The sequence below is a fragment of the Mus musculus genome, chromosome 1 (genome assembly GCF_000001635.26).
Source record: "Mus musculus strain C57BL/6J chromosome 1, GRCm38.p6 C57BL/6J".
Classification (NCBI taxonomy): Eukaryota; Metazoa; Chordata; class Mammalia; order Rodentia; family Muridae; genus Mus; species Mus musculus.
In genome coordinates this window covers 118,614,418-118,758,596 of record NC_000067.6, presented here as the reverse complement: position 1 = coordinate 118,758,596, position 144,179 = coordinate 118,614,418, and the positions used below count along the sequence as shown (strand labels likewise).

The following is a 144,179-nucleotide window of genomic DNA, read 5'->3' as shown; positions in this document are numbered from 1 at the left end:
CCCACCAGGAACTAGAGAACACTGGGACCTCATGCAACGTCTCCCAGAACCCCTGGCTCATGAGCAGCTGTGGACACTTCTGAAAGTTCCTATTCCCATTACAGGGGCTGGCTGGGAGTCTTTCTGGAAAGCTCCTGGAGAATCTTGATGTTGAGTAGATGTTCGGGTAAGCGCTCTCTGGGGAGAAGACAAAGGGAGAAAGGGATTCTCAGCCCAGGGAGACTGACATCCACACTATAAAACAGGGCGAGGAGAGAAGTCTCGGTGAGCCCAGAAGGCAAGAGGATTCACTGGCTGTATGTTGGCAGTCATTCTCCTGCTTCAGTCCTTGGTTCTTTTGGCTGTCACCTGCCACACTTCTCTATTACATCATCTCCTAGTCTGAGAGGAGACCCAGCAAGCCTTGCTCCAAGGACTCTGTGAATCACTGTGGTCAGCTCGATTGCCTGGGGCCTTTTGTTCCTCTCCTAAAGTTGATGCTTAGAGTCAGCAGAGCCACGGCCACTTCTCCATGTCCTAATAATCCTCAGACCTGTGACTTTACAGTAAAGTAATAATAGCTGCTGTCTCCAATCTGACATCATGGCAAAAGGACATTGGTAACAATGACAACATCACATGCAAAAACCATACAGTTGACTTAAAGACAAACAGCCAAGAGACAACTCAGTAGTGAGCCCTGTGAACTCTTGCCACAGTCTGAGTACAGCTCTCAGACTCAACAGAGACACTTCCTTGTATAGTAGATGATAGTTAACAGGCACCCACACTGGTTAAAGTGCAGAGACTAAGTGTTAGCGGAGTGCTCTACCACAAACAGGACTTCTCTGTCACAGCTCTATCCCCCAAGTTTCAGGGACCATCACTAAAGAAGGGACAGAAAGATTATTACATAGAGCCATTCCAGTAGGAATGGGGTGAAGTAGTGTCTTCTGGACACGACAGGACCACTACACTTAAGAACTCCCAGCAGCTGTGGCTACCTGTGTAAGACCTACCTAAGACCAAGCCAGTCAGCATTCCATCATGGACAGGGAGGGGCTCGGGAGCCCCAGGCCTTAGCTGAGGAGCAATTGACAGTTGATGGCTTTGAGAAGATAAAGACAGTTTGCTTTAAAGGTGTGGCCCCTGGAATGTTGACCATGCTCCAGTGAATTAGTCCACGGGGAGCACAAATTCAAGGAGGAAGAGGAAGAAGAGGAGGAGGAGGAGGAGGAGGAGGAGGAGGAGGAGGAGGAGGAGGAGTGATGGCTCAAAGCTGGAGGGGATGAGGGGGTGGATCTGGGAGGAGTTAGCTGAAGAAGGATGAATATGATCAAAATAAATTGTATGCATGTATGAAACCCTCAATAACAAAATATTACATTTTAGAAAACAAAAACCCTGTGATCTGAGTATAGAGTTCCCGTGGTAGAGTGCTGCCTAGCATGTATGTGGCCCTAGGTTCAATCCCAGCATTGTTTAAACCAAGTGTGATGCTGCACACCTGCAGTCCTAGTACACAGCAGGTGGGGGCAGGAGGGTTTCAAGGTCATCATCAAGTACACAGCAAGTTCAAGGTTAGCCTGGGCTCCGTGGGAACATACACACATATGCATCTTGTCGGAAAAGGAAGAGTTTGGCCAGGGACCCTAAACCAGGTGGATCAACTGCTCGTGGACAGGTTTGAGGGAAGGGACAAACCTGTCCCTTGCTTAGCTTGCATAAACGCGTGCACATCTCATCTCCTGATGCTGAGACCTGCCCTCTGAGCTCAGAGGTAGGACTGCTCTGTGGTCCCTGTTGGGCCTCAGATGGCAGAGGGGAACATTCCTACGAGCTTAAAAGGCTTGAGAACTGGGTTGCACCCAACTGTCCTGGGGCCCTCTGTTGGCCTTGTCCTAAAGGGAGGTTCCAGGCGAACAATTCAGGAATGAGGGGGGAATTCCCAAGTTTCCTCCTCCACAAGTACGGAAAGCCCGAGGGAGACGATTAGAGTAAGAAATGCAAGTGAGACCACACAAGCACCCAGGGCATCTGTCACAGTGGAGCAGGGCGTTCTGCTCTCTCTATGGGGCCAGGTTTTTATAACTGGGATAATAACTGGGGCTAGGATGAGGGTAGGGAGCACAGGCTAGGGTGCCCTTCCCCCACTTCAGTAGCAGCCAGCCAGCTTAGCCCCTGGATTTGAGGAAACCCTGGCCAGGGTTTGCTCTGGGGGAGACTACAGCTCTGAGGGAAGTGATTTGAAAATCAAATGGGCTTGCTGGAACATTCCATTCCTGAGCGGAGCAGTTTCCAGCACTTAAATGAGCTGTGCGAGCATAATGGCCTTGGGAGCCAGGTTATCTCGGGGCCTTTGCAGGGATCTGCCTAACATTCCCCTGGTACCCTAGGGAGATGACAGGGCCAGCAAGATGGCTCAGAAGGTAATGGCATTGTTGCCATGCCTAAGAACCTCAGTCCAATTCTTAGGTCCCAGAGAGGGTCAGTTCCCACAAGTTGTCCTCTGACATCCACATGCACACCAAAGCAAGACTGAGACCACACAGCACACACACACACACTATCACATCCACCATACATATATACACACACCATATACATATACACACCACACATACACACACACATATATAGACACCATACATACACAGATATACCACATACATGCATATCCACACACCACACATCCGCACACCAACATATACACACAGGCACAAACACACAAACACACACACACATATATCCATAGCCACACACCACACATCCACATACACACATATTTATAGACACCATACATACACAGATATACCACATACATGCACATCCACATACCACACACACACACAAAACTGTAGGAAGAAAAGAAGCATTTGTGGAGTGCTGATGGTGTCTGGTGGTGTCTGAGTCTGTGTGTGTGTCTGTGTTTGTGTCTGCTTATGTGTCTGTTTGTCTGTGTCTGTGTATATTGTGTGTGGCTGTATGTGTCTGTGTGTTTGTGTGTGTCTGTATGTTGTCTGTGTGTGTGTGTCTGTGTATGTGTGTATCTGTGTGTGTATATCTGTGTGTGTCTGTGTGTGTATCTGTGTGTGTGTCTATGCCTGTGTCCGTGTGTGTGTCTGTCTGTCTGTGTGTATGTGTGTGTATCCGTGTGTGTCTGTATGTATATGTGTGTCTGTGAGTGTATCTGCACGAATGTGTGTCTGTCTGTGTGTGTGTCTATGTCTGTGTCTGTGTGCATGTCTATATGTGTGTCCACGTATGTGTCTGTGTGTGTGTCTGTGTGTGTGTGTGTGTGTGTGTGTGTGTGTGTGTGTGTGTCTGTGTCTGTGTGTGTGTCTGTGTCTGTGTGTTGAGACAAGGTCTCGCTGTGTATCCTGGACTATGCTGAAATCCCTGCTGGATCATCTAGCCTCTTTCTCCTGAATGCGGGGGATACAGATGTACTCCACTACGCTTAGCTCTTCAGTTCTATTGTACAGATGAGAGGTGAGACTGAGCTGGGGGAGATGGCTTCGTGAATTAAGTTCTTGCTATGCAAGCATGAGGACCTGAATTCTGTCCCCAGCATCCATATTAAAAACAAACAAGGGCTGGTGAGACCACTCAGCAGGTAAGAACACTGACTGCTCTTCCGAAAGTCCTGAATTCAAATCCCAGCAACCACATGGTGGCTCACAACCATCCATAATGAGACCTGACGCCAATTTCTGGTGCATCTGAAGACAGCTACAGTGTACTTACATATAATAATAAATAAATCTTTAAAAAATTAAAAACAAACAAACAAGCAAATGGAAGAGGAGACGAGTGTCTGTGGTCCCACTCTGGAGAAAAGACACCGACTAGAGGATCCTAGGAGCCCACTGGCTGCCAGCCTAGCCAATCAGTGAGCTCTAGGTTCAGTGAGAGACCTAGTCTCAAAAAATATGGTGGAAAATGACTGAGGAAGACACCTGCTGTTGACCTTTGCCCTCCACATGCTCAACATGGGCATATGAATCCATACACACACACAACACTCATGCATACGTTACACACATCATGCATTGATGATGATGGTGATGGTGATGGTGATGATGGGAGAGATTGAGGAAGGCTCATCTTGTTGTTTCATCCCTGGTTTCTTCCTCTTTCAGGACACCCAGATGCCCTTTTCAGTGTGTGTGTCTCTATTGTCCAAGACTCACAGCTTGTGCTCTCATTTCACACCCCACATCATCCCCAACAGACATGAATGAATAAGACCCTGAACTGATACAAACTCAGAAGCCCCGGTTTCTGCCTTGCAAGCCCTGTGGTTCTGGGAAGTACTCACTATCCCCATGAGAGCTTGAACAGACACCTCATCAGCAGAGGGTAACCAGGAATGATGGGCATGTGTCAGGCACCACGGATGAGCACCTGAATCACAGAGCTAACAGTGGAAATCACACAAAAGGGTGACAGGCAGGCCTGTGGAACTGCCAGCTTCTATGGATGGGGACTTCTTACTCTTACCTAAGATCCAGCTGAGGTGTCCATATGCACTTTGTTTTTTCAGGTTAGTTCGCCTTTAAAAACTATGTAGCAGGGGCTGGCCTCGAACTCACAAACTTTTTGCCTTCACCTCACTAGTAACTGGATTATAAGCAAGAGTTCCTAGCTCTGTTTTGTTTTGTTGTTTTGTTCTGTTCTGTTCTGTTCTGCTCTGCTCTGCTGCTGTTGTTGTTGTTGTTGTTGTTGTTGTTGTTGTTGTTGTTGTTGAGGTTGAGACAGGGTTTCTCTTTATAGCTTTGACTGTCCTGGAACTCACTATGTAGACCAGGCTGGCCACAGACTGTCTCTGCCTCCCAAGTGCTGGGATTAAAGGTGTGTGCCACCACTGCCAAGAGGAGTCACCTCCTCTTTGAGTGACCATTGCATGTGCAATAGCCCAGCAGTAGTTGGGGTCCCTGAGAAGAGGCCGTAGAAAGTGTGCTTGCCCTGCATCCCAGGACAACAGAGGAGTAGTCTGAAGTTTCTAATGCACATACGGTTCTGACTTTTGTGTGTGTGTGTGTGTGTGTGTGTGAGAGAGAGAGAGAGAGAGAGAGAGAGAGAGAGAGAGAACATGTATCTGCATGTGTATGGTGTGGAAGACAGAGGTTGGTATTAATACTCCACTTTGCTGGGTTTTTTTTTAACATTTGGAATTTTTAGGTTCATAGTGTGTGTGTGTGTGTGTGTGTGCGCGCACACACACACACACACGCACACGCTCACATATGTACATGCACATACGTGCATACATGCATGCAATGCTATATATGTGACAACTTTCAGAAGTTGGCTCTCTCCTTCCATTATGGGTTCTGGAGATGACGTTAGGTTGTCAGGCTTGGGGACAAGTGCTTTCATCAGCTGAGACATCTCCCATCTCATGGCCCTCCTCATTGTTTCACACAAGGTCTCTAACTGAATCTGGAGCTTGCCAATTCGGTGAGTCTAGCTGGCCAGCGAGGCCCAGCAACCCTTCTGTATCTGTCCTTGGTGTGTGGATCACAGGTCATTCTGCTGCTGGTGGTGACCTTTACATGGGTGGTGAGCGCCTGAGCCCAGGTCCTTATGCTTGCACAGCAAACACTCAATCAACTGAGTCATTTCCACAGCCCCAGGTCTCTTTCTCCTGTGTCCTCACCTGATTGGACACAGCCCTGGACTCTTGCAAGCTCATTCCCACACCCCAGATGACCAGTGGGGAGTAATCAGAGCTAATCTCTGAACAGAAATGCTTCATACAGATTCATGAGCATCCACACTGTAGCACACTAACCATTGGACCATCTCTCCAGCCCTGTGTGTTCCTCGGGTGATTGGGCTAACATAACTCTTTAAAGACGTGATTACCCACCCTGATCTCAAACTTGTGAGACAAGCACTTTATCAACAGTCATCTCCTCAGCCTCCTTTTTCTTTTCTATTTTTAAAGACAGGGTCTCTTGTAGCCCAGGCTGGCCTCAAACTCACTATTCAGCCAGGATAACCTTAGACTCCTGGTCCTCCTGCCTCTATCTCTACAGTGCTTAGACAACAGGTAAGAAGGCTTCTGCTTTCTTTGCCTGGCGAAAGACTTAGTAAGTTGTCTGTAGTACCCAGTGCCACCTGGAAAAGGCGTCCTGAAAAGACGCTTCACCGGAGACTAGAGCAACTGGTCAACTAGCACTTGGAATTCTTTTCTCCTTCTTTCTTCTCCTTCTTCTCCTTCTTCTCCTTCTTCTCCCTTCTCCTTCTCCTTCTCCTTCTCCTTCTCCTTCTCCTTCTCCTTCTCCTTCTCCTTCTCCTTCTCCTTCTCCTCCTTCTCCTCTTCCTCCTCCTCCTCTTCCTCCTCCTCTTCCTCCTCCTCCTCTTCCTCCTTAACTTCCTCCTCCTCCTTCTCCTCTTTCTCTTCCTCCTTCTCCTCTTCCTCCTCCTCTTCCTCTTCCTCCTCCTTCCCCTCTTCTTCTTTGATGGAAAGAAATTTTGGTCTGTTTTTTCTTTGATTTTGACCTTACCATCCCCCAAAATAATGGTGGTGCTAGCTCATAATATTGACAACATCTTGCTTTGCCTATCGCTCAATGCTTATGTTGTGAACTTATGTTCAAACTTCATCCTGGCTCAAAGTCATGGGCCATTAATAATGTCTGACTGCAAAACTAAGGAACCACTAAATATTATACTATTTATAAGTAATCTGTTGCCCAAGGCATTGAGCTACTTAATGAAAGTTTGAATTAATGTGTAACTTAAGAAATGGATCGTTCTACAAATATAAGCTACCAGAAGCATAATTTAAGCTGTTCTATTTGCTCCACTACTTGGGTCGGGGTGGGAGCAGTGAATGAATACTGAATACAAATAATAATGAAGTGCAATGGGGCTAGGGATATGACTCAGTTGGTAGAGCGCTTGCTCTGCCTGCATGGGGTCCCAGGTTCCATTCTCGGTGCTATAGAAAGTGGACATGCTGGTGTATGCCAATAATCCCAGCACTTGGGAGGTTGAGATAGGAGGCTCAGAAGTTTAAGGTCTTCCTTGGCTACATATTCATGTCAGCCTGGACCACAAAAAAGAAAAGGAATTATGTACTGGCCCAGTGCCTTGCAATGAGTTTTAAATGGAGTCTATGTAGGTCTTATAACCCTGGGTGCAACATTTCTAAGGCAGAGTGAAGCAAAGTGCAGATAACAGCAATGGCTGTCACTTAATGTATCTAAATGGAAGTTTGGAGCTTGCTCACTTACGTTGCCATGGACTGGCTAAAATGTGCAATGTCAGCATGAACCTGATGCTGCTTGTACAGCAAGAGCATCAGGAGAGAGGTGTGGACAGCGAATGAGGGAGACCTGCAGTTTAGGTTCACTGTCTGTGCAGCTCTGAAGGATGCACAAGCCAGACGCTTTAAAACTGTCTTGAAGGCTGAGGAGACAGCTCTGTAGATAAAGAGCTTGTCACAAGTGTGTGAGGACAGAGCTCAGTTCCTTGGAACCACACAATGTTGGATGTGGTAGACACATCTGCAATCCCAGCACTCTTTCAGCAAGATGAGAGGCAGAATCAGGAGAAATCCCAGGAGCTCACAGGCCAGCTTGCCTGGCTCAAAAGCAGTGGAAGCTTGAGACTGACCCCACCAGACATTATCCTTTGACCTCCATGTGACCTACACACACGGGGGGGGGGGGCACAGAGATGGAGACAGAGACAGACAGACGGACATTATCTTTTAAAAACTGTCTTTGGGGATGCAGTGATAACTCTTTTGGAAAAGTGCTTGCCTTATAAGTGTGAGGATTGAGTTGGATGCCCAGAGCCCATGAAAAATGAAACCACCTGCTTGGCAAATAGGAGATAAAATAAAAGAATGAAACAGCAGAGGGGACAGCTCCTGAGGAAACATACCTGAGGCTGCCCTCTGGGCACACGTGTATGTGTACCCATACATACACAAACAGGAGCAAGTGGTGGAGGGAGAAGCCTGATCCTATGAAAGCCCTTAGAGAAGCTTACCCCTCCTACCCCACTCCTCCCACAGCCAGGGGTAAATCTGGTAGAAGCTTTGTCCTGAGGATGTCCAACAGCTCTCGGTCACTCTTGGTCACCCACGGCCACATACACAGACTGAGTGTGAGTTCTATCTCCTTGATACATAGTTTGAGATCTTGAAAGGAGTAACAGACAGCAGGAGTGTCAGGAGCATCCTTGGTTGATGGGAGGTAGAAGGCTGTCCTGGCATGAGTGTGTGAGGGAGGTGTAGGGAAGGGCTGTGGCAAGAGCCTAGAGCTCAGCTGGAAGCCCAGCCTTCCTCCAGACACCCAGAACTCCAATGTCAGCACCACCATCTTCTGCAGATCCTGGGCTTGGTGCCCTGACAGTTGCATGGAAGTCAAGATTCAAGAACCCAGCAGAAATGGGGACCATAGTGATTATGTCACTGGCTCAGGGCTTTGGCTGATGAAGGAGCAGGCTGAGAGTCTGGCCCTCATCAATCCTGGCATGTGGTCACTTCTTCTTGGCCAGGCACTTCCCATGCAGCTAGAACTATCTTTGCCTTCCCAAGACTGACCTGAGCTACACAGTTCCCTAAGACAAAGGGAAGACCTTAAAGAGGGCTCCAAAGCACCTGGTTATTACTTGTCTAACATTTTAACTATTATTAGCGTATGTGCATGTGTGTACATGTGGTAGTCAGAGGACAAACTTCAGGAGTCAGGGCTCTCCTTTTACCCTGGATTTCAGGGATTGAACTTGGGTTGTCAGGCTTGGCCATAAGCAGTTTTACCTGATGAACCATCTCACTAACCCCAACCTGATTCATTTTATATGTGCATGTATGTACATATATGTATTAGATGCACAGGTGTATACATACTCACACATGTATGTTCATATGCAGGTCAGAGGCAGTCTTGGGTATCTTTTCACAGGTGCCATCCATGTGTTGTTTGAGATGGGGTTTCCTTTCTTTCTTTCTTTCTTTCTTTCTTTCTTTCTTCCTTTCTTTCTCTCTTCTTCTTCTTCTTCTTCTTCTTCTTCTTCTTCTTCTTTTTCTTCTTCAAAGATTTGTTTTATGTATATGAGTGCCCTATCTGCATGCCAGAAGAGGGCATCAAATCACATTATAGACTGTTGTGAGCCACCACGTGGTTGTTAGGACTTGAACTCAGGACCTCCAGAAGAACAGTCAGTGCTGTTAGCCACTGAGTCATCTCTCCAGTCCAAGACAAAGATTCTCACTAGCCTGAAACTTTTCAAAAGAAGCTGGGCTGTCTGGAAAGCAAGCTCCAACGATTCTCCTGTCTCTGCTTCCTACCGCCGAGACAGTAAGTACACAGCACTGCACCTGGTTTTCTATGCATGTATTTCATCTATTCACTTACTGTGTTCTATACATGTATTTCATCTATTCACTTAACGTGTGGTGGACACATGCTCCAGCTCATGTGGGGATGTCAGAGATCAGCTTTCAAAGGACAGCTCTCTCCTTCCACTACGTATGTCCTAGGGATTGAAAAGGTCCCCAGGCTTGCAAAGAAGCACTTCACAGACTAGCCTCCCCAGCCCAATGTACCCGATTAATAAGGAGCATCATTCTGGATGACCTGGAGCCCCAGATGACTGAGGGTTTCTAGAATCTCAGGTCTGGAAGGAAGGAACAAACTCAGCTAAAAGTGATGGCACCTGCACACTCCTGGAGAAGGTGTGGCCCACCCTGTCCTATCTGCAGCTGCCTTCCTGTGAGTACCCTGGGAACTGTCCAGCTATCTCTCTGCTGAATTGCGAACTCCAGCCCACCTGAGTCCCCAGGTTGGCTGAGGGCCTGAGTTAGATAGATGGTCAGCTGTACTGGAGGGAGGGCACCAGTCTGCAGCCCTGGAAGGGAGCTCTATACCACTGCTGTGTATACCTGTAGACATTTATATACCTGAAGTTCATGCTTTGTTAGTTTAAAATGAGCCCAGGGCTTAAGGAAGCCATGGCAGGGTGGAAATGTCTTTCATAAAACATGAGATTCTAAATTCACTGCTAAAGTAACATAGAAGGGCCAGATCACCGTCCAGAACCTTCTGTTTGGTTGGAAATGCCCTCACTTGGTAGCCTGCTTGCCTAGCATACCTGAGAGCCTATGTTCAATCCCCAGTTTCTACAGCCCCAGCACTCGGGGGAGGGGTGGAAGGATCCGAAGTTCAAGGTCATCCTTGGCTGCATTGCACGCTTGAGAGCAGCCTGGCCTATTTGTGATCAATTCCCAAAACAAAGAGAGAACCATTTGTTGTAGGAGACAACTTGGAGACTGAAAGGGACGGGGCCAAGGTCACAATGCTAGTCATGAGTGTGGCCCAGGGTCAGATCTTGTCTCAAGTGTGGCCTGTTAGGACCCATTTGGGCTCAAACATGTTTACTGACAGCAGCCAGTGACCTTCGTCTTTTTGTGCCTGTACAACATTAGAATAATGTCACCACATGCTCACTACATGACATTCCTGTTGTAAGCATTCCACATACACGTTACATAACAGTTTTGATTCTCTCAAAGCTCATGAGAGGACTGGTAACTCTCAAGCCCATTTCCAAGACAGAACCTTGGCACTTGAGGTTGTCGTCTGGCTTCCACATGCATGTACACACATGTGCACATACACCCCCACACATGTTCACCTGCGCACACACATATACACACACATTTTAGGGGTTCCCTGAGAGCATGTGGCCACACATACTGTCCTGTGCGCTCACTGGAGATGTTACCCTGAGTTCTGACAGAAAAGTGGAGTCAAAGAAGTGGGGGCAGGGCAGCAACCTCCTTTTCACTTCCTGTCTCCTGTTTGTCTACATTTTCTGGATCACATACATGGATCCCCTTTGAAAATGACACAAATTCTACCAACAAGTAAAGGTAAAAGACAGGTAAAATGGTAAAAGGTGGAGCACATGCTAACCAACCTCAGTGCTGGGGAAACAAGACAGATGGGTCTCTGGGGCTCGCTGGTAAGCCAGCAAGGCCTTCTTGGTGACTTCTGGGCCAGTGAGAGATCCTATCTCAAAAATAAATAAGGTGGACAGTACTCTGAGGAATGACAGCCATAGTTGACTTCTGGCTTCAACATGGATGTGTGTGTATGCACACACATAGACACACACATATGCATACACACACACACACACACACACACACACACACACACACTGACACAAGACAAATCTAACACAGAGTGAACCTGTAAAGAAAACTAATTCAGTGAAAGATTAGGTAGAGGCAGAAAGAAGCACTGTATGGTTGAGTCACTATATATGGCAAACATTTTAGATATACAAGGCAAAAAAAAAATTGTGTTATAGTCCTGAACTGACCGAAAGGAAATACACCTCTGCTGTGGAGCTTCAGCTCAGCTCATGATGTGCAGGGAATAATCACTGGTTTCACCTTCCAGGATAGCAATTTACTGCTGTTTGCCCAACACACAATTCAAATGCCCTTTGACCTGACACTTGCATGCTAAGATAACTTCTGGCTGGAAATACTTTCTCATGTCGCTCATCTCTGCCATTGCAGCAAGATTCCTTTAAGTGGAAAAATAGAACTAGCCCAGCTATCCATCAGTGGGGGACTGATAGCTGCTAATAGAAAGCCTGCACAAACCAAAAGTCACTAAAAGACAGATTGGCGTTAGCAGTGCAGAAAGGAACCGAGCTGCACAAAGAGCCCATGTAGCAGCCACATGGGGTCCAGTGGCCTGCACGTGTACCCACCACCAGCTGTCCTCCATTTCCTCATTACCCAGATGGACTTAGATGATGTAGCTACTGAGGTACTGGAAACACAGGAAGAGAGGCAAGGGGGGAGGGGAGAGAACAGGAGGATCTGCCTCAGATGGTGCTTGGTAAATGTTTCCTAACTGTATGGGGTTGGGAAGGCGTGGCACGGGAAGTTGGAGGCTCCACAGACCCATCCTCAAAATGAGGTATGTAAGGACAGGAGTCAGAATGGCAGTCTCCAGGCAGTCTGTGTTTAGAAAGCAGGGCACGGGCCAGCTCCCAGCAACCCCCCTGCCCCCAGCCATGGGCACAGCATGTTATCCTGAAGCATTCCAGTCCTTCAAGTAGGCAGGGTGACTGAGGCAAATGTGGGCATGAGTGGACCCAGTTAAACTCTAGAATGTTCTCCAGAGGTCCATGCGTTGAAGGCTTAGTTTCAGTAGGCAGAGCATTCAGGAAGTGGTGCTATAAGCAGTTGGCCAGAGCCTTGGCCTGAAAGCTCTCCTAACAAGTCAGGGTCACTCACCATCCTCAGTAGCCCAATGAACATAATTAGCAACAGAAAGCAGAAAGGGGAGATTCAGTCAGTGTGACCACACTGGGAAGAGGAGCAAAGAGGTCTATCGGCCTCCCAAGGCTGTTTCCATGGTCCTAACTTGAGGAGGCTCAGGTTTAAATGAAAAGCAAAAGCTGTACACAGCTAAGCATCCCTGGTCATGTGTGGTCCCGCCCAACACTGTCCAGTAGATCTCCGCTCCTGATTCACCTGCAAGGTGGTCTGACGAGAGGTCAGACTATGTAAACTCTTCCCGGGAGATGAGCTACACCTCTGGCTGACACCCAGCTTCAGTCTTCCTTTTCCCAGTGTGAGCCTCCTGGGAAATTCCAATTTCTTGGTGATCTCAATAGCCAAAGGGAGGGGCCCAGTGTATCTAGAACATCACCATTCCTGCCGGGATGGCCACCGATAAGCTGGGGACAGAGAGAACTTTGCTACTAGACTCAGAAGAAATAGCCTAAAAAGAACAAACACAGAGATTACAGTGACATATCCCAAACCAGGACACACTCTGAGGCCTCCAGAACCTAGGAGAGACAGCTAAAACAGACTCCCTTAGAACGTCCAGAAGGAACCAGCCTGCCAACACCTCAAGGGTTAGACTGCAACCTCCAGAGCCGGAAGGAAGCATAGCCACCTCACCCTTGGTCCTTCCTGCTGCAGTTCACAGAACCTGCGTGGAAAGGCTGAGTGGTCCCCAGGCTGTGTAGGTACATAGAGGCCTCCCGGCTGCTTTCCCCAGGATAGGGTGGTGGTGGAGAGGGCAGAAATTTCTCCTTGGCCAGATTCCAACCAGATCCTCTTGGTAGTTTCCTGACTAATCACCAGCCTAGGCCCCCAGGGACTTGAATAAGACAGTATCTGTCATCTGTGAAGCCTCCACAGGCCTTCTGGGAATTACAAGGGAAAGAATATTTCCCTCTTGACATTCAAGAGGCTCCCCATGAGAGTACATTTTCCCTGCCCCATCTCTATAATTTGTAAAATGATGCCCGTGGGGACAGTTCCTAGTCTAGAGAGACATGGGATGTGGGACAGTCTTGGTTTCAGCACTATTTGTTTTCTGAGATGGAGTCTTGGGCAGCCCGTGAGCCCTGGTGCTTGCTCTGTAGCCTTTGATTACCATGAGCCTCCTCTGGGTACTGGGATTACAGTCATGTGGTAGCATGTGTGGTATGTGCTGTGCTGGGATTACAGGCATGTGGTAGCATGTGTGGCGTGTGCAGTGCTGGGATTACAGGCATATAATAGCATATGTGGTATGTGTAGTATTAGGATGGAACCTCAGACTTCATTCATACTGAGTGAGCCTCAGTCAACTGTGCCTCATCCTTAGCCCTCCAATGGCTTTAAAAATACTAAATAATAAACACAGGTAAAATACTAAGTAAATAAAATTTTTAAGATAATGCTGATGTACATAATTGACTGTACATTAAAATTCTTTCATTGTTTTTATTTGTGTATGTATCTGTGTATGTGTGTGTGCATATGTGTGTCTGTGAGTGTATGTGTGTGTGCATATATGTGTCTGTCTGTGACTGAGACTCTGTGTGTGTGTGTGTGCCACATGGGGCCAGAAGATGGTGTTAGATCCTGAGAGCTGGAGTTAAGGAAATTGTGAGCTGTCTGACCTAGGTGCTGGGAATCAAACTCAGGTCCTCTGCAGGAACAACAAGGAATCATCTCTCCAGTCCCCACATAAATAACTTTAAAACATTTCAAAAGGCATCCAAAAGTGCTGGTGGGGAAAGACACTCATCAGGAGACTGGTGGCAGCACATGGGACCTCATATGACACGTCTATCTTGAGCATTGTGAACCTGACCCAAGCTGAAGTCATCTGAAGAGGGATTCCCAATTAAGGAAATGCCTCCATAAACTTGAGCTGTAGACAGGCCTTTTAAGTAAAAGACATTTACTTAATTAGTAATTAACAAAGGAGGGCCCAGTCCATTATGGGTGTGATGTCTGTGGCAGTGGCTTTGGGTTCTAGAAAAAAGAAGGATGAGGAGGCCATGAGGAGCAAGCAAGTGAGCAATGCTCGTCCACAGCCTTAGCATTAGCATCTGCCTCCAGGTTTCTGCCCTGTTTGAGTTCCTGTCCTGACTTCCTTCAATGATGAACAATGGTATGGAAATGTAAGCTAAATAAATCCTTTCCTCCCCAGTTTCTTTTTTGGTCATGGAGTTTCATTGCAGCAATAAAAACCCTAAGACAAGTATATTTTAAATGTTTCATAAAGAAACACTGAAACGCCAGGCGGTGGTGGTGCTTGCCTTTAATCCCAGCACTTGGGAGGCAGAGGCAGGTGGATTTCTGAGTTCAAGGCCAGCCTGGTCTACAAAGTGAGTTCCAGGACAGCCAGAGCTACACAGGGAAACCCTGTCTCAAAAAAACCAAAAAACCAAAAAACAAAAAACAAAAAAAACCCACTGAAACATTAGGTGCTTTTCTTGTTGCTGTGACAAAATACCTGATAGGAAACTTAATGAAGGAAAGGTTTGTTTTGGCTCTCAGTCTGAGGGTACACAGTCTATCATGGTGGAGAAGCGTGAGGCAGCTGCTCACATCACAGTCATCCACAGTCAGGAAACAGAAGATGAATTCTGGTGTCCAGCCCGCTTTCTCCTTTTAATTCCGTCCAGAGTCCAAGAGTTCAAAATGGTACCACCCACACTTAGGTTGAGTCTTTCCACCTTAATTAACTTAATTTTAAAACTCCCTGCAGAGATGTGTTTGGAGATGTGTGTTGTCTCCTAGGTGACTCAAGATTCTGACAAGTTGGCACGCCACATTAATTCTGATTACTGGAATGCTCATTACCTAAGACAGAACCCAGGACCTTGTAAAGACTAGGTAAAGCCTGTACTGTAGACATAAATTTTTTGCAATTTACATTTAATAAATGTGCAACCTCCTCTCTTGCCCACCACCCACCAGAGGTGGTGGAAGAGGAAAGTGTTAGGATATGGGGCAAGTGAACCAGTTTAGCAATAGTACTTTGGGGGCAGAGCTCAATCTTTGTCAGCAGTTCAATCCCATAGCAAACACCAAACAAAAACCAGCAGCTTCACTCCAGTTCTCTCAGCAGCAGACACCAGACAAGAACCAGCAGCTGTAGTTCAATCCTAAAGAAACTCCAAGGCTTGCCAATCAGCCCAAGGCCACAGAAGAGGCAAGAAGCTGCAGGAACCTCAGAAGCAGTTCTTTGGCAAGCTTCTCTCAGTTGTGGTGTTACAAGTGGAACTTAACAATGCTATGTAAGGCGAACCAATACATATGTGCCGTTAGTGAAGAATAGTGAGACGGAGCAAACCAAACCAATGTTCAGGCTCCCACTGTCTGTGGGGTCATATTTATACTCCTTCATCACTTGTCCTTGTCTGCTTTAGCAAAACATCCTTTCACCTGTGTGCCCCAGCAAAACATCATTTGACAGAACTGATTTTCCAAAGAAACTAGAAAGCCCCACTTCACTCTACCACTAAACCACATCCCCCAGCACCCAACCTTCCTTGGTGTTTGTTTTATAGTGATGGAAATCAAGCCTAGGCCCCACACATTCAAGACAGTCTACCAACTGAGCTGCATCCTTGCCCCCTTGAAGTACTTTTAAACATCTTTAACAACTAGTGAAGACATTAGTGATAAAATAGTACAGGAAAAAAAAATGCCTGGTGCAGATGGCTCAGCAGGTAAAGGTGCTTTCCATCCAGCACCCGAGTTAGATCCCCATGACCCACATGGTAGGAGAGATCTGACTCCTGAAAGTTGTCCTTTGACTTCCACATGCAGCTTTGGTGCTTGCGCATGCGCGCACACACACTCCATGTGCACGTACATGCATATACACATAGACAAGGCCTGAGTGAATCCTAGTGGTACTAGAGTACAGGAACATGTCTCAAAGCATGTGTGGAAATCCAGGATGGATAAATGGTGCCATTCATTTAGCAGTGCTGATCTCTGGTGATGGGGCTGTTTCTTTCTGCTTTCTTCTTTTACTTGGTTTTATTTCTCCACGTTTCTAAAATAAAAATATGTTTCTATTGTAGCCAGAGACCCAGGTGACAAAGAAGGGCCTGTGTGACTTAGCTAACTTGTGGGGCTGCATAGAACATCCCTGGCCAGTCTCTTGCCCTCTGGGACCCCACAAAGTTCTACTAAGCTGAGCACTTAGGACAGGAGCTGCTGGGAGTGCTAACTGGATGGGGAGGAGTGGGTAGGACCTTACAGATTCTCTCTTTTGTTTTTGTTTGTTTGTTTGTTTTTGTACATGGATATGTGGGGTTATATGTGTGTTCACATGTATGAGAGTGTATGCGTTTTCCCATGTATACACATGCATATATGTGTATGTATATGTGTGTTTATGTATGGAAGTTAGAGGTAGATTTTTTGGGAGGGGGGCTTCCTTGAGCACTCTCACCTTCTGTATTGAGGCAGGCTCTCTCACTTGAGCATGGATCACATAGAGTCAGCTAGCCTATGTAGCCAGCTTGCTCCAGGATTACTGTCTCTCTGTGTCATAAGTTCAGGAATTAATATGGGCCACCATGCCTGCTTGGCATTGTATTTATTTGGGTACTGAGTATCTCAACTAGGGTCTTCACTGTTGCACAACAAGCACTTTAACAGCTGAGCCATCTCCCCAGACCCCATGCTGATTGTTGGCAGAACCTAGCCAGGCCTGCTCAGGATGGAGAGAAGGTGATGTGCCTGTCTCCTTTGAGGTCTCTGGGCACCAGTCCCAGGAAACCTCACCATCCTACATGCTGCCCAGCCCGGCCCGGCCCAGATACTTTGGCCCTGGCTCAGGGGCTGAGTGCCAGAGGAGGTGAGCCAGGTGTCAGGGCTGAAGTCTGCATCTGGAGGTTTGTAGCAGAGAGGCACGTTGTCCCACTTCTCCGGATGGAGATCCGATTTCATCATTTGACCCTGACATGCAGGGTGTTAGAGCAGGGAGAGGGCAGGTGGTGCCAGCCAGGCCCAGCCAGCCAGCTCCTGTCCTTCTGTGGCTGGTGGCAAGCTCATTCATGGACCTGCCAATGTCAGGAGCATCCTATTGTCTGGATGGGGACATGTCTAGGCCCATCCCTGTAGGAGAAGGAGCGGAAGCAAAGATTTCCATGCCCCTAACAGAAGTACCGCAGGGTTCCTTGCTGTCCTCTGTGACCCAGCCTATCCCCATTAGCCTGGAACCCAGTAGGATTCACAGTAGGCCTGCTTGCCTCTGCCTCTGCCTCTGCCTCTGCCTCTGCCTCTGCCTCTGCCTCTGCCTCTGCCTCTGCCTCTGCCTCTGCCTCTGCCTCTGCCTCTGCCTCTGCCTCTGCCTCTGCCTCTGCCTCTGCCTTTGCCTCTCTGCCTCTGCCTCTCTGCCTCTGCCTCTCTGCCCCTCTGCCCCTCTGCCCCTCTGCCCCTCTGCCCCTCTGCCCCTCTGCCCCTCTGCCCCTCTGCCCCTCTGCCCCTCTGCCCCTCTGCCCCTCTGCCTCTGCCTGGGTCATCTTGCCATTTCAGCTCTGCCTTCATAGCCTCATGTCCTATCTGGAATGCCTTTGCCTCCTCTAGGCACCCTAGGCTCTCCTACTGGTGTGGCAACTCCTAGGTAATCAGTGGTCTTTGCATAGCTAATATATTGCGTCATAAGGGTGTCTTCCTGTCATTTACCCATACTGCCCTTGGTGGAGGACTCCCTAAGGCCAGAGACCACCACACAAACTGGTTCTTCCAAGACATTGCAGTCCCATGAGTGTCTGTGCAGGATATGACCTGCACAATTGCACAGTGCCTTGATCTGGGTCTCCCTTACCTCTGGGTCATTTAGGTGTCTGTGTAGATGGGATGAATGAATGGATGAGGAGAGAAATGAGGGAGGGAGGAGAGGAAGCGGGGAGTTGACCATAGTCTTGTGTTTCTGTTCCAGCCTCCTGTTCTTCATGTCTGCAGATGAGTATCTCTGAGGCTCAGGCGATGGTAAACATGGTAAAGACAACAGGACTGGCTTGGGAGGCCTGGGAGGTCTGTCTCACTTGCTGTAGACATGAGAACAGACCCTATCCTCTGGGAACCTTGGGGACCCTGAAAGTTAGAAGTGGGTTTCCTGACCAACATAGGCTTCTTGGGAGAGTTGTAAAAGAAGATTAAAGAATATAAGCCAAGAGCTAGAATCTGGCACAGTGGTAAAGCACTTGTCATACAAACATGAGGTTTGTGTTCCCAGAGCCCACAGAAAAGGTGGCATGCACTTGTAATCCCATGCCCACTTGCTAAACAGCCTTGCCTAGTCAGCAAATTCTCCACACCAGAATCACCCGGTGGCTCAGCCCTTTAATCCCAGCTCTCAGAAGGCAGAGGTGAAGAGATGGCGTGCTCTTATGGAAGACCTGAATTTAGTTCCCAGCATGCATCTTACACGCGTTCGCAACCGGCCAGGAAAGACGCAACAAACCGGAATCTTCTGCGGCAAAAGCTTTATTGCTTACATCTTCAGGAGCAAGAGCAAGAAAGCAAGAAGAAAGAATGGCAAAACCCCGTCCCTTTTAAGGAGAATTATCCTCCGCCTAGGACGTGTCACTCCCTGATTGGCTGCAGCCCATCGGCCCAGTTGTCATCACGAGAAAGGCAGAACACGTGGCTGGAAAACTGCCCCTGCACGTGTGCAGATTATTTACTACTTAGAACACAGCTGTCAGCGCCATCTTATAATGGCAAATGTGAGGGCGGCTCCCCACACATGCATTTTGAGTATCTCAAACCCCCCTGAAAATCCAGTTCCAGGGGATCCAACACCCTCTTCTGGCCTCCACGGATATCTAGACTCAAGTACACATACCCACATACAGATAATTAAAAATAAAATAATTTTTTTAAAGATTAAAAAAAAAAAAAAAACCAAGGTGGATACCACTTGAGGAGGCATGACACTTGAGGTGTTCTTTGGCCTCTACAGGCAAAGACACATACTCACACACATACATACACAGAATGCAATATAAATCTGTGCAAGATGTAAGGCCCATTACTGTGGTATGAAATGTTAAGTGCTAAGGACCAAACATGAGTTCTGTTTTCACCTTAGCTTCTCACAGTCCCCATGGGAAAGTAAGGGTGTCTGTCCCTTCCTTCCCCAGGGACAGGAAGGCTCAGGTGGCAGCTCTCTGATTCTCCAGAAGAGGGTGTGGAAAGAAGACACGCGGGAGGCCAGGAGACCTGAGTAGAAGCCAACGGTGACCACACAGAGATGGATCTCATGCTGAGACTATCAAAGAGGCTGTGGTGGAATGAGAAGATGGATCTGGGCCAGGCTCCATCTCTATACTCTTTGCCTAGGTGACATCTGTGACTGGCTGAGTGCCTGCCAGCCCCAGGGGTTTGACATGGTAATGATGACACAACCTGCTGGAGCTTGCTAAGGTATGAGCTCTCAGAGCAGTGGAGGAAACTAAGATAAAGAGTCTATCTCTGGCCAAAGTGTGGCTCAGGGGTAGATGCTTGCCTTCAGTGCGAACAGCACTAGGTTAGGCTGGTGGGGTGGCTCAGTGTGTTAAGGCACTTGCAGTCAACTCTGAGTTCTAGCCCCAGGTCCAGAAGGAAGAAGGAAAAAACAGACTCTAGCAAGTTGTCTTCTGACCTCTACACATATATATGTGTATGGCACACATACACACATATATATACATATGTGTGCATACACTGTGCCAGGTGGCTTTGTATCAACTTGACACAAGCTAAAGTCATCTGAGGGGAGAGGAACTTAAACTGATAAAAATGCCTCAATGATATGGGGCTGTAGGCAAGCCTGTAAAGTCACTTTTTTAAATGGTGATTAATGGAAGAGTCTAGTCCATTGTGGCTGGGCCACTCCTGGGCTAGTGGTCCTGGGTTCTATAAGAAAGCAGGCTGAGCAAGCCAGGGAGAGTAAGTCAGTAAGCAGCAGTCCTCCATGGCCTTTGTATCAGCTCCTGCCTCCAGGTTCCTGCCCTGCTTGAGTTTCTGTCCTGACTTCCTTCAGTGATAAACTGTTATCTGGAAAAAAAAAAAAAAAAAAAAAAAAAAAAACCCTTTCCCCAAGTTGTTTTGGTCATGGTGTTTCATCACAGCAATAGTAAATCTAAGACACACACACACACACACACACACACAGAGAGAGAGAGAGAGAGAGAGAGAGAGAGAGAGAGAGAGAGAGAGAGAGAGAATAAAACCTGAAAATGTGTTTAAGAGAACACTAAAGGCCCTCATCTCTAGCACTGCAAAATAAGGATAAGGAGACCTGCTGTGTAATTCTACTGACACCTAGTTCTAGAAAGTTCAGAACAATTCAGACTGAGAGAAAGTAGGTTGGTAATAGCCAGGGGATGGGTTAACAGAGATTGTGTGGGGTCACAGGATAGCTTTGGAGGTGAGAGGCATGTTGTCAGGGAGTGACAGTCCCATGAGTGTGGGTTCTAAAAATAAAAGCATGCACTTAAAAATCTGTGCAGCCCATCTACTCTCAAAGAGGCAGTTAAAGAAAAGGAATCCCTTGGGACTGGGAAAATGGCTCAGTGGCTAAAGTGTCTGCCTCAAACACATAAGGACCTGAGTTTGGTTCCCAGAAACAACACAAAGTGCCAGGCATGGTGGCACGCAAGTGTAATTCCAGAGCTGGGGAGGCAGAGACAGGTAGATCCCTGGAGCTCAATGGCCAGCCAGCTTGCCTAAACTGGCAAGTCTCAGGGCAGCAAGAGACCCTTTCTCTAAAAACAACCAAGTGTACAGCTTCTGCAGTTGACCTCTGGCCTCCACAAAAATGCATGCAGGTGTATGCACCTGTGTTCTCATGTGCAAATGCACATTCACCGTTACACATGAATACACACACATACACACACACATAGAAAAATAAATCTCAACTTCAAATAAAATTTTCTAACCTCAATTGCTTCTTCTGGAGTAGTCATAGGGGGGCAAACACACAGGGCACCTTGCCTTTGTATGGATGGAGCAGGCCCCACCACAATTGGCTTCTGCCCAGCTTCGCATGCTCAAGCCCACTGACCCTTTATGCAGTGCTGGAGACGGAATCCAGGGCTTTGTAGGTGCCAGAAAAGTGCTTTACCCACTAAGCTACGGGTTCCAAGCTTTCTGATGTTACTCCAAGTCATTTCATGGAATCCTTCTACTGAGTTCTACACGGGACCAGGCAAGTGACACATGCTAGGCACAGGCCAGGTATCCTGAGCCAGGTCATGCAGAAAGTAAGGACTGCTTGTGGCTCCTGCTCAGCTAGGTGGAGTGCCAGTTGGGTTTTGCTTGGCATCCTCTAGGAGAGCCCCTAGCTTGTCTACTGGATCATGCTGGCAAGGAGAAAGAGGCCCAACCCCAAATATGATATCTGCACCCCTTCTTGTGAATGAGCTATGATTTTGCTGCCCGTTAAAGCAGATGTCATTGTCAGAGTTAGGTGAGTGTTTTTCTGGGCTTCTATTTGGTTTTGATCCCTGTTTACCCAACGATACCTGTTCTGAGCTGTGTTAGTGGGAAATTCTGCACCATAAAACAGTATGGAGTTGGTTTAAACACGTTAGAATGGCAGCCTTTATTACAGTCAACACATAATCAGACTCCAGTATTTATCCTGGAAATAATGAGCAAGGGTCCATTTATATAAAGTCATAGGTAAAGACTTGGAATAGCATCAGAAAGCTCAGAACCTGTAGCTCAGTGGGTGAAGCACTTTTCTGGCACCAACAAAGCTCTGGGTTCCATCTCCAGCACTGCATAAACCAGGCTTGGTGATGATGCATAACTGTAATCAAAGAAGGCAGAAGGATCAGAGTTCAAGGCCATCCCCAGCTACATAGCAAGGTTGAGAGTAACTTAAGCAAGAGATTCCTTCCCAAAACCTTGGGAAGTGTTTAAGGTTTGGACTCAGTCTGGTCAACTGAGTAATAATGTCTGCAGGTCTAGGAAACTCTGAAGCTATAGCCTCTCACATTACAAATTTCCCTTCTTTCTGGACCCCAGAACCAGTAAAAGTCCAAGCTATGGCATATGCCAATAGTCTCAACTCGTGGGTGGTGGAGACAAGTGGAGCCCTGGGGCAGACCTAACCAGCCCAACCTAACTGGCAAGTCCCAGGCCAATGAGAGACCCTGTCTTCCAAAACAAGGTGGTTTTACATAGTGTTGCTTGCTTTTAATTCTAGCAGAGGCAGGTGGATCTCTGTAAGTTCCAGGCCAGCCAAGGCTACAAGGTGAGACCCTGCCTTAAAAACCAACCAACCAACCAACCAACCAACCAACCAAGGTGGACGGTCTCTGAGGAACATCACTCACTTGAGGTTGTCCTCTAGCCTCCACATGCATACTCATGTGCCTGCACACCTGTACACACACATACCCACACACACATGGACATGAACATACACAAAACACACATGCCTTTCTGTTCTGTACCTGGGAGAACTTCATAAGATCTCCCAATGATCTTCTAATTGTATTCGTGTGTGTGTGTGTGTGTGTGTGTGTGTGTGTGTGACAGAGAGAGAGTGAGTTGTATGAGTGTGTGTGAGTGTGTGAAAGTGTGTGAGTGTGTATGTGTGTGCGAGTGTATGAGTGTGTGAAAGTGTGAATAAGAGTGTGTGAGTGTGTGTAAGTGTGTGGGTGTTTGTGAGGGTGTGCGTATGTGCACTTGCTCATGCACATGTGCACATGTGTGAGAGCAGTGTACAGGAGGCCAGCAGACTGCTTTGGGTATCTTCTTCAATTGTTCTTCATCTTATGATTTTCCCTCACATTTATGTTTATTAAAAACCAACAAACAACCTGTGTGAAATATCGCAAATTGCTCATCGTTTTTAAACAGTTATCTTGAGAGACGTTTTTACCTAAGACCCCCTTCTGCTGCTGCTACAGCCACAGTCCATGGCCTCAACCTTGATGTCTTCTTGAAACAGCTTCCCTTTTCTAAGATGTCACTTTAGGTCAACATCTACAATTAGCAGTTCCAAAGGAAAACTATCTTGTAAAAGAAAAAAAGTGAATGCTCTTTCCTCAGCTACGGAATGCTTCTAAGGTATAGTTTCTCTACCTTCTACTCTATAGGGTCTTTTTCACAGCTTTAAGATACTACAGTTTCATTTTTAAAAATCTTGGGGGCTGGAGAGATAGCTCAGTGGATAAAAGCATTGGCTGCTCTTCCAGAGGTCCTGAGTTCAATTCTCAGCAACCACATGGTGGCTCACAACCATCTGTAATGGGATCCGATGCCCTCTTCTGATGTGTCTGAAGACAGCGACAGTGTACTCATATACATTTAAACAACAACAACAACAACAACAAAAACCAGCCTCCCATGCTTCATCCTAGAGATGCCATCTCCCTTCTGGTATGGATTGTACCCAGACCCCAACCACCAAAGACCAACTGGGAGTATGAATAGTTAGAGAGACCCTGCAAGGCTGAGATGGCAGTCCCCAGAGACTAGAGGAATGCTTTGAGCTTTCTCTACATTATTCTTTTAAAAACTTATTTGTTTGTTCATTAATTCATTCATTCATTTAGTTAGCTAGGTAAATGATAATGGTGATGATGACAGATAAACGAATAGATAGATAGATAGATAGATAGATAGATAGATAGATAGATAGATAGATAATACATGCATACATACATACATACATGGGTCATAGATATGTTTGTACATGTGTGCATGTATGAATACATTCATACCATGAGACACATATAGAGGTCAGAGGTCCTGAGGTTGATTCCAAGAACACACAAGAAAAACTAGGGAAGAGGAGACAAAAAGCTGTCTAGGGTTCACTGGTCAGCCAGGGTAGCTGACCTTAGGGTCTCTTCTTCGACTTGATGGATTCATGGAATTGAACTCAGGTTGTCAGGATTGGCAGGCAGTGAGTACTTTTACCTGCTGAGACATTTCACAAACGCTGACAGTCCTCGCACTACATCTGAACGTCACCAAGTCAGCTGGAAACAGGGCCAATGTATGTATGAGGTCTCTATTGGCCAGGGCCAAGAGGATGGTCAGCCTTGTAAACAAGCTGCTGTGAGCTTGATGCCTCAATGTGACTTCTCTTTTAGCTCCAGAAACCATGGCATCATGGGAATGAGGACGCCCTGTCCTCACAACCTCTCCTCGTGCCGTGCTGAGGTGCTGAGTTTCTGCAGCTTCTTTTTTCTTTTTAAAATCATTTCATCCATTCTTCCTTCCTTTTTGGTGCTTTGGTTTTTTTGGTTTTTTGTTTTTGGCTCTTTTTTTTTTTTTTTTTTTTTTTTTTTAAGACAAACTGGCCCAGGCTTGCCTTGAAGTGGTAGTAACCTTCTTCCCGAGGCCTCTTGAGTGCTGGGATAATAGGTGTGAGCCACAAACCAAAGCTTTGAAGGTCCTTTTTGAATGGCATAGTCAAAGCACGCGGTTGACAACATGACAAAGTGAAATTCAATAGGTTCCTGTCTCTAGGGTGGGGTCAGGCAGGCCAGTGCTGGTTTGTCACCAATAAGGTGTGGAGGTAAGTTCAGAATGCCAGGGACAACGGCACAGTTCCATACCATTGCCCTCTGCCTTGACCTAGGCTCAAGTAAAACCAGATCCTTGGCTTTGAAAATAATTGCAGAGCCAGTGTGTTAGTTACTTTCTGTTGCTGTTATAAGACACCATGGCCAAAGGCAAATTGAGGAAGAGAGGGTTTATTTGTGCTTATGGGTTTTCAGAGGGGGAATCTGTGAAGACAAGGAAGGCACAGCAGCAGGCAGGCAGAGCAATAAACTGAGAAACCACATCCTTAGTTGCTTTAAACTCTCAACCCCCTCCCAATGATGAGTTTCCTCCAGCAAGGCTTCATTCACCTCCTAAAAGGTCTACAACCCACCCCCAACAATACCTCCAATTAAGGACCAAGTGATCTAATATGTGAGCCCTTGGGGGACATTTCTCATTCAAACCTCTGCAGCATAGGTAGGGCTTATTACAAATAGAAAGGCAGGGCTGGAGAAATGGCTCAGTGGGTAAGAGCACCTGCTGTTCTTGCAGAGACCCTGGTTCAGTTCCCAGCACCCATATGACATTTTTAAAAAATTTTTTATAGGTATTTTCTTCATTTACATTTCCGGTGCTATCCCAAAAGTCCCCCATACCCTTCCCCCCCACTCCCCTACCCACTCACTCCCACTTCTTGGCCCTGGCGTTCCCCTATACTGGAGCATATAAAGTTTGCACGACTAATGGGCCTCTCTTTCCACTGATGGCTGACTAGGCCATCTACTGATACCATATGACATCTTATAACTGTAACTCCAGTTGCAGAGGATCTTGTATCATCTCCTGGCCTGTGTGAGCACCAGGCATGTATATGGTAATATATAAGCATTCAGGCAAAAAGATTCATATGTATAAAAGTAGACAGACACTCAGGGGAGAAGAACACATAACCGAGAGCATGATGTGGCTGAAAGAAGAGTCTCCGCTTATTTAACAACATTTTAAACACAGATTTTAATCTTAGGACTTTAGAAAAAGAAAAATACTTGGGGAAAGTAAGACATTCAGATATGGATATGAGCTTCTCAAAGGACAGTGACAAAGAAGCAGATGGAGTGGGAGGGCAGTGGGGGGGGGGGTAGAGGGGAACCTGATCTGGTATTGGGTGAGGAAAAAGGACTGAATCCCTGAGGGCCAGCAGAAAGAATGCAAACAGGCAACCTTAAGAAATAGGAGTTTGGGGGGACCCCCCCAGAATGTACCAGAGACCTGGGAGGTAAGAGATTCCCAGGAGTCATAGGGAGGGACCTTTGATGAAACACCTGATAGTAGGGAGAGGGAACTTATAAAGCCCACCTCCAGCAGGAAGACAGGACATCAAGTGAGAGATGGGGTTGCCATTCCACAGTCACACCTCTGGCCCATAATCGTTTCTGTCCGAAAGAATTAGAGGGATGGAAATGGAGAGGAGCCTGAGAAAAAGAAGGTCCAGCGACAGGCCCAAAGTGCGATCCGGCTCAAGGGGAGGTCCCAAGGCCTGACACTATTACTGAGGTTGTGGAGTGCTCACAAGAAGGGACCTATCATGACTGCCCTCCAAAAGACCCAACAAGCAGCTGAAAGAGTCAGATGCAGTTATTTGCACCCAACCAATGGACAGAAGCAGCTGACCCCTGTTGTTGAATTAGGGAAGGCTGAAAGAACCTGAGGAGAAGGTCGATCCTGTAGGAGGACCAGCAGTCTCAATTAATCTGGACTCCCAAGATCTTTCAAACACTGGACCACCAAACAGACAGCATATACCAGCTGATATGAGGCCCCCAACACACATACAGCAGAGGACTTCCAGGTCTGTGTTCATTCAGAGATGATGCACCTAACCCTAAGAAACTGGAGGCCCCAGGGAGTTTAGAGGTCAGGTGGGGTGGGAAGTGGGAGCATTCATATGGAGACGGGGTGGGATAGAGAGGAGGTGTGGGATGTGGAGCAGTTAGTTGGAGGGTGGATGGGGAGGGGTAGGGAATGGAATATGGAGTGTAAAAAATGAATTACAAATACAATTAAATTTTTAAAAATGTCAGCCATCTAGATGATGCTCTGGGCTCTGAAATGATAGCTCAAAAGACTGCTAAGAAACATTTTTATCCCATCTCCCTTTTCAATAAATGAGATCAGTGGGTGGCTCTGTAGAAAGCTCGGAGGAGCTACAACCTGATACGATGAGACAGAGGCCACTGGGGTTGCATAAGGAATTTAAGACATGCCCTGTCCCTGTGACAGAGGTTTCTGAGGAGGTTTCTAGAAAATGTCAAACTTTCAGCTGAGGGGAAGAAGGCTTGCAGCAGACATTGTTCGCTGTGCTGGGTTCTTGCTCCTCTGAGAGACTCTCATCAGGCTCTGGGCCAAGGGCCCCTTCTCTTCCCATCCCTTCCCTGTCTTACTTCTTGCTTCAAGAAAGCCATAAAGGCAATGCTGGCAGAGACCACTGGGAGCAGTGTCATCCTGTTAGTGGCATCCCATTGGTGTCATCCTGTTAAGAAGGAAGGAAGGAAGGAAGGAAGGAAGGAAGGAAGGAAGGAAGGAAGGAAGGAAGGAAGGAAGGAAGAAAGGAAGGGAGAGCTGGGGGAAAATGGTCCCTTCCTGGCCCCAGAGTCCTGTAGATGGCACGTGCTCACTGTCTTCTTGGTCCTCCCCACTTAGAGATGGGAGGTTGTGGCTTTTGGTTATCTGGGGACTGCAGCTCTGAAACCTTGTGCTATTCAGCCCTGAATGTCTTTGCCTAGAGCTAAATTGCTGGTTGCATGCTTACTTCCAAGGGTCACAGTTGTGATGTCAACATCAGCTCCAATGACAATGCAGAAGAGGACCCTGAAGCACACCTACAGACCAGGCTTCCAGCCCAACAAGGATCTGGGCTCTCTTGCTTATAGCAGCCACTATGTGGTGGGTTTTTATGGGCATGACCAAGTCCCAGCTATTAAAATGTGGCTTTCCACTACACTCTGCCCAATGAAGAACATTAGGGGTTCTCTGTCCCACCTTCCCACCCGCCCCCATGTAGCAGTCATTACCCTGTATAGCTACTTCAAGTGAAATTAAACTTAATCCAATTAAGAAAACAATCTCAGGCTGCAAAGGCAGCTTAGTTGGTGGAATGCTTGCCCAACACACACAAAGCCTTAGATTTGATTCCCCATCAGTGAGTAAACCAGGAGTGATGGCACTCCTATAATCTCAGGAAGTGGAGAAAAGGGGACTCAGAATTTCAAGATAATTCTCAGAGGCCAGCCTGGGTTACATGAGATTAACCATCCCCCAATATCCCCCGCAACACACTCAGGGATGCACGAATGCATACAATCCTTCCTCATTAGCTACCCAGAGCTGCAACTTCACCCCTTAAAGGCATCCTTGCCTTCAGCGTGGAAAGTTCTGTCTCCAGACAGCACCCTCTCTCTATAAAGCCACTGTCTTTATAGGTGGGGCTGACCAACAGCTGGCCATTCATGGAAATAGCTGGTGCATTTGATTGGCAGAGAAATGTACTCAAAAAAGAATGAGGCGTGGGGCCATTGAGGCAGCTCAGCAGGTAATGATGCCTGTCACAAAGCCTGATTCAATCCCCTGATTCCCACAAGTTGCTTTGACCTCTGTAACCCCCTGAATACATGAACACAAAGTAAATAAATAAACACAATAATAAAAAGAGAGACGTGGCTGTATTTTGATGAGGAAAGGCTGATAATGGTGGGTCATGCAACTGTGGCCCTTGAAACGAAGCTGTCACACGGGCCACAGTGCCAGCCAGCCAGGCTGGGAACAGGGCAGATACACAATGACTGCATTTTTTAATGGTTATTACTTAAACACGGAAAATGTCGAAGAGACAAAGGGAGTTTGTTTTGACAACTTGACTTTCAGTGTAGGACCTGAGCTTTCCAGTTTGTTCCCTTGGGTCTTGGGTGTAGAGGAGGGAGGAGGCAAGGTCAGAGCAGGAGGTGCCTAGTGGCCTCTGTGCAAGGAGAAGGGTGTCCAGGCCTTTCCACTGCCTGGGTGGCCTTTTCAGCTGCACAAGTCCACAAACTGAATGTCACTTGGGTTGTCAGTCTGGTTTGACTTGGCTTTGTTCACTGTGACCAAGGATGAGGAACCATTGGATCTTGGCTCTTCATGCTCCCATGGTCTCTGATAACATATTGGTTTCTTTTTATTGCCTGTTGTGAGCACAGGCTGGGTTTAATCACTTGGCCCACCATTTCAGGCACCTTCAGGCACCTGACCCTGCTCTGGAGTGGACACTGCTATACCACGGCTAGTGACTGTCTTCCCCCAAACCCTCTGACCCACCTCATCACACGCCCCTCAGGTGGATTGCTTTCAAAGTTCAGCATCCTTCCCCAGAGAGCTGTGTTTTATCCCATGAAACTGCATGAATTTGGTGTAGTAGAGTGTGTGTAGTCCTTGTGTATAAGGATAGCACTACATGAGATCATATCCCCACCCCGAATTGTTTTTTTTTACTAGAAATGAGAGCGGGTGGGAAACCTGGACCCTTCTAGCCATTTTCATCCTGATAACAGTTCCCCAGCTCCACATTTAGCCCAGGCTGGCCTTGAATGATTTAGCTGAGAATGACTTTGAACTTCTGATCCTCCCACTTACTGCTCCCATGGGCTGGCATTCCAGGTATGTACCACCATGTCCAGTTCAGGTGGTGCTGAAATGGATCCTAAGGCTTTTGCATGCTAGGCAAGCACTCCATCACACTGAGCCAAACCCCCAGTCCTGGTATTCACATTTTGCAGATGGCAAAAGATCAGTTTGGCAGTGGATTGGCCTTCCAGCTTGCTGCTTACTTTCTGTGTAAGCAAACTCAAGTAGCTTGCCATCTTTCAACAATACCAGCCAGAGTTCAGCCTTGACACACAACAGACAGCATCCTTCATCCTTGTCTGCTACTTTATCTGGTTGCCTTATAACACCACCCTGGCCATGGCTCAGATAGGAGCTCCTGGGGCAGTATCTGGGCTCCAGGACCCCCAGGCCACTGAGAATTATCAATGTTTTAGGGAGGGTAGGCCTCTGAGACAAGTCAGGATCCTGAACAGGATCATACAGAGACAGGGCCAGTTCACTGCCTCATCTGAGGTCAGCCCCGAACTCAATATGAGAAAAGGTAGAGCAGGGGCTGGGGTGGACTGGCTGAGCAGGCAAGGGGCTGGTCCTGCAAGTCTGAAAACTGGAGTTTAGATCCTCAGCATTGGTGTAAAAGCTGGGCAGGTATAGGGACTCCCCTGTGATCCGAGCACTTGGATAACAACACAGGATTCTTGGGGCACTTTGGGGTAGATTACTTATATTGTGAGCTCTGGAGTTAACTGAGAGAAGCTACCTCAGTGAAGAAGGGGAAATCAGCCTCAGACCTCCACACACATGTGTGCTCAGACACACATGCACACACACATACATGTGTACATATGCACACACACATCCCACACAAATATACACAGACATGGATACCATACACACAGACACATGAAAGAAGGAAGAAGGAAGGAAGGAAGGAAAGAAGAAGGAAAGAAGAGGGAGGGGGAGAGAAGGAGGTGTAACCACCCACCTGGGATGTCCCCTGTTGTGCCCTGGATGATGGGGCAGGATAGAAGCACCTTTTCTCCATTGCTGAGCAGACTCACTGCTATCATCCACCCACTGACCCACAGCAAGAGCCCAGATCAGAGGGACCTGTGGTGGGTGCTCAGTAGTCTCATGCTGGTCTGAGGGATGAGTGGCCATTACTTCTGTCCTCACAGGCACCTGTTTCTCCCTCAGCCACCCAGCTATAGCATGGCTGTAGGTGCTGAGCACGGTGCCCAGCCTGGTGCAGGAAAGGCACAATGAGACCCAAGGCCACCTCTGCACTGTGAGTTCCTACAGCAAGATACAAGTGTGTGTGTATGTGTGTGTGGTGTGTGTGTGTGTGTGTGTGTGTGTGTGTGTGTGTGTGTGTGTGACTATGTGAGTGGATGTGGTGGTTGGTATCTGTGTTTGTGAGCACACGTGTAAGAGTGTGACATGTGGGGTGTGAGTGTGTGGGAAGTCAAGTCCGTAGGATGTGAGTACATGTGCTCATGTAAGAGGGTGTGTGTAAGCATCGTGAGGATGTGTGAGAGTGTGTCTGAGTGGGTATGTGTAGTTTATGTGTATGAGAGACTGATATATATGTGTGTGTGTATGCTACATGTGTGTGTATGGTTTGTATGAGTATGTGAAGTGTACGTGCATGATGTGGACGTCTGTCTGTCCATCTGTGTCTGTGTACTGTGTGTGTCCCCCACAGAAAGGTGGCCCAAACAGCCAGAGGTGCTGCCATCGGTGGCCTTCCCCCACCAGGAGAGCTGAGACCAGGTGACACTCTGCCAAGTGCAGTTCTTCCACAGAACAGAAATCTAGAGCAGATGGCTTGGCTGGAAAGAGCCAGACCTCTATCTGTCCCTAGCATCTGCAAGGAGAGCTGCTAGAGCCTGAACCACATGCTCAGCATGACATGGCAGGGGTGCTGTGTGTGGTGACACAGTGACCGCACAGTCAGGGCGGAGACTTCCAACAGTAAGATCACATCCCAACTCGTGAGATGCTTGTTTGGGTTCCATTCCCCAGCCCTGATTAGATCACCTTGTAGTGGTCCATTTTTGTAATCATAGCATTGGGAGGTGGAGGAAGAGGAATGGTAAGGAAGAGTAAGGGAAACCACGAATGACAGGAGGTATCCCAAAAGACAGGGGAGTCTAATGAGCTGCTCACTGAGGGACTTCTCATGGCACCGATAGCAGAAAAGGGACACATTCCTACTAAAATCTCTTAGTTCTCTGGGCTTACCCTGGGGAGGGCTAACTGGTGAGGCCACACTCTGTGCATGGTCTTCCTGCCCAGCCAGGTGATGATCACACCCGTTCACACACCGTTCGCCCAGTCAGGAGGTTGTTGAAACACACATGTCTGGCTTTGGGTCTGTTTTGTTCATTGTTGACCTTGGTTGTCTGCTGGCTACCAGCCTGCCAGACGAGGACCTTACAGGTATCTCGCACAGTGTCAATCAAATAATCCTGGTCTTGTTCTCACATTCACTGTCAGCTTGTAGTTCCCAGCATGAGCCTTTGAGCTATTCCCTGCCTCACGACAAAGCTGCTTTCATTAATCACTTTTCTCATCACTGTGACAAAAAGCCAGACAGCAATAATGTAAAAGAAGAGAGGTTGGTTCTGCCCGTGGCTATCCACCAGGCCCATGAAGGTGAGCAGCACAGATGTCAGCAGTGGAGCTTGTGCAAGGCACTTGCGCCTGTAGTGCCAGACAGGAGGCAAGGACAGCCTGCAAGTATAACAGCAAAGGCCCACCATTAATGACCTACCTCCACCAGCCAGGTGCTACCTTTAAAGGCCTAGGAGCCTTCAAAGTAGAGCCACACACTAGGAACCAGCCACTGAAGACATGGGACCAGCCACTGAAGACATGGGACCAGCCACTAAAGACATGACATGGGACCAGCCACCGAAGAAGACATGGGAACAGTCACTGAAGACATGGGGACCACCCAGTGGAGACATGGACCTGTATTGTACATTTCAGTCTCAAGCCAAAACAGCTCTTATTTAAATAAAAATAAAAATAAAAGTGTTGATTAAAAGCCCACAGGGAAGGATGGCTCAGTGGTTAAGAGCACTGAGTGCTCTTCAAGAGGACCCGGGTTAGATTCCCAGAACATACATGCAGCTTCCCATGACTCCACAGTGGTTTGGGGAGTGTTTTGGAGATCTGATACCTTCTTGCTGGCCTCTGTGGGCATGGGGCATGTGCATGGTACACCAACACACATACATGAAAAATAATCTTGAGTACTTAAAAACAAAAGCCATGGAGACGGATTTAAAGATGGTAGTGTCTTGGTGGTGCACCTGCTGAGGACAGATCTCACACATTGAGCCCCAACTTACTGAGCCCCAGTCTTACTGGAAAGGTTTGTCCTGATTCATAGTTTGAAGGTACAGCCCGTGAGGTGAAAAAAGGCACAGCAGCAGCAGCATGAGGCAGCTGGTCACCTGGCATCCCGTCATGAAGCAGGAGAGATGGATGCTGACACTCAGCGACTGCTTTCCTGGGTGATTCTAGTTGGCAGTATAACACATTGCAGTCCTGGAGAAGGGCTTGGCTGATTTCACAGGATGCCATCCAACAGATGTCCTCAGAGAGCAGAGACATGCGTGAGACACAGTGGAGAATGACATGAGCTGGAGGAGGGACCCGAGCTCCTGAATACACCTGTAACCTGGTAGAATAACTAAGAGCATTCTCAGAGACAGGCACTTAGCTCCACAGATGATCAAAGGTGAGTGGTTGATGCACAAATCAAGAATGAATGTGGTGGGCTGGTGAGATGGCTCAGTGGGTAAGAGCACCCGACTGCTCTTCCTAAGGTCCAGAGTTCAAATCCCAGCAACCACATGGTGGCTCACAACCATCTGTAATGAGATCTGATGCCCTCTTCTGGTGTCTGAAGACAGCTACAGTGTACTTACATATAATCAATAAATAAATTATTAAAAAAAAAAAAAGAATGAATGTGGTTGGTGTTTAACATTTCCCACAGACAGGATGGCCCTGTGAGCCTTGGGATGGAAGATGAGCCAGGGGCCTGGGAGTATAGTGCCTCTTCCCAGGCAGTCATTGTGGGCAGAGGTCAGTTCTCTGTTGAATCTCTTCTGGAGCTCTAGGACAATCCAGTAGCACTGAGGCATGGAGAGAGATGAGGCTACCTGGGATAGCACTGATGGACCCCTCAGGGATGTGCTTACTGCACTGTCTTCCAAGGTACTGAGTGGCCCTGGAGAAGGACCGTAGCTCAACACCAGGGAGCCAGAACACAGGTTCTGAGACTAGGCATGGGAGTGGAGGTGTATGCTGGCCACTCTTTGGAGCTGTAGAAGCCTCTGTTCCTGGGAAAGTTGTCAGCCAACATGTCTTCAGGAAAGGGCAGATAGAGTGGTGGGCAGTAAACAGCCCACCCTGGGACAAGGCACTTCCATCAACATCAGCCAGTGCTTCTCTCTGAGACCCTCTCAGTCCAGAAGGAAGTAGACTTCCCATGATCTGTGTGTGTGCGTGTGTGCGTGTGTGTGTGTGTGTGTGTGTGTGTGTGTGTGTAAAATGATCTGTGTGCATGTGTATTTGTGTGTGTGTGTATATATGTGTGTAATGATCTCTGTGTGTGTGTGCGTGCGCGCGCGCGCACACGCGCAAGTACATGTATGTGCATATGGAGGCCAGAGGAAACCTCAGCTAGTATTCCTTGGGTATGCTGTTATGGTATTTTGAACAAGAAATAGCTCCCATGGACTCATTTTTGAAAACTTGCTACCCAGTAGGTGGCTTGGAGGTGGGGGTAAGAAACCGTTAGGAGGGAGAGCCTTGCTGGAGGAAGTATGTCACTGTGGTCTTGAGAGCTCATATCCTTGCCCCAGTTCCTGCTCACTCTCTGCTTCCAATGTGTGGATGCAAATGCCATGAAGCTCCTGTGGTTAAGCTTTTCCGGATGCTGCCCTGCCTCCTCACCTTGGTGGGCTCTATCCCTCTGGAACGGTGAGCTACATAAATCTTTTCCTCTTTAAAAAAGTTTCTTTTTTGGTCGCAGTATTTTATCACAGCAACATAAAAGCAACCAGTACAGCCCTTGGTTTTTGAGACAGACCAGGACTTCAAGAACACAGGCTATGTGGATTGGATAGCCATCCAGTCCAAGGGATCTACCTGTGTCTGCCTTGCCAGTACTGGGGTTGCAAGCGTTTGCTGCCAAGCCTAGATCTTAATCCCCAGCACCGCATGAAACCAGGTGTGGTGGTGAATGCCTGTAGTTCTAACACTGGAGGAATAAAGGCATGACGGTCAGAGGTTTAGGGTCATAGTGAGTTTGAGGTCAGCCTAGCCTACATTGAACTTTGTCAGAGAGAGATTGAGACAGAGAGAGAGAGAGAGAGAGAGAGAGAGAGAGATTGATTCTCTGTTTGGCTACAGCTGAAACTACAAGCACACACCTAATCTTGCCCAGTGCATCCAGAGGGCACCAGTCTGCTGGACCAGAGTCTGTCAACTGTTCCTGGAGGTACGCAAGGTGTTCTGGGAGCCTAGGGGATTGGAGAGGCGAGGGCTCACAAAACCGTCTTTGCCCTGAAGCCTCCTGCAATTATCATCTTCAAGCTGCTATGGCCACCCCAAGGTTGCCAGGCTCCCAGAAGTCTGTTCCTGCTCCCAGGCCACACACAAGGCCTTGCCTCTCACGACCTGAGCCTTCATTAAGAATCTGTCAGCAGTCAATTATTGCCGAGCTACCTGTCTTTTCACTGTGTCTTTGAAACAGATTTTTCTCTCTTGCCACATGTCTGAGACTCAGAGAGGTGAGAACTGAGGTGAGACAGAAACGCATGCATGAGCATATACACTTGTCAGGATGGGGCTGACACTCAGGTAGGTAAGGCGCTTTCCCAGCAGGTCTGATGTCCCAGGCTAAGTCCTGGCACAGCCAAAACACTTTTTAAAAACGGAAAAGAAAGTCAGGCCATGGTGGTACACACTTTTAATCCCAAGACTCGGGTGGCAGAGACAGTCAGATCTCTGTGTTCTAGGCCAGCCTGGTTTACAAAGTTCCAGGACATCCAGGGCTAGACAGAGAAACCCTGTCTTGAAAAACTAAACAAACAAGCAAGCAAAAAAATGAAGGGATAGAAGAAAAATAAAGAGAAGGAAGGAAGCAAAGGATAGTAGTCCCTGCACTGGTTGGTTCCAGAATCAACGCCCAGGATACCACAGTCTGCTGATTGTGAACAATCTTGGCCTGTGGATCAGTCAGTAAAGTCTTACTTTGCAAGCCTGGGACCTGAGTTCAAGACACAGAACCCAACTAAAAAGCTGGTGTGGTGTGTTTATAAGCCCAATGAGGATCCCTGGGGTTCACTGAGCAGCCAGCCTACCTAGCCTGGGGATTTCCAAGCTCATGAGTAACTTTGTTTCAAACCCCAAGACAAATAGCACCCTGTGGAATCACACCTGAGGCTTCCCTCTGCCCTCCACAGTCACACACACACACACACACACACACACACACACACACACACACACACACACATATTTTTTAATGGCTGGTGTTTACATAGAGTCTCTACATGTCTTCTCATATACTTTAAATTGTCCCTAGATTGCTCATAAGCCTGAACACAATGGGAATGCTATGGAAATAGTTGTATTGTTTAGGAAATAATGACACGGAGAAAAATGTGGGTCAGTGCAAACACAACTTTGTTTTGAATGTTTTCCAGCCACAGCTGGCTGAACCTGCAGAGGCGGAAGCCATGAGTAGCTGGCCCTCACAGTACATCTGTGATGAATGGCAAGGTGTGGTAAGGTCTTGGTCTGTACCACACGGTTCTTCACACACCATCCCACCTAGCAACCCTGTGAGGCAGGTGCTGCCTCCCCATTTCACAAACGGAGGCCTGGGGAGATCAAATCACTTGCCCAAAGTGTGTGGCTATCCTTGTTTCCTTCCTGTTGCTATGTTAAAAGATTCCAGCAAAAAAAAGCAATTCAGGGGAAAAAAGGGTTTATTTGTGCTCACAGTTCCAGGTTGCAGTCCACCACTGCAGGAAGTGAGTGGCAGGAACTTGAAGCAGCCAGTCACATCCCATCTATAGTAAGGAGCAGAAAGAACACAAAGGCACACATGCCTAGTACTGGGTTTGCTTTGTCTACTCTTCTACAACCCAGGACTGAAACCTAGGGAATGGTACCACTTATGGTGGGCTGGGTCTTTCCACACCAATTAATCAAATTCAGGAAAAAAAAAATTCCCACAAGCATGCTCACAGGCCCACTTGATCTAGACAATTTTTCATGTGAAATAGTCTCAAGTGACTCCAGACCATGGCAGACTGAGAATTAAAACTAACCAGCATAAGCTGGAGAGATGGCCCAACAGGAAAGGCATCTGCCAGTAACCCTGACAACTTGAGTTCCATCCCGGAAGCTGTATAACGAAGAGAGAGAGAATGGATTTCTGGGAGTTGTCTCTGACTAGAACACACATGCATGGCATGTTTTCAAACACACATACACTAAATAAATGCCATTGCATTTGTTCAACACATATACACACAACAAACAAACAAATAAATAAAATGTAACAACAATAACCAAAAAACTCCCCAGCATATTGGTAGATTTGGCCTTTGATGCCATTGTCTGTGATACCTCCTGTCTCCTGTGATGTCACCTGTCACCTCTTCCAGCTCATCTTCCTCTTTCCAGGGAAATGTCCATCATTGGTCTAACTAAGTCAGGCTGCCTTAGCTTTCTTGCCACTCACTTGCTGGGGATCCATGTGAACTCTCCTTCCTCAAGCTGTTCCTGGTACAGCCCCAGACCAGGGCGCTCAAGGAGGGTGAGACTGGTCTCAGGAGACATCCAAGGGATGAGAGACATAAAGGAATAGATGTCATCACAGCAGCCACGGAGAGGTTTTCTTGCGTCCAAGTAGCCACCAGGTTGGACCCCCCTTAGCTTTCAAGAGCAAACAAGAGAGTGTGTGTTCAGGGTTGTGTGGCTATAGACTTGGAGGCTTTTTGGAAGAAGCATTGCTGAGAGAAAGTTCTCTTTTTGTTGTATATTTTTGGTTTGGGGAGGGAGAGTTTTTGAGACAGTTTTATGCAGCCCAGACTGACTTCAAACTTTCTCTGTAGCTAATGACAGAGCTAATGTAGCCTTTAACGCAGTGCTGGGATTACAGATGTGAGCTACTATAGCAAGTTTATACCATATAGGAGATGGAACGCAGCTTCCTGTTTCCAGGCAAACCCTCCCCGCTGAGCCTCATCTGCAGTCCTTTGTTCCCTCTCATGCTAGACTGTGAGACTCTAAGACAGAGCTCTCCATCCGCTCCCATCTCAGCTGCAGTCCCTGTGCTGACACTCATGCCTGACACCAGCGGGCAGTCAACAAGCACTTCAGAAATGAGTGGAGCTATTAGAAGACTCCCTAAAAGCTTTTGAAGCCTGAATGCAGGGTAGCCTGGAAGGTACGGACGTCTGAAGATTTACAACCAGCCTCCTTCCTCATGGTTACCATTGTAACTGTGGGGGAAACATCTGCTTTAACCCCAACGACAATACTGCTGCTTAGAGCAACTTTTTTTTCCTTAAAAAAAAGACAGAACTTCATGTAGCCCATGCTGGCTCACTCTGTAGCTAATGATGGCCTTGAACTTGAACCCTCCTGCCTCTGCCTCCCTAGTTCTGGGATTACAGGTGAGAGCCACTATCTCCAGTTTATGCACTCTACTGTGCTTAACATTCTGAGGGCTTTCCCAAGCTCTCTGTTTGCAGTAGGCCCCACTCCCCTGTGCCACCTGGGAAGCAACCCCTACTGTGTCTGTTCTGTATGGATCTTGCAGAGCCATGGTGTTCATCTCAGTGACTACCCTCAGACAAGTCCATTCTCAGGCACCCCGAACCAGAGTAACAGTTGCCCCATCCTGAAGACTCTCAGAGGCAATAGTCAGTCACTGCCCAGGGAGCGGCCCTGCCCTCCTCTCATGTCTGCTTCAACCCCAGCAGATCCCACACAGCCCCTTTTGTTCTCTCTACTCCTTAACCCTCCGGATCCCTGTCTACCGACTCTAGCCCACCAGCCAGGCATGAAGCTTGTCTTGGTGACTGGAGGGGCTGAAGGTTGTGGACAGCTTCTTGGAGTTCTTCTCTGGACCCATAGCAGCCCTGGCTTTACAGATCCAGATCCGGCACACCCAGGCCCCCCTTAACAAAACACTTCCCTTTTACCATTTCCCATCTCCTACAGGTTCAGCCCTGAGCAGGCCTGTCTGTAGCCTTCTGACCTCACCCTGGCAGGGAGAGGGCACCCAAGGGAGGGGAACTCCTGATGCTAAGCCAGTGTGCCAGTTCTAGACTGCCAGCCAGGCATCGACATTTGTCTGTGACAGGTGTTACAAAAGTACTCATGGGGCTGGGGATATGGGTCAGTTGGTAGAGTGCTTGCTTAGCCTGCATAAAGCCTCAGACTCCATCCCTACCACTGCCTAAGCCAGTTGTGGGCACTTAGTCCTATAATCCCAGCATGGAGATGTGGGGGCAGGAGGTTTAAAAGTTCAAAACCAGGAGATGGAGAGATGCTCAGCAGTTAGAGTACTTGGGGTTTTTTTTGTTTGGTTGGTTGGTTTTGGTTTTGGTTTTGGTTTTTCAGTTGGTTGGTTGTTTTGTTTTGTTTTGTTTTGTTTTGTTTTGTTTTGTTTTTTGCAGAGGACCAAGGGTTCAATTCCAAGCATTTACACAGAAGTTTACAACTATCTATAACTCCAGTTCCAGGACATATATGATATGCAGGTATACATGTAAACAAAATACTAGTAGAAATAAATAAAACAAATAATTTAAAAAAAAAGGTTCATCCTTGGCCACATGGCAAGTTCAAAGCTACCCTTGCATACATGAAACTTTGTCAGGAGAGGGAAAGAGAGAGGGAGGGAGGGAGGGAGGGAAGGAGGGAGGGAGAGAGAGAGAGAGAGAAACAGACAGAGAGACAGAGACAGAGAGACAGAGACAGAAGCAGAGATACAGAGAGAGAGGAGAACCTATAGTAGCAATCTACATTGAGCCCACCCCAACTACTGCCACCCTACTTCTGAGACCTTCATTCTTAATTCCAGAGTCAAAGCTAAGACACTAAAACCCATGCTCTGGATGCCTAAGTCATCCTCAGTGGGACCCCCAGTACTCTCGCACTAAGATTTGGATGCTTCCCAGTGCACTCCAAGTCCCTTTAGGACTCATCTCTGGCCTTCAGCTCTGGGAGGAGACAGTTCCACTCCCTTGATGCCTCCCCATCTCTGGAAGTAGAGGTGTTGGCTACCAGATTTCCCTGAGCTAGGGGTACCCATGCTGGGGTGGGCTTTTTAGGTGACGCTCCTACAAGTAACCCTCCCCCAGTATGTATTGGTTTGGCCATCTGGACCTTAGTAGAACTGTAGTAGCTTAGATCCGGAATCAGTTCCATAAATGGGGTGAGTAGGAACTTGTTCATGTCTCCCCAGAAAAAGACTCACACACCAGTACAAAGAGGAGAACACTAACTTTGATCAGACTGTCTTAGACAGAAGCCCCCACAGAAATGTTTACTAGCCCTGAAGCTGGAAGGGTCTTGTTCTCTATGACCTCTGAAGATTGAAATGACGGAAACTAACTCAAAGGATTGTTGTAGGCAATAGAAACACCAGCACCTGATGTGTGCTTGCTATTGTTACTGAGGTGAAAGGTGTCCAGCATAAACAAAGTGGGTCCAATGTAAATACCATAGATGTTCTGAGGTGTGTGTGATTGAGTGTGTGTGGATGGTTGTGTTTTTCAGTGGGGCAGGTGCAGAAGCACATCTCGCAGACCACTGCCAAGTGCAAGTGAGCGGGCCCCAGGGTTCCCTCAGCTAGAGCTTGGCCCCACCCTTCACCATGAAACTTGGGGCCAGATGGCTCAGCAACAAGGTTCCATTGTTCTTACATTTTCCACATTACGTGTTTAAGATACTTCAAGTTTCCTGTGCCAAAGAAATACTCTCGGCTCTCAGGTCACCACCAGCCTGTGAGCCACAGGGACATGTGGAAAGGACTTCAAGTTAATGGTGCGTGGCTTAGCATGCTCAGCCAATCACGAACCAGGAAATGAGAAGACACTGGTATGTAAGCAAAAGGCTACTTCATCCTTGTGTCCACATTAATATCACCTTTTCTATCTCTATATTTTTCTTTTTAAATTACATCTATGTGTAATGGCCTGAATTCTCCATTCCCCTAGGACAAGTGAGACAGCTTGGTGGGTAAAAGAGCTTCTGCCAAGCTTGCTGACCAAGGCTCAATCCCCAGAACCCCAGAGAGTGGGAAGAGAAGAGCAACCACTGCAAGCTGTCTTCTGACCTTCGCGTGTATGCCGTGACATGGAGGAGGACTGTGGTGCTATTTGCTATGTCTTCATACAGCAGAGTATGGGTTGCCAACTTTTTGTATAAAAGACAAACACAGGGCCAGCAAGGTGGCTCAGGAAGTAAGGATGCTGCCACCAAGGCTGATAACTTGAGTTTAATCCCGGTGGCAGAGAAATTCAACTCCTGAAAGTTGTCCTCTAATCTCCACACACATGCTATGACAATGTATGCTCTCCCACCACCGATTAATTAACTAATTAATTAATTGAAATTTGTTTTTTAAAAAGTAAATACTTGAGGCTCTACGAGCTTAATACTGTTTCTGTAACATATTCTTTCTTCCTATCATCGTCATTGTCATCGTCCTCCTCCTTCTCCTGTTCCTCCCCTTGTTCCTCCTCTTCCTCCTCCACCTTCTTTTTGAGACATGATTTTACCATGTAGTTCTCATGGGTCTGGGACTCACTGTGTAGACCAGGTGGAATGTGCCACTATGCCTGGAGCATGCATTTACTTACTTATTTGTTTAGAATTTATTCTATTCTTATTCACGCGTATGTATGTGTACATGCTTGCAGTAATTTTGGAAGAGGGTATCATGTTCCCTGGAGCTGGATTTACAGGCAGTTGTGGACCACTCAACATGGGTGCTGGGAACTGAACTCTGATAAATGAACTTGGGTCCTCTGTAAGAATACCAAGGGCTCTTAACCACTGAGCCATCTCTCCAGCTCCCTCCTTTTTCTTTCTTTTTTTCCTATCATAAGCATCAAGGAACCAGTAGAGAGAGAGAGAGAGAGAGAGAGAGAGAGAGAGAGAGAGAGAGAGAAATATAGCAGAACTCAATGAAATAACATAGATAACATACTTACGATTACCTGTGTATAATGGACAATTTTACCTTCTCTTTCTGTGCATGATGTCTGTATCCCCTTCATACCTCAAGTACTTTTTGTATGGGGTGTTTGGTGGTATGTGGTGTGTGTGTGTGTGTGTGTGTGTGTGTGTGTGTGTGTGGTGTATGTATGTGTATGCATATGGATGCCTTGAGACAGGGTCTTTCACTGAGCCCAGAGCTCACATTTTTCAGCTTCACTGGCAGCAGCAAGCCCCAGCAATCCTCCCATTTCCACTTTTAGTGCTGGGCTAGGAAAGCCTTCCCACAGTATATGCAGACCTAAATGGGCCATTTTGATGTGAGCTTAGAAGACAAGGCAGTTGAGGGGAAAGGGCAGTGGAGGCCTGGCCACTAAGGGTGGGTACTAAAAAAGGCTATTATTGGTACAGAGAAACCTCAACCTCTGTACCAAGGCAACAGAAAAGTGCCTTCAGAGCTAATGGCTGAGCACCAGAAGGCTCTGACTCACAAAAATACCAAGCTGTTTGAAAGGAGAGAGAGAGCACAGTTGGAGGTTTCCTCAGAGGGAAAACAACCACTGAGGGAAGTGTTTCCCTAACTGGAAAGCAGAGAGAGACCAGCCAGGCCCCATCAGGAGCTAACAGTATTGTCCACGTGGTGCTGATTTTGCAGAAATGAAAAATAGATCAAGTCTATAGTTCCAGAAAAGCTCTGGGGCCAAGCAATGTATAACAGGGTCAGAGTTCCTGCAAGGAGACCCTTAGGGGCCATTGCATGAAGCTTAAAGAGGAGACCCAAGTGACAGTAGAGACTCCCGTTTATTGGAGATATTAGGGCCATGGAGTGTCCTCTGTGGAAAGCTACAAGTGTGGAGTGGATCTAGCCCAATAGAGAGACTATATGCACTTCTGGTGGCAAAGCTTGAGGGGTGTGGCTACCTGAGCCCATGGAACTCAGATAGTTCAATCCTGATTTCTAAATAACAGACATGGCGGTTTTTAGGTCTCTGACCATGTGACCTTGAAGGACAGAGTAGGACCCCACTACCTCCTCTCTTTGACTTAAGTTGTTTCAACGTAAGGGGAAAAGGATTGATTTTGGCTCATAGTTTGTAGTGATACAGTCCATCATGGTGGAGAAAGCATGGCAGCAGGAGAAGGTGGCTGGCTGGTCACAGTGCATGTGCACTCAGAAAGCAGAGAGGGAACAAAAAGTGGGGCCAGACTATACAACTTCAAAGTCAGTCCACACACATATGCATAATAGACATTCACACACACACACACACACACACACACAAACACAAATAAATAATCTTTTAAAATGGTAGCTAGCACCTGCAGAATAACTGATGTCCACATGCGTGTACATACTCTCATACCCACTCATTCACACACAAACAGACACATGTGTACACAGACAAAAGAACATGGAAAAAAATACTCTATCCCTGGTCATGACTACTATAGCCTGATATATCTTGATGTTTGACCATGTTTGTTTTCTGGCAGTGCTGGGGGTTGACCCTATGACCTCTCACATGCCAGGCAAGTTTTCACTGAGCTCTAGCCCTCAGCTTCCAAGTCTTCTTTTTCTAGGTTAGTTTGGCTCTTCAAAGGTCCCAGCATTTCCATATAAGTTTTCACAGCAGCTTTACTTGACTATGAAAGGGCCAACAAGAATCAGTGGAACTGGAACTCTGTTGGCTTCACAAGTCAGTCCTGGGGGAGTGACCACACAAGAGACAGTGATGCTACTCAAGAAGCTGACAGGGATGTGCTGTCTTTAGGTTCTCAGAAGTTCGTGAGTTAGTACTATTTCTTCTTGTCCCCTCCTTTCCTCTGTAGGCATAAAAAATTCTCAGCCTACTTTAATAAGCTTTCAACATCCCCTGTAGCCCACCACCCATCAGAGGTTGTAGGAAAGAAAAGTTATGGATATGGGGGAAGTTGACCTGTTTAGAAATTGTTATTGGGGGCTATTTCAATCATCATTGTCAGAAGCTGCAGTCCAGTCCACTCAGCAGACACCACACACAAATCAGCAACTGCAGTTCAATGTAGAAGAAACCCCAAGGCTTGCCAACCAGCCCGGGTCCTCAGAAGCGGCAGAAAGCCACAGGAAGCTCATGAGAAGTTCTTTGCAGAGTTTCTCTCTGAAGTCACCACAAGCGAAGCTCAGTGATGCAATGTAAGGAGAACAAATACATGTGTGTGGTCAGCAAAGATAGCGAGGCAGAGTAAAGTGAACCAATGCTCGAGCCCTCACTCTCTGTGGGGTCATATCTATAACCCTTCTAAACATCATGAGTCCTTTCACATGTCTGCTTTAGCAAAACATCCTTTCACCTATGTGTTCCAGTAAAACATCATTGTGACATAACTGACTTTCCAAAGAAATCCCAAGTTTCCACTTCACTCTTTTCTTCCCCACTCCTTTCGGGGTTTTTGTTTGTTTGTTTGGTTGGTTTTGGTTTTTCGAGACAGGGTTTCTCTGTATAGCCCTGGCTGTCCTGGAACTCACTTTGTAGACCAGGCTGGCCTCGAACTCAGAAATCTGCCTGCCTCTGCCTCCCGAGTGCTGGGATTAAAGGTGTGTGCCACCACGCCCAGCACCTTTTGTTCTTTTTGTTTTGTTTTGTTCTGTTTTGTTTGCATGTGTTCATATGTATGTGTTATGTATGTATGTATGTATGTATGTATGTATGTGAATGTGCGTGTGTGGTATGTGCATGTGTGTGCAAGTGTGTGCCAGTGAGTGTGTGTTCATGTGTGTGCATTCGTGCATGTGTGTGTGCATGTGTGTGTGTGTGTGTGTGTGTGTGTATAGGCCAGATGTTAACCTTAGCTGCTGTGCTAGTTATTTTTTGTTTTCTTGACAAAAGCTAGAGTCACCTGTGGAAAGAGAACTTCAGATGAGGAATTGCCTCCATCAGATTGATCAGTGAGCACATCTGTGGGATATTTTCTTAGTTAATTTTTTTTTTCTGAGACAGGGTTTCTCTGTGTAGCCCTGGCTGTCCTGGAACTCACTCTGTAGACCAGGCTGGCCTCGAACTCAGAAATCCGCTTGCCTCTGTCTTAGCTAATTATTGAGGCGGGCAGTGCTATCCCTGGGTAGGTCGTCCTGGGTTCTATAATAAAGCAGGCTTAGAAAGTTCTGGAGAGCAAGGCAGTAAGCAGCACCCCTCCATGGCCTCTGCATTGGCTTCTGTCTTCAGATACCTGCCCTGCCCTCCCTCAGTGACACAGAGTTACCTTTGCTCTTGGCATTCATCACAGCACCAGGAAGCACACTACGTCAGAAGTCATCCATCCCTTGAGGGACTGGACACCTTAGTCTTTAAGTATAATGTCTCACTGGCCGTGGGGCTTACTGATTTGGCTAGGCAGGCTGGCCATGAGCCCTAGGGTCTGCCTGTCAGCCCCTCCAGTGCTGTGGTTACAAGCACATCCCACCACTCCTGTTTTGTCACAGGAATGCTGGGACTGAACTCAGATAGATCCTCCTGTTCGGGAGGCAAGCACTTTACCCACTGATCCATCTCCCCAGGCAGGCCCTTTTCCTTTTCTATAGGAGCTTCTTTTCCCATGGTTTGGATGATGGTGTCCACAGGCGTTTTATCACTCTCAAATACGCTCAAAGTGAGTTGGGTTGAAGGAGACTTGATGGCTCACTCTGGTGCTTGCTGGAGCCACCACCTCTCCCTCCTTCCCCAGCCTCCATGGGTGTGACAGTTAATCTTGATTGCCAGCTTGAAGGCAATGCAGGGTTCTCTGGCACAGGAGGACCTTTCTCCTTATGCTTGACCCAGGGTCCTAAGGGTACAGACATCCACTGTTCCCCAAAAGTCAGCCTCCAACAATGGGTCTGAGGTCCTGTTTTTACACCAGTGCAGACTCAGACATGGACTCTAGAGGTTGTAGGCAAAGCAGATGTGAGCTTTATAAATATTACAAGAAAGTAAAAGGTTGAGACAAAGTGGGTTTCCAAAAGAGCAAAGGTAATGTGTCATGGGACGGGTCAGCTCTCTGAGTGGCTCAAGCCCTGCCAGTAGTGTGCTGTGTGCTTTCTATAGTCCCCCAGGCCCAATTGTCCTGTGAACTCTGGCTACCTTGTTCCTCCCAGACTATCGGCCCCATCTCAAGTCAGGGATTCCAGCCCACCACCCTTCTTCTCTGCTTTGTTGCCTGTGAACTCATGTGCTGGATGGGAGTAAAGCTTGTTCTGTCTGTTTCTATTTTTGGGAATATTGCCTCATTGTCAATTGTCATTGTGCTACAAACTGTTGTTTCAAACACCTTATCGGATTTGTTCAGGTGATTGGCTAACTTGGTTCCTCTTAGTTCAGTCTTCCTTCTTCCTTCCCCTTTCCTCCCCTTCTGTCTCCCTTCCTCCCCTCCCTTTTCCCTTCTGTCTCTCTCTCTGTCTCTCTCTGTCTCTCTGTCTCTGTCTGTCTCTGTCTCTGTCTCTGTCTCTGTCTCTCTCTCTCTCTCTCTCTCTCCAGGGTCTCCTATCTCTCAGGCTACTCTCTAACTCTCTCCGAAGTCAAGAATGACCTTGGGCTCCTGCTCCTCTGACCGACACGCCCTGAGTGCTGAGATGACATGTGGGTAGCTCCGTGCCCAGAACTGGGAATCAAACCTAGAGCTTTGCATGTATTAGGTAAGAGCTCTACCAACGAAGGTGCACCCTCAGCCCATGGTATAGCATTCACAGGCAAATAGAAACACCAGTGACCATGCAATATCCTCCCTGGCTTTTTCATGTGGAGAACTGAACTCAAGTTCTCCTGTTTGCACAACAAGCAGAGGACCAGCTGAGCCATCTCCCAGTCCCTTGTTGACATTCTTCATGGAGTTTCATGTGCTGAGCTTAGAAATTTCTAAATACCAGACCTGAGAGACATTGTGCCCTGGATTTCTAGCCCAGTTTTCTCCCATCTGCAGAAGAAAGTCTGCAACCCAGAGGTAACTTGGGCATCTGGAGTCTGCCATGTATGGTGGGCACAGTCTGGTAGGTGGGGGAGAAGAGCTGCCACCCTTTCCCTGTGGTTCAGGTGACAGACAGCAAACCCTGTTCCCTCGCCAGCACTCAGCCTTGCCTGCTCATGCACCAGGAAAACCACACACTTGAGCCCCTTCCGTCTACAGTGGCTCCGGTGTATTGGTTAAGAGCCAAGTCCCTAGCATACCCTGTTCCACCAGGCCACCAAACACCTGGGGAGGTATCATTCTATGCTGTCACTCTCCCTGAGCTGAGCCAAAGCCGTAAGAACACACATATTCACTATGTTGGGAGCAGCCCAAAACCCTATGACTTCAGTGTCCCCACTGGGACAGCAGTTTCTATGTTAAGACAGATGGATGGATACATGACCATGGGGAGAAAAATTTGGAATCTGACAGAGTTCCTACTGTACTAAGAGATGCTTCCTTCGATGTCTCTGAACTTTGTTTTCAACAAGAGGGTATAACAGCATACGTACTAAAATGAGAAAAAGGATTTAGATGATGGTGAGCTACAGAGATGGCTTAGCTGGCTGAGTACCTTTGGCACAAGGATGGGGAGCTGAGTTCAATCACCAGAATCCATGTAAGAAAGCTGAGTATAACCCCAGTGCCAAGGAGGTGGAAACAGGTAGGCCCCTGTGTCTCTCTAGCCTGCCAGTCTAGGCCACTTGGTGAGTGCAAGAGACCTTGTACCAAAAGGCAAGATGGATGGATGAGCTCTGATCATCACAGGAATGCACATAGCACATGTACACACACACTTGCACATGTACACCCATATACAAGTAAGCAGGCATAATCACACACAAAAACAGAGGGAGGGAGGGAGGGAGGGAGGGAGGGAGGGAGGGAGGGAGGGAGGGAGGGAGGGAGGGAGGAAGGGAGGGAGGGAGGAAGGGAGGAAGGAAGAGATGTTGAATCCTGGCTCCTGCATAACCATGCAGCTGACTCTCATAGGAGGTCCCTAATGTCCCCCTGCTGGAGTCCTGAGTGAGAGGCTTTCTTTTAGGAATGAGGAGACAGAGGAGACTACTGGGTGGGGACAGGGGTGGCAGTGTGCGCATGTGCCTGTCTATGCACATGCTGAGGAGACAGACCCACAACAAGTGGAGCAAAGTGCTTGATGCTTCAGGCAGAGGGGGTGGTCAGTTAGTAAAGTGCTTGCAATGCAAGTATGGGGATCCCCAGAACCTGTGTAATGTCAGACTTAAGGGTGCACATCTGTAACACAGGATTCTTACAGAGAGACGGGAGGCAGAGACAGGAACATCTCCAGATGCTTTGGGGCCAGCTAGGCAACGTTGGACAACAGACAGCCCTTGTCTGAAATACGGTGGAAAATAGAGATGAACATCTGAAGTTGTCCTGTAACCTCTACACATGCACTGTGGCATGCATACACTTGCATGTGCACACACACACACACAGAGCACCACTCCTGCCCCACAACATGCACTGAGTAAATATTATCAGAGAAATGAATAGGAAAGAGAGTGTGGCATAGTTGGTAGAGTGCTTGCCTGGCATGAACTAAGTTCCAAGTTCGATCTCCAACACTTCATAGACTTCTCATGGTGGTCCACAGCTGTAATTCAAGTACTTGGGAGGTAGAGGCAGGAGGACCAGAAGTTCAAGGCCATACTTACCTGTGTCATGTGTTCAAGGTAAGCCTAGGCTATCTGAGATATAACAACAATAACAACAACAGGAAAAGACTAGGTGTGGTGGTGTACTCCTGTAATCCCAGTCTCAGGAGACAAGTTTGAGGAAAACATGGGTGTATAGGGAAAGCTTCTCTCAAAACACACACACACACACACACACACACCAATTAAAAAGGAAAGAAAAAACAACACAGGAAGAAATAAAACAAGTCTGTTTATAGTTGTATATGCCAATAGTCCCATCTCCTAGGTGGGTGTGGCAGGAGGATTACCAAAAGCTTAAGAGGAGCCTTGTATACATAGTGAGAGCCTGTCTCAAAGAAAGAGAAAGAATAAAGGAGGGAGGGGGAAGGAAGAAGAAGAAGAAGAAGAAGAAGAAGAAGAAGAAGAAGAAGAAGAAGAAGAAGAAGAAGAAGAAGAAGAAGAAGAAGAAGAAGAAGAAGAAGAAGAAGAAAGAGACAAAGGGAGGGAGGGGAGAGGGGCAGGAAGACAGAGGAACAGAGGGAGGAGGAAGAGAAGGGAAGACAGAAAAAGATGGGTGGAAGATAGGGAAGAAAAAAAAACAGTAAAATGAAAGTCTGCATGAACAAAATGAATATACTCTGAGTTTGGCTTCCTGGGACAGGTATACTGAAGTGAGCCACACCCCCACCAGCACACCAGGGAGAGAGGCTCTTTTTCCTCAGGACCTATCTTCCTCAGAACACGAGCCAGACACACCTGAACACCACTCCCTTCCTCTAGACCTATTTTCTGGGAAGTTGTCCCTGGGCTCATCCCAACCAACGTGCCTGCGGCCTCTGAGAGGCAGGTGGCTGCTCAGGCTAAGTTGCTTCTTTGTTTGTAGCTTTGAGGCAGGAGAGTGAGGTTTTGGCAGCTCTCACTGTCAGGTTGGGCCTGCCAGAACAGGGGGACAGAGCAAGGCTAGAGAATGTCTCAGGAGATTCCAAGAGAGGAACAGGGTCCTTAGAGCATGCCTGAACTGCAGGTTGTCAAAAGTGAGTTGTGCTTCCCACGGAGGTGAGAGCTGCTGCCAAGGGCGGAGAAGTGCCAGGAGACTGGGTCAACCTGGTACAGCACCCCCTCCTCCCTTGAACAGAGGTCATTAAGAAAAGTTTTCTGTTTTGCAGCTGGGCAGCAGGGCAGGTGTGTATGGCCCACCAGCACTGACACCTAAGCCAGCTTCAGCTTCTCACCCTGGATTTCATATGTGCATGTGTGTGTGGCAGTGTGTGTGTGTGTGTGTGTGTGTGTGTGTGTGTGTGTGTGTGTGTGTGTGTGAGTGGTGGTGGTGTCTTACTTAGGGTTTCTATTGCTATGATGAGACACCATGACCAAAAGCAAGTTGGAGAGAAAAGGGCTTATTTGGCTTATACTTCCATATCACTGTTCATCATCGAAGGTAGTCGGGGCAGGAACTCAAACAGGGCAGGAACCTGGAGGCAAGAAAGTGATGCAGAGGCCATGGACGGATACTGCTTACTAGATTGTGCCCTGTGGTTTGCTCAGTCTGCTTTCTTATAGAAGCCAGGTGTGTGTGATCCACCAGCATTACTGGGACCACCCACCAGGGCGTGGCCCCACCCAGAATACACATCAGTCATCAATTAAGAAAATGCCCTCCAAGCTCATTACAGCTCCATGATATGGGGGCATTTTCTCAACTGAGGCTCCCTCCTCTCTAGTGACTTTAGCTTGTGTCAGGCTGGCATAAAACTAGCAGCACAAGACAAGGCTCTTGGTGTCTGTTTCCAGAATAGTGTCTATGGAGCCTGCTCCATGTCCCTGTGTTGTCGTAAACTCTAGCCTCTTCAGTAGTATCCTCTCCCAGGGGGGGGGGGGGTGTCGCTTTGAGGAGTTATTACCTCCACCAGAATGTGATATTCTTGTGCCTCTTTAGTTACTTAACTGACAACTTTATGCTTGATTAACATTATTTGAGCTGCTGCTGCCATCTGTGTGTGTGTGTGTGTGTGTGTGTGTGTGTGTGTGTGTGTGTGTGCCTATAACCCCTGCACTTTGAGGGTAGAGGCAGAAAATCAGGAGAACAAGGTCATCTTACGTTACATGGTGAATTTGAGACCAGCATGTGCTATATGAGATCCTGTAATTTTGGGCTTTTCTACCTGCATGTCGGTTCCTGAAATAATAACTCTGATGGTTATTATTTATGAATGAATGCCTAGGCTATAGCTTGGGCCTATTTCCCACAACTTAATTAACCCACTTATTCTATCCTATGACTGCCACATTTGTGGCTGGTTATCTCTCCTCAGTTCCATGCATCCGAGTCCTCAGAGTTCAGGGCAGATCTCTTCCCACACCTGACTCTATCCCAGAGTTCCTCTCTTCCTACCAGAACTTCCACCTTCTATTTCCTGCTTCAGCTAATAAGCCATCAGCTTTTCATTGACAGGTGATACTTCCATAAAGGACACAAGGGGTTCTTGCTACAAGATCAGATCTCAACAACAAGCAAATAGAGCCGAGGAAGTGGTCAGTTAGTAAAGTGCTTGCTTTACAAGTAGAAGGATCCAAGTTTAATTCTCAGAACCCATGGGAAAACGCCAGACATAGAGGTGGTCACTTGTAATCCAGCACCAGAGAGCCTGGGACAGATTATCCTCAGGGTTCACTGTTACCTAGGCAGCTGTGGGCCAGTGAGAGACCCTGCATCAAGAATGTGAACAATATTCCCAAGCATGACACTTAATGGTTACCCTCCAGCCTCCATATTCATGACTACACACATGCACATGTATCTGCACACATATAAACATTCACATACACACAAGCTTTAGAAAAGAACAAAACAATGTTTAAATTCTTTGTAAAAGTGGTGTCTGTAGTCCCTGCCACCTGGCTGGTTCTCCCCAACTCCTTGGGCTAATGACACGTGTTTTTATTGCCTTCTCCGGGTGAAGTCAGTTGACCTTGTCATGACATTTAACATGTATGGGGCCTTCAACCCTTTCCTCAGATCACCCATAAAGTCACTGGGTACCAGATTTTCAAAGATCTTCCACTTCTCCTGGAGAAATATTCAAGTTCACATGTTTATAGACAAATAGAGTTTTACTTGAATCCAAGTTCTACTTCCTGGTAGTTAGGCGGCCTTGGGCAGTTTGGCTCTCCTCGCACAGCCTGGTGTATCATGTAGAAAAAACAACAGCATTTGCTGAAAAGCTGAGGGCCAGCCTGGGCTACACAATGAACTTTTTCAACTCTAAATTCATGAGCTCGAGGTGTTGTTCGGTGGTAGATCATTTGTCTAGTGTACACAAGGATCTTAGTTCAATCCCCCGCAACATACAAATCTTAACTGTCTACATGCCAGTGACACTGTCTACCAAGCTTCCAAGATCTGCCTCATGGTACATGAGTGCAACACTCATGAAATCTGCTGCTTACTGCATTAAAAATTATTTGACAACTTCACACATGTATTTACTATATCTTGATAGCATTCACTGTCCCCTTTAACCATCAACCCCCTTTTTAGAGACAGGTCCTTATAGGCCAGGCTAGCCTCAAACTAGATAAGTAACAAAGGATGACCTTGAACCCCTCTTTTTTTTTTCAAGATTTATTTATCTATTTTATTTATATGAGTACACTGAAGTTGTCTTCAGCCACACACCAGAAGAGTGTATCAAACCCCATTACAGATGGTTGTGAGCCACCATGTGGTCACTGGAAATTGAACTCAGGACCTCTGGAAGAGCAGTTGGTGTTCTTAACCACTGAGTCATCTCTCCAGCCCCGACCCTGAACTCTTATTTTATTTTAATTATTATTATTATTATTATTATTATTATTATTATTATTATATATTTTCTTTATTTACATTTCAAATGTTATCCCCTTTCCTGGTTTCCCCTCCAAAAAATACCCTCCCCCACTGCTCACCAACCCACCCACTCCCGCTTCCTGGCGCTGGCATTCCCCTACACTGAGGCATAGACCCTTCATAGGACCTCTCCTCTCATTGATGACCAACCAAGCCATCCTCTGCTACATATACAGCTGAAGTCATGAGTCCCACCATGCATACTCTTTGGTTGGTGGTTTAGTCCCAGGGAGCTCTGGAGGTACTGGTTAGTTCATATTATTGTTCCTCCTATGGGGCTGCAAGCCCCTTCAGCTCCTTGGGTCCTTTCTCTAGCTCCTCCATTGGGGACCCTGTGCTCAGTCCAATGGATGGCTGTGAGCATCCACTTCTGTATTTGTCAGGCACTGGCAGAGCCTCTCAGGAGACAGCTATATCAGGCGACTGTCAGCAAGCACTTGTTGGCATCCACAAGACCTTGAACTCTTATCCTCCTGCCTCCACCTCTCCAGTGCTGGAATTACAGACATGGGCAATAACACCCAGTTTATGCAGTGCCAGAGATTCTAGACAAATACTCTACTAACTGAGATATATTTTCACCCACTCTCTTTTTCCAGTTTTGGTCTCACTGTATAGCCCAGGCTGGCCTCAAACCCATGGTGCTCCTCCTGCTTTAGCCTCCTGAGTGCTAGGATTAGAGGAATATGCTACCATACTCGGCTACTGCTCGCTTCTAGTTCCACAAACACATTGGTCAGAACTGATCAACTGAGTAAAGTCTTCTCTTGGTTTTTAATAATCCTCCCAACAACTTAGTATTCAGCAAAGTCTTGTGCAATGCTGGTATGTTTCTAAAATGGAATAAGCATTAAGATTTTGGGGGCATGTGGAGATGTTTCAGCAGTTAAGAATGTGTGGTGTTCTTATAAAGAACTCAAATTTTCTTCCCAGCACTCACATTGCGGGGCTCACAACTGCCTGTAACTCTAGCTCCAAGGGTCTGGCACCCTTTCCTGAACTCTTAAGGCATCTGCACTCACACATGCACACACACACACACACACACACACACACACACACACACACACACACACAATATTAAAAATGGTTTTGCTTTTTGCAGTACTAAAGGTTGAACTTTGCATATATTAGGAAAGTGCCCTACCACTGAGATCATGGCTTTAGAGTTTCAAGTCCCATGCTGTCCTGGAGATGAACAGCTGTTACAGATGGTGTGGTCTAACCAGCAGCTGCTGGGCATCCACAGAGTGTGGCCACTGGAGTGTGATAAGGCTGATATTGACTGTTAATTTGATGGTCTCTAGAATCACCTACGAGACCATCCCAAGGTCTGTCTGTGGGGGAGCTTCTAGACTGAGGTGGGAAGACCCACCCTAAACATACGGGCAGCAGCAACCGATGAGCTGAATACAATGGTCAACCGAGCCTCAGCACTCATCCCTCTCTGCTTCCCAGCCACGGACCTGATGGGACCGACCGGCTGACGCAACCGCCTATTGCCATGGTTTCCCCATCACAGTAGACTGACCAAATCCTCAAACTGTGAACCTAAAATCCCATCTTCCTTAAGTTGCTTTCGTCGGGGGTTTTTTGACATAAGGTTAAGAAAAGCATCTAGAGCTGGGTGTGGTGGCGCATGCCTTTAATACCAGCACTCGGGAGCCAGAAGCAGGCAAATTTCTGAGTTTGAGGCCAGCGTGGTCTACAAAGTGAGTTCCAGGACAGCCAGGGTTGTACAGAGAAACCCTGTCTCAAAAAACAAAACAAAAACAAAAACAAGAACAAAAACAAAAGAAAAAGAAAGAAAAGAAAAGGAAAGCAAAGCAAAGCATCTCATTTGTTCTTCACTAGGAAGAAAAGTCCTTACACAGAAACAAAGCCTAGAGTGTTTCTGTGTATGCATCTATAGGTGACAGTACTTGTGAGTGTCCCTTTTCCCAGTAACTCTTCCTGGTGGCTTCTTCCTTGATGAATATAGTGTCACGCTCCCTCTTTTTTTCTGAATGCAGTTCACAGGTGTGTATATGCAGTCCTGTCTTGCCCCAGGGCTGACCCAACAAGAGTCAGTTGGGCATCTCTCCTATGGCAACACACTCTCCCACTTTGATGTGGTCTGGAGTCACAGTCTTGTGAGCACTGTGCTTGGATGCCACGTTCCACCCTTTTAGTTTACAGTCAACTAACTCTGACTTGTGAATGACAAACAAAATATCTGTAGCTGAATTATGAACTGGAAATAAATATTGGGTCACCCTCAGTTATTATTCTTCAGGCACTGTATACCTGGTCTTATGAGGCGGGTCTCTCATTAGCTTAGAGCTCACCAAGTACTCTATGTTGGCTGGCTAGCAAGTCCTAGGGATTTACCTGTCTCCATCTCCCCAGAGTTGAGATTACAAGTTGCATGCTCCCTTATCCAGTTTCAACCCCTCCCCCTGGTTTCTGGGGGATAAGAGCTCAGATGCAAGGCAAGCTCTTGACTGACTATCCACCATCCCTCAGTGTCCCTTTCCGTGAAAGGAACTCAGTGATTTGGTAGATCCCATCTCTAGGGGTGACCTTAGATGGTTGCCATGGGGCAAAATATGATTGCAAATGAGTATGCTCGCCATGAGTCCTGCAGTTACAATGGGAGACACTCTATTCTTACTGTCTAAGCTGAGGGAGTGGATAGTTATAGACATTAAGTAATTTGCCAAGAACACACAGCTGGAAAATGGCAGCATCCACATACCTGACAGCTGCCCTCCATCTCCTGCATGAGGATACAGAGGCTGCTCTTGCCACATGCCCTAGGAAGGCTGCTGCAGAATACTTCCCTGGTTGCTGTTCCTTGCTCATCTGTAAAGCCTGACCTGAGAAAGGTGGATGCAGGATGGAAATTAAGAAAGGATGTGAGAAGGGATGGTGGAGATGGCTCAATGGGATGAGGCCTGCATTTGGATCCTCAGGACAAAGCTGGACACAGTGGGCAGAGATACGTGGGTCCTCTGAACTCAGTGATTAGCAAGCCTAGCTCTGCTTGACTTGAACTATCCACTCTCTCAGCTCAGACAGTAAGAACGGAGTATCTCCCATGTACAAGTTGCACTGCAACTGCAGGACTCACGGTGAGCGTACTCATTTGCAATCTTATTTTGTGCCATGGCAACCATCTAAGATCATCTCTAGAAATGGGATCGACTAAATCACTGAGTCCTTGAGCTCCAGGTTCAGTGAGAGTGCCTCAAAGACATAAAGTATCGAGTGACCAAGGAGACTACCTCAAGTATGCATGTGAATACCTGTGTACACACACACACACACACACACACACAGAAAAATGTATGCATTCTTATACCTGCATAGACACACACAGAGTAAATAAATAAATTAGAGAATTGATTAAAGGCTGGCTGAGAACTTCATTCCTCTCTTCATCCAGGTGACATGAAAGGAGGTCAGAACATGAGGGTCACCAGAAAAGGGAAGAGTCATGTGTGATATGGAAGGAGGTAGAGCAAACAGATATGTGGATGAATGGGGGGGGGGGGGTTACACCTGGGCCAGACACTGCAGAGTTATTGGCAGACTACATCCATGGTGACCCTGGCTGTGACAACCTCCGACGCCAGAGGCATCTCTGGGACTGTTGTTTTAACTGCTTGCTATGACACCTGGGGACATTTCTTGGAAGTGTGTGTGTGTGTGTGTGTGTGTGTGTGTGTGTAGACATGCATGTCATAGCACATGTGTCAAAACACATATCACTGCCACACACACCAGGCTAGCTGTGCCTGGCTCCCAGCTCTCTAAATAGGCGCTGGGGTTACAGAAGGGCACTGATGTGTCTGGCTTTTCATGGGGCCTAGGAATTCAAACTTAGATCTTCATGCTTGTGTAGCAAGCACTGTCCTAGCTGAGCCATGTCTCCAACCTCACTTTCAATATCAAAAATTATCACCAACTATAAAACTTTCCAGTCCAAGTGACAACCATGACTGTTGTGTAAACAAACGTGACCTCAACCCTGAGCACGAATCAGTTGTTGCCTGCTCTGGCCCCTCTGCGGTCCCCTGATGGTGTTACCCACGGGTCTCTGGTGACTTAGGTGCCCATGCCCATTCTAAAACTATCAGTGCTGAAATATTGAAGTCCTCATTATGAATCTATCTGAGCCAGACTATAAGTTACCCCCCTACTGCTGCTAACGCCCTAAACAGCAAGCTACGCATAGATGCTGCAGGGGTAGCAGTGCAAAAACAAGGAATCCTCCAACTGCAAAAGATCACTCCAAGGGGTCTCTCCTACTTCTCACCCTGCCCTGTGCTGCTGCTCATGATTTACAGGGCCCGCCTACCTGTGAGATTGACAATCCCAGGCTCCATTAGTCACTTCCTCTGCCTCAATCCTTCAAGATTCAGTTCATATTGTCATTACATTGGTGCATGCTTGGACATATCTATTATTTAAAAGCCATGTTTGTATGCATGCCTATACACATGCACTTTTGTGTGTGTGTGTGTGTGACTGGAGGTCAGGGGTTGATGACAGACGTCTTCCTTAATTACCCTCCAACTTACTAGTTTTTGAAGCAGCATCTCTCATTGAACCTGGATCTCACTAATTCTGCTCGACTGGCTGAGCAGCAAGTCCCCAGGATCCTCTCATCTCTGTTTCCCTAGTGCTAGGGACACAGGACCACACGGATGCACCCAGTCTTGTCACATGGGTCCTCAGAATCAAACTCATGTCCTGATGCTTGCCTGGCAAGCACTTTATTGTCTGAGCTATCTTCCCAGGCCAAAGAGTGATATTTAAAACACTTAGTTCAGATACCATCTCCTCCAGGAAGCCTTCCTTGACATTTGGGGACAACTCACATGTCATCATTTTCCTTCAGATTTTGGCAACGTGCTATCTACCAAAGCAGCACATAGCAATGACGTGGAACATCACGGTGCTCTATGTTGTGTACATCTGAGCAGACCCTTAACCACTGGATTACATTTCATATAGTTGACTTGATAATAGCAAACCCTCAGAGGGTTTAGGGTTTTACAGCCGTTGAATGACGTAAGACACTGAGGAAACTGTAATGAGTGACATCGGGCATGCTGAGCAAGTGACAGCGGTCATTTGTAAATGACCACTTAGCATAGGTGACAGTATGGAGAGTGTGGCTGTTCACCATCTTCTGGTTGTCATCTTGACAGGAGTGTAAATCACCCTGGGACGGCGCCTCTGGGTATAATTATGGGCATGTTTCCAGATAGGCTTAACTGAGAAAGGAGTGTGAGAGGAGGGGCTCCACGGGCTGGGGTCCTGGACTGAGTAAGGAGACAGTGAGCTGAGCCCCTACACCCATCTCTGCCGGCTTCCTGACTGTGGGTACAGTGTGACCAGCAGCCTCCACGATCCCGCTGCTGTGCTTTCCTGGTCATGGTGGTCTGTACCTTCAAACTGCGAGCCAAAATCAACTCTCCCTTCTTAAGTATCTTTGGTTAGGTATTTTGTTACAGCAAGGAAAAGTAACTTCCTCCTTTACTACCAGAGTTACCACAGGGGACTAGAAGGCAGGTGACCTTCTGGGTGTCCTGATTTTGCCCGGGATGCATGACTTTCCAATGCCATCCAGGATGGCAGTGTCTCTCTCTATAAGCCAAGAAACCAACTACATGAAACCCCAGGCCTCTGCATGTCACTGGTGACCTACTCTGGATACCCCTTTTCCCTGTGGGATAGCGCCCTGTTTATGCCCATAAAGCACTCCTGTTGGGTCATAGTCAAGAGCAGGGGGCGGATTCTAGTCAACATTTCAGAACTAAGGCCTAGGCTCTGCCTCTGCACTCTCTGGCACCCCTCTTTTCTTTCTCACAGCAGTTCCCTGACTTCTCTCCCCCAAAGTCATGCTCCCTTACAAGACCCCACCGGGAGGTTGTAAGCTCTGGGCTGGGATATATACCTCACCTGTGGAAGCATTCATGAGGCTCTGAGTTTGACCCATGGGGCCACATAAATGGACTATATGGCTGCACATCTGAAACCCTAGAACTTGGAAGGTGGGCAGATCAGGACTGAAGGGTCATCCTCAGCTACATAGCAAGTCCAAGGCCAGCCTGGGCTAAAGAGAAACAGCAGCAGCAGGAGGAGTGGGGAATAGTCAGCTCTGCATCTCAGAGAACAATATATCTGGGGATGCCCCTGGCTTCCATCTGTGACACAGACTGTGTTCTTTAGGAAACACTAGACCAGATCTGAGTCATTCACATCACATGATGTGTGACCCCGCTTGCTCATTGAATATCTCCCTCCATGACATGAAGCTGAGCTCCTGGAGCCAATAAAATAATAACAACAGTATCCTCTGTTTCAGATCTTGCACCCTATAGGATTGCTTTAAATAAAAACAATTACCATGTGAAGTTTGCATGGGGTGCCAAGGGCAGTGATGGCAAGTAGAGCCCCCAAATATCTGCTCCTCTAGAAGCAATTCAAGGGAACCACTGCACCCAGAATCCCCCCATAAAACTGGGCCTCATTTCCCCTCCATAGACTCCAGGATCCAGCATCCACAGTCTAAATGATGTATGCCCTAGGCTAAATGATGTATGCCCTAGGCTAAATGATGTATGCCCTGGGTCTCAAGCCCAGAACCAGGGCCAAGATCCCGGCAAGCATTCAAGATCAACAAGCCTCGGGTTTCCTGCTTGAGGTCACGCTTGAACAACATGTTCCCTCTTCCCAGAAAGGGGGAGAAGCCACAGAACCCAGCAACCCAGCCCTGGTACCTCTCAAACACTCTGCCCTGTCCTTGCCCCTTGTCCTCAGTTTCCCCCTCTATGGCTTCTGCCTGTCCACATAGATGAACAACAAATTCCATTCAGCCTGAAGGAACCTGTATCTACAATCTGCAGTGCCAATGGCCAGCCCTGGGTAACACCCAGCCCAAGGTGTTTGTTCCCACAGGGTCAGTGATGGCAACTGCCTTTTGCCTCTGGCTGCGGGGGGAGGGGGATCCCCAGAGGCCCAAGAGAATGAAAGGCTGGCATGAATGAGGCATGCTATTTGTAAACAGGCTGCTATGCCCTGACATTGCCCCCAGCCCTCTGGAAGCTGCAGGTTGCCCGACACAACCCTCTTAGAGCTATTGACCCATGCAGATCCCTGAGTCAGCTACAATCCCTAGTCAGTTTCCACATGCATCTCCCCAGGGAGGCTTCTCCTGCCCAGGCCCTCCCCAGCCCTGGCCTCCTAGCACCCACAAGCCACAGGACTCGTTGGGACTTTGGAGTCAGGGCCATGTGGCTTACATCCTCAGAGCCACACTTCTTTTGCCACCCTCAGAATGCTGAGCTGAGTTTGCCAAACTCCGTGAGTCTCACACACCAAACCAGTCCTGGGGTCCTTGTCCTTTCAAGGCCATTATGGGAAAAAGTCTCATGATACCTTTGCTCACCCAGTGGCCCCACCTCACCAGCCATCTTGCCTCCTGTTCTGGTTTAAATGTGAATCTAATTATATATTATATATAGTTTATATATAATATATAACTATATATTATATGGGATACACACACACACACACACACACACACACACACACACACACATATATATATATATATATGTATATACATACACACATATATACACATATATGTATATAATTATATCCCCTATAATCTTAAGTGTCAGAATTCTTGGTGTCCCGATGGTGGCAGTGAATGGGAAGGTTCTTGAACACTGCTGGAGAAAGAGGGGTGAGCCTTGAGATCTGATAGCCAGGCCCTACTTCCTGACTTTTCACTGTGGCCCTGACTGTGGGATGTGGCCAGCCAGCCTCTTGCTGCCGTGCCTTCCCCACTGAGATGGACTGTAGCTCCTCTGTGAGCCAAACAAACTCTTCTTCCTTCAAGCTGCTTCTTGTCATGGATTTTTGTCACAGGGATGAGGAAATTAACTAATGTTTAAGGACATGTAATATGATAAAATATCATGTGAATAACGTGTGCCACACTGTGTCACCGTGAGCTGTGGTGCATCGTGCTCCCGTCCATCAGGATGCTTGCTTCTCCTCTGACAAACGGCCACCTATTTTAACTTGCGAATCTTAGGGAAATGTGTTGCTTTTCTCTACAATGTGACCAAATACCTGACGAGGACTTAAGGGAAGAAGGGTTCCTTTTGACTCGTGCTTTGAAAGTACGGACCCTCGTGGCAGTGGCAGGAGGCTGTTCGCTCATATCCCAGTGAGTCAGGAAGCAGGAGTGGCTGGGACTAGAGCCAGATTCTAACCCAGAGGCCTTTCTTTCTCCCAGGAAAACCCACTTCATACAGGTCCCACATGGCCTCCTGAGAGAGCACTGCCAGTGGAGGACCAAGTGTGCAAACACAGGAAGGAGGCTTTGGGAAGCATTTCATCTCTGAGTCATACCAAGAAACTTCCTAGACGAAAAATCCCCCAGGCCAAGTGGGTGTCTCCTGGGGACCCCCTTAGAACTGGAGTCTTTTTCTGTCCTATTGTGCCTATGATATGCTTGTGTGATCTCACCTACTGACAGAGTTCTCTGATGATAGACTGCATGTCCCCCTAAAGTTCCTGGGGACTCAGCAAAGTCTCAGTACAACACAGAGCTAAACAACAACAACAACAACAAAACCCAGGTGTTTATGGGATGGGTAGATAGATGGGTAGACCACGGAGAGGGCAGACAGACTAATAGATGGGTACCTCTGAGTATCGAGGACTTCAGGATTTCCTCTTATCTTCCACAGTCAATAAAAACTTTAAATAATAAGATGAAATTGAATTGCAAAGCCCCTTAGAGGAAGGGATCCCCCATAGACACCTGCCTTATTCATATAGTTAGCATTTACTGCCAGAGTCCAAATGGGCCCAAAGAAGGCAGAAAGCCCAGCAATGAAAGACCATGGCTTTGTCTGCAAGAAGCCAGCCCCACCACCCAGGTACACCAGCCTGGTGTACAAGAAATGCTGAGATCTAGCAGATTTCCCACTGACCAGGGTGGTTGGAGCAGTGAGGAAGCCCCCAAGCTGCTCTGTGCTGGGCACTCCCCCTTTAGGACTTGAAATCTTCTCCAACTCAATGCTCTCATCCCATGTATGAACATGACCTCATCTATAAGCTATCCTCACAGCCCTGGCCTCTGACCTTGACCAGATGGACTTTTCTATGTGAGTATGTGTGTGTTCAGGTACTTCAGATGTGCAGTTGTGTGTGTGTGCTTGTGCTTGTGCCTCAGGTTTAGTTGCTCAGTTGCTACCTGTATTTCCCTTGAGAGATGGTCTTTGTGGTGGTTTGAATATTCTTGGCTCATGGGAAGTGGCACTATCAGGTGGCCTTGTTGGAATAGGTGTGGCCTTGGAGGAAATTCGTCACTGTGGGGGAAGTTTGTCACTCTGAGGTCCTATGCTCAAGCTCTGCCCAGTGTGGAAGAGAGATGCTCCTCCTGGCTGCCTGCAGAAGAGAGTCTTCTCCTGGTCACCTTAGGATCAAGATGTGGAACTCTCAGCTCCTTCTCCAGCACCATGTCTGCCTGGATGCTGTCATGCTTTCTGCCATGATGATAATGGACTGAACATCTGAAACTGTAAGCCAGCCCCAATTAAATGTTTTTCCCTTATAAGAGTTGCCTTGGCCATGGTGTCTCTCAGAGCAATGAAACCCTAAGACAGTCTCTCACTAGCCTGTAGCTCACTGAGTAGGCTAGGCTGGCTGGACATTGAGATCCAGGGATCCACCTGTCCACAATACATGCTACCACACTTAGCTATTTTACATGAGTTCCGGGGATAGAACTAAACTCCTAGTGTTTGTCAGGCAAGCATTTGACTGATGGAGAAATCCCCACCTTAGCCTATGACTAGCTCTGAACTGTTCCAGCCTGTATGAAGTCCCATCCTAGGACTCCACACTTTGCCCATACAAGGGGGCTCAAGAAATGTTAGAAAGAAACCTGCACAACTCTGAAACCCTGAAGAGAAGACACTGGTAAAGGCAGAGGAGTTTTAAGAGCAGCTTCAAGACTCTGGAAAGATAGCTAGAGTCCATTAAGAGATAGCTTCAGCCCTACAAACACACGGACCTGGGTTTGATCCCCAGAATGCCCACAAAAAAGTCAGGTGTGGAAATAGCCAGGTCCCTGGGGCTTACTGCCAACTCCTCTAATCTGACAACTGAGTTTGTTCTCTGGCCTCTGCATGCATATACACACATACTTTTAAAGGTGTCTGTTACCACTAGCTCAGTGCACACTAGCTGTACAGTGACTATGGTCCCAATCCAGAGATGTCACTAAAGGTCTGGGGTATTGCAGAGAAGACTTGAAGTACCTTTCCCTAATCCAAGCCCCCAGATACCCTTCCCCTTTATTCCAGGATCAGTCCAGCCCCCTCACTCCTTGATTCCACCAATGGGAGGCAGGCACTACATGCCGCATGTCATCCATCATCTGGAGACAGGAGTGGGACTCTGCTTGAGCCATCTGGAACTCTGGGGAGCATGGGCCTGCCTCTCCCTGGTGCCCAGTGGCTTCTGACTACACTGCTCCGACCTGGTCCTATTCCCAGGGGATACAGAGGTGTTCTGACGCCACCCAGAAGGACTTAGATTAGCAGGATCTGTGGGCTTCCTGGAGTTCCGATGGCTGAGTAGGTATATCTTGGAAGACTCAGTGAGCACTTGCTCTGGCCTTGACATGGCAGGGCAGGGAAGGGGAGAGGAAGCAAAGGAGAGGCTGTTGCTGAGTGGTATCTCCTGGGCATGGTGTTAAGGCAGTCTTCTCCCTATCTCACATGCAGCTGTGGCATTGGAGATGACGCTGCAGAGCTATCTCAAGCAGGAGCCTGAGGCTATATCCTTATACCTCCACAGAGTCATCACTCAAGGTCACCATGCAAAAGACATGAGTGTTCATCCTCTGCCAGGAAAGAGGCCAAGGGGATCTTAGCCATGACAATGCTTAGTCCCAGCAGCTGGGAACTAAGATGGACCAGGGTCACTCACTTCAGCATCCCTCCAAAACCTTAACTACGAGAAGCAGCGTGTGGACAAGAGACAGCAGCCGTCTTGGAATCCAGTCTCAGACCTCCATGTCTATAACCAAGCTCTGGGCAGCCAAGGATCCAGCTTCTTCAATCCTCGTGACATCATCAGCTTCCTGGCCGGGGAGATACTTAAGCTAAGGAATGGGTGCTGGCCCTGCCCAGTGTGGAGCACTACTCAAGGCTGAGAGAACCTAGTAATGATTGAAGGCTTAGGCTAGGTGCTGAAGGCAGGTTTGAATGGTGACACATGTGACCAGCCATTGGACAGGGGTCAAATCACACAGAACTACAGGATCAAGCAAGGGGAAGGTAGACCTATTCACCCTCAGCATCCTTGTTATAAGGGCTGTTATATGTTATGTATTCTGCTACTGTGATGTGCACACCAGGCCAGGCTACTCTGAGCAGTTTTTCAGACGAGCTCAATAAACCTAACGCAGCACCACTGGTAGGCAATCACAGCCCTGTTTCATAGATGAGTTAGCTGAGGCCCTTAAAGGTTCAGTCAGCTATCCACTGTCACCCATCGAGTAAGAGGCATCAGGCTGGCTGGCTTCAGAGCCCGGCCCAGGAGCACCTGAATCTTCCTGAACCCTAGCCTGCTCCTCCCAGTGCCAACCCTGTGAAGATGCTGACAACCTCAAGGCTCCAAGGCCTTAAAGGCAGTTTGTCTTCCAGAGACAATGCAGCTGGCACCAAGCCCTGTGGTGGTGGCAGTAGGCCAGGGACATAGTTTGGTCCCAGAACATCCCTGAGCAGTTGGCAAAACCTTCAAACTGCAATTGGAGCAGCTAGGGGAGGCAGGTGAGGTACAGGAGCAAGGCTGTGCTGTCTGCACCCCCTCTCTCCTCTTAAGCCTCAGGGGTGCAGGTATCTCTCAGCACAGTTAAGGTCACTTTGCCCTGCCTACCAACTACAACATGAGGGCTCATCATGAGATTTCTTGCCTCTGAGCAGGTTCTGTGGGGCAAACTTCTGGCCTAAAGGCCTTGAAGGAGACACAATGCTTCCCAAGGGTCTGTCATGTGTGAGGCATATGCTTTATCACTGAAACCTTGGCAAATGTTGATATAGAAAAGGCATGGGTCCCTTCTGTGTGCTGTGAAGCCTGGCAAGAATGTCCTGGTCAGAAGGTATGGCTCAGTGAATAACGTGCTTGCCTTGCAAGCATATGGACTTCGGCTCAATCCTGAGAACCCACATTAAAAGAAGAAAAATTTGCATGGTGGTGTACACTTAATCCTCATATTGGGGAGGCAGAGACAGTTTGCTGGTAAGCCAAGTGAGATTCAAACTAGTAATCTTAAAAACAAAACAAAACAGAAACAGAAAAGTAGAGTAGATGGCACCTGGGGAATAATGGCAGGAGTATCCTGTGCCCTCCTCAGACAAGTGCAAAGACAGTCACACACACACACACACACACACACACACACACACACACACACACAGACACACACACACACACAGACACACACAGACACACACTTGCATTTGCATATGAGGGATCTGTGGTAGACAGAAGAATAGACATTTTATCCACCAGGACACTTTGGGACTAACAAGTGACAGATACAGGCCTGCCCAAGGCTGCTTTGAGCAAGCCACCTGTCATCTGCCCGGAGCTCCCACCACATCATGAGGCCCACAATGGACTCAAAGCATCTTTCTCCAAGCTCACACATCAGCCCAAGAGGGTTTAAGTCTAGTTCTGAGTAACCCAGGCCCAGGGGCACCACTATTATTGGGGATAGGAAGGGATAGAATTATGCGGCTTGTGACACAGAAGATGAAGGCCCTGAGAGAAAGGGTGACTCCCCAGGTGGTTACAAAGCAGACCTGGCTCCTGCCAGTTGTTTTCCCTGACTTGATTTTTCTGTTCCTTCCTGCCCTCCACTCCTTGTTCCCTGCTTGAAGACATTCTGTTCTCACTGAACATGGCCACTCAATTCTCTGCTTGTGGATCCAGGGTCCTTGGCTGACCAGGGTTGTGGGTAGGATCCTGGACCCAGGGCTGAAGGACACTCCTGATCCCGCTTGTGAGTCCTGGGCTACCTACTCCATTCTAGATAGGTTCACCCTCAGGCTTCATGTCAGATGTTCACCCTCAGGCTTCATGTCAGATCTCTGTGAGGAGTGCTACCAGCTCCCAAGTCTCCTTCCCACCCCTGCTGGCCATCCCATAGCCGCACTTATCCACCTGTACTCCACCAGTCCACTTCTCCTGTCAATATCCTTAGAGTCTCAAAACAACTCAAATCAATTCCTCATGCCCCAATAACTGCCCGGTGTGGGTCCTGGTGCTAAGGTCATGTTTAAAAATCCTTAGCTGGAGATGTGGATCAGTTGGTAGGGTGCTTTCCTGACATACACAAAATCCTGGGTTCAGTCCCCAGCACTGCATAAAGGGGCATGGTGGTGCATGCCTGTAGTCACACTACAGAGGTAGAAGCAAGAGGGTTAGAGTTCAAGGTCATCCTTTTTGATGTCATGAACTGAGGGTAAACCTGGGCTACATGAGACTCTGAAATAAACAGGACACTGGAGAGATGCTTCAGTGGGTAAAGTACTTGCCATACCTCCTAGGACCTGAACTCCAATCTCCAGCACCCATGTAACCCCAGTGCTAAGGGGAAGAGGGATATGGATATAGGTAGACCTGTGAGCTCACCGATCAGACACTCTTGCCCAAATAGTGAGCTCCAGGTTCAGTGAGAGGCCTTGTCTCAAAGTATAAGATGAGGAGCAATTGAGAAAGAAACCCAGTGCTGACCTCTGGCCTTCACACTTGCATGCACAGATCACAGATCATTGTACCTACACGTACACACGGAGGTGGGCATGCATGAATATAAGAACATGGGGCTGGAGAGATGGCTCAACTGGTGAGTATTTTTTACTCTTCCAGCACCCGTGTTAGGTGGCTCACACCTGCCTATGCTTCCAGTTCCAAAGGATCCAAAGTCTTTTTCTAGTTTGTGGCCACACACACACACACACACACACACACACACACACAGAGAGAGAGAGAGAGAGAGAGAGAGAGAGAGAGAGAGAGAGATCATAAGTAAACACAAATATTCATCTCAAACATGATGTCCAGAAAACACCCAAACCTTCAAATCTGGTCTGTGGGGATGTGAGGTTTTTTTTCCAGGCACCTCCTCCCACATTCCCAATAAGACCCCTCACTTCATGCCCTAGGTCCTGTAGGATGGGTAAGGTCTAAATCAGATCTGGGCCTCATAGTATAGGAACTTTACACTTTGGACTCCACCAAGTGAGATGATGCTGGTCCCTGACACCCACAGGTGACAGGGAAAAGAGGGAAGGAAATGACATTGAGTCACAGGCCCAGGAAGCCCCTTAGAGTGTAGCACCTAAGGCCCACTTTCTTGAGCCTTGACGATGTGCCTTTTCTTTCACCTGACTGGAGGCAATCAGCTCCTGTGAGTTGGGGCCAGGCTCTGGGAGAGCCCAGTGTTCCTCTGAGGTTCTGAGGGAAGAACCAGGCAGCCAGGGCAGGGACAGAGGTGAGGGATCAGTGCCAGCCATCAATAGTCACAGCAGGTGTAACACAGGTAAGTGGAAAGTACAAATGTGTGAGACACGAGGAGAAGCCCCATCTGGTCACTGTGTATGTTGGGAATAGGGGTGTGCATGAACACAAATGAACGTTGGTGCACCCAAGTGGGCACATATACAGAGGTGGGAGGAGGACTTCAGGTGACCTACTCTGTTGATGTCCAGCTGGCTCCTTGGCAACAGCATCTCTTCCCAAACCTAGAGCCAGGCAGGAAGCAAAAAGCCAGCAACCCTCATGTCTCTGCCCTCCCCCTCCTCTAGCACTAGAGTTACAGGCATGTGCTCACAGTCGCAACTAGGCCTTTACATGTGTGTCCTAGGGATTTAAACACAGGTCCTTGTGTTTCCACAATAAGCGCTCTTACTGAGCCATCTCCCTAGCTTGCTCCCTCTTGTCTTGATCGAACATCTTCTTGTCTGGCTATGCTCTAGGCGGCTGCAACACAGAGGGTAAGAAAGAAAGGCTTACATCCCACTGGATGGCATCCTAATCCATGGGCTAGTGACAGACACAGCCCTCTGTGGCATTATGAAACAGATTCAGAAGACCGAGAGGGCATAAGAGATGGTGCGAGACTGCTACATGAAGCTATAGAGAGGCCTTCTTTGATCTTCCTGGAAGCCATTCATTCATGCTGTGGGCTGGGGGATTCACTCAGAGAGAAAGTACTTGCTGCTCAAGGCTGAGAACCTGGACTCAAATCCCAAGCACCCATGCCAGGCAGCACCCAGGTATAGTCCCAGTGTATATATTGGCACGCATACCTGCACACACATATGTGCACACACGTGAACATACAGGCATATACTGTGTGGCCTAGGTTGATCTGGAAACTCATAATCCTCCTGCCTCGTTGCTATGACTACAGGCTTGAGTCACACATGGCTTCCTAGGGTTATTTTTTTTAAAAAGAGTTATTTATTTTATGTATATGAATACACTGTAGCTGTCTTCAGACACACCAGAAGAGGGCGTCAGATCACATTGCAGATGGTTGTGAGTCACCATATAGTTGCTGGGAATTGAACTCAGGACCTTTGGAAGAGCAGTCAGTGCTCTTAACCACTGAGCCACCTCTCCAGCTCTCCTAGGGTTATTTTTACTGAAGATGACAAACAGACAGACCTTCCCTAAAGTCCAGACTCTAAGCAGATACAAGAGACCCTGGGATCAGGTAACCAATGGGGGGTGGAAATATGTAATCCAGGGATTCCTTATGGGGTCATGAAAGCAAAGAATGGTGTCTGGGCCTGCCAGGTCAGGAGGTCAGGAGTGAGCCAAGTAAGGGTTCTACTGAACCTGGAAAGCCAGAGAGGGGGACATCAAACTTGGGTATGTCTAAAAACAGAGAAGCACAGGTGGCCTCAAGTGAGGAAGCCATATGCACGCGCACACACACACACACACAGAGACAGACAGACAGACAGACAGACAGACAGAGGGGGGAGGGGGAAAGGGAGAGAGGGAGGGAGAGAGAGAGTGTGGGGGGAGAAAAATGAATGGAATGTGGTAAGACCTTAAAAGGCCATCTCTTTCCACACCCAGGTGAGGCCCCAGCTGCTAGAATTCTTAGTCCCCTTAAATAAGGACAGTAGAGGAACTACACCCCCTTGGCCTGGAAGTATGGCAGAGGTGGGTGAGGCCCGGAGGGAGAGTACCTAGCATCCCGTTCATGCCTGTACCAGGAAGCTGATGCAAGGGAAGCCAGAACTACCCTAGCTCTCGGGAACTGCTCTCCAGCTGGACACACCCCAAGGGCAGGTCCTTCAGCTGAATGGCACTTTTAGTTTATCGCAGTCCCCTCCTCTCCTGTCAGCTTCCCATTGTGCAATGGAATTCACAAAAGTACAAAACAGCACAGCTCGGTGACTTCACACAAAGCCACAGTCCAGAAATAGACACCTTTGTTGTGTTCCCACCAGGCACCATGGCCTCTCCCTTTCAGAGAAAGCCAGCCTTGTGACTTTGGGATAGTAGGACCTTGTCCATATACCTGGTGTCACCATGACTCCTTGGTATCCACTTTGTGGGCCTTCTGCTGTGTGTAGAGAGTGACAGAGGACAACCATGACAACTTCCTCTGGCCTCACACACCCATATCTCTCATACACAACAATAATAATAGTAAGATTACTATTACTACTAATAATAATAATTTAAAGTAAGTTTTTTTTTAAAGACAGAATCTGACTATGTAGACCCTGCAGACTTGAGGCTTAGAATTCTCTATGTAGAGCAGGCTAGCCTCCAGCTCAAAGATCAGCCTGCCTCTGCCTCCCAAGTACTGGGATTTAAAGGTGTGTATCACCATGCCCAGCAATAAATACATTTTTTAAATAATAAAATAAATCCATGCTATTCCTTGTGTGATAGGAGCATCTTCTATTACAGTAAGATGATTGTTGGAGGCATCCCAGAGGCATCCCAGATGGCCCATATGTTGGTCACAAGGATGCCACAAGGATGCCACAGTCTTGAACCAGAAGCTTTCAGTCCCCACCCCCATCATTCAGGAGAGCTGGAGACTGTGACAATGTGGCAATGCCTCTATAAAGACCCCTAATAAAGTTGAGTATGCCTAACACCCAAGGTCCCAAATTCTATCCTTAGCACACACACACACACACACACACACACACTATAATAAAGTAAAAATGTTTTGAATAGAATGAACAAACACTGACCAAATGCTGCTCTTAGTTTTGTGAGGCAACATTGTGGAATGTTGAACTTGAAGAAAGAGGCCCGAGAATCTCTCCTTTGAAGCACTGTGGGTAACCCGGAGACTCTTTTGTGATTGGCGGCTGGAGTCCGGTGGCCCTTACCTGTCTTCCCTCCGTGCTGCATTAACTCGGATCTGAACGTTGAGTTTCCAGGCTCTTGTGTCCCTGAACAAAGAATTTGACCAGGGACACATGGTTAGACATACAAGTAGAACAGAGACAGTTTAGGAAGGAAGGAAAAGCCGGGGATGGGGTTGGGGGAGGTTGGGGTGGGTGGAGAGATGGCTCAGTGGTTAAGAGCACAGGCTGCAATCCCAGAGGACCCAGGTTTAATTTCTAGTACCCACAGGGCAGCTCACAACTGACTGTAATTCCAGTCCTAGCTAATCCTACACCCTCATACAGGCATACGTGTGGCCAAACACCAGTTCACATAAAAATTTAAAAATAATAATAATTTAGAAAAGGGAAGGAGCTGGTAAGATGGCTCAGTGGGTAAGAGCACTGACTGCTCTTCAGAAGGTCCCGAGTTCAAATCCCAGCAACCACATGGTGGCTCACAACCACCCGTAACGAGATCTGACACCCTCTTCTGGTGCATCTGAAGACAGCTACAGTGTACTTATTTACAATAATAAATAAATCTTAAAAAAAAGAAAAAAAGAAAAAAGAAAAAAAAAAGGAAAGGAAAGGAAAGCAGGCTAGTGAGCCCTGGGAAAGGCGGACACTCGAAAGGGCTGGTCCAGAAGCCAGCAGCACAGCTCCGCAGATAAAGCCACTTTTGGCCAAACTTGAAGTCCTGAGTTTGATTCCCAGAACCAAAAGGCAAGAACTGCTGCCATGAATTTCCCTCTGACTTCCACACATGTAGCACGTGTGTGCACATCCTCACACATCAAACAAACAGCCAATAAGGGTAGCTGAAGAAAAGCTGTGTGCAGGAGACTCGGGACCTTTTTATAGCTGATTTACATAGCACGCACCTGGTCCGTATTTGAGTATGGCGGGCTTTCCTCCCACTTACTGGTGTATGAAGCCCAGCTCAGCTGAGAAGGGCTTCTGGGTGTTTTTTTAACTGGATTCAGGGTAATCTTGATGAGCGTCTTCACATCTCTATTCTGCCACACGGTGATGGTTTGTTGGACACCCCACTGGCAGCCAGAACAATGGAGCACTCAATGATGCGTTGTGTATGGTGTAGAGAAAACGATTTAAGCAAGCACACCCCTTACCCCCAGTGCCAAAACTGAGCATAGTATGCCCTCGGGGTGGAGTCGGGATTGCAAGTTCAAGATAAATAGTGTTCAAGGTTAGGCTGAGTTACAAAAAGAAGATGGCTCAGCCTACACAGCTTATGGTGTGGGCACCTGACTTCTTTGCTTCCTTTCAGTGGGCCTCAGTTTCCCCAGCAGCAGCAGGAACCACAGAGATTAGACTAGCTCCGAGTCCTCACACAGTCCTGAGGTTTTTCTGGGGGCCTCGGAGCACACAGCACTCTGCCTTCCAGAGTACCCCTGAGCTGCTCTCTCCTAACGGGGGTGGGGAGGGTGAGTCTACACAATTCCCTGCTTCCTACGGCATGCCCCTGGAGGCCTGCAGGCCAGTGCCACAGCTGTGTCATGCAGGAGCTTCGACCTTCAGCCCTGCCTGACAGTGGGCCTCTGTGTGCCCAGCCATGGCGGCCCCACACTGCCTGTCTGTTTTGTATACAAACATGGCCCTTGGGGCTTTGGAAGGTGCAGGCTCACTCTCTTTCCACAAACAATGCACTTTTTTTCTTAAAGTTGACAGCATATGCTTGAGTTAGTCACACAAGTAAGGGCCTTGGAAAGATCCTGCAAGAAGTAGAAGACAGTCAGCCTCTCTCTATTCCTGTCGCCATTGTAGTGCCTGGTACTGCACACTGTGGGCTCAAGAGGACAACTGGTTGGAAAAGAACATGAATGAATTATAAACAAATAGGTCCTAAAGATCAACTTTCTTCTCACCACCCCCAAGCACCCCACCCCTGCTGCCCTGAAGCACCAGGTATGGGCTCCTCAAGGAAGAGTTGTCTTGGCTTTTTTGTTGCTTTGAACAGAGTCTCAGGTAGCCCAGGTTGGCCTTGAAATCTCCATGTAGCCAACAATGAACACTAATGCCTGATTCTCTTGCCTTTACCGTCCAAAGTCTGGGACCATAGGAATGTATCACCATGCCCTGCTTATGCTGAGGATGACTTCCAGCAGGCTAAGCAAGTACTCTACCACCTGGCCTCCTTTTATAAAGAAGGGCTGACTATGGAGCCTCAATAGGGGTGCTAGAGACCTTGGTACCGGACTCAGAATACAGCCAGGCAGAACCAGTGTGGGCAACACTGGCATTTTTCTTGTTTTCTTTCTTCGCCAGTCCATTCTCACACATGCATATGCATATGTGTGGGCATTTGTATATGTTCATGTGTACAGTTGTGTGTGTGTGTGTGTGTGTGTGTGTATTTGTAAAGGCCAGAGGTCAATGCTGAGGGTCCTACTCTATCATTATTTGCCTAATTTGTTGTTGTTAGGGACAGGGTTCTGTGTAGCCCTGGCTGTCCTGGAACTCACTAGGTATGTAGACCAGCCTGGCCTCAGACTCACAGAGATCCTCCTGCCTCTCTGGCTTTCTATCTCAAGTGATGAGGTTAAAGGCATATGTCCCCCATGCTCAGCTTGCCTAACTTATTTAAACAGGATCCCTCACCAAATTCGGAGTTCACTAATTGAACTAGCCAGTACTCTAGGTACCTGCCTGTCTCCACTTCCTCAGTGCTGGCTTTTTAAAAACATATGTATTTTAAAATTTTTAAATTTAAAGTTCAGGTTCTGATGCTCAAAAGGCAAATACTCCATTGCTGATCTATGTCCTAAGCCCTAGGAAGAGGGGTTTTCTAGAGAATAACCATAGTCAGATTGGGAACCCCAGGGGGAAAGTGCCAGAGCTAAAAATAATACATCTTCATCAGACAATCTGAAGCAGAAATTTATAATTATAATAAAATAGCAGATGTAAGATTTAATAAGACAAGAGGACATGTCATGGTGTCTAAGCTAGACCTTCCTAACCTAGCTCTGCAAGTTCCACACTTCTCTGGGAGGGAAAAGATCCCTGTGTCAGGGACACGGGGTAGCAGGAAATCACAGCCCTTCCCAGTCACCAACAGGGGCCATCAGCAAGGTCAGCATAGGTGCAGGTCCAGGAGGTACCAGGGGAGTGGGGTGCTGAGGTCAAACCTTGGACACCAGAGGTCTGTAGGGTCCAAAGAGATGACTCTGCAGGGACCCCGGGTGTCACCTTTTGGTTTCTGAGACAGTGTATCATTTAAGGAAGCTGGTCTGTCTTGGTGTGTAGCCAGGGATGACTTTGAACTTCTCACCCTCCTGCCTCTGCTCCTCACTGCTGAAATTATAGGAATCAAAACTAGGGCCTTTGGAATCTGCAGAGTTGATGGTCACAGATGGGGGGAGTCTGTGATCAATGAGAGTGAACAGACACATACATGGCCCAGCCACCCAGCTGAGTATCCCTAAGCTTTAAAACAGAGGAGATCCTAACACATACTGTAACTTAATCTCCTACAACAGACATATACTGAATTTCACTTAAGTGAAGCCCCTCATTTTCAAATTGACACAAAGTAGGTGGTAGCTGCAAAGGGCTGGGGGAAGGGACTGCAGAGCCATGTTTAATAAGGCAGCAGGGTTTCAGTTCTGCAAGATGGAAAGAACACCACAGACGGAGCATAGGGGCAGCGTGTGCGTGTTCCTAATGCCACTGAGCTGTGTCTCCCAATACTCTACAGTAGTAGATTCATTTGCTACAGTTCAATAAACAAAGCAAGTTGAGGTTCCAGCCACATGGGTTTAGTACAAATGGTTTTATTTGCATTCTGACCCAGCACAGAGCCCACATACAGATTTTTCATTTACAAGTGCAAAATATGCTTTATTTCAGGTACAAAAACAACATGGCATTATGACAACGTGGGTTTCCATGACTCCCTTTCCCGTGACCTGCCACACATATTTGACCAGTCTGGACTACCACCTAAAAAACCCTACCACCTTTAGAAAAGAATCACCCCACCTAGAGGAAGAAGGTAGGTGAGAACACCTCAAGAAAGAGTCACATCAAAGCATGGAAGAACATGGTAAGTAAGCAAGACTTTACCCAGCAGGAAGAGATAGGTCAGTGCTTGAAATGGTCCCCCTTTGCTTGTCTCTAATACTAGCCCCACAAAGCTCTCTCCCGTAGTTCCGTCAGCCCATTAACAAAGCCTCAGGGCAGCCACGTGGGAAGAAGCTTGTCCACGTACTTCACAGATGTGGCCTTCGTAGGACCTGGCTCAGTCCACGGAAGGTTGAATATCCTAGATAAACAAGCCTCTACCTGGGCGGGTTGAGATCTTGAACTACCAATACATACAAATGTAATACAGTTATCTTGGGGATGGGGTTTACATCCACACACACACACAAGATCCACTTGTGTTTCTGCATATGCTGCACACATGACCCAAGGGTAATTTTGTTTGTAGCATATCCATGTTTTGAATGTGACCCGTTCCATGCAGTCAGGTATAGAATTCTGGATTTGGAAAACAGGATGTGTAACTTCCTGTAGTTTAAGGACCCAGTCTGTCTCTCATTTTTCAATGGTTTCCCCAGCTAGAAACCTGGGCAGAGGGCTTGAGATAAAAACTCCATGAGAAGCAGGTCAATGAGGAATACAGGATAGACAGGTTTGGAGTGGCTGCAGGATGCAAGGGGATGCAGAAGACAGGGGAGGGGGCGTCTACAGATAGACAAGCTATGAAAGATGAACATCCCTGGGGAACACCACACTCTGCCCCACAAGTACTGTAGAAATCTGGGTCCAGGGAAGGCAGGAAGCTGCCCAGAAATCACAACCACACAGGAAGGGTCTAGCATATATGGGGAGGGGTCTGTAGGCTCCAGGGATGCTAAGCTAACAGGGGTTTAGTCTTCAAGACACCTGCTGAAATCAGTCTGTCCTTTCCAGGCAGGTTCTAGTAGGCGCCTCAGGCCACTGCTACCCCCTACAGCTCGGCAATCCATAAATACAGCACAAAAGTCCTTTCTTCTATCAAACCCTGACCAGAGGACCAGGACAAAGGCCGAGCAGGGTTCCAGGTAACAGGAGCGTTTGAGGAAGAGACCTCTGTACTCTCTCTCATGGAAAGGCTGGGCATAGTCCCTGGGAGCCAAGTGAGGATCAGAACTTTCCAGAAGTGAGATACACAGAAGGCAAGGAACTCTCCAGACTTCTGATTGCACCTTCTACTTCTCCTAAGTTTATGCAAAATGCATTGTTAAGATAGCCCTTGGAAATGTAAATGAGGAAAATACCTAATTAAAAAAAAAAAAAAAGATAGCCCTTAATGCTTGAGAGTGCCCTAAGTAATCCTAAGGAGAGAGAAGGCTGCTGAGGTTAGGGGCTAGCTCAGTGGTAGAACACCTGCCTCACATGTGTGAGGCCCTGAATTCTGGGTCTGTTCCCTACCACTGACAAATAAGACAATAAAATACATTAAAATGTTAAAAAAAAAGGAGTTGGGGAGTAAATATTTCAGTATTTAAGGGCAAAGAGGTAAAATTAAGTATGTTGGCACAAGAGAAAACAACTTTTAATAGTCCAGACTGGCCTGAGACTCAGTCACCCTTCGTTTACTCCCCGGCCACAGCATTGCCCTGAGTACTGGGATTACAGGTTTGCACCACCATACCCAGCTCTCCACAATGTTATTGGTTTTATGGTACTAGGGATAGAACTCAGAACCTTGCTCGCAGTTGGGAAGTGCTCGGCCATCGAGCCCCACCACAGTCCTGCATAATTTAACACAAGCAATCCAATACAGTAATTTAGTGTAATTTTTGATGGCAAGGCTATCATTCCCTGAACTAGGTTTGAAGATAATGCTCTCTAGTAACTAAATGATGGCGAAACCAGTGGACAGCACTGAGTTTAGTTCCTGTCTGCAAATATAAAGGGAGGGCACTCTTTGGAAGGAAGGGAACACAGACCTCTTCACTCCAGTCCTTAGAACAGCCTGAAGGCCCAGGTTAGAGACCCTTTACAGCAGTGCCTGCAGGGGCTCAGAGACTCCTACTGAGGCGGAGAAGCAGCTAAGGAGAGCTGGCCTTGGGAAAGGAGTCTGGGTACTTCCTAGAGTCTCACTGCTCTTTGGGCCCAGTAGTCCTATCTTCAAAGGACAAAGAGATTGGAAGAGGAAAGAGAAAAGAACACTCTATACTGGCCAAGTAGACTGGCTCGGATGACAGCAGATAGCAGCACATCACTGAGGCCCACACCTACACACCTGCACTCACCCAGCTGCAGTCAGGGAAAGCCTGGGACTTGGTGAGCAGGCATCCATCCACTCGGGTTTACCTGCAGCTGCAGCAGCACTGGTGGCACTGAATACCGAGGACAAGCAAAGGTCACCTGTCCACCACATGACTTTGATGAATGGGAAACAATGGTAAAGTTTTCCCGAAGCTCAGATTCACCTACTGACTAGTTTCCAGGTTCTCAGGTCTCCAGATCAATGCTTCTTGTTTTAGGGGGGCAGTTCTGCCATTCAAACACAGGGACACTCTACTAATGGTCTACTGTTCACCTTGTATTAAAGGGAGCCTGGGACCCTTGACTTTTGGTCCTGTCCCTCCAGTGTACCTAAGGCAGTGACCATATTCAATTCCCCTTGCCCCCAACAACCTCAACTTTCCACTGACAACAGCTAAAGAGTCTTTCTATTTCTTCCACTGATGTGTTAATAATTTTCAGAACTCCAGCTACTTGGGCCAGCCCCTGAAGCAACACTGGACTTAGGAACTGGTGACGTGCTTATGGGTTCTAGCCTTTTCCTGGTTAATAGCTCTCAAGGGGCTCCAGGCAGACTGGGTAAGAGGTCACTAGGGCAATGTCTGACTGTTTTCTAGACCCCCACAATGGCTAATCTTGATTGTCAACTTGATGGGACTTAGTATCACCATGGAAATAAACCTCTGACTATGTCTGCCAGTGAGTTTCTTTTCTATTCCTTTAATTCACTCATCGGGAGCAAGAATACATTCCCCCACTACCAAAAATTACTCAGTCAAGCACATCCAGACTGCAAAGAATAAGCATTACCCAGGAAAGACCAGCTCCTTGATCATGGACTCTCCCCTGCCAAGCAAGTGTGTGAGGAGTCTTCTAGATTAGTTATCTGAGGTGGGAAAACCTACCCTAGCATTTCATGGCTGAAGTTTTGCAGAGTAAAAAGGTATAGTAGCAGTTTTGTGTGTCAGTTTGACACAAGCTGTAGTTATCACAGGGAAAGGAGCCTCCCCTGAGGAAATGCCTCCATGAGATCCAGAATTTTCTCAATTAGTGATCAAAGGCGGGAGGGCCCATTGTGGGTGGGACCATCTCTGGGCTGGTAGTCCTGTGTTCTATAAGGAAACAAGCCAGTAAAGAACATCCCTCCACGGCCTCTGCATCAGCTCCTGCTTCCTGACCTGTTTGAGTTCCTGTCCTGACTTCCTTTGGTGATGAACAGCAATGTGCAAGTGTAAGCTAAATACACACTTTCCTCCCCAAGTTGCTTCTTGGTCATGATGTTTTGTAAAGGAATAGAAACCCTGACTAAAAAAACAGAGATGGTAAGATAAACATTGTATCCATCTGCCTCTGCTTCCAGCTGTCCCATGCTCTGGCTGCCAAGACTTCTCAGCCACGACAAACTGGACCTTTAAACTGTGAGCCAGAAAGAAACCCTCACTCCTGTAAGTTTTGTTTTGTTTTGTTTTGTTTTGCTTGTTTGTTTGTTTTGTTTTGTTTTTGTCAGATGTTTTTCACAACAATGAGAAAAATAACTAATTCAGACCCCAAGACAAGACTTGGAACATTCCATGCCATCTGCTCTTTTTACAGTGTGCCATCTTTGGCTCTCCAGTTTAGACCGACTTTGGTATGAGAAAAAAAAAAGGTATCAGTTTAGTCTCTCTTCCTTTAGCCCATGTAGAGCTATCACTTGGGAACAGGGGCCACAGATAGCCTGATGGGCTGAAAGTCAGAGGCCCAATGAGTCCTGTTTCTCCCAGTGGCTCGCCTTGAGCATATTATTCTAAGAGACTCGGTTGCCTCTCTATCCAAGCATGGAAACGTTTGGGAAACGTTTGGTCATTACCTTCCTCTAGAACTAGGAAGTGTTAGTGCCAGGAAAAACGACAGAACAGAGGGGCATCATCCAGTCCTGCTGACAGGAGGAGAGGAGGGAAGTGGCCGTAAGAGCAGTAGACCCAAATGCAGACCAAGAAGGTAAAAGGAACAAGAGATCAGCAATGGTCCCGCCGTGCTCACAAAGATCCAGGAATCGGAGGTCTCCAGACTACAGAAGCTCCAGTCCTTTCAGTAATTAGGGGTAAAATAAGTAGACGCTCACATGTAAAAGGATGAAACTAGACTCTCCCACTACATATCATATATGTAAAACTAACTCAGACTGGAGCAGAACTCATTGTAACAACTAAACTTTAATCATGTTCCTAAGAGGGACCAGGAGAGATGGTTCAGGGGTTAGGAGCATTGGCTTCTCTTCCAAAGGACCAAGCTTCAATTCCCAGCACCCACATGGCAGCTCACACCTGCTTGCAACTCCAGTTCCAGAAGATCTAACACCCTTACAAGGATCTGTGTGTATGTGTGCATATACATATATATATATATATATATATATACACACACACACACAACCACACATACTATACCAATGTGCAAAATACCAATGCACATAAAATAAAAATAAACAGCGTTTTTAATTCTAAGGAGAAAACACAGATTTTCCTGAGTTTGCATTAGGTCATGGTTTCTTAGTATCCACATCAAAACTACAATCAGCAGAAGGTAACTCAGGCATCACACACATTAAAATAATGATGACAATTGTTTCTGAGACTGGGTCTTACTATGTAGGTTGGGCTGGCCTCGGGAGCCTCAGCTGAGTACTGGGAGTGCTGGTTCATACTACTAAGCACAACCAATTTAGAAACATGTACACCCCAAGGAGCATCAACCATTAAGAGGGTGAAGACAGCCTACAGAATGGAGCAGAATGGAGAAAAACTGATGAAGGATTTTCATCAACAACTTGTACAATTCAATGAAGAGAGCCCAATTTAAAAACAGGCAAGACATAACCAGACATTTTCCCAAAGATATACAAATGGCCAATCAATGTGAAGAGACATTGAACATCATTAGCCAGAGACATGCATGACACCAGCAGGATATTGTAATAAAAGACAGGTCACCACTAGGGAGGTGGCTCAGCTGGTAGAGAGAGCTCTTGCCTAGCAAGCACAAAGCCCTGGATTTTGTCCCAGCACCGCATACATTAGGTGTGGAGGTACTTTTCTATGTTGTTAGCATTTAAGAAGCAGAGTCAGGAAGATCAGAAGTTCAATTTTCCTCTTCTACTTAGTGACTTCGAGGCCAGGCTGGACTATACGGAAGAAGAAGGGGGAGGGAGAGAGGACAGGCGGGCAAGAATGAGAAATCACAGCAAATGTTGATGAGGAGGTGGAGAAACTAGAACCATCCTCCATTGCTGGTGGTAATACAAACACGTGTAGCTGCGTGGGAAACACTGGGCAGTTTCTCAAACCGGTGAAAAGTTACCTTATGAGCTGTCCATTCTACCAGGCACATTCCCAAAATGAAACCCTGTCCACAGAAAGCCTGTGCCAATATATTCACGACACCAACATCTCAATAAAGCTGTCAACCCCACCCACATGTCTCAAAAGACAAGGAACTGAGAGCTCATCTTTCCTGTGAGAGTAGTTTTTCTGCCTGTAAAATAATATTTGCCAAAACCTTTGGCAAATCTTTGAGCTTAGAAGTAACTCACTATGGCTTGAGGATTAGGAAAGAGTTGAAGCACTGGGTGGGCATAATAAAGATGAATTAAGTCTACCATAGCTACTGATCCTCAAATTCCCCCAGAGTTAAGAAAGGTGAACAAGCCAGGCAGTGGTGGCACATTCCTTTAATCCCAGCACTTGGGAGGCCGAGGCAGGCGGATTTCGAGGCCAGCTTGGTCTACAGAGTGAGTTCCAGGATAGCCAGGGCTAACAAAGAAACCCTGTCTTGAAAAAAACAAAACAAACAAAAAAAGTGAACAATTCAACCATGCCAACAAAGACAAAGCACCTATCTATATACCTATGATAGAATCTTAAATGAGCAATGAAAAAAACACCATACTACCCCTGGGCCACTTGGCAAACAGCAGTGGTTAGCTGAGGTTGTCTGAAAAAGAGAATTCAGTAAGTACCTCCTGCTGTAGCGCTGGGATGGTGCCCAGGGCCTCATACTTGCCAGGGAGGGATCTACTGAGACATACCCCAACCCAAATGTCTAGAATGGATGGTCAAGGCCACTGGATAACAGAATCTTCACCTCTTAGTACTCTTTGCTCAACAGAAATGAGAATACACAGTAGTGGTCCATGAGGAATCATTCTGTCCTCACCTCTCTTCCCTGGTGAGGAAGTCACATGTCATCTCCTAGTCCATAGCATCTCTAACTAGAAAATGTGGGAGGTCACATGGGCAAAATGTGTGGCTTGAATGAGAAATGTATCCCATGGGCTTATGTATTTGAACACGTGGTCCCAGTTGGTGATGTAGTCTGCTGAGGTTATGGGGCTTTTAGAGGATGCAGTCTTGCTGGAGGAAGTAAGTCACTGGGGTTGGTGGTCCTTGAAGGCTTGTACCATTTCCTGCTCTTGCTCTTTCTCTCTGTGCTGCTTCCTACGTGTATGAAAATGAGATCAGCTAGCTTTCTGTTTGGCACCTTCCTCACCATAATATCCACCATAATCCCTACAAAACTCTAAGCCAAAACAAGCCCTTTCTTTATCAAGTTGCCTTTGTCAGAGTATCTTATCACAGCAACAGAAAAGGAACTAATACACAATGAGAGGTCACATAGGTACACTGTGCCATCTACCATGTCAATGCAGAGACTCTGGGCTTGAATGTAGCAGATCCTTAGAGACAAGGCGACTGAGAAAGAAATGGAAGGCACAAATAAATAGCTCCAGTCTTATCAAGTCATCCAAGAACAGGAGAGACATGGCTACCAGGGTCCTGAGAAAGGAAGTCAGTATTAGGAGGAGAACTGTGTGTGGAGCCCTTGTGAGATTGGCAGAGCTAGCCATGAAGCCAGTGACTCAAGAAAAAGAAGCAGGAATCAGGGTGACATAAGAGAGGAGACAGGAAGGACCAATACATCAAAGGACCCTCCAACTGCAGGGCTCAGAGTTTAAGAGATGCACATCCCCACTATCTGCCCAGGAAACAGAACAAGAAACTTAAAAACCTAAAAGCCAAGAGGAAAGGAGAAGGGAACCGCTGGCTTTCTTCTGTACACCAGACTTTGTGTCCATGGTTGTCTGTAGCTTTCCTGGTCTGGGTAGAGTCCCTCCTAGTCTGAGCTTGTCAGGTGAGACAGCAGCTGACAGTGGTGCACCTTTCACAGCCAGGGATCCATGGGGCAGGGGACAGGTGCAGGCGCTGCTGCTCAGAGTCCACACTTCAGGATGATGTGGTAGCCATCATTGCTTTCTGCTGCAAGAGAAACACTGGGCATGGGCATGCGTCACAGGTACAGAGTTGGTACAGTGTGATTTGGGTGTCCCAAAAGGCATGTATTAAGTCAGAGGCAAAAATCACTCAAATGACTTCATAAGGAAGAGTCTGTTTACAGAAGCAGGGCTTTCTACACAGGTTTTGGCATCTGTTTACACAATTACTGTGTGTGTGTGTGTGTGTGTGTGTGTGCATATACTTGTGCAGAGGCCAAAAGGTATCATTCCTTAGGAGTTTTTCCACCCTGTGTTTTGAGACAGTCTCTCATCGGTCTAGAGCTCACCAAGTAAGCTAGGCTGGCTGACCAGTGAGCCTGTCTCTGTCTCACCAGGCTAGGATGGATCACAAGCACATACCACCAATGCCCAGCTTTAAAACAAAACCAAACAACAATAACAAAACATGGGTTCTGGAGACTGAGCTAGAGGCTTCCTGCTTGCATGGCAAGCACTATATTGACTGAATGATCTTCCCAGGCACTCTGGTTTGGACAAAGAGCCTTTTCACCATAGATAGCCCTAGGCTCAAGGAGGAGGCTTTAGGCAAACTATGGCTTTCTGCAATTGTTTGTGCTATATTTAGGATCTTAAGGCCCATGTTGTAAAAGGTTTAGTCACCAGCTTATGCTAGCGAATGATGATGGGAGCTTTAAGGGGTGGAGCCAAGTGGGAGAAAATGACATCAGCCCTTGGAGGGAACACTGAGCCTTGGCCCTCCTCTCCCTTCACTTTCCAGCTGTCTTGAAGGTAACAGAGCAGCTCACCACACTCACACCTTCGTGTGCTGCCTTGCCAAAGGGCCAAATGCAACAGGGCTAACTGGCCATGGCTGAAACCTCCCAAACTGAGCCCAAATAACCAACCTCACACATTGTCACAGTAACAAAAAGCTAACACACACAGCCTAGGTCCCCAGAACAGGGTGGGAGTTGGTCTTAGAACAGCCTGAACCCAGTCTCCTGATCTTTAAGACTTATTTTACCTTTAATTTTGTGTGTGTGTGTGTATATGTGTGTGTACACTTGTGTGTGTGTGTGTGTGTGTGTGTGTGTGTGTGTGTGTGTGTGTCTGTCTGTCTGTCTGTCTGTCTAGGTGCAAATGAATGAAGTGACTGCAGAGACCAGAAAATGGTTTGGTTCCCCTGAAGCTGGAGCTGCATGTGAGTGGTTGTGAACCACCAGATGTGGGTGCTAAGAACCAAACTTGGGGACTCTTTAAGAGCAATTTGTGTTCTCATCTACTGAGCCTCTCCTCCAGCCCAGTCTTCCATTCTGATGAAACCTATCCACTTACCCTCCCAGACCCAAGAAAGTCACAGCAGATCTTTCTCTGCCTTGTGTGAATAAACACAAATCCTGGTATAGTCTCCCTCTCGGTAGAATGTAAGCACTGCGGTATTCTCATTGTGGCATCTGGCTCATCTGGATTCTCCGAGTCCCTTACTCACTCTGCCCATCAGGGTGGCCCTTACTTGGGCTTCCCAGAAACTGTCTATGAAATCCCAAACCCAAGTCCATAGAGAACAGATGGCCAGGCCTGCAGTGCCCCTGGAGATGTCCATTCTGGCTTGGCTAGGACTAGGTATGAGAAGACTTGGTTTGCCTTGCTCTCAAAGGCTGCTCCAAGTTCAGCATCTTCTGGAGGACCCTGGACTGGCAGATCCCACCTGCCACCCATCACCTATGACACCAAGGGACACAGAAACACTCTTCATTCATCAGGAAGGCAGAGAGAGGCTTACCTTTTAATGTGCTGAGGATAAAACAAGACTCATCTTGGAAATTCTGAACCATCTGAAAGGCAAAGGCAAGACATGTTCTTCACAATGACATCACAAAGGTTTAGGGAGGAGTTGGAGAGACAGCTCCATCAATAAAGTGGTTGCTGTGTGAGCAGACAGGAGGCACCAGAAAGACACCATTCAGGGTCTCTTTTGACCTCCACAGGCCCACATGCACAAAACAAAAGTTAGTGAAAGAGCCAGGTGGCGCACTCAGAGGCAAGTGGATTTGAGTTCGAGGCCAGCCTGGTCTACAGAGTGAGTTCCAGGTCAGCCAGGGCTACACAGAGAAACCCTGTCTCGGGGGAAAAAAAAGTTAGTGAAAGATAATAGGCAGGCAGTGGTGGCACATGCCTTTAATCCCATTGCTCAGGAAGTAGGCAGGTGGATCTCTGTGAGTTCAAGGCCAGCCTGGTATATAAAGTGAGTTCCAGGACAGCCAATGCTCTGTCACACAGAGAAACTCTGTCTCCAAAAAAGTAAAAGATAAAACATCTATTTGTTTATTATATGTTGGGTCATCTAGGTCTTTACTGGACTCATTAAAGGAAAGTTTATGCTACAACAAAAAATATATTTAAAAAAATTGAACACAAAACCAGGCATGGTAGAATATACTCTTAATCCTAACACACAGGAAGCAGAGACAGACATATCTCCGTGAGTCAGTCCAAGGCCAACCTGGCCCATACAGCTAATTCTAGACCTGCTAGGGTTATTACATCATGAGACCCTTGACTCAGAAACAAGCAACAAATTTAAGCACAGTCAATCCCATTTTGGTCAACAACAAAACACAAATACAATTGGTGGAGCTGAAATTTTCTCACTGCTTAGTGGCACTGTCATCCTGGTAACACAATTATTCATGTCTGTGGTAAAGTTGTAAGCACCCTACTATGTGGCCAGTATGGTACAGATGACCCACAGTACACACACTTGGTAGTGACCCTAAATTACTCCACTGCTGATTTACACATTTGACACATTATCTTTTGTGCTACTATGTTAGAGTGTCCCCTCACACAGCAGTCCCCTCGAGTGCATTGATGCTATGCGCAGTGACTGTACCATCCGGGGTTGAGTGCCTGTAAGCTAGGGTGCTTCCATAGTGATGTCCTCACTTAGCTAACCTGCTTCTAAAGCAATTGTGCCTGAATGCAATGCAAATGTGCTCCCTGGGCCAATGCCTTTGAACCAGAGCCAGAGCCAGTGGTACCATTGGGAAAGTCGTGGAACCCTTATGAGGTGGAGCTTTGCTAGAGGACAGGGTCAATGGGTGTGTCTTGAGCACTTATAGCTAGATGCTCTGCTTCCTGATGGCCCAGTGGCCTCCCCAGCTCCTGCTGCTATACTTCCCCCACACTGATGGATCCTAATAACCCTTCCTCCCTTGTGCTTCTCAGCAGGTCTTCTGCTATGGCAACAAGAATTAACTAACCACCATAATTAATAGATGTGTGTGTCCGTGGCTTTACAGGGACCAAACAGAAAGAGGTTAATACTCCCACATGATCAGGAAAGACAATTTATAGCCATGTCTCCTAAGCTTTCACTATGATTTGCAAACACTGACCACAGAAAAGCTTTCTGTTTCTGGCTCCACGGCCTCATCTGTAAAACAGATGATAACAACATAAGCAGGGTGTACAATGGGAACTAGCACCTCTGCAGGTGATAAATCCAGGTGATAAATCTCTAGAAAACGCCATGTTCTGGATGGAGGTCACCCCTCAAGCTCTCCTGCTCATGTGCACCTTCACACGTGCATCTTTGGCATTCTCAGTAGCAGGAGTGTGAGTCAACTGGGATCTAACCACTCAGAGGTACAGTGACCCTCAGCTGCACATATTCACATATTTGTGAATCAGAACATATGGTGGAGGGAAAAGAGGAACACGGAGAGAATGCATGCCCAGTCCACACTGGGCTGAGGAAATGACAAGTTGGAAACATGCGCTTTGCAGGCATGAAGAGCCAAGTTTGATCCCCAGAACTCAGATTAAAAAACAAACAAACAAAATAGGCCTGATACTGTGGCTTGTAACCCCAGTTGCTGGGCACGTAGAGACAGACACAAGGATTGCTGAGGCTCTCTGACCAGCCATCACAGTCTCCCTGGTCAGCTCTAGGACAGGAAGAGACCTGTGTTAAAAGCCATGGTGGGTAGTAGCTGAGGAACATGAGGAACAACGGTCAAGGCTATCCTATAGCCTCCACAAGCACACAGACATGTGTACTGCCCTAAGCACGTTAGGGAGGGAAGAGGAAATGATTAGTGTAAAATATACACGGACAAGCAAGGGCCAAACATGATACTACAAAGGGGCCTATAACCATCACAGTCTAGTGACCTGGGTGCAAGGCCTTAAATACTTATTAAAATTGCAAGTCAGGGCAGTGAGGTAGCTCAGCCAGCAAAAGCACTTGTCATGCGAGCCCTGTAGGCCTAAGTTTCATTCACAAAACCCACTCACACACAGTGTCCTATGATTTCCACACATATACTTTGTATGCACACACACATATACAGGCACACATAAAGGTAAAATAAGTTTTAAAAATAAAATGTACATTAGTTTTACAGGATCTTTGCATGTGTAAGCTATATTTCATAATATACATTCAGAAGTAGTTAAAAAAAAAAAAATATATATATATATATATATATATATATATATGTAAACATGCATGCCAAAACCAACAGGGTAGCAAATCTCCTTTCTATTAAAAAGAAAAAGAAGGGCTGGTGAGATGGCTCAGTGGGTAAGAGCACCCGACTGCTCTTCCGAAGGTTCGGAGTTCAAATCCCAGCAACCACATGGTGGGTCACAACCATCCGTAAAAAGATCTGACTCCCTCTTCTGGAGTGTCTGAAGACAGCTACAGTGTACTTACATATAATAAATAAATAAATCTTAAAAAAAAAAAAAAGAAAGAAAAGAAAAAGAAAAAAAAAAAAACCAGAAACCCACATTTTATTGCCTGCTCTGGACTACTGCCTCAAATCTTACAAATGCATCCACCTGTCGACCCTGACCCTCCCCGCAGGGCCTAATGGTGCATGAAGTACATTTATTCTATACCTCAGCCTGCTCCAGCTCGGACTCTTGGCCGCCCAGCCACTTGGGCATGAAAAGCCCTAAGCGGGGCCCACAAGGGCTTAATCAGTAACTCCCTTGTTTAATTGAGTGCCCTTGCACCCCAGGGGCTGGCTCCTTGCTGGCCAGGCTGCCTCCAGCACTCTGAGTAATTCAGAGCTGAAGGTTTCCAAATTGATTCGGGTTGAGTGGGAAGGAGACTTGGGGAATGAGAATGGCCTACTTAGCCAGGGTGGCGTTTGAGGTCTGTTCCCTGCTTCACTTGCTTAACTGCCTGCTGTCGAGGGCACAGGGCAAGTGGGGGAGGGTGCAAGAAACAGTCATGGTTTTTTGTCTTCTTAAACAGAAATGGTTGAGGGTCTGAGGATGTGGCTCCAGGGCTTGCTTAGTTAGTCTGTACAAAGCTCTGGAGTCTGTCTCCAGCACAGCATAGAGAAGGTATGGTACAGTGCAGGGCTGCAATCCCAGCACTGTAATCCCAGAATGGGGCCAGGGCAGATCAGAAAGTCAGGGTTGTCCTTGGCTACACAATAAATTCAAGGCCAGCCTGGGCTACAGATCTTCCTTGAGGTGCAAAGTGACATGCCTTCCAGTTCATTAGCATGGTCGTCTACCACTCGGGCCCTTCATCCTCCTAGCTTCTCTTAGCCCTAGAAGCAGCACTGCTGGTCTCAGTATCATTTTCTGTGAAACAGGAGCAAAAAGTAGCTACTTTAAGCTAGACCTGGTGGTACATGCCTATAGTTCCAATGCTTACAAGGCAGTAACAGGATGACTATAACATGATTAAGGCTAGCCTGGTCTACATAGTGAGTTCTGGACCAGTCTGGGTTTTACACTGAAGCACTGCCACAAAGCAAACCAGAACAGAACAAGGAGGTACAACTTCATTGAGCTGGGCTTGTTGCATACTCCTCTAATCCTGGTGCCCAGGAGACAGAGGCAAGCAGAGGATTGTAGCAAGGTCAAGGCCAGCCTGGTCTACATAAGGAGTTTCAGGTCTCATCTCTTTTGAGATTGTCACAAAACCAACAACCAAACAAACAAAACCATAGCTCCCATTTCTCAAGAGGTTGGATCTCTTACTGGTTCAGCTCTCCAACAATTGGTTCATCTGGATTTCTACCTTAACTTCACTCCATATCAGCTGTAGCATCTTTGGGCAACTACTCAGTATCTCTGTGCCTCAGTTTCCTATGTATGAAATGGGATGCTAGCAGATGCTAGATGTGCGTGTGTGAGTGTGTGTGTGTGTGTGTGTGTGTACATGTATATACACACATACATATATATATATATATATGAATATCATGTACATATTACTTAATACATGATACATGTGAACTATATACATATACATGTAAGCAGGAGTAGCAGCCAGGACATAGTGGCCATGTGACTATGATTTGGATATGGAGTGTCTCTCAAAGGCCTCTGTACTGACTGCCTCTGTGCTACTGAGATATGGAACTTTTAAGAGGTTGGGCCCAGCAAAAAAGTTAGGTCACCAATGTTAGTAGTGAAGGGGATACCGGGACCTTAGTACCCCACACCTACTCCCTTGCTTCTTGACCATAGTGAGAACAATTTGCTCAGCCGCTCTCCTACCATGATAGTTTCTATCTCTCCATCACTGGGGTTGTACTGTGGTTTACCACTATGCCCAGCTTTTGACACGGGCTCAGGACGCTGAACTCAGGTGTCCATACTTTAAAGGTGAGCCCTTTACTAAGTGAGCCTCTCCCCAGACTGAACCTTTCTTCTTAAGTTCATGATCCCAGACATCCCTTACAGTGCAAGGACACTGACCAATACACCACCAGACACACATTTCTGTTAGTTGGAAATGTCAGTTGAAGGAAGATCCAGGACAGACAAGCATAAGATCATCTGTTCCATCATAGGCAAGGGATGCTCAATTTAGCAGGCAAGTCTGCTCAACACATCACTCCTCACAGGACTGGACCAAGACTCCGTCACTTTCTGGATATTTGCTAGCCACTATTTCCAGCTTCCACAGGATTGTGTTGAGCACAAATTCAGTGGCACACACCTTCATCACTCAGGGAGGCCTTGCTAGTAGTGTCTCCCATGGGCCATAGCAGCCCATCATTTAACTACTGGCCTCTCAGGACATGATTCCTACTTGATGGGTAGCCCATTCTTCAGACTGCAGTTGCCCCAAGAGCACCCAGCCAAGGACAACTGAAGAAGGCTGTCCTCTGAGTATAACAGCCATTAGCATCTTAGTCACAGCGGCTAGGGTTACTCACAAGAGACCCTCACGATAGAGCCTGTGGGGCCACGGAGATGAGTGAAGGTGCTTGCCCCAAGTCTGACTCCTTAGTCCCACATGGAGGAAGGACAGGACTGAGTCCTTCAATCTAGCCTCTAATCTCTGTGTGTGTCCCTTTGTACCCATTCACCTCCTTACCACCCCACTAAGTAAATGAATAAATAAATGTAATAAAAATGTCTGTTATTGTAGGGCTTGTTGCTAGTTCCTTATTATAGAGGGAAGAGGGCATGAGGAGGGTTCTCGGCCCCTCACATGGGACTCTAGCTGATTCCGCACACCTTCCCTCCAAGTTTAAGTGACTAGTTTGGAAGGTAAACTGAGAAACTCCATCTATGTAGCTATGGGGACAGACTGTTGGTGATAAAGCTGTTTTGGGGTCATCTTTGCTCCTAAGCCCAATAAATGAATCAGTTTGGAATTCTTACTTAAGGCTTTTGTTGACACCCTAAGAAGACACTTGTTCATATTTTTTTCCAGGAAAAGTCATACAACATCGACTCAGCAGTGGTAAGAACTTCCCCTTGCTGATATCATAGGCAGCCAGTAGGCTTTCAGCTTCAAGCAGGCAACATGCATAGAAAACAGAGACCCTCTGATCCAGTGGAGGATGCTCCTGAGTGCATCTGGGACTCTTATGGAGGGCCAGGTCAGCTCACCTCATTGCTTACCACCACGTGGATGCCAGCGGGACCCTGTCGATAGACGCGGTGTATATGCTGTGGGGGGATGCTGTACAGGCTGGCGATCTTCTCAGTCAGCTCCAGGGTAGTCAGCTCTTCCAGGAAGATAGCATGGTATACTGCAGGGAGAGGAGCAAGTGCCTTCTTTTAAGGGGCCATTAAATTAACAAGAACCTGGCAATGTGTTTCTACCCCATCCTGAGAAGGCAACAGCTTACATGGAAGGATGCTCCTGCCCCAAGCCATGGATGCCTGTCAAGCTAAGAAGGCTGGTAAAGCATGCTGACAGGTAAACACAGGTGAGCTGTTTTCCTCTCTCTTCGTCACATAGGTTGACTCCTGGGCCCAAACAGGCACCCAGCTAGGGAAAGAGGAGGACCCTGAGGAGCCCTGATTCATCTGTGGTGCCTGGTATGCAGCCGGTAGGAGGGGGAAGCGCCAAGTCACCTTTCTGCTGGTGGCAGAAAGGTATTTACAGACAATTGCACCAGTATTCATTGCTCTCTGCTTCCTCATGTTGGGTTCAGTGAGCAGCTGCCTCGAACTCCTGCTGCCATGGCTGTCCTCCCTCCATGAACTACCTGCTGCCATGGCTGTCCTCCCTCCATGAACTACCACCAGACTATGAGGAGTAGTAGTAAGGAACCTTCCTTCCTAAGTTGCTGTCGCACGTGACAGGTATTTTGTCACAGCGATGAGAAAAGTAACTGAAACACTGAGAACAGAAATTGAGCTGCTGCTCAGGAGTCAGGTTGAGGTTCTATTCCACTCACCACACAGGCTGTTATCCCCACTGTCATCCTGCTTCTGTGGCAAGGGTAGTTGGTTTTGCTCCAGCTCCTGACAGACATAGATGGTCATCTTTGGCCTCACATTCCTTGCAGAGAGAGACAGAGACACAGAGAGGATGACTCCTGGATATGATGGACTGTTACTCTAGAGTGGACCTTGCAGTATAAAGGGCTTTAGGGAGACGCAGTGGTAGGGATGCAGAACGCTTTGCATGGACTGGCTTCGGGGACAGAGTCCAGTCCTGACGGATCTTTACAGCTTCACAGAGGACGCTCTAGAGGAGCTGGGGTGGATGACTTCTCCCAACCTGCCAATCTGAGGCTTTTCTGTAGAACAGAATCTCAAGATCTGGATTTCAAGAGGTGGTGTGATGGTGTGGTGGTGTGAGATATAGGTTGGTGGTAGAACATGTGCATAATGTGTGTATCATATGTGCAGCCCTGGGTTCCATTCCCATCAAGGGAGAGAAAGGAGACAGAGAAAGAACTGGACAGAGAGAGTTCTCCACACAAGGCTCATCTCCCCCATTCTACATATAGGAAAACTGAGGTTCAGAGGGGCAATGGCTTCTTTCTCATTGTACAGCTCCTAGGACACAAATCTGGGATTCATCCTGCTTTGTGTTCTCTCACTCTACAACAGACTGTGTTGTGTCCAGTGTCCTCAGGGCTCAGGAGCAGCTCAGTGACAAAGCATGTGCTTGGGATACAAGGCTCTGAGTTCTAATCTCAGCATCACAAAAACTGGAAAGTACAAAACTTCAAAACTGGGTCTGACTGTGATGTTACCTCTAGTGCCTCAGTACAGGGTCCCACATGGCCAGGGATTTCTGGATTGACTGTCATAGAATATTTCATTTTCATGGTGGTGGAGAGTCTATCAGACAACATAGCCCTGAAACTGCACTGTGGTTTTCAAGGTCATGCCCAGTCCCTGGGGAGTCAGAGCTGTCAGCCTGGACTCTGCAGGTGTCCAGAGTCTGGGCTAGTGACTAAAGGCCAAGATCCACAGGCTCTGGGCCCAATGGAGGAGAGGGAGGTTGTGATGGTTAATATTAATTGATGATCTAGAATCACCTAGGAGACAAACTTCTGTGAGGAAGGGAGTTTCTAGATGGGGTCACTGAGTGAAAAGGCCCACCATAAATGCAGGCAGGGCTAGCTCATGAACTAGGGTTTCAGACTGCATATGGAGTAATCCAGATCCCCAGCATTCCTTCTGCTTCCTGACTTAAAGACACAGCAAGACCAGACACCTCCCCCTGCCATAGCCATGACTTCCTTGTCATAATGAGGTACTGTGCAGAGTGGAGGAAGCCCTGAGGGACATGTGTTCGGTGGCTATGACCTGGCTATGACAAGGGCCCTAGTGTCAAACCCATGGGAAATGGCAAAGCCTTGCCCCGGAGTGAGGCTCAGAGTATGTACTGGCTAGTTTTGTGTTTCAATTTGACACAGGTTGGAGTTATCACAGAGAAAGGAGACTCCCTTGAGGAAATGCCTCCATGAGATCCAGCTGTAAGGCATTTTCTCAATTAGTGATCAAGGGTGGGAGGGCCCCTTGTGGGTGGTGCCATCCATGGGCTGGTAATCTTGGGTTCTATAAGGAAGGAAGCTGAGCAAGACAGGGGAAGCAAGACAGTAAGTAGCATTCCTCCATGGCCTCTGCATCAGCTCCTGCTTCCTGACCTGTTTGAGTTCCAGTCCTGACCTCCTTTGGTGATGAATAGCAATGTGGAAGTGTAAGTTGAATAAACCCTTTCATCCCCAACTGCTTCTTGGTCATGATGTTTTGTGTAGGAATAGAAACCCTAAGACAGAGTGCATGATTAATGATAGTGGGTTCTGAAAATGTGCACCATGGCTCCACCCACCCTAGATATTTATGGCCTAAAGACTGTTCCTACAGAGATTAGCTAAATCTGCCTCCTTGTTCAGCTGTATACTGTAAACCCTCTTTCTTATTTACCTGTATGCACTAAGCCTTGTTCAGCTGCACGCAATAACCTCACTTCCCTGTACAACTCTAATAAACACACCAAGCCCCTGGCATGCTGAGGTTTCTCCATCAGAGAGCCCATTCTCTCTGAACCCAGCTCTCCTGTACACGCATCTGTCTTTTCTTCATTCCCTAGGGGGTCCCAGTCTGGTCCATCCCTTGAGATGTCAAGATGTGTGTGACATTGTACCTTCAAACCATGAGCCCAAATAAACCTTTCTTTCATAATCTGACTTGGGCGTTTTGTCATGGTGATGAGAAAAATAACTAATGCTAAGATAGCTCAAGCAAGGGCTACTGCAGTCGGATACTCCACATGGCACTCATTCACCGTCCCACCCTCCTGGCACATCCTCCAGTATTTACCTTCATGTTGAAAGAAGGATTCCTTCCATCACCTAGTCCCACAAGCAGGCTACAGTTAAAGAGGCTATGGTGTGACTTCTTGCTATACACAGGCAGCCTACTGGCCACAGTCTTTGGTTGGCATCTCTAAGAAAACTGCACCTACCTGCCTTTGATGGCATTGAAGAGCCGAATCCCATCTGCAGGGCCACAGACCTGGACCAAATCATCTCTGGACATCTTCAGGAGGTCAGCACCTAAGCAGAGACATGTACCACTCATTACAAGCAAATACCTGCCAATCCCACAGCTGGGCTAGGGGACAAAGAAGGGCCAGCCTCACCCTCAATGGGCACCAGACCCTCCACAGAGAGAAATGGCATGAAGATAAACAATCCTAGCAGATCACAGCCACACAATGTTGGAAGCTAAGAGCTAGAGAAGATAAGTCTACTCCCGCCTGACTGCCCACCCCCCCCCGTCATTTTCATCAGCAATGTTCTATCTGCAAAGATTTTATCAGCATGCTGCCACCACCAACATGTGTATGTCTGTGCAGAAGCATACAGATCACTGAAAGTTGACAATACAAACACACCCTGGGAATCAGCCAGAACAAACTAAGAGGCAAAACACCAGTCTCTCAAGAGACAGCCATGGACAGACCTAGCACCCCATTTGAAGGGGCAGAGGGAGGCCACCAGTGTGAAATCTTTAAAGATCAAGTCCCCCAGATCCTAGTGCTCCATCCAGAACCCCTCTACAAGGGGCTCGACTCCCCTCTTCTCCTCTCCTCCTCTTCTTCTTCTCCTCCTCTTCTTTCTTCTTCTTCTTCTTCTTCTTCTTCTTCTTCTTCTTCTTCTTCTTCTTCTTCTTCTTCTTCTTCCTCCTTCTTCTTCTTCTTCTTCTTCTTCTTCTTCTCTCTCTCTCTCTCTCTCTCTCTCTCTCTCTCTCTCTCTCTCTCTCTCCCCAATTACTTGTCAGAAGTAGCTGCAGACACAATGGCTCTCCAAATCCAATCCCCACTTTTTCTTTTCTTTGAGACATGGTTTCATGTAACCCAGGGTGGTCTTAAACTATACAGCCAAGGTAACCTAGGACTTCTCACTCTTCTACCTAAGTGCACTATACCCAGTTTGTGATGTGCTGGGGAATAGAACAGGGGGTCTCCTAAATGCTAAGCATGCAGTCTACTAACTGAGCTACAGCTTTAATCCAGAATGGTTGGTATGGCCAATATCCTTCTATGGTCCTGCCAGAATCCAGATCACTGCCCCTAGTCATTCTGTGACACCCACCTCACCTCACTGAGGGTTCCCCTGGACACAGCCATAGGCCCATGAGATCACGAGCAAGCCAGGAATCTACAATACTCACTCACCTGAGAAGCTGGCAAAGAGCCAGCAGAATTGTGAGAAGCGGTTGCGATGCAGCCACTGCTGTGCATCCTGGATAGAGGCTGATGGGAGCAGGTGCTGCAATTAATTGAGAGAAAGGGAGGGTTCAAAATGGCCACAGAGCCAGAGGGACCACCAGCCCATCAATCAACACCCATGCATACTTACATCACTGCCCAGGGGTAAGGGCTCCACCGGGTGATTAGGTGAGCTGTTACTGTAATGGAAAAGGGACAGTTGATGAGCATGAGGGATCCCAGGGACACAAGGAAGGTTCTAGAACCTAAGTGGTACCTACATTCATTCCAGCAGGTGTGTGACTTGCTTTAAATATAAGTCCTGCAAGACTTCCTGAATCAGTCACAATTAGTTAGACCCAGTCTCTCATGATGAATGTCTTCTGCACTCAACTGTCATTGTGCAACTTCACAGAAGGTTTAGATGTGCCACACTGTACCAAGCAACATCAACACCTCTATCTATGTCGTCTTCAGCAACAACCAAGAAGGGCTTATCTGTTTCGTCTGGATCTTGTGCTGCACGGTGGAGCCTCACCCTTGTGATGGTCCACTTTGACTAGACTTAGAGTCACCATGGAAACAAACCTCTGAGCATGTCTGGGAGGGAGTTTCTACATCAAATTAATTAAGGTGGGAAGACCCACCCTAACTGTGGGCAGCACTGTCCCATACATAGGCTGGGGTCCTACACTGAATAAAAAGGAGACAGTGAGCTGAGCACCAGCATCCAACTCTCTGCTTCCTAACTACAGATACAACGTGAGCAGCTGCTTCAAGCTCCATCGCCATGACTTCTTCACAGACTATCTCCTTTAATTGAGAGCTGAAATAAGTCCTCCCTTAAGTTATTTCTTGAGAAGTATTTTTGGTCCAGTGAAAGAAAATTACTAAATACCCACCAAGTTCCAGCCTAAGAAAAGGACAAGCTGACCAGAGCACAGGCCACATTCCTTCCAGCAATTCAGCACCTAGGAAACTGCAGCTGAACCAAAAGCATCAACCTAGTCCTAGCCAGATAGGCATGTAAGGACCGCTGCGGTGAATCCACAGGTTGGCCTGGGTTTTCCTGATAGGAATGGACAGGGATGCTTGCCTTGTGAGAATGTTAGATACCTAACACCCATATAAAAAAAAAAAAAAAAAAACTGGTGGTGCAGGACATGCCTCTCCCAGTACTAGGATGTGAGCTTCACTAGAGAGCACTAGCCAGCAAGTCTCACCAAATCAGTGAGCTCCAGTGAGAGGCCCTGTCTCAGAGAGTAAGGCAGAGAGTGACAGAGATGCCTGATATCAACTCCTGGCTTCCAGGTGCATATGCATGCCCACCCATACATTCTTATACACATACACATATACACATACACATACATACACACACACACACACACACACACACACACACACACACACACACACACGCACACACACGCACACACTAGACGCTTGCAGAGATGACCCTCATCCCAGCTGTCCATTGTAGCAGCAGCCTTCCACTGCAGCACAGGCACATCCTTCCTCATGCCCTTTGTTGAACCCCCAAGCCCCTTCTGCATCCAGCAAAGCAGGGCTTAGAGAAGTTAAGGAAGTTGTTTCCCTAAAGATAGACATTAAAGTGCAGGTCTGCCTGATCTAAACGGCCCTTTTGTTATTCTATACTCATGAGAAGACATTTCACAATGGTAAAATCTTTGACTTGAGCTGACCTTGAACTTGCTATATAACCTTGAACTGCAGATCCTCTTCCTCTACCTTCAGAATGCTGGAATTACAGGCACCACCACACCAGGTGCTGAAGGTCAAACTCAGCATTTCCTCTACTATCACCCAACTCTGATTTCTTATTATAGACTGACTGCAGAGCAGAGGCTCAAAACAGAGGTCCTGCACTGGCTGGCTGGAGTTCTCCTCTACTCACTACCAGGACCAGGATGTTACTGCAGAGCCACCACAGAGATATCAAAAGCCTCAGTCTGCACACACAGTCATAGTCATCATAGGCAGTTAGGATCTGCCTATGATGTCCTTCCTATCCCTGTGTCCTTGGGGCCACAAGACCTATCTGCAGAGTCAGCCAAGATTCAGCTTTGGTGCTACAACACTGAAACCCAGGGTGGAGGCTCCTACCTGGACAGTCCCTTCAGGAAGGGTACACAAGAGGTAGACAGCAAACCAAGGAGGGCCTTCCAGATGCTTCAGCTATCCAGCACAGCACCCACCTCAGCTGAACACTGGTCTTCAAGGTAAATTACAAACCTGTTGCTACTTATGGAAGTATATAGAAAAGAGCATGCACGCATGCACACACACACACACACACACACACACACACAGATGTCAGGTGTGATAGCATACACCTATAACCCCAGCACTCAAGAGGTTGAAAAAGTAGGATTGCAAGTTCAAGGCCAGCCCGAGCTAACCAAGTTCAAGGCCAGTCTGGGCTATATACATCCCTGCCTTAAAAAACTCAAAGATATCTGGGCCGTGGTGGCATTTGCCTTTAATCCCAGAACTCAGGAAGGCAAAAGCAGGCAGATCTCTGATTTTGAGGCTAGCCTGGTCTACAGAGTTCAAGGACAGTCAAGATTACAGAGAAACCCTCTCTCAAAACAAAATAAAAACAAAACAAAACCCAACAAACCCTAAAGTTAAATATAAGAGTTGAGGGTGTAGCTCAGTGGTAGAGTTCTTGCCTAGCATGCACCAGGCCCTGGATTCCACCCTCAGCATGGGGAGCTAGAGAGAAATAAACATGGCTGTGACTGCTATATCAGTTAGCCACACTAAAACCCAAGCAGATGCCAGGCCATGGCATGAAGGAAGACCAGAAAAGGACTAGTCCACTGCATGCCAGGAGCCCCAAGGAGGGGAAGGTTAGACGTACCCTTCACGGAGGCCAAAGCTGTTGGGAGAGCCATTGTAGCTTGGGGATGGGGTGTTGTTCGCCTGGTAGGGGACGTCAGGCCATGGAGAACACTATGGGAAGAGACACAACACAGGCATGTAACACAACGGTGATATAATAACCTGAAGAGACAACCCACGGTCCTCGGGCCCTTCTGCGGAAGCAAGCATTCATGAGCTCTGATGCCTAAGACCCTGTTGTGTCAGCATAGAGTCCACAGCGACTAAGTGCTCATGAGGAGCCGTGGCCAATCAGACATACTGTGACAGAAAAGACCTCGAACTCAGAAAGTCATCCTGGATTAGGCAAACCATGAAATGTACCAATGCCAGTCAAACCAAAGGGGAAAGAAGCATCATGTGATACGAAAGCCCACAACCTGACTGTCAATCATGCTTACGTATGCATCACACAGAGGAGAGGTGACTTCTAAAGAAAGAGAAAATAGGAAAATGCAGGGCTAAAACCCATGCCATTGGGTGAGAAAACTGCAGGCAGGGAGGGCCAGAGCAGGCAGGAGGGCTCCTGGAACTCTCCAAGACTAGATCCTCCCAGACAACTTTATCAGTTACTCCATTTTAGTACCCATCTATCTGGGCTCCAAAAGACAGAAACACACATGACGTGAGCCTTCCTCTGCTGGACATTCCAATGCACAAGCAGAAATGAAGAGGCCCAGTTAGGGGTGTTGGAGAGAGACCATGACTTCCAGGGAAAGGGAGCCCCCATGCCTGCCTTTCTTCCCTCCCTCTAAGGCAGTGACTCTGCTTGGAGAGGGCTGGTCTGAGGCATTCCTAAAGACTGACTACCCCCCACCAAATGCCAGGCTGGTAAATATTTAACCATTGTGAGTGTGGGCTGGAATTTGTTGATGCTAAATCCTACCAAGGAAGGAAATCTGATGAGCCGATAGAAGGGGTGCACTGGCATCTCCCAAGGTCATAGTCTGGATTCTTCATATCAGCCATGCTGATAGAGAGACCGTGCTGAGGGCCTGCACAACCACAGCACCCTCTCTTCTTTCAGAGGAGTCAGGGTTGGAACAGAGAAGTTGGGGCTCAGCCAGGATCAGAAACCCAGCACTAGATGGGGGTTTTCCTGGCAGTGTCATCAGTCAGACATGGGCCAGGCATGGGATGAAACTACATGAAAAGCAGTCCTTGTGTTTCTCTGTGGCAGAGAGCAAGCAGAAGTCTTCCTGTACTGGGCTCCCTGCACACGGTCACCCTTAGAAAACATAAAGTGCCACATTAGCTTCTTATACCCTGTCTTATGCAAATGTTCCTCCATGAGTGGCTTAGCGCATGTGTATACAGGCATACCCACAGCTGAGACCTGGCTACCCCTGTTGGATTTCTGTACCCAAGTCTCACCATTAACACAGCCCAACCTTGCATGACCACCCTGGGTCATTCATTCCTATCTATATATCTATATATCCATATATCTGCATATCTCTCTCTCTCTCTTTCTCATATATATATATATATATATATATATATATATATATATATATATATATGTTAGAGTAAATCCAATTAGTCAAAATCACTAACACAATGAGGAATAGCTACCAAAAACAACAACAAACAACAAAAACCCAGGGCTGGGCAGTTGTGGTACAAGCCTTTTAATCCGAGCACTTGGAAGGTAGAGGCAGCAGATCTCTGTGAATTTGAGGACAGCCAGGGCTGCACAGAGAAACCCCATGTAGGGAGGGAGGGAGGGAGGGAGGGAAGGAGGGAGGGAGGGAGGGAGGAAGGGAGAAGAAAAAGAAAGGAAGGTAGGTCAGAAGGGAGGGAGGGAGAGAACAGGCCAACAAAAGGAAAGACGCCCAGATGGCCAGTGACAGGAAGCAGGAGAGCTGCTAATAGCATTTGAGGAGTTTCCTGAACCTGCCTCTTTTGTGTCAGGCTTAACAGGAAGGGTATTTCTGTATCTGTCCAAACAAGACCTAGTCAGCGCTGGGAATAGGGTCAAGCTCAGTGGGTTCCTGGGTTCCAGATCTGACACAGAATCTTAAATGTACTTGTATTATTTGATTATATGTTTACGAGTTTATTTTTTATTATATGAGTATATATGGTGTGTGTATGTGTGTTTGTGTGTGTGTGTTCACATACGTGTTCTGATGTGCATGTGAAATGGCTTGTGTATGGAGGTCAGAGGATAACACTCAGAAGTAGTTCTTTCCTTCCACTTTGGAGCTGGGGATCAAACTCAGTTGCCAGGCTTAGGCAGCAAGCACTTTTACCCGCCAAGCTATCTCTTATTAAAAATCCATGCTTTTAATCACAGCACTCAAGAAGCAGAGACAGGTAGATCTCTGTGAGTTGGAGGCCAGCCTGGTCTGGTCTACAGGAAAAATTCCAGGACAGCCAGGGATACATAGAGGTCCCTATCTCAACAAAACAAACACAAAACAAAAGCCAGAGCTTACAGTACTGGCCAGTGACCTTATGCAGAGTGAAGCCCTGTGCATAGTCCTGCTGTGTTCAGTCTACAAGAGGCCTCCATCAGAACACTGCACAGCTGAACAAGGAACTAGAAAGTTGTTGATGTGAGAAGACAGGAGCCATGCCCAAAATGAGCCACTAGATGCAAAAGACACAGCCAGCGCAGAAGAGCGAGCGTGCATTGTTGATATGCAGACACAGGCATGCCTAGAGAGAGACGCTGAGAGTGGAGAAGAGCCAAGGCATGGATGGGTCAGTGGTTGCACTGTTTTACATTTTGAACCATATGACTGAATGTATCACCTGTTCATTCACATTTTCAAAAGCACCAACATTCAAAGGCCGCAGGGAGTTCTGGGCTCTCTCTCTCTCTCTCAACAATGCTCCCACCTACCTTCCCTGATAGCTGATCTTCCACTACTCTGTGCACCTTGCCCACAGCTGCCCACTCTCAGCTTCAGCCCTGGCTCACTCACCTCGGTAAGGATGGTGGTTTCATAGGATGGCTGGTATTTCTCCTTCTCTTGAGCCGTTCTTTTTTCCATCTTTTCCCGGTCAGTCTTCTGTTTCCGATCAGCTCCCTTGGGCTGCAAGCACAGAACACAGGGTCCATTTAGGCCAGAAATAGGCCATTGGCTGGGAAAGAAGGCCAAGGCCTGCACTTCAACCCGGTGCCTGAAGAACAGGCAGGACTAGCGGCATGTTTTCTTTCCACCCCTGTGATCTTTGAGCTCAGCAGGAAGTACTTAGGAAGATTGCCACCAATGGCCACTTGCTTCTGGAAGGAGCCATGGAGAACCAAGACAGGATATATCAGTGCTGGGGCGACTGATGGAGACCACAGAAAGGTAGGAGAGTGGATTCTGACCCACACTGTGCCTTGTTCAACTCTGCTCAGGCCCAGCACACCCAGCCCTCAACATCGCAGCCCCAAAGGCATCCGTCTCTGCTGTGGCTAAATGATGATGCAACAGGCTGCAGAATCTATTTCTAGTCACAGATAGTGCCAGCGAGTGCCAGCCTCAGAGCCACCATCATCTCTCTTCTTCACAAACTAGAGGCTCAGGGTTTGTTGGGAGGAGAGACCTGAGGGTACAGTCCCTCCCTCACTCACTCCTGTGTCACCTTCATTGTGCCTCTCATGGCTCCTATCCTATCCTATCCTGCTTGGCAAGCACAGGTAGAAGCGCCAGAGCCCTTGATGTGTAGATAGGAACACTTAGTTCAGGTCTAGTGGCCGGCCGGCCGCACAGGACTTGCATCCCACTGTGCGTCTTCCTCAAGGGATGCCTTTTGGTTCCCAGATCAAGGGCTTTTAGGGAAACCCTTGGGGTGACCCAGCCCTAGGTAAAGATAAGCTTGTAGTAAGCCACACAGGAACACTAATAGCAGGTATGGAATTCTATGTGAGCACCAAGGACTTGTCAGGGGATCAGGGCAGACAGCCACACCTAGCCCCCTGCACTGGAAGCCTCTCTTCCTTGCCTCAGAAGCCATAGGTGAGGTAAGTACAGCCAGCTCATGGGCTAGCATGCATGTGGGTAAAGCCCTCCACCTCAAACCCTTCAAAGAACTGGCTAGAACAGGATGGCTTTGTCTTTCAGAAATCCATCAAGAACCCAAATTTGATGCCCCTGAAACCATGTAAAAAGGCCAGGGCCTGGTGACAAACACTGGGAATTCCAGAGATGAGGCAGCCAACCAGTAGATCCTTTAGCCTAATGGGCTAGTTCTAGGTGCAGTGAGAGGACCTATCTCAAAAATAAGGCAAAAAATAAGAACCTAAGATTGACCTCTGACCTCCACATGCTACACATGTGTACTCACCCTCAAACACACAAATATAAAACCCCATACATACAGAGAGGGAAAAAATAGTTTGTAGGTAACATGCCTGCCATAGACTCAAAGTGGCAGGCCACAAAGAGTGAAGGCAGGCTTGCTTTCAGGGACATCAAGCCAGTTGGGGGGAGCCTCAACCGCTTAGCCTCTAGGTCTGTGGTTATACCTGTGAATATTTAGTTCCTGTCAATCACTGCTCAGGAAGATCAACACGACTCTTGCTGTCTCTCTAACACAGCCCTGTCTGAAACTGATGTTTCCAACAGGTTCCAAATTCATCTAGGTGTGAAGAAGTGTATTAAGTCTGGTCACACAAAGTGACCCCTGATAGGAGAGGGCTCTACAAGTGGACAGAAACAGGTTAAACCTGCTGGTCATGGGCTAGCCTCATGCTGTAAGAATGGCACAGGCCTGCTCCACCTTCCTTTTCCCTAAGGGCATTAGGGATGGTGAGTAAGAAGCTGGCTCCCACCTTCAGGAAATAATCAATCCAGATGAGGAGTTAGGAACCAGCAATGAGAGACTGCAGGATGACTCAGGGCAAGAGGAGGCTGGGATAGACTTCTGAAGATGTTCCTTTCTTGAAGATGACATGTGACAGAACTCAGGATATCCTTGAATATTAGAGCCAATCCCCTATCACTGAGCCACATGACAGTGCTTCTCAAGAGAAAGCTAGACTGGGGTGGGGGACATTTCTCAATAGCAGAGCTCCTGAAGAGTGCCTGCCTGCCATGCAAGAAAGAGACCTGAGTTTGGAAACAACCCCCACTTAAAGAGCCAGGTGTGACAACACATGTCTTCCATACTGGTCCTGAGGAGGCAGAGACAGGAGGATCCCTGGAGCTCAATGCTCAGTCAGTCTTACTGAATGGAAAGTTCCAGGTTCAGTGAGAAAAACCTGGCAAGATTCCTCAGCACACACACACACACACACACACACACACACACACACACACACACACACACAGCCAACCAATGCTAAGAAAAATGGCATTGAGCAAGACTACCAACAGGCTTCCATTCTTACAAAAGCAGAGTCTTGTACTGACATGGGAGACTCCCCTTCCCAACACCTTTGAGTAACAAGAGAAGGCTGGGCAGGGACACAAGCCAGAATCAAGAGAGAGGCCCCAGCTAACAGGAGGCCACATACCCAGCTGGGTCTGTGATCTAAGCCAAGGGTCCTTTGACCAGGTTTGACCAGGGTGGCTGTGTTAAGTGCATCCTACCTTGAACACCTTGATCTGGCAGCTGGCAGAGTGTAGATGCTCCGAGTAGTCCCCACTCTCATTCTGCTTAAACGTGTCAATCTGCACCCGAAAAGGCACTCCCTTCTCACCCCCATGCTTCCTGGGGGTGAATTCCGTGCTGATACAGTGCACCTGCCAGGGGAATGTGGGGCCTGAAATTGGGTAGATGAGGGGACTCTGGATGCCCCTAATGTCTCCCTCTCCCCAAGGAGGTAACCAAGCCTGCTTCCCCTAACTCTCCACTTACCCCATCAGGCCAAGGCCTTCTTGTCCTTTAGTCACAGAACATACAGAGGACATACATATCATCCCACCTCTGTCCCTTTACTCTGGGGCTCTGTCTGATCAGCTAAATCCTCACCATTGATCCAGGCCACTAGACACAGTAGACATCACCACCCCATCCAGAAACCTTCCCCTTCATCACACCATCACCCCTCCCCACCCTAAATCCCAGACTTGTGGGGCAAATTAGCACAGCCCTGTTGTTCTCTGACATCATGGTCACTGAACAACACCTGGAGTCATGGTCAGAATGCCAAAGTCATCTCCATATTTTTAAGTGCATACTATATAGGAGGTACCAGATACCTATGTATTGTTCTGATATTGAATGATAAAATTCAGTATTACTGCAATACAAAATGTTGCAACAAGAATATTATTTGCTTTTAAAGATTGTATCAGTGTGTTCCGTGTGTGTGTGTGTGTGTGTGTGTGTGTGTGTGTGTGTGCATACATGAACATGTATACCTAGAAGACAGATTTTGACATTTGTGTCTTTTTCAGTTGGCCCCACACACACACACACCACCTCAACTTTTGTTAATGCTGTTGCTTTGTAGTTATTGGTTTTGTTAGTTTTTTTGATTTGTTGTTTTTATTATTGTTGTTGTGATAGATAGCCCTGGGGTCCTGAGACTTACCCTGCAGACTAGGCTGATCTTAAACTCAGAGATCCACCTGCCTCTTGAATGGTGAGATTAAAGGCATGGGATAAAAGCCCACCATGACTGATAAAAGCCCACTTAACTTTTTAAGTCCGGGTTTCTCACTGAACTCATAGGTTTGGCTGGCCTTGCTGGTAGATAAGCCCCAGGGATCCTGTTGTCTCCACCCCTTTAGCACTGGGGTCAGGTGTATGCAGATGTGACCAACCAGCTTTTACAAGCTGAGGATCGAGCTCAAAGCCTCATGTATACACGGCAAGCATTTTACTGTCTCTAGTTTTTCGAGCCATTCTCTTGGACTGGGCATATGTCTTAACTGTTAATGGGCTAATGTTATAATCCTAGCACTCAGGAAATTGAGGCAGATGTGTTTAAGGTCAGCTTGAAGCTCCATAGAAAGACCCTACCTGTCTCAAAAACAAACAAAAATGGGGAAGAAATTTTATAAAACAACAACATACAGCCAGTGAATGAAAAGGCCAGGCTAGTGAAGAACCATACCAGGCCTTGGCCATGCCCTTAGCCATCTGAACCCCAGATGGTATATAATTCAAGGTAGGAGCCACACATGTGCAAATAGAATGAACTCAGCAACAGCAACTAGATAGAGTGGGAGAATGTTCCTTTCCAATTATCCAGCAAATACTGGCTTTAAAAACTTTGTTATTGCTAGGCATGGTGTCACACACCTTTTCTCTCGCACCTGGGAGGCAGAGAAAGGAGAATCTCTGTAAGGATGAGGCCAGCCTGGCCTACATAGAACAATGGTTCTCAACCTTCCTAACACCGTGACCCTTTAGTTCTTCATGTTGTGGTGACCCCCAGCCATAAAATTATTTTCCTTGCTATTTCATAACTGTAATTTTGCTACTATTATGAATCATAATGTAAATATCTGATATGCAGGATATCTTGGCCTACAGGCTGAGAACCACTGAAACGCAGTGTTCCAGGATAGCCCAGGGCTACATAGAGACCCTGCCTCCAAAAAAAAACAATAACAAAAACAAAACCACCTTGTTGTTTTTTATTTACTCTGTGTGTGTGTGTGTGTGTGTGTGCAGCTAAGTGCATGCCAGGATACCAGCGGCCCAAGTGGAGGGTTAGAGAGGCCTTGAGGAGTTAGTTCATCTTTCACCATTTAGATTCAGGCAATTAAACTCAAGATCATCAAGATTAGTGCCAGGAGCCTTTACCTCCAAAATACTGACTTTTTAAAAATGAAGTGGTGTGTGTGTGTGTGTGTGTGTATACACATCCATATAGATGTTAGAGATAAATCTCGAGTGTTATCCCTCAGATATGGTCTACCTTGTTTTCTTAGCAAGGTAAGGTGTCTCACTGGCCTGGGACCACCGATTAAGCTAGACTGACTGGTCAGTAAACCCCGGGATCTACCCCCATCACCTCCCAAACACAGTGGTCACTGCTTCAGGCTTTCTTATATGGAGGCGTGAACTCAGGTCCTCATGCCTTTGTAGTGGGTATTTCGCTGACTGAGCTATCTCCCTAGCCTTGGAAATACCAAATCTTTCTTAACCTCTCAGCATTCTGAAAGCAAAAACCCAAACATAAAACTCCACACCATTCCAAGTCCTTGCCTCAATGTTCCTGACCTGGACCCCAAGTCCTCCCGTCTTCTGTCCTCCCTCAGCTACTTTCCCTCCAACTGGAGACCATCGTAGTTAGCTGGCAGGCCGCCCTCCAAAGCGATCATGTTTGCTTACCTGAATGAATGCAGATGCTCTCTTCGATGGGTCCCACAAAAACTCCACAGCATTCAGCTGGGTTGGGCTGGCCCTGGGGTCCAAGATACCAACAGACAGTGGAATATCTGTGCACACACACACATACACAAAAGTAAAATGGTTAGCCTCGCCTAAATATTGAGGGGAAGGACCCAATATGTACCCAAACTCCTTCACTGTGGTTTGAAACAGCACCTGATCTGGAAATGAAGCTTTGCCCAACTCCGCTAGCAGGCAGCCTGGCTGGAATTGCTATGGAATGCTTGCTGTCTTTCTGTTTTCTTATGACAAGTTTCCCTTGATTTCTATTTGAAAAGACTTGATGACGTGCTGGTGTATATATACCCTATCATCACCCTAGCTTTTGAATCCCAAAGCACAGCTAAGGGCTGTGGGCAGAGTGAGGGTAGCCAGTACCTGAGCCCTCAAATTCTGTGATACGCCCACCCTTCCTCTAGCCACTTACCAAAACCCTTGAATGAACAGGGCATGGTGACATACAATGCACTCAGGAGGCAGGGGCAGGTGGATTTCTGTGAGTTTTGAATTCAACATAATCTAGTCTACCTAGTGAGTTTTATATATATATATATATACATATATATATATACACACACACATATATATTTATATTTACATTTGCATTCATATTTTTGGACCATCCTGGCCTCAACCTCAATGTCTTTCTGCCTGTGCATCTCCAGTACTGGGCTTGCATGTATATGCCACCATGCTGGGCTTCCTGTGAACATAAATCCAAGTGGCACTCACAAAGAAGTCCCATATGGCCCAAGCGTCCAGGGTTGGTGCTGGCTGAGGAGACTCACCAATGTCCAGGATGCGGTCCCCAGGCCGACTCCACCGCCAACCCTCCAACTGTTGGTACTCTGTGTACTGCAGCCGGCGGTCATGGAAAACGACACGGATGATGCTCTGTGGAAGGCAAATGTTGGAGACAGCTGTGTGTAGGGACTGCAGGGCCACAAGACGAGCATGTATACCTGTCCCCAGCCAGGGAAAACCTTCTGCCCCTCTCTGGTCCCTTTTCCTAGGACTTCCTGTCTATCATCAGAATCCCAAGAACACGGACAATGGTAAGAAGGTGGATGCTTCCATGGTTTCCAGTATTCCGAACAGCTTCACATACATGTCTGATTACTATGCTGTTATGTGCAAGTAAGAAAGGCTCAATTGAGGGCAAAATTAGGCCACAGCTTCTATCTATCTAACCCAGAGCATACTTCACCAATGTAAGCCACCCCACCCTGCTCCACTGCCTACCCATCTAATCTTCACTGGGACAATGAACTCCAGAAACTGGGATGGGACTAGCTCAGGGATTCCTTCCCACCACCCCCAGCCCCAGGCATTCAGACCCCACAGGCCCCTCTAGCATGTGAGGAGCCAGCCCTGAGCTTACTCACCTTCACATATTTCGTGTTCAGATCTTGGAAGTCCCCTAGCTTCCGATTCTCCAGCAGCCGGATTTCATACGACTGACCTGAGGGAAGAAGGTAATACCTTTTCCATTTCTTTCTGTAATTTTATTCTGAGACAGTATCTCATGTAGCTAAGGTGGACCTTGAACCCCTGACCCTCCGGTTTATGCCTCCTAGCCACACCCAGTTTATTCATGGGCTCTGGGGTTCAGAATTCTGGTCTAAATGCTTGCACAGTAAGCATTTTACACAGAGTAAAAATGGTTTTTAAAAATTGGTTTAAAAATTAATTTCTCGAAATGTAAATGAGCTAAATACCTAATAAAAAATGGAAAAAAAATTTAATTTCTCAGGGCCAGAGAGATGGCTTAACAGTTAGGAGCAACTGAGTAATCTTCAATAGGACCCCAGTTCAATTCCTAGCTCTTCCTGGCCTCTGAAGGCACGAGGCACACATGTGATGTACAGACATACAGGCAACCAGAACACACAGACACATAATTCTTAAAAATTAAAACTCAAGTATTTCTCTAGAACCAGACGGCCTCAGCGATGAACAACACAGAAATGGCCGAGGTTAAGGCTCAGGACCTGCGCAGCAAGGAGGAGGAGGAGCTGTTGAAACAACTGAATGATCTGAAGGTGGAATTGCCCCAGCTTCGTGTCGCCAAAGTGACCGTTGATGCTGTGTCTAAGCTCCCCAAGATGTGAGTTGTACACAAGTTCTCACTGCCATTAGTCAGACTCAAAAAGAAAACCTCAGGAAATTCGACAAGGGCAAGAAGCACAAGCCCCTGGACCTGCGACCCAAGAAGACTAGAGCCATGCACCGCTGGCTCACCAAACACAAGGAGAAGCTGCAGACCAAGAAGCAGCAGAAGTTGCAAGACAACCAGGGCTACACAGTGAGACCTTGCCCCAGAATAAATAAACAATCTGTTTCTCAGAGCTTTATTTTAACATGAACAGCTGCTATGAGATGCTTAGTATGGACAGACTTTCCCAATCTGGCGTCAGAAACAAAGAGGAGATATGGCTCTAAAGTCACATGTATATAAATGTGAACCTAATCCCAAAACAAAGCAGCCACAGCAACTCCTGGATGGCTTCACACGCAGCTATCAGAGCCTCAGAGAATGGAGATGCAGCCTAGAACCCCAGTATAGGGAAAGTTGGCAGTTTAAGGCAAGCATAGGTCATGTGGTGAGATTCTGTCTCAAAAAACAAAGCAAAGAGCTGGTGAAATGGTGTAAGGAGAGAAGAGACTCCCGAAAACTGTCATTTAACCGTCAACCCCCCCAACACACACACACACACACACACACACACACACACACACACACACACACAGAGCATTGAACATATTAAACAAAAGAAGCAACCAGTTAGAGAAATGCCTCCACCCTCCTTTTGCACTGAGCTGAATGGGAATCCAGTCCTGTAAACAGGGAATGTTTAACTAGATAGACAGTCTCAGACAATCAGCCCTGAGTCTAACGACTTGCACAGTGAGACGCACAGAGATGACAGACAACAAAGACAGGATGTCAGAGGTAAAGAAAAGATGTGGACACAAGCCAAAGACTGCCTGGAGACACCAGAAAGTTAGTGGCCGACAGCAGCACCTTCCATGGGTGCCCAAGAAACAGCCCAGCACTGTGACTCTTCTCTCCCAGCCTTCAGAGCTGGGAGAACGAGCTGCCGTGGAAACAAGCCTGAGTGAGGACACCGGAACAGGCAGAGCTAGAAAGAAATGGAACCATTTGGACCATGTGGCTGAGCAGCAATCACATGCAGAGCACTCTGCAAACCCTGGGGCCCTGAGAGTCAGTAGAAGGGTCCCAGCCAGCATGTGGACCACAGAGATTACTGACCGGACCCCAGACCGGATATGGCCGTACAGAGTCATTCACCCTTCTCTATTCACCACTGTGTGCATGTAGGTGGGCGTGTCTGTGTGCAGAAGCTCTGTTGTATGGGTGTGTCCAGGAGCGCAGTATATACACATAAATTTGGCAGCCAGAGGACAACCAACAGCTGCCCTTCCTCAAGCACTAGCCAACTGACCTGGGGCTGCCAAGTTTACTAGCCTGGCTGGCCAGAGAGCCCCAGTGATCTGTTTTTACCTCCCTCACCTTAGCTCTGTTTCTGAGCCCCTGAACCAAGAGTCTAGCACTCCTTAGGCCTGGACATTCTAAGGGCCTTCCACACCCTAACTGGTTCTTCCAGTATCCTTGCCTTTGCTGAAGAATATAGATGGTGTTGGCAGAGGCCCAAGTGGTCATTATGTGAGTGTACAGGCACTCCAGGGGGCCAATTAGCACTGGCCCCAGGTTCTACAAGCTGACCTCCACTCAGGCCAAGCAGAGGCAGCTCTTGCCAGATAAAGAATTGTTTCTAAGTCTGCCCCAAGAGACAGCACTGGCATCTCACACTTAACGCCTGGGTTGTGGGCCAGGATCACATGGTGAGCTTCTTCATCTGAATGGGAATCTAATCTATGGAACCTTCCTCTCAAACATACATGCCTAGGACGATCTCCAGCCACCCGGCCTCTCCCATGTCATCCTGTTCCTCTAGATCAGCTGCCCTGCCCATGTGTGCCTCAAGGCTTACACATACTAGGTCCAGACTGACCTCCCTAACCCTCACAGAATCTGCAAATTTCTGAGATTAAATGAGTTTGTTATCATGCCTGGTTTTCCACCATACTTTTTGAGATAAGAGTTCACCAGTCCAGCTAGACTGATAAGCCAGCAAACCCCAGGGACCTAGCAGTCTTTACCTTCTCTGTACTGGGAATACCAGAGCCAGTTCTTTTTTCTTTTAGATTTAATTTAAAATTTTCAAATCTATGGGTGCATGTGTGCATGCCTGCAGAGGCCAATAGAGGGTGTTAGGGCCACTGGAACTGGAGCTATAGGCTGTTGTGTGGCTCTTTTATGGGTGCTGGGTCCTCTGAAAGAGTATCAGTCAGCAAAAGAGGGACAGGATGAAGCAGAATTAATAATTCCTTAGTAGACTAGGAGATGGGAAGGCTAGGTCCACCCTGACAATGGACAGGGCATCTGAAACAGGCTGGCACATGCAGGTGGCATGGGAGAGAACTCTGAAGAATAGATAGAGTGTCTGTGGTCAAGGGAAGGAAGGAGTGACCATGACAGAAACTCCAAGCAAAGTGCAGCAAGGCCCGGGGATTTCCTCTGGAGAGCATTAACGAGCAGCTTCACTCATGGGAACACAGTGGTGCTGGAGACTACTGGGATATTGATTTGACAAGCAAGGTCTCTCAACTAGCCAACAGCAGAACTAGAAACCAGGAGCCCCACTGGATTAAGGTGGAGACTCACAGAGGTTCGTTCCCCAGACAAACTCAAACACACAAAGGGTGAAAGGGCCAGGCTGTTATGTGTGATTCTTTTTCACCTTTTCTATCTGGAAGGCTTGTACTTAAGGCTATCACAAGAATCTTACAACATGTCTGTATTAAGATCTTTTCAACTAAGCAATTATTTGATAATGGAGAGGAGAAAATCATTACTGGAAATGAGAATTTTTATTTCAGAGCTATGAAACAAAAGTGGGGTTGCTTTGTTTCTGACACAGGGTCCTCACCTGATAATGACCTGGAGAATGAATGATCCTCCTGCTCCAGCTCCAGGGCATTTGATTACAGGTCACAGACACCACCGCCCTCAGTTTAAGGGGTTATGGGATACTGAGGGCAAACCCCAGGCTTTGTTCAGGGTAGGTGAACACTCTACCAACCAACTTGGTAGCCACTCGAGGTCTCAGCCAATCAAGTCACTTTTTAAACCTGAACCAATACTTTAAAGCATGCATTACATCTTCACACCGTAAATCATAATCATATACCATAAAAAGACAGTGGGGAACCATTGTCTTTGTGGGGTCTCCCACCCAGGTTTGTCTCTTGCAACTCTGACACTCTAAGACTTGGAGGGGTGACTGCCTAGCAAGGAATCTGGTGCAGTCTGGGAGGTCCGAGGATCCCAGCCTGGCAGAAGGAAGTAGATAAGCAAAGGGCAGTCAGGTGACACCAGAAAACAGCCTCAAGGAAATTCCCTGGGAAGACTTGCCCGCCCAGCCCTCTACTTCAGATTGTTAAAGGCCTGCCAAAGGAAAGCCAGGAAAGAGCCCCAGGTCACTTTGTGATGTAAACTAGCCCTTGGCTGGTGACTCCCAGCCCAGCCCAGGGAGCCAAGGTGACCTGGGAGTGGCTAGAACAGAGTCAGGACTCACACCACTCTCTCAAACAAGGGTGGCTGAGCCCTGCTGACCCCTTCCTTCTTCAATCCCAGGGCTCTAAGTACTGTCCCGCCAAGGAGGCGTGGGGACTCTCTGGAAGAATTTAAGTTCAGCCTGACTCCATACCTCCATCCATGGGATGACTGGAAACATGCCTGCCCAAAGGGGCCTAAACCACCAGAAGGAGAAAACAAATGTCTAGGTTCTATTGGCTTTGCCTGCTATCTTACAGTGGCAGAAGGGGTAGTGAAACACACACACACACCTCATTTTTCTTCTTTTCCTTAAAGTAACCCACACTATTGGTTGTGGCAGTATCAAAGTTCCTGTGAAGGCTCAGGTAGAAACTACAATCAGTAACAAGTCCCAGTGGCAAGGACCCTGCCATTAGAATATGGAAGCATCTCAGTACCACGCAAGCAGGAAAGAGCACAGCTGAGTTTCAACAAAACATTTTACTGGTTCCTGGTGGCAGTCAGAGGGTAACCTGTGGGACAGGGTTCTCTCCCTATACCATGTATGTTCTGGGATTGAACTCAGGCATGATGAAAAGCATGTAAGGGGAGGTTCTGTTGCTAGGGTCTAGCTCTCCAATTGATTCTTGACTTGTCAATAAAGAAGAGGGTGGGCAATTGCTGGACAGAAGGTACAGTTGGAACTTCCAGGTCCCCAGAGAAAAAGGAAAGGCAGGGAAAGGGGTGGTGGGCTTTTCTGACATGCTTTGACTGAGAAGAAAGCAGTAGTCATGTAAGGTCTCAGGGCAGCTTGGGCGTGTGGCCTCCGCTATGGGCAGGAGCCAAGGAATTTTCAGGCAGGAGGTATCTGTGCCCAGCACTTGTGCCTTTAGAGGCATATTCTAAAGGTAACAGAGCTGTGTGTGTGTGTGTGTGTGTGTGTGTGTGTGTGTGTGTGTGTGTGTGTGTGTGTGTGTGTTTTATCCACGGATGCAAGGGTCTCAGGAGTGGGCCGGTAACACAACTCCTCCAGTGGGAAAGAGAAACCAGGTCAGTGTTAGCAGCTGGATCCCAGAGCTAAGCCAGGAGAAACAAGAAGGAGCCAAGAGGGGCTGGTAGCAGGGTCGCAGCTCTGGGGCAAAGGCTGTAGTGTGTTTTTAAAACTGCACAACACAAGCGCCTATATCTTTTGAACTACCCTGCTGGCCCAAAATATGAATTTTCATATAATCTTTGATATTTTGCCAGTATCCCTGAAGGTCCTTCCTACATCAATGGTAAAGCCACAGGTCCCAGGAAAAACACCTACCTGTTCCCCCGAAGAGCTTTCCCAAGTTTCTTGCTCATAGTCGATTCCACCATAGCCCCCTAAGGAGCCGGCAAACTGAGAAGAGCATGAATCTTCCTTATTCCCCCGGAAATGATTTAAAAATGGTGAGTAAAAATAAGAGTCTGACTCACATCAGCTTAGCAATAAGTGAACAAACTCAGCAGACTGCTAATACCCCACACGACACGGGTAGGAGGAACAGTCATTATCTTACTGGGCATGCATCCTCTCTGACATTTTGACACCCCTCAGTGTGATGGTGAATACTGAATGTCAACTTGACAGATCTAGAACCACCCAGGAGACGAAGTCTGAGACACCAGAGTACCTTCTAGGTTAGTCTAACTGGGGTGGGAAGACCCATCCTTGTGGGTGTCATCCGACCATGGTCTGGGGTCTAAGAGTGAATGAAAAGGAGGAAGTGAGCTAGCTGAGCACCAGCATCATTTGTTTTCTAGGAGGATGTCCAGCTGCTTCACAGTTCTGCTGCCATACCTTCCCTGCCATGGTGAACTGTACCCACAAACTGTGACCAAAACAACTCATTCTTTCCAGACATTGCTTTTGAGTATTTTGTCACAGTAACAAGACAAGTAGCTAGTGGTCTTGATACCCAACCTCCAGGGTGCTAGCTCATAGGGTGAACAATGGTGCTTTAGAATATTTGTGCAAGGGGTTGGGTAAATGGCTCAGAGGGTAAAGTGCTTGTCTACATAAAAGCCACGTGAACTTGTGAGAGGTGGAGACTATGGAGTAAGCTAAGCTGGCTAGCCAAAAAAGCCAAACCTCAAACTCATGGTTCAGAGATAGACTGAGCCTCATCCTCCAAGGAGCTTCAATCAGGCCAGAACCCGGCTACAAAGGACACTGCCTAGGGCTGGAGGCGTGGCACTGTGAGAGAACACTTGTTTTGCCTGCTCAGAACCCTAGGTTTGATTCCTGGTGTGGGGGATGGGGAGCAGGCAGATTGGGAATGGCTGCAGAATAGCACTATGCATTCGTGGCATCCTGGAACTCCCTACATACACCACAAAGGCCTCTAACTCACAAAGATCCACCTGTCTCTGTCTACTGAGTGCTGCAGTTAAAAGGTGTGCAACACCATGCAAGGGCCTTAAGAGCACTGTTGAGGTATATGACAAGTGCTGCTATTTTATCTGTGCTAAATTTTCTCAGTTTGGGTATATAAAATAATATCCTTGAAGACACCAAGATGGCTCCGCTGGTAAAGATGCCTGCCACTAAGCCTAAACACCTAAGTTCAATCTTGGGACCCATATGGTAGAAGGCTAGAGCCAACTCCCACAGGTTGTCTGTCTATCTGTCTGTCTGTCTGTCTTCCTGTCTGTCTCTTGTGTGAACGTGAGCGCGCGCGCGCGCACACACACACACACACACACACACACACACACACACACACACACACGGCCAATCAGCCAGGTAGGCATTTGAGGAAGCGGAACCAATTAAGAGTCACAAAACCACATCAAGCAGACAGGAGGTTCTAGCCCAAGGAGCTAAGACTCCATGGTGCAGGAGCTGGAGATGTTGATGTTGGTAGAGCACTCGCCTATTATGTAGTATGTATGAGGCCCTGGGTTTGCTACCCAGCACTACAAAAACAGAGCATAGTGGTGTACACTTGTAATTCCAGAACTCAGGAGAGGTAAGACGACCCGAAGTTTAATACCATCTTAGGGGCTGGAGAGATGGCTCAGAGGTTAAGAGCACTGACTGCTCTTCCAGAGGTCCTGAGTTTAATTCCCAGCACCCACATAGTGGCTCTCAACCATCTGTAATGGGATCTGGTGTCCTCTTCTGGCCTGCAGGCATACATGTCCATTATGTACTCGGGCAGAATACTGGTACATAATAAATAAATAAATCTTTTCTTTAAAAAAAAAAAAGATCATCTTAGACTATATAGCACTGAGTCAGCCTGGGTTCCATGAAACCCTGTCTTGAAAAAAAAAAAAAATCAAAGACTCCACAGTGCCATATAACTATGCTACTTCAAGATGAGGAATGGGGTTCCAGGGGGATGTTAACATGCCCCAGATCAGTATCAAAGGCTCAGCAGCTGCCTGCTGCCTAGACCTAAACAAGAAAGGAAAAGGGGCCAGGACAGCCAAGGCTATACAGAGAAACCCTGTCTCAAAAAAGAAAAAGAAAAAGAAAAAGAAAAAGAAAAAGAAAAAGAAAAAGAAAAAAGAAAAAAAAAGGAGAGGAGAGGAGAGGAGAGGAGAGGAGAGGAGAGGAGAGGAGAGGAGAGGAGAGGGAAAAGGAAAAGGGAGCTAGGGTCAGGGCACCCTGAGTCTAGACCCTCCAAGGTTTGGTCTGTATGACCAAGCAATTTCTTTGTTTGGCGGTTTGCTTTTTTGCTGTGATAGAACCATGCATGTTAGGCAAGTACTCTGCCGCTGGGCTGCACAAGTTGTCATTCAACTTGTGTCATGGGCAAGTTGTGAAGTTATAAGAGTTAGTTGTGTGCTGCATATGTGTATAGGTTACTGGGAAGGTCGGTGTGAGGGAGGGAGGAAGACAGGGAAAGAGGAGAGAGAGAGAGAGAGAGAGAGAGAGAGAGAGAGAGAGAGAGAGAGAGAGAGAGAGAATATGCTGCATGCATATGTATATGTGTGTACTGGGGTTCCTGGGCATTACAGAGAGGCTACAAAGGACACTGAATGTCCTGTCCTGTCATTCTGTCTTATTCCCTTGAGACAGGGAATAAGGAGCTAGGCTGGCAGCCAGCAAACCCAATTATCCTCATGTCTCTGCCAGCTACAGTGCTGGGGTTGTTGGTACAGGTGTAGTCATACCCATTGTTTTGTGTGCTGGGGATCTGAACTCATACTGGGACCTCATGCTGGCCCAGTATGGCCATCTCCCCAGCTTCCAGAGACAAGTTTTCAACCTGCCTGTGTCTCTTTCTCAATACCTACAAAATACTGTCTGGAGTGCCTCTTGTGAGCACTCTTCATGACCACATCCTAACAGCAAGGTAAGGACAGCACTTTCTTGACCCGCCCCACCCCTTTGCTGGCCACTCTAAACTACACAAATAAACTCTCCTGCAGCCACACCACCCAATACCCCAAGTAACCCAGTACTTAAGGTCACTTAGCCAGGAGGCAATCTAGCAGAAACCCATCCCTGGGACTTGGACTCAAGTACCCCTGTACATAGGCACACAGCACATTCTCTCTCAGGCAGTCCAGTCTTCCAGAAGGCAGCTCCTGTGTCCACAGTGCTGCCCAGAGCAGCCTATCCCAGCTGATCTCCAATGGGCAGAGGCAACCAGGTGCCTTTGCAAGAAGGGCAGACAAGCCAGAGTAGTTCTGCCCAGTGGGCAGAACCCAGAGCACGGCCTTCTGCCCAGATCACTGTGTTCCCAAGAACAGGAGGCAATTGCCAGGGCCAGCCAAGATTTACAGGTTGTTTACTTTCCAACAGTTGCTGGTTTAGGTAATGAATGCCACGTAAAATATAATAAGAGGCCATCCTCACCCCAGAGAAAGGAGGGCAACGTGCCAAAAGCACTAGAAGAATAGCAGAGGAGGAAAGCACGGTGCAGTGGCCATGAAGCCCAGCACGGGCAATTTGTCTCGTCACCTCAACGTGTATGGTACTATTCAAGTACCCGTGACTGTGACAGAGTGCACTCAGTCAGGGAGACAGCACACTACAGGGACAAAGCCTTTCTGTCCAGGGGCCTGAGCCTTTTCCCTGAAGGTCATGACCTATGTCTAAGAAGACCTTAACCTCCTTTCTGCTATGAATGTCATGAATGAGGTTATCAAGCCTGGTATATACTCTAGTCAGAATAGGCAAGACAGTTATCTGTGGGTACTCCTGAAGAAGAAAACCATGGCCTGGGCACTTAGAAGGGGCTGCTGCCAGGACTGCCTCAGGGCAGCAGAAGAATAGGAAACACCTTGTGGTACAACCGGGTGAGGAAAAGCTCAAGGCACAAGTGACAGGGGAGCCAGGCAGAGGCACTCCCTACAGCATCAGCAAGACAACAGGAGCAAAGGAATGTATACCAAAGAATTCAGTGTTAACCTCTAAGTGCCGGGAGTACTTACCAGGGCAGGAAGCTCTGGAAAATAATGGGAAAGTAAATTCTTTCTTTTAAGATTCTTTAAATGTGTGTATTTATGGGGCAAAGGAAGGCATACACATGTGGAGCTACAAGGACCACTACAGGGAGTCTGCTCTCTCCTCTAACTATGTGGGTCCCAGGGACTGAATTCAGGTCAAACTTGAAGGCAAGCATCTTTACCAGTTGAGCCATTTCACCAACAAAGGAAATCTTTACCTCTTGATGATGATGGTGATGTGTGGAGGCCAGAGGTCAATGTCAGGGCTCCTCCTCTATCCCTCTCCACATTATTTTTTGAGGCAGAGTCTCTCACTGAACCTAGAACTCACTGATGCAGTGATCCTGGCTAGCCAGTGAGCTGGAGGGATTCACTTGTCTTTATCTTTCCAACACTGGGGTTGAAAGCATGCACTACCACGCCGGGATTTTTTTTTTTTCCTTCCTGTGGGTGTTGGGGACCAAACTTGAGTCCTCGGGCTTGCTTGACAAGCTTTTCACTGCCTGAGCTATTTTATCTCCCCAGCTAGAGAAAACTTACAGATACATTTCTAATACATGTAGGAAGAGGAAAACAAATAGGAAATCACTATCAGCCAATTACAGAAAGGGGGTCAAGCTATCAGCACAGCCTAAATGACCCCTCTGCTAAAAGACTTCATTAGCTGCACAGGAACACTTGTAAATCCACCACACAGAAGCCCAACACAGACACACAATGACCATTGGCGGTCTTAATTCAGTCTTTAGGCTAACATCACTAGCACTAAGAAACTCGAGGCATCGTGATTCCCAGTGGGACACCCTGTCAAGGAGCCTTTTACTTCAGCAGCACTCAGGCCAAGAGATGTAGAATCTATATGTCAAATACAAAACTTCTGAGAGGGGCTCAGGAGCCAGCCCAGTGAGTGAAGTACCTGGTGTGCAAGCATAAAGGCCAGAGTTCAATGCCTAGAAGCAGTGCTTTTTTGTTGTTAAAAATAAACAAATAAATAAAGCCATGCTGGCCAGGCCTGGTAGTTAGCACACCTTGAAAGCCAGTAGTAAGGAGCTAGAGGCAGGCAGCCCTCTGAGTTCCAGGAGCCAGGACTATATAAAGGGACTAGAAAGCCATAACAAAATGAGACATGGAGTCCCTGGTGCTTGCTGCCCAGCCAACCTAGCTTAACATGTGAGTTCTAGGCCAGTTTTAGACCCTAAGTCAGAAGGCAAATGGAAGGTGCTTGGGGGAAGGACATCACAGGTATTCTCTGGCCTACACATACAGATACACACATACAAATAAATATACATAGAATAGGCTAGAGAGATGGCTCAGCAGTTAAGAGCACTGACTGCTCTTCCAGAGGTCCTGAGTTCAATTCCCAGCAACCACATGGTGGCTCACAACCATTCATAATGAGACCTGATGCCCTCTTCTGGTGTGTCTGAAGACAGCTACAGTGTACTTATATATATTAAATAAATAAATCTTTAAAAACAAAAAACTCCACAAATATACTTAGAAGACCTTAGAGGATGCTGCAGGATCAGAGGTAGATGTGCATAATATGCTCAGCGCACTAGGTGGAATCCCTAACAGTATCACTCCCCACAAGAAGTACATCAGAGGGAGGAGAGAGGTTGGATGGTTGGACACTGGGTACCAAAACAAGTTGGAAAGGAAGAGCAGGTTCCAGTGCTCCACAGCACTGCAGGATAACTGTGGTTTAGAGCTTCTTATTGGAAGCTCCTCCAGCAATCAGGAGGCTGAGGCAGGATTCACAAGGTTTGAGGCCAGCCTAGGCTACATAGAGAGATCCTATCCCAAGAAAATAAAATGACAAAAGAATAAGGAGGGAGTTCAAAGGTTCCCAACACAACAGACACACACACACACCACCACCACCACCACCACCACCACCACCACAAACAACAACAACACTGATTAATATTCAGAGATGGAAATGCTTATCACCTGATGTGATCATTATGCCCTATATACACACAACACCACAAACATATACTATTTTAAAAATTAAAGACTGCAATTGGACATGATGGTGCATGTCTTTAATCCCCGCACTCAGGAGGTAGAGGTGGCGGGGTGGAAGGAAGGGTCTCTGAAACCCACACCGTGGAGGAACAGGCTCAATGCCCAGTGTCCTCTGACCTCCACATGAACAAATGCCATGGCATGTGCACACATGTAAATAGACATAATCATATAAATATAATCTTAAAATATTTTTTAAGGGCTGAAGAGATGGCTCAGCAGTTAAGAGCACTGACTGCTCTTTCAGAGGTCCTGAGTTCAAATCCCAGCAACCACATGGCGGCTCACAACCATCCGTAATGAGATCTGACACATACACATATGCCCATGCTAGTGTGACCAAGACAAGAGAAGAAGACAAGAGACTATGGGACATTATTTCTAGAGTGGGCATGTCTCCCTGCTCAGTAAACACCTTTCAGAATAAAGAGAGAGAATGCATTTTTTGTTTGTTTGTTTTTAGGTAATGTACACCAAGGTCATTTGTCTTCTGTAGCTTATATATCCAAACTTGAGGCTAAAAATTAAACTGAAAAAGAAAACCTAGCTGAGGAAGAAAGAGAGCAGAGAGGTTAATCCCACCCCTTTCTTTAAATTCAGTCACTTAGAAACCTAGAAGAAGGAAAAATGTAACCAGACATTCGTGGACCACTTAATTCTCCAGGCAACAGCCCCAACGGGAGGCTGTCCTGGTGAGAACAGCCAGGAACCCAGAGATTCAAGGACTGCCCTGGACCAGAGGCTGGAAAACATCTGAACTACCAGGAGATAGGACCTGCACAGCCCTGAGCAGACCATGAAAAAGACTGTAGAAAGTGCAGGGGCTAGATCTACTAAAAACAAAACCCTAGTTTGCCAGTGTCTTCTCCCCTTCCTGCGGGACCCTCTATAGCCCCATCATTCTCCAGACCCCTGTCTGATCAGGTGAGGAGAATAGAGAATTAAGACACCTGTCAGGCTGTCACCTGAAAAAATAAAGGCAATGTATTTTAAGGTTTACCTAGGAAAGACTATCAGGGCAGGAATAAGACTCGGGGTTAGCTCAGGCTCTGAGCCTGATCCTCAGTCAGGTAGAGGGAAGAGGGATTAGAAAGTGCTTTTCTGATGGACCTAGAGGGCATGTGCTCTTATCACAGTCATTGATTATAAATGCTCTTAGGGACTGGGGATATGGTGGAGTGCTTGCTTGCTATGCGCCCAAAACCAGGGTTAGACCACCAGCCCAGCACTACATAAACCCGTTCAGGCAATCCAAGCTCTTAGGAGGATCAGAAGTGTACAATCATTCCCAGCTACACAATGAGTCTGAGGCCAGCGTGGGGTTTGTAAGATTGTCTCCAAAAAGAAAGAGAAAGAAAGAAAGAAAGAAAGAGAGAGAGAGAGAGAGAGAGAGAGAGAGAGAGAGAGAGAGAGAGAGAGAGAAAGAGAAAGGAAAAGGAAAGGAAGAAAGAAAACAAAAACTAATTCTAAAGTGCTGGAGTCTCAGATCAGTCAGGTACACACACACACACACACACACACACACACACACACACACACACACAAAACTAGTGTACCCTATCTTGTTTAATCTTAGAAGCATGAAAATAAATAAATAGATGTACTGAAGAAAAGTTAAGCTGTGTGTGTGAAGACCAGCAAAGCTTGCTTTCTCCTTGGCGAGCACTCAGGAAAGCTTCCCATCTCCAAGGCAGAAGGGCCTGGGCTTCTTTCTCTCCACCTCCTCCCTTCCCTCAGGCTCCAATGTCAGGAAAGCTGGGTCCACCAGGACCTTTGACCCCAGCGGGGAACTTGCAAGCCTTCATTCTGGTCTACAGCTGTTTTCTTTAGAAGACTTTTCTCAGAAGATATATTGGCTTTTCAAGCCATTTTCCCCACTTCTAAAACCAGCCACCAGGTTTGGTGACCAGGACAGCCCTGTGTGGCATGACATACCTGTGACACTTTTTACCTGAGTCTTCCTACTGCTGAGACACTCTTTGGACACTGCCCAGGAAATGGTGGTCCAGGGGTTCAGTAAGAGAATTTGATTTATAGATAAGGATCAACATAATAAATATAAATAACTTAAGCGAAAAATCTTTCAATAAATTAAAAAGGTCTTGAATGGGATGTTGTTAATTTTTAAAACTGTGATCTTAATATATAGCCCAGGCTAGCCTCCAACTCATAATCCTTCTGCCTCGGCTCAGTGCTGAGATCACAGGTGCAAAAATTAGATCAAAATCTATAATATGAAAAAAATCTATAATATGACTTGAAGGATATTAATTCTGCAGCCATACCACCCTGAAGGCACCCAATATTATCTAATCTCAAAAGTTAATAAAGGTAGGTCCTGGTTAGTGGTTGGGTAGAGGTAGGCTGAGAAGACACCTGGTAGAGTATCATTAATAAAGGTGAAAGAAAAAAGATATAACATTTTCCAAGTAATTATTGCTTACATGCCATAAGGCACCCAACATCATGCTTAAACTGCAAGGTCAAAAGGAAAAACAAAGGCACAGGCAGGCGAGAGTAGCCTGATGAACTCACCTGACCCTGGGATCCCAGAACCCATAGAGTGAAGGACAGAACTCTCACAAGTTCTCCACTGATCTCTTATGTATGCATTGCTTGTACACATTCACACAAATAAATAAATGTAATAATAAAATGTAATCATGGGCCTGGGAGTGTAGGCCTAGTGGTAGCATGTATGGTTAGCATGCTCAGGGCTCTCAAATCTTACATGCTATATGCCATGAATATAAATACCACGAAATATAGCTAAAATGTGTGACAGAGGAAAGATAGTACAATATATGGCCACTAAATGGTTCATAAATCATGTCTCTTCCAGTGGATAGGACAAATATCTCAAAGAGAAATATACAGCAGACATAGTAATAAAATTACAAAGACATTCTAGAAGACCAACCAACATTTTAGGTATTTCATCACGTCAGTCATCATTATGGAGCACAGAAGGTTTAACCAAGCTAATGGTCACCTATAATTCTAGCACTCTGGAAGGCTGACACCGGAGGTTCACAAGTTTGAGGCCACACTAGGCTCCATAAAGCTTGGGACCACACCTTAAAAAAAAAAAACAAAAAGAAAAAAAATCAAATCAAGTTTTGAGGATTGAAGACAAAGCAGCTTAGAGGTAAAGAACACATACTGCTCTTGCAGAGGCCCCACATTCAGTTCCCAGCACCCACTCATGTCAGGCAGCTCTCAGCCACCTATGACACCATCACCTCCTGGATACCAGATGCCGCCGACCTCCTCGGGTACTGTACTTGCTCTTACAACCTGACTCCACACACCATAAAAAAGTGGATTAAAAGTGGTTAAAAGTGATTTAAAAAAAAAAAAACTTTTCAAAAAAGCAAATTCCAGAGTTGAGAAGATGGCTCAGTGAGTAATGCAAGCAGAAGGACCTGGGTTTGGATCGTCATAACCCACATAAAGCTAGCTAGCCATCAGTAGCATCTATAACAATTCTCCTATGGTGCAATGGTAAATAGAGACAGGAGAATCCTACAAGCTTATGGTAAATAACTAAGACTCCATCTCAAGCAAGGAAGATGGTGAAGTCAGACACCCAGTGTTGTCATCTGACATGTATCTATATGTGTATGCATACATGCGATGGTTTGAATAAAAATGACCCCCATAGGCTCACACATTTGAATGCTTAGTCACCATCTGAAAGAATTAGAAGGATTAGAAGGCATGCAAGGCCTTGTTAGAGGAAGTGCATCACTGGGGTGGGCTTTGGGTTTCAGAAGCCAAGCATACTGCCTCTTTACCTCTCTGCCTGCAGATCAGGATGTAGCTCTCAGCTGCTTCTCCAGCACCATCACTACCATGCTTCCCACCAAACCTCTGAAACTGTAGGCTGTCCACAACTAAATGCATTCTTTCATAAGAGTTGTTTTGGTAATGGTGTCTCTTCCCAGCAATAGGATAGTGTCTAAGATACTACACAAAGATTTTTATTATTACTATTAAAAAAAAATCAAGTCTCATGTTTTACTAATTGTGAAAACTGGGAAAACCTGACTTTGAGAGAGACCCTGAGATGCAGAGGGCTGGCTGGCATGAGATACTCTGCCAAGAAGATAATGTGTAGCATTTCAACACTGTAGTTCTATGTGAGGTATAACTCAAAACCAATCAAGCTCTACATGGAAGAATGCTTGTCAGGGTTTAAGTTCTAGACAGACACTGAGCTATTACTATTATATTCCTAGTCCTCCAAGTTTAATTTTTTTTTTAATTTCATTTATTTGTATGTGTGTGCACATGCCCAAGCCATGGCACGTATGCAGAGGTCAGAGGTCAGCTTTTGGAAATCAGTTCTCTCCTTCCACCATGTGGATCTTGGGAATTGAACACAGGTTATCGGGCTTCCCTGTTGAGTCATCTCATTGACCTTTAATGTGTAATTTCTAACAACAAAAAATGACTGCCCACAATATAAAACACTGGAGTAACAGACTTTATGGTATGGTACTATATGATCCCAATTTTAAAACATGCACATGTAGACAGTCAGTGGCGAGGCTGGCAAGATGACTACTGGTAAAGGCACTTGCTGCCAAGCCTGACAACTCCCACTGCCAGGACCCATGTGATGGAAGGAGAGAACTGAGTTCTGAGAGTTGTCCTCCGACCTTTGCATGTGTGTCACAGCAAGAGTTACCACAACACCAAATGAATGAAATTACACACACACACACACATATGATATTAGAGGGAATTTAAATTTGATTTTTCTTTTAATTTTCTGCCTTTTGCTCTTCTATTTTAAGCTTTCTTTCTTTCTTTCTTTCTTTCTTTCTTTTTTTTTTTTTTTTTTTTTTTTTTGGTTTTTTTTTGAGACAGGGTTTCTCTGTATAACCCTGCTGGCTGTCCTGGAACTCAATTTGTAGACCAGGCTGGCCTCAAACTCAGAAATCCACCTGCCTCTACCTCCCGAGTGCTAGGATTAGAGGTGTACGCTGCCACACCCGGTTTGTTTTAAGCTTTCTTGAGTTTCAATTGGATTTTTAAAAAAAATTTGGCAGAAACATGCAAATTAGCAACAATTAATATATTTAGCATATTGACTGGCTACAGTCACACAGTAGTTACCACAGAGAGGAAAGCATTGAATGTAAGTAGTAACTTTTTTAAAGACAGGGTTTTTATGTAACGATGGCTGTCACAATGTAGAATTCACAGTGTAGACCCAATCTCAAACTCATAGAAATTCCCCTGTCTGTTTCCTGAGTGCTGGGATTAAAGGTGTATGGCTAAATAACTCATAATAATCCTGATAGCTAGCTAGCTAGCTTGCTAGCTTGCTTGCTTGCTTGCTTTCTCTCTCTCTCTCTCTCTCTCTCTCTCTCTCTCTCTCTCTCTCTTTCTTCACAGCCCTTCAGTTTTTTGAGACAGGATTTCTCTGTGTAACCCTGGCTGTCCTGGAACTCACTCTATAGACAAGGTTAGCCTCAAACTCATAGAGATCTGCCTGTGTCTACCTCCCAAGTGCTGGGATTAAAGATGTACACCATCCAGCTTGAAAGACTCTCTTCTTTCTTTCTCTTTTCTCTTTCTTTCTTTCTTTCTTTCTTTCTTTCTTTCTTTCTTTCTTTCTTTCTTTCTTTCTTTCTTTCTTTCCTCCCTCCCTCCCTCCCTCCCTCCTTCCCTCCCTCCCCAAAGACAGGGGTCTCAAGCATCTCAGGCTATCCTCACTCTCTATGTAGGTGAGGATAACCTTGAACTCCTAATCCTCCTGCCTCTCAGAGAGCTGGGATTACAAGTGTGTACCACCACACTTGGTTCATAAGGTACTATCAATCAAATCACCCAGGGCTTCCTTCATGCTACATAAGTACTCTGACAACTGACCTATCTCCAGCCCTTCTAAACAATGTCAAAGCAATCTATATTTTCTGTAATAAGCATCTATCACTTTACTAGTCAGTCAAGCCTAGTCAGCCATTTGTAAAACCTCATAAAAAACAATCTGGGGTGTCCACAAGATCTCTGGAATCAGAGATACTTTGTCTCAAAATATCAAAAAACAAGAATGCATAACCAAAAATATCTAGGGGTGGAGGGAGTGTAGTTCTGTGATAGACCACTATTTTGCAAGGCTTCTCTGAGCAAGGGTTCAACTTCTATTGTAAAATAATAAATCTATAAATATCCAAAGGGAATATACTAAGTTAAGACAAGCAGATGGATGGAACCTCAGAGTGGGCCCTTTTCTCTCTTTTAACATTTATGATGGAGAAGAGGATGTTCTTATGATGGAAAAGAGGATGTTCTTTTAAACGTGTTAGTAAGACCTCATATGCTAGTAAACACCTTCTAACACTGGCTAAATCACAGCGGAGGGGCATGGCAAACACAACCAAAGAAAGCCTTAAGATGGGGAAGGGGACAGACACAGTGTCCCTGTTCAGCAACAACACCTCACAGTGCTCACGTGGAACATGGCCCCAAACAAAACCCACATCAGTTCAGTGGTCTCATTTCTTCCCTCTCAATATTAAGCAAGAATCGGGAAGGGGCTAGGGGAAGAGTGATGGAATGATGAGGGGACCGGCAAGGAGAGAGACTGCTCAGAGCATTTAACCTTCAACAAGTAAGAAAGCACAACGACAGAAGCCACTGTGCAAACACAAGGGACTGCTTCCAGTTGGCTTGTCACCTGCTGCCATCAATGGCCACCAAGCTACTACAGGAGTAGTAAGTGTGCAGCCCACATAGGTGAGCAGTGCCTTCCTCAGGGACAGGATAGCAAGGACGGATTCCACACAGAGGTAGATCAGCCACTTCCATTTTTTATGAGTTCTGGACATGGGCAAGGTCAAATCTAACAGGCAATTCTACAGAAAGGAGGCTGCCCCTCCCAGATTCCAACCCCTAGCAGAGCAACCAGTGGCACTGGCTGGATTATGCGGCAGTCCAGGAGACAGTGCTAAATACAGTCTCATCATCAGAACAGACACCAACAAAGCTCTATCCACCAGGGTACCGCTGGGGTGTCTGACAAATGAAACATTCAAAAAGGGGAACATGGGGTGGTGAGATGGTTGGCTGGGCAGAGACACCTGCTGCCAACCAAGTCGGTGACCTGAATTCTACATAGTGAAAGAAAGAGAACAAGTTCCTCTGACTTCAAGTGCACATTTATACACACACACACACAAACACAAACACACACACACACCATATATAAGTGTAATCACACACACATACAATTATAGGTATACATAATGTAATCACACGTATACAAACATCCACACATACATACATACATAAACATAATAAAAAGACTTTCAAAGAAGTATTAAAAGCTAGACAGAGTACAAGACAGAGTCTCAGCACTTAGGAAGTTGAAGGATCTTGAGTTCCATGCTAACCTGGGCTACATAGCAAGACTCCAACTCAAAACACAACAAAGACTGGAAGGACTGATGGTTGCACAACTGTCATCATGCCATGCAGGTTACTTACCTTCACCTCTTTAAACAACCCCCCAAAATCAGACTTTCTCCTTTTACACAAGAAATCCCTGAGGCACCGAGAATAATGCAGGTCACCGTGCTAGAGCCAGCAAGGGCAGCTGCTCTCCGGCAGGTGGAAGGCTGACTCTGAGCTAGGGAGGATGTGGACCAGCTGTTACTCTATAAAGGACAGCAGACCAGGTCCCAAAGGCACCAAACAGTAATAGCAACCACCTGAGGACCACTGAGTTCTGAAGGCACATGAGGACTGTTCCGAGGTGCCCCTCTCCTGCCTTTTCCTCCCTTCTTCTCTTCCCCCTTCTCGAGTCTTATTCTGTAGTCCAGGCTGCCTTAGTGTATGGAGTAGGAATCCAGGCTCACATCACCACTCCTGGTTCAGTTTTTTTTTTTAAAGATTTTATTTATTATATATAAGTACATTGCAGCTGTCTTTAGACACCAGAAGAGGGTGTCATATCTCACTACGGATGGTTGTGAGCCACCATGTGGTTGCTGGGATTTGAACTCGGGACCTTTGGAAGAGCAGTCAGTGTGCTCTTACCCGCTGAGCCATCTCACCAGCCCCCTGGTTCAGTTTTTAATATTTCCATTTACCCAGTGAAGTCATGTAGGTCCTGGGAAGCCACACAAGCTAAGCCACAGAATCTGACCCTGCGCCCGACTCCTAGTCCCAAGTTACAGGTAAAGAGGCCCAACAGGGTCTTGCACATCATCTGCTAACTATCCCACTTGTCCCCTGCACCCGGGTTACAACTCTATGGAGGCCTCTACCTTGATTGAGGTATGTTAAGGTCTCTTCATGTAGCTTCACCGCTGGAGAGGTGGCGGCACACAACACATACTGTAGGGGCGGCAAGCGGGCCCCATTCTCAGGAGATAGCTGCGGCTCTTCCTGCTTGAAGATGGGCAGAGCCAGCACATCACTGCAAAACACAGGAATCAGTGGTCAGGAACATAGAGCAATATTGGGTGGAATAGATGCAGGCCATGGTAGCAAAGACAACTTTAGAGTCCAGCATGACTTGCTGGCTGGCCTAGCTCCTCATCCACATGGCCCAAATCCCAGATGCAACCATTACTGTATGATCCTAGCTTCATCCACTGGCTTTCATGATCTGTTCACCCAAGGCCTGGAAATGTGGAGGTGTAAAGTTGTTGCCTACCTCCCCAAACCTAAGTGACATTATTCTTTCTTCCTTTCCTTTTTTTCCCCTCCTTTCTTTCTGGGGGAAGGATACAGTGCTCAGGGACTGAACCAGAACTGTGTCCATGCCAGACAAGTGCATTACCACTGAGCTATACCCCTAGCCATGGGTACCTCATTTCTGTCCGTAAGCACTCACACAAAAAAAAACTTCTTCCAGGACAAACATCTGAACTATATTATTCCTTTTTTACATTATCTATCTATCTATCTATCTATCTATCTATCTATCTATCTATCTATCTATCTAGTGGGCGAGTGGGTGTGTGTATGTGTAGAGGTCACAGAACAACTTGCAAAATTCAGTTCTGCCCTGGTATGTGGGTGCCAGAGACTGAAGCTAGGTCAAATTTGGCACCTTTACATACCTCCCCAGCCTCAACTTTTATTCTTGAATCAACCCTTCTATGTCTCAACAGTTGGCAGTACTCCATAACTGTAAACTCACAACTGAAGAGCTGTTAGCTTCCTCACCCAGATGGATGCACACCTTCATCTCTTCCAAAACGGGGATTTTTAACATGTATGTATTTAGTTAGTTATTTGTGTGACCAGGCACATGTGCATATGAACAAGTGCACACTCAGCATGTGCACACACATCAATATCAAGGGACAACTTTTGGAAGCCGGTTCTCTCCTGCTACCATGTGGATTCCTAGGATTGGATTAGGGTCTTTAGGCTTCGCAGCAAGCACCTTTTACATGCTGAGCCATACTGCAGGCCCATAGCTCCCCTTTTTAAAGCTCTTTTTTAAAAAAACTCTCCAAAATACTATGAAGATAGAAAACCTTGATTTCAGTTTTCTTACCCAAGTGACAAATCTAAAAGTATTCAAAAAGCTGTTTCCTTCATCTCTAAGTAATGCTCCCTACACCAAAACATTAGCCCTGGACTGGGGAGACAGCCTGTAAAGCACTTGCTTTACAGTGAGGACCTAGTTTCAATCCCAGAGGGCACGGCCTGCAAAAGCTGAGTGTGGTTAGTGTGTGCTAACTACACATCTCCCAGTGCTGGGAAGATGCGACAGGATGACCCCCCTGAGGCTCACTGGCTAGGCAGTTAATCTGCTTAACAAGTTCCAGACAGGTAGGAGCTCCAACCTCAAAACACAGTGTGTGGTAGCTGAGGAACATTATTAAAGACTAGTCTTTATAAGCAGGTGGCTCTCTGTGAGTTCCAGACCAAGCTGAGTGAGTCCCAGGACAGCTAGGGCTACATAATGAGACCCTGTCTGGGAAACACACACACACACACACACACACACACACACATCATACATACATGTACACCTCAGCCTCCAATCACCCTGTGACAGAGGAACTTGTTTTTAAACTTCTTCAAGAAGTTATCAGTACATTGCCCAGGCTAGCTTTGAACTCCCAGACTCACAGAGCTGTTCAGACTCACGGAGCTGTCCTGCTGGCTGAGTTGCTGGGACTTCAGATAGGTGTCCTTGCTAGGAACAATAAAATCCCTGAGGAGCAGAATGACCTACAGGCAGGTGAGACTTCCTTAAAGATTCTAAACTATGTTGCCACAGAAACAACTACCAAAAGATGCCCCGCCCGATCTTGATGACCCTCCTCCCATCTCCATGAATCAGATCAGCTGACCCCGCTTCACTGCACTGTCACCAGTACGATGTGTTCCCTGTACAGCATCATAAATGAGTGTCCATGAAATATAACCCAGCACACACCCCAACAGTACCTAACAGGTTCTCAGAAAGCTTGCCTTTGGGCACACCTGGGAGACATTCCCTGTGTGTATTTTTTTTTTCCTGCTATTCCTGTCTGTTGCCCAGAGTAGTATTATCAGGGCTGGCCAGTTTCACCTCCACCGGAAGCAAATCTTTCCTCTTTTCCAGCCTGGGCAGTTATTAAGGAACACAGAAAGAAGTATCATCCTGCTACCCTGAGAATTGCATAATTTCATGTTTGCCCAGACCATGTAAGTTAATAACCCAGGCACAGTTACTTTTAAATTAGAGAGAGAGAGAGAGAGAGAGAGAGAGAGAGAGAGAGAGAATTAGTTAAGAGCCATCATTCAACAGTAACTTGTTTCTGGCCTGCTGTCCTTATTTGCCAAGGAATAAAAGTCACCAGAACATCAAACAGAAAGGAGAGGGAGGGCTTAAAGGCCACCCACTATTCATTGAAATCAGATGGCTTGTAGAATTTCTAGCAGAACAAAAACTGATAATAAAAAAGGAGGGCCAGAAGTTATCAAAATGGAAGAACAAGCGTAAGGCCCAAGGTTCATCCCAGCACTACAAAAAAATAAACAAACAAAAAAACAATAAAAATTAAAAAATAATAATATGAAATTAAAATTTTAAATTCTGAAAAAGAAAAACAAGGAAAGCAAAGAAAAATATTCTTGCACTAACACAGATACACAGGGCGCAAGGAAGTCAAACTACTTGAAGGTAAAAAACAAAAACAACACCAGCTTCCAGTGGGGAGTATGGTTGGTCTTTACCCATTGCTTCCTCAAAGCACCCAAAGAAACAGTGCTGCTTTGTAGTGGCTCTCAGGCTCTCAACCTCAACGTTTGCCTTCCTCCTTTCATGCTAAGTCAAAATCTTAAAAGTATCTGAGTTGGCTCACAAAACTTCCATCTCAGGCACAGATACATAAACCACACCACGCCTCAAACAAGGATAATGTTTTATGCAACTAGATTTCAAATACTTCCGCTCAAGGTCACCTTCAACTTCATTTTTAAGATAGGATGAGATTAAATACCTAATGGCTACTCACAACAATCCAAAAGAAACCACAGGTAACCCTATAGAGTGTAATACAGTTAGCATATATTTATTCTATAGCAATTTTAACTGTGGGCTCAACACCACCACCGGGATCTGCAGTCTCATGTCCCTAGTTTGATTACCATTTTCAATGGTTTGGAGTTATTTTTTAAAAGAAAAAAAAAAAAAAACTGAAGATACACCAGTGAAACCTGGCCAACCCTCGGCTTTCTAAGAAGGGGCATGTCTTCCTAGAGGAGTTCTGAACATACATGAATCAGAAGCCAGGAAGTACAAATAACAAAGAAATCCAAAAGAGGAGACTTGGGGGGGGGGTCCAAAGAAGCACTTAAGGGTCTGTAGTTAGGGCTGACAGCCCCTGGGATGTCTTCTTGAGCCCACATCAAACACACTTTGGGTTAAGTACGGCACATATAATAAACTGTGACTAGGATGGAAATAAAGACAGGTTGAAGCTGGTTCTGGCGAGTTCAGAAAAAGAAATGCCTGCCTATTAGCCCTGCAGCCAGCTGCACCATAGCGAGGGGGATAAAAAAATCAAAGAATCCCGGAGTCACCAAAGCAATTTGGGGAGGTGAGGAAGTTCTATTTCCTAAAAGAGGGAGTTCAGAGAACTTTGCAAAATCCCGCGGGACCCTCTTCCCTTAAAGTGCGCTAGCGAAATCCCCACAGAAGAGGAGATTTCTAGGGGCCATACCAAGTTGACCCCGAGCAAGGGCAGCCACCCCCTGAAGCCCGAGCCCTCAGGGCTGCAGCGCAGACCTGCTCCCGCTATCCACCTGTGGGCCCAAGGGCCGAGAAGAGCAAAGAGCGGGCGGGGCCTGGCTTCCCGGGACACTCCAGCTCCTGATAGATGAGGCAAGTTTATTTCTCCTATTGGAGTGGGGAAGGGAGAGGAAAGGCGACGAAACCCGGCTGGGGACACAGCGAGTGGCAAGGAAACCTCGAAGAAGCAGCCCGCGGGCATCAGTGCGCCTCTTCCCCGACCATTCCCTAGGGGCCTCCCGGAGGGCCCTTCTCTGGAGGCCTGAGGTTAGTCAGCGCTCGGACCCCGATCGTAGGCAGGTGTTGCCACGTCTTACCGCAAGTAGCTGCCAGAGTTGTGCTGGTTGTAGTGTTCGGGCTGCGTGTGCCAGAACAGCATGGCTGAGGCTTCCGCAGCACCGGCCGGGGCGTGGCACCGAGCTGGACGCGGCAACCCTGGCCGCCGTCCACCTTTAAGCAGCACCCACTCGAACCTGAGTGGGCTGCGGCCGGCGCCTTTTATAGGCCGTCAGGTGGGCGTGGCATTAGGGGCGTGGTTATTGCAGGGCCGTCCCTACGGCTAGCACGGCCGGAGGGAGGCGCTGAGCCGCACCTGCCGGAGCTGTGCCTTTCTGGGAGCTGGCACTTGCTTAGCTACTGACCCTGGGGACACAGCCACTCTCGCTGTGGCCTACTGGCCTCTGAGCTTCCACGCTGAGCCCAAGGCAGTTGCTCAGGGCGAGATTGTGGCCAGGAGCACCTAAGCACTCCCCTTAACGTTTTTGTTTTTCCTCGCTCTGAACACTGACCTTATACCCTTTTTTCTCTGTTGCTTTTACTTGTCTTTAACTCCATGACTAGCTCACTGAGCATATCATACATGAAGTCACCTAGCATACACAAAGCTCTAAGCCCAGGTGTGGTACAACAGGTCTCTAATCCCTGCACTGGTAGAGGCAGGAAGATCCAAAATTCAAGGTCATCTTCTGCTGCACAGTATATAAAATAAAATAATAAAAATAAACTTAAAAGAGATGCCTGGGCCTCTTACTCAGAGCCCAGAATCAGTCCTTAGTCTGAGTCCAGATGAGCCTAGGAAGCATCAGAAAAGAAAGTTTCAGACAGGTTTGTGACAGTCCTTCTTTGACAAACTGGGCTCGTGTGACATGCAGAAGAGTTTAGGAGATGGGATGAAGTGTCCAGGTGTCAGAAACACGGGAGGCAACGGGAGGTAAGATTCTCTTTCCACTTCCTTTAATAGGGTTGTTTTTAAGTCTCTGTGTGTGGGTGGGTGGGTGGGTGGGTGTGTGTGGGAAGGACACTGTGCCTTAGTGTGTGTGCAGTGTAAACAGCTTGCAGGAGTCATTTCTTTTTCTTCTACAATGGGAGTCTGGCTATGCAACTCAGCAAGGACCTGTGCTGTGCTGCTGTGCCTGCCACCTTTCTGCTCCTTTAAGATTTTGGATGTTCTTTATAATTGGCTTTTGGAAAGTCGAGTCTGCCTGAATGTGAACAGTAGTAGGCCATGGGTAGATGGGCAAGCAGAAAGGTACACAGTTCCTAGAGGTGAACCCACAGGGTGATGTCTCAGGACCTCATTAGGCATACGTTCTGCTTAATTGAATGAGTCTATAAAGACTTCCTGGGCCTGCAAGCATAGGCACACAAGTCCCCCTTCCTTTGCTGGCTCTGCACTGTCTCCAGCCACAGGTTGCTGCTCTGTGAGAAACCCTTGGGATACTCCCTGTCTGCCTCTCCAGGGACCACCTCTGCTGCTCTTGATGCTCCTAGAGGTCACATGTGTCAGGGGTTGGGCAACATTCCTGTAGCTATCACACCCAACTCTGTGGATGTGTGACAATGCAAAGGCCATTTTAGTCCTAGAGCTCTCATGGGAGAAACTGGAAAGTGATCACCTCTTCCCTTCCCAGCTCTCCCAGATACCGATACTAAAGAATTCTGTAACCAACATCCTGAGCACTAAGTTCTCCATCAGGGACCAGAACGGGGACATGCTTTCAAAAGGAGAGCACCCTAGGATAATGTCAAGAAGCCAGCCCTTCCAGAGGCTCCTATCATTCTAGCCAGGCAAGTGGACAAGCAGAAGATGACAGAGGGAAGTGTTACTATTATGGGAACCATGTGTGTGTGGTGGTGAGACCAAGACTGCCTTTGAAACTCTCCAGGTGTGGGTGGCAGTGAAGCTAAAGCCTAGCAGAGGTGAATGTGGGAATGCCCTCAGACACACATCAAGTGCTAAGGCTTGCAGAAAGGGAATCCACAAACACAAGCACGCTCCAGGGGCTCTGCCTTCACTGCTGAGCTGTCAGCTGTGACCTGAGTGGGGGTTAATTGAGCCCAGGGTGTTTGTACCAAGTGTCTGTATTGGTCCTCACCCCTTCCCTTCCAAGTGGGCTTGTCACAGGCATAATGCTAGACAAGAATCAGTCAGATTCATAGGGTACCACGAAGACTCCCACTTTGTCCAAGCCCTAAAATAAATCTGTTGGAGAGGAACTGCTTTCTGGCATCCCATCCCCTCAGGGCTCCAGCAAAGACAAACTTCAGTGGAAACTCCTTCCAAGCTGAGGATCCCGGCCCTAAGAACCTAAAACTAGGAATAAAAAGATTTACTTTCTGGGTTTGTTAAGAGCTTTCGGGGAAGAGGAAAGTGGATTCTTTTGTCCAAGTGTGTGGCGGGTGACCACAAAACTCTCTCCGGAGGGCAAGGGCAGCCTTTTGATTCCTGCTGGGAGGATAAGGATGAATTTGAGCTTTTGACTTCTCAGTCTTTGGGAAAACAATTAGTCTAGTAAAGAGAGGACTGATATGCAGATGAACCACTTCTTTTTGGTCTCTATTTTGTAAATGTATGTGATTTGCATAGACGGGAATATCAACTTTTAAAAACAATTTTATTTGCAGCTGGGGACATAGCTTTCAGAGGACAACTTGTCTCAATTGGACTCAATTCGCTCCCTCTAGCAAGTGAATCCCAGGGATCTAGCAGGGATTGTCAGCCTTGGAGACAGGCACTCTTACCTACTGAGCCATCTCATCAGCTGTGAGCCCAGTGGCTGGAACCACCACCTCCTCCTCCTCCTCCTCCTCCTCCTCCTCCTCCTCCTCCTGTTTTTTTTTTGTTTTTTTGTTTTTTTGTTTGTTTTTGGGTTTTTTTGGTGTGTTTTTTGGGGGGGTGGGGTGCGGGGGGGGGTGGGGTGCGGGGGGTGGGGAAGGGAGGTTTCAAGACAGGGTTTCCCTGTGTAGCCCTGGATGTCCTGGAACTCACTCTGTAGACCAGGCTGTCCTCGAACGCAGAAATCCACTTGTCTCTGCCTCCCAAGTGCCTGGCGGCTGGAATCTTTTTGACACATTCTCTCACCTAAGAGCCTGGGGTTCAGGAGGTGGACACCACAGCTGTGCCTTGGGTCTAGCCTATACACCCAGGTCCCTGCCTTTTGATGACCACAGTCCCAGAGTTCTTTTCTTCACCTAGTACTGGGGGGTGGGGGGACGACTTGATCAACATGTATGTCTGCCCTGAGAATCAACCTGAGGGTCCCTCAAGAACAAAAATAAGCCTCCCATTCCTGCAGAGTCCCTAGGAGCCCCCCATTTTATCAGTTCCATGAGGGACTCCCAGTTTTCCTTGGAGGTCCATATGACTCTGAAGCCTGCACTCTTGAGAATATGGTTTGAATGGGCAAACAGGAGGTCATAGTGGCCTGGAGAGAGGAGCTGGGATTTGGCTGGAGGTAGAATGTGTAAGCATTTTTAGGGAATTATCATGAGCTCAGGGGCCAGCAGCTGTAGGGGAGTAGAGGAAGCAGTGGGCAGGGGTCCAGTTAAGCTATAATGCCTCTCAGTGGATGCCTTGGGGGACTCCAGAAACCAGATGGTAGCAGGGCACCAAGTGCCCTATCCAGGACCAGACACATCAGCTGGGCATGTTAGCACCTGCCATGTTCTCTGAACTCAAAGCCATCACTTACAGCCAAGTTGATGGAGCCTCTTGGAGCTGTTGTAGATCTTTGTAAAGGTACGTGTGTGAAGCAGAGCAAGCTTAGCCAGGGACTTCTCTTGGCTGTGTACCTCTCATCCCTTGTCCAGTTACTTTAGCAGTTGTAGCAGCGGGGTAGCTCCTCATGAGCTGACTACAATTACTTTCTGTTGCAAGGAACAGAAACCCAAAGTAAGGGCAGGCAGGCAGGCAAGATGGTTCTATCCGTGGGTCCCACATGGCAGGAAGAGGAAACTGACTCATGCAATGTATTCTCTGACTGGCACATACACATCATGTCAATAGTGCACCCGCACATATATACACAAACACACAACACATAATAAAATGTAATAAAAAAGAAACCATAAATAAGTGTAAGGGACCAGGCACACAGCACAGTTGGTAGGGTCCTTGCTGAGCTTGTACAAAGCCTTCAAGAACTCTGTAAAACCAGCCACAGTGAGTCATGACTATCATCACAGTCTCTGGAGATGAAGTTGGGAGCATCAAAAGTTCAAGGACATCCTCGGAGAGTTTGAGGCTATCCTGAAATACAAGAGACATTACCTAGAAAAAAAGAAAAGAAAGAAAGAAAGAAAGGAAGAAAGAAAGAAAGGAAGAAAGGAAGGGAGAGAGAGAGAGAAAGAAGAAAGAAAGAAAGAAAGAAAGAAAGAAAGAAAGAAAGAAAGAAAGAAAGAAAGAGAAAAGAAAAAGTATAAATGACCACCCTCTGCACAAAGGGCCACTGACCACCTGAAATATAACTCGTCTGAACTGAGACATTCTAGGAGTGTGAAGTACACACTAATTTCCAAGACTTGTGTGAATAGGCGAGGCTATAGTTCAATTGTATAGTATGAGTTTAGAATGCACAAGGCCCCGAGTCCATCCCCAGCCTGACCAAAAAAGAAAAAAAAAATCAAAACAAAAATCTGTGCCATAACCTGTTAATGACTCACATACTAACAAATAAGAGATAATTGCTTTTGGAAACAGGGTCTCATGTAACCTGGGCTTAAGTAGCCGAGGATCATCTAGAACTTTTGACCCTCCTGCTTCTACCTCCCACTGGATCACACAGCTGCCACCACTAGGTTTATATGGGCTTCATGCATACTAGATTGGTACTATACCAGCATCAGCAGCCCCAGAGCCCCTCATCCTTACAGGGCAGCCATGCCCCCCTTGAACAAATAGTTCTGGGTGGAGTTGGCCACTTGCACTTTGGCACAGTGTTTTCTTGCCAGGGCCAAACAAGAAGCCTGTTATCAGTTCTACCCCTCCTTTTGCAAACGTCCCTAGTTGCAAGTGCCAACCTCTGAGACGGACCACATGCAGCATCTCTTCCTCAGAGGCAGGGAGCAGTGGGAGGGATGTCTGAGGAGACTGAAGTAACTCCCTCCGCAGGTCACAGGAGGCAGAAGGGAAGGCATGAGCTTCCCTTGGGTGTGCTCACACACCTGGGGGGTGGGGTATCACTGTCCCACATCATGGGTGAGAGATCACAAGCTCAGGCTTAACAGCTTGTCCAATCCTGTAAGGCTTGAGGGCAGTGCAGCCATACCTGGGCTGCTGAAGTCTGCCTAGAGAAGCTAGGCCCTGTCTGTTGCTCCCAGATGAAAAGAGAAACTAGAAAGAAGCTGGAAGATGTTGGCAATGGGGACTCCCCAGTTCAAGAACCAAGCCAAGGCACTTCCCTCTGACAGTCTTATTTTCAATTATGTGTCCGTGTGTGCCTGTATGGTTATAGCATGTAAGTGCAGAGGCCAGACGAGGACATCAGATCCCCTGGAGCTTGAGTTATGTTGTTTGTGAGCTATCTTATGTGGGTGCTGGGAATTGAACTCAAGTCCACTGCAAGAGCAGCAAGAGTTCTTAATGGTGAGCCATCTCTCCAGACATCTCTTGTATGTTTTGAGTCACAGGTAAGCTGAGGACCCTTAGTCTTCCAGGGAACCACAGTTCTCTGTTCTTTGTGAGTTTTGGAAAATTAATCTTGGCCCATTGAATAGCCTCTGCCCTGTCCACTGTGACTTTGGATCCCAGAAGAACAAAATACCCTTACCCACCCAGGGATCCAGCTCCCAGCATCATATGTCTACAGGGTCAGGGTCAGGGGTCAGTTCTCACACATGTTGTTCAGAAGTATTATGGTGAGTACCTGATATGATGGTTAATATTGCTGCTGAACTTGACAGGATCTAGAATCACCTAGGACACAAATCACTGGCACATGTGTGAGGGAGTTTCTAGGTTGGTTTAACTGAGGTGAAAAGGTGTTCCCTAGCTGTGGGTGGTGCTGTTCCATGGGCCAGTGCCTTGGTGAAAGTGAGCTGAGCACCAGCATTTGCCAATCTCTGCTTTCTGATTTCCTGATGAACACAATGTCCACGAGAGATCTCAAGTTCCTGCCACCATGCCTTCCCCATCATGGTGGACTGTGTGACCTCAAACTGTGGGCCTCCCTCTCTCCCTCCATCTTTTCCTTGCTTCTTCCAATTTCCTTCTTCCTTCCTTCCTTTCTTTCTTCCTTCCTTCCTTTCTTCCTTCCTTCCACCTTCCCTTCCTCCCATCTCCCCTTCTTCTCTCCCTCCTTCCCTCTCTTCCTTCTTTCCTCTTCTTTTTTGTCTTTATTCCTTCCACTGATTGCTTTTGCCAGGTATTTTGTCTCAACAGTGAGGAATGTAAGTAACACAGGATGCCCTGTAGCTGCCCATGCTTGCACCACACAGTCCAGTGGCTCCAAGATGCCCTCATTTGAAAGCTATGCCACTATGTATGAACCAACAGGAGAAAACACTGCAATCAGGATCTCAGGAGACAGAGGCAGGAGGATGGCAAATTCAGAGCCAGCCTGGATATAAAAGCACCTTGTCATTAAAAGAAAAAGTGAGGGAGAGAAGAAAGAGAGCTATGGAGACGTTTCTTATTAAATGTGCATCTTATCTCCCAGCCCACAGTGAATTCTTACTTAGCCCAGGCTGAGCTCAAATTGTCCTTGAACTCTATTATATAGCCAACAATGACTTTGAACTTCTGATCCTCAGGCCCCCATGTCCTGCGTGCTGGGATTACAGGTGTGCACTACTAGCACATTCAGTTTATGCAGGGCTGGGAACATAACCACATTTCCTGTCTCTATAGTTTAGACAGTTGTACCAACCTTGTGTCTGAAACTCAATGAGATCTGCTGACTCAGCAAATTGTGGGGTTGGTGTGGAGTGGGAGGTTGCCCCATTCCTTAGAGTCAATTTTTTTTTTTTTTTTTTTTTTGGTTTTTCGAGACAGGGTTTCTCTGTATAGCCCTGGCTATCCTGGAACTCACTCTGTAGACCAGGCTGGCCTCGAACTCAGAAATCCGCCTGCCTCTGCCTCCCGAGTGTTAGAGTCAATTTTATGGGGTGTTGTCTTAGTTAGGGTTTTACTGCTGTGAACAGACACCATGACCATGGCAAGTCTTATAAAAAACAATATTTAATTGGGGCTGGCTTACAGGTTCAGAGGTTCAGTCCATTACCATCAAGGTGGGAACATGGCAGTATCCAGGCAGGCATGGCAGAGCTGAGAGTTCTACATCTTCATCCAAAGGCTGCTAGGGGAAAGGCTGACTTCTAGGCAACTAGGGTGAGGATCTTATGCCCACACCCACAGTGACACATCTACTCCAACAAGGTCACAACTATTCCAACAAGGCCACACCTCCAAATGGTGCCACTCCCTGGTCCAAGAATATACAAGCCAGGCAGAGGCAAGTGGATTTCTGAGTTCGAGGCCAATCTGGTCTACAGAGTGAGTTCCAGGACAGCCAGGGCTACACAGAGAAACCCTGTCTCATAAAACCAAAAAAAAAATATATATATATATATACACAAGCCATCACAGGTGTCATGTAGATTGGCCTCAACTTCATTACATGTCTGACAATAACCTTGGACTCTAGATCCTCCTGTCTGTACTCTGAAGGGATGGGATTACAGGTGTGTGTATACCATGTCAGATTTGTGCGGCTCTGGGGACTGAGTCCAGAGCTTTGTGATTATGTGATTACTGGGTAATCACTATCAACTGAGCTATATCCACAGCCCTCAATTTGAATTTTAAAAGAAATGCAGCCGGGCGTGGTGGTGCACACCTTTAATCCCAGCACTTGGGAGGCAGAGGCAAGTGGATTTCTGAGTTAGTGAGTTCCAGGACAGGCAGGGCTATACAGAGAAACCCTGTCTCAAAAAAAACCAAAAAAAAAAAAAAAAAAAAAAAAAAAAAGAAATGCAAACAACAATACATTTTAAGACACTACATTTCCATTCTTCTTTGCAAAGGGAAGCTCACTGGCTTCCAGATCCCAATTATATGTTGTCCTTATGAGAGTTGCCTTGGTTGTGGTGTCTGTCCACAGCAATAAACCCTAACTAAGACAGAAGTTGGTATCAGAAGTGGGGTACTGTTGTGATAGGCCTGACCATGCTTTTGTTTAGAAGAATGTGGATTTTGGGACTTTGGATTTGGAAAGCAGTAGAATGCTTTAATGAGGTTTAATGAGCCATCCTAGTAGGAATATGGAAGACTTTGTTGCTGTGAATGAGTTGAACTGTGCAGACCTGGCCCAAAAGGTTTCAGTGGAGAAGAACGTCAGTATATGGCCCAGGTACTGTTTTTGTAGCATTTGGGTGAAGAACATGGCTGTTTTTTGCCCTTGTCTGAAGAGTCTGCCTGAGGCTAAGGTGAAGAGACTCAGAAAATTTCACTGATGAAATGAAACACCCATCATAGACTTTCTCTGGTTATACCTCATGAAGAGCATTTTGAATAAGCATAGCAAGCTTAGAAAGGAAAAATATAAAATATATAGCTTGAATATTAAAGGGTGTACTGGCTGGTTTTGTGTGTCAACTTGACACAAGCTGGAGTTATCACAGAGAAAGGAGCTTCAGTTGGGGAAGTGCCTCCATGAGATCCACTGTGGGGCATTTTCACAACTAGTGATCAAGGGACCATCTCTGGGCTGGTAGTCTTGGGTTCTATAAGAGAGCAGGCTGAGCAAGCCAGGGGAAGCAAGCCAGTAAAGAACATCCCTCCATAGCCTCTGCATCACCTCCTGCTTCCTGACCTGCTTGAGTTCCAGTCCTGACCTCCTTTGGTGATTAACAGCAATGTGGAAAATGTAAGCTGAATAAACCCTTTCCTCCCCAACTTGCTTCTTGGTCATGATGTTTGTTCAGGGATAGAAACCCTGGCTAAGACAAAGGGGTACCAGGAAGTGAAATGGAGCTGAATCCTCTGTTCAAGGATATTAAATTGTATTAAGGGAATGGTGACCTTGGGGAAACATCCTACCCAGCTAAATTTAGATCCAGGAATGGTGGTGCACACCTTAATCCCAGGAGATAAATCCAAGCAGATCTCTGAGTTCAAGGCCAGCCTGACACAAAGCAAATTCTAGGTGAAGAAAAGCTTAAATTCAGACAGGGTGGTACATATCCTTAATCCCAGGAGACAAACAGTAGATCTCTGAGTTCAAGATCATTCTACAGAGCAGGATCCAGGACAGCCAAGTTTAGGCAGTAAAGGAGTTGGAAAAAATGAAGTTAGTGATAATGTAAAAGAACAAAGGGGCCATGTTCCAGCTTCTGCAAGCAGCAGAACTCAGCAGCTTTGGCCATTTGCCTCTGGCTTTATAGTCAAAAGGAGAAGGAGACTACTGGGACAATTGATTCTGGTTAGCTGGAGCTAAGAAATTATTGGTGATTAAGAAGATACCAGCATACAGAGACAAACACATTGATCAATGGAATAGAATTGAAGACCGAGAAATAAAACTACAGACTTACAGACACTTGATCATTGACAAAGATGCCAAAAGTATACAATGGAAAAATGAAAGCATCTTCAACAAATGGTACTAATCTAACTGGCTGCCTGTATGTAGAAGAATGAAAACAGACCCATATTTGTCACCTTGTACATAGCTCAAGTCCAAGTGAATCAAGGATCTCAACATAAAATCAGATCACTGAATCTAATAGAAGAGAAAGTGGGAAAGAGCCTTGAACTCATTGTTACAGGGGGAAATTTCCTAAACAGAACTCTAATGGCTCAAGCTCAAAGATTAAGAATTGATAAGTGAGGCTGGAGAGATGGCTCAGCAGTTAAGAGCACTGACTGCTCTTCCAAAGGTCCTGAGCTCAAATCCCACCAACCACATGGTGGCTCACAACCATCTGTAATAAGATCTGACTCCTTCTTCTGGAGTGTCTGAAGATAGCTACAGTGTACTTATATATAATAAATAAAACTAAAAAAAAAGAATTGATAAATGGGACCTCATAAAATTGCAAAGCTTCTGTAAGTCAAAGGACACTGTCAATAAGACAAATGGGCAACCTACAGATTGGGAAAAAATCTTCACTAACCCCACATCTAATAGAGGGAATATATATCCAATATATATATATCTCAAGAGGTTAATCACCAAAAAAACCAAACAACCCAATCAAAATATGGGGTATAGAGCTAAACTGAGAATTTACAACAGAGGAATCTGGAATGGCTGAGAAGCACCTAAAGAAATGTTCAAAGTCTTTAGTGATCAGAGAAATGCAAATCAAAACGACCCTGAGATTCCACCTTATACCAATCAGAATGGCTAAGATGAAAACCTCAGGTGACAATACATGTTAGAGAGGATGTGGAGAAAGAGGAACACTCCTCCATTGCTGATGGGATTGCAAACTGGTACAACCACTCTGGAAATCAGTCTGTAGGTTCCTCAGAAAAATGGAAATAGATCTACCTGAATACCCAGCTATATCACTCTTGGGAATAAACCCAAAAGATGCCCCACCATGCCACAGGGTACGCGTTCCACTATGTTCATAGCAGCCTTATTTGTAATAGCCAGAAGCTGAAAATAACCTAGATGTCGCATGACAGAAGAATGGATACAGAAAATGTGGTTCATTTACACGATGGAATATTACTCAGCTATTAAGAATGAGGACATTCTGAGTTTTGCAGGCAAATAGATGGAACTAGAAAATATCATGAGTGAGGTAACTCAGACCCAATAGGACATGCATGTTATTTACTCACTAATAAGTGACTATTAGCCACACACAAAAAAAGTACAGAATACCCAAGATACAATCCACAGAACTTAAAAAGGTCAACATACTGAAGTGCCCAAATGAAGACACCTCAGTCCCACTTGGGAGAGAGAAGAAAGCAATCACAAGTGGGGAGGGAGCAAGGGGCCTGGGAGGGAAAGTGGACAGGGGAGAGGGAGTGGGGTAGAGAAGGGAACCTGATCTGGTATTGAGTGAGGGAAAAGGACTGAAACCCTGAGGGCCAGCTGAAAGAATGGAAACAGGCAACCTCTGGAAATGGGGGTGGGGATGGGGCTGCAGAATGCACCAGAGACCTGGGAGGTGAGAGACGCTCAGGAGTCAAAGGGAAGGACCTTAGATGAAACGCCTGACAGTAGGGAGGATCTTATAGAGCCTACCTCCAGCAGGAAGACAGGACATCAAGTGAAGGATGAGGTTGCCATCCCACAGTCACATCTCTGACCTGTAATTGTTCTTGTCTGAAAGAATTACAGGGATGGAAATGGAGAGGATCCTGAGGAAAAGAAGGTCCAGCGACAGGCCCAAAGAGGGATCCAGCTCAAGAGGAGGTTCCAAGGCCTGACACTACTACTGAGGGTTTGGAGTGCTCACAAAAAGGGACCTATCATGACTGTCCTCCAAAAGACCCAACAAGCAGCTGAAAAAGTCAGATGCAGTTATTTGCACCCAACCAATGGACAGAAGCAGCTGACCCTGTTGTTGAGTTAGGGAAGGCTGAAAGAAACTGAGGAGAAGGGCAATCCTGTAGAAGGACCAGCAGTCTCAATTAATCTGTACCCCTGAGATCTCTCAAACACTGGACCACCAAACAGGCAGCATACACCAGCTGATATGAGGCCCCCCAACACACATACAGGAGAGGACTTATGGGCCTGTGTTCTTTCAGAGATGATGGACCTAAACCTCAAGAGACTGGAGGCCCCAGGGAGTTTAGAGGTCAGGTGGGGGTGGGGATGGGGGCATTCATATGGAGACAGGGGTGTGGGGAGGAGGTATGGGACATGGAACAGTTGGAGGATGGATGGGGGCGGGAATAAAATATGGAGTGTAAAAAATTAAGAAGGAAAAAAAAGAAATTACCCTAAAAATAAACTCAAAGGAGCATCAAAATAATCAAACTATTAATATAAATGGATCTAATAAAGTATATGATATTATTATATACTGTAATATGTAAGAAAGCTATCAGATATACTATTTAGCCACTATTAAAAAATGAGTCCTTAACATAATCTATGAAAAACATTAAGAGTTTTTGTCTTGTGTGAAAAATTGTAACTCTGACCTTTTGCCATCTCAGGCAGGATACAGTTTGGAAATGCAAATGAATGTGGTTTCTTAAGAATTCTGTTGCTGATGTTGGTTGGTCTTAAAAATCTGTTAACTCAATGATGGCAAGAAATTTATAATGGTGATGAGTCTAATAAAGCATTCATTTGATTAAAAATATTAAAAAAAAAAAAAAGAAGAGACCAGCACCACTGAGGTGAAATCTTCTGGGAAGTGTCTTCAGAGAGCACAAAGAAGCTGTGTTCCAGAGATAGCCAAGGTTGTAGCTCGTGCCGCAGCTGGACTTGGTAATATAAGCATCACCACGCAGGTGGTACTGGTTTTGCAGGCATGAAGGAGTCATGAAGAACAACTGAGGCTCGGCACTATGAGGCGCCATGGAAGGCCATTGGTGAAGGTGCAGCCTCAGTTGCAGTTGACAGTCCAGGACTGAAGGGGTCATGCAAAGGATTTGAGGCTTGGCACTATGAAGAGAGCCTATGAGAGGCTATTGGTGAAGCCTAGTTGCAGCAGAAGACCCCAGTGTATTGGCAATGCCAGTGCCATGCATGGGATGATCACCAAGAACAGCAGCAACAGTGGAGTGGATTAATCTGAGCTTAGAGTATTACAGAGAGCAGAGCTGGAGAAGTGATGCCAGTCCTTTGGAGGAGACCAGAAGATGATATGTAGATCCCAGACATCCCAAAATGTTTGAGATGCCAGAGTTGTGGCTATCTGCTGAGGAAAGCTGCTAACAGGGAGTGGAACAGGCTCAGGAGAAAGAAGCCTGTTGCAGTCAACAAAGATGAAAAAGGAGTTGGAGATCTGAAATCTGCTTTGACATCAGCCATGGAGATGCAGAGTTTGGAGTTTGCCCAGCTGATTTCCTGTCTTGCTTTGAGGATGACAGTTAAGCGATTGGATGAATCTCAGAAGAGACCTTGACTTTTAACATTGTTGAGACTGCTATAGACTATGGGGACTCTGGAAGTTGGACTAAATGTATTTTGCATTATGCTATATTTAGGTATGGCCCCCATAGACTCATAAGTTTGAACAAGCCTATAGGGACCAGGGAGTGGAAATATGATGGTTTGTATATGCTTGAGCCAGGGAGTGGCACTATTAAGAAGTGTGGCCTTGTTGGAGTAGGTGTGTCACTAGGGCTTTAATACCCTAGTCCTAGCTGCCTGAAAGTGAGTATTCTGCTAGCAGCCTTCGGATGAAGATATAGAACTCTCAGCTCCTCCTGCACCATGCCTGCCTGGATGCTGCCATGATCCTGCCTTGATGGTAATGCACTGAACCTTTTTTTTTTTTTTTTTTGAGACAGGGTTTCTCTGTGTAGCCCTGGCTGTCCTGGAACTCACTCTGTAGACCAGGCTGGCCTCGAACTCAGAAATCCACCTGCCTCTGCCTCCTGAGTGCTGGGATTAAAGGCATGCGCCACCATGTCCGGCTGCACTGAACCTCTGAACCTCTAAGCCAGCCTCAATTACATGTTGTCCTTATGAGAGTTGCCTTGGTTGTGACATCTGTTCACAGCAAGAAAACCCTAAGTCAGTGTGTGCCATAGCATACACACGTGGAGGCCAGAGGACAATTAGCAGGAGCTGTCTCTCTT

At 47.0% G+C, this 144,179-nt stretch overlaps 1 protein-coding gene and 1 pseudogene across 2 annotated transcripts; both read right to left on the bottom strand.

Moving 5' to 3' along the window:
• Nucleotides 1-73,428: 73,428 nt before the first annotated feature.
• Nucleotides 73,429-130,674, bottom strand: Tfcp2l1 (transcription factor CP2-like 1). Of its 2 annotated transcripts, NM_023755.2 has the most exons (15): nucleotides 130,495-130,652; nucleotides 126,204-126,355; nucleotides 106,220-106,296; nucleotides 105,623-105,728; nucleotides 104,775-104,881; nucleotides 102,077-102,229; nucleotides 99,479-99,589; nucleotides 96,526-96,617; nucleotides 93,790-93,838; nucleotides 93,606-93,699; nucleotides 92,391-92,481; nucleotides 89,863-89,966; nucleotides 89,066-89,208; nucleotides 82,971-83,022; nucleotides 73,429-81,209 (listed from the first exon to the last, which is right to left on the bottom strand). In NM_023755.2, exons 1-15 carry the CDS (start codon nucleotides 130,554-130,556, stop codon nucleotides 81,163-81,165), a joined length of 1,440 nt encoding a protein of 479 aa, NP_076244.2. In that variant the 5' UTR covers nucleotides 130,557-130,652; the 3' UTR covers nucleotides 73,429-81,162. The 2 variants fall into 2 exon arrangements, with proteins under 2 accessions (NP_076244.2, XP_006530024.1); XM_006529961.2 differs by lacking the exon at nucleotides 102,077-102,229 and having other exon boundaries at nucleotides 130,495-130,674.
• Nucleotides 76,647-76,776, bottom strand: LOC115487679 (annotated as a pseudogene).
• Nucleotides 130,675-144,179: the final 13,505 nt, after the last annotated feature.

Excerpts from the sequence above, each read along its gene's own strand:
- Tfcp2l1 (NM_023755.2), bottom strand. The coding sequence starts at position 130,556 with ATGCTGTTCTGGCACACGCAGCCCGAACACTACAACCAGCACAACTCT. Across the intron at positions 102,230-104,774 it reads GAGCATCTGCATTCATTCAG|GTGCACTGTATCAGCACGGA; the intron begins GTAAGCAAACAT and ends TTCCCCTGGCAG. Across the intron at positions 93,700-93,789 it reads CCTTACCCCTGGGCAGTGAT|CACCTGCTCCCATCAGCCTC; the intron begins GTAAGTATGCAT and ends AATTAATTGCAG.